The following is a 144179-nucleotide window of genomic DNA, read 5'->3' on the forward strand; positions in this document are numbered from 1 at the left end:
TGCCTCCATCCCATAGACCAAGGAGAAAGGAGTCACACCAGTTGAAGTGCGGATAGACGTTCAATACCCCCAAAGGGCGAGAGGCAGCTGCTCATGCCAATCCCTTGCAGACTCGGCAGTTTTCTTGATAATCATCTCGACATTCTTGTTCGCAACCTCAACCGCTCCATTTGTTTGTGGGCGATAGGTCGTTGAATGATGGATCTCGATGCCGAATTCCTCAAAGAGCTCAAGAACTCTTCCTTTGAAATGACTTCCGTTATCCGATACAAATGCCTGAGGGACTCCGTACCGATAGATGATGTTCTTTCGAATGAATTGAGCAACCTGAACCGTTGTCAGTGTCTTATAGGATTTGGCCTCGACCCATTTGGTGAAGTAGTCTATTGCCACCAGTATGAACTTGTGGCCGTTTAAAGCAGACGGCCTGATCATCCCAATAACATCGATGCCCCAAACAGAGAAAGGCCATGGTGAGGTCATGTCGTACAATTTAGACGAAGGGACATGTTGCAGGTTCGCGTAGATTTGACATTTGTAACAGCGCCGTACGTAGTCGATGCATTGCGATTCCATCGTAGACCAGTAATAACCCTGCCTGAGGATCTTCCTAGCGAGCATGACGCCGCTCATATGAGGCCCGCAGACTCCCTCGTGAACCTCTTCCATTATCCTTGTTGCTTCGACACCATTGACACAGAGCTTGTGCATCCCACAGTGAGACCTTCGATACAACTTCCCTCCACAGATGATGTACTGAGAAGCTAACCTCTGTAAAGCAATCCGATCCTTCTTCGTGGCCTCGGCAGGAAATTCCCCGTGTTCCACAAAGTTCCAAATGTCATGGTACCAGGGTAGGCCATCATCGACATCATCAATGGCGTTGATATACTCATAAGCAGGCAAATCCCTCTGCTCAATCACAATCGGCCGCAACTTAATGCCTATTGGAAGTTCGATCATTGAAGCCAAAGTCGCCAAAGCATCGGCGAACTGATTCTTCAAGCGTGGGACATGGGTGAAAGTCGCCTTGTTGAAGCGAGGAATCAGTTCTTCCAAATCTTGTTTATAAGGCTTCAGCTTTTCCTCACGAACTTTCCAATGTCCATTGGCTTGGGAGACCACCAAGTTTGAATCTCCAATTATTTCGAGCTACTCGACCCCGAAAGCCATAGCAGCTTCCATTCCGACAATGCAGGCCTTGTACTCAGCTTGATTATTGGTAACATCGAAATTCAGCTTGAAAGCGAGTGGAATGTGAGCGCCGGTGGGCGTGATCAACAACACTCCAATCCCGAACCCCTTTTGGTTAGCAGCTCCATCAAAATAGAGCGTCCATACTTCCTCGACCACCGTCAGCACCTCTTCATCAGGGAAAGTGAAATCCGCGTCTTCTGGGCCATCGATTGAGTGATCGGCCAAAAATTCGGCCATGGCACGCCCCTTTATAGACTTTCTCGTGACGTGTTGGAGTTCAAACTCAGCTAGCAGAAGCAACCAACGTGCTAACTTATGGGTGAGCGCGGGCTTCTCGAACAAATACTAGATAGGATCCATCCGAGAAATCAGCCTCACCGAATAGGCTAACATGTAGTGTCTAAGCTTTTTGGTAGCCCAAACCAGCGCCCAACGTGTCTTCTCCAGAAGGGTATAGCGCTCCTCGGACCCCACCATTTTCTTGCTCAGATAGTAAACAGCTTTCTCGACCCCATTGCTCCCTTCCTGCGCTAGTAGACATCCCATGGCTGTTGGAGAGACGGACAGATAAAGAATCAATGGTCAGCCTGGCGCAGGCGGCATTAGTACAGGCGGGCTCTGCAAATACCTCTGAATAGACTCGAAGGCGACCTGGCATTTCTCTGTCCATTCGAACGGGACCCCTTTTTTGAGCAAATGGAACAATGGCTCGCAGGTTAGGGTTAGCTTGGAGATGAACCTACTGATAAACTGGACCTTCCCTAGAAAGCTTCGTACGCCTTTCTCAGACTTTGGCGGCTTCATTTCAAGAATCGCCTTGATTTTGGAAGGATCCACTTCGATTCCCCTTGCGGTGATCAGAAATCCTAACATCTTGCCTGCCGTGATTCCAAATGTGCACTTTTGTGGATTCAATCATACGTTGTACCTGCGAAGCCTTTCAAGAAACTGCTTGAGTGAAGGAAGATAGTCCTGTTCCTCCTTTGCCTTCACAATCATGTCGTCGACGTAGATCTCAACGGTCTTATGGATAAAATCATGAAACAAGGTCGTCTGGGCCTTTTGGAAAGTACATCCGGCGTTCTTCAGCCCAAATGGCATCTTCACATAGCAATAAGTGCCCCACTCCGTGACAAACGTCGTTTTCTCTTGGTCTTCGGGCACCACAGAGATCTGGTTGTATCCGGAGAATCCGTCACTAAAAGAGAGCAAGGCATGCCCCGCCGTGTTGTCCACAAGCACGTCAATGTGTGGCAAGGGAAAACTGTCTTTGGGGCTTGCTTTGTTTAAGTCCCTGAAGTCGACGCAGACTCGGATTCTCCCATCCTTCTTGGGGACAGGCACGATGTTGGCAACCCATTTGGGGTACTCTGCGACCCTTATGAATCCTGCGTCAATCTGCTTAGTAACCTCATCCTTGATTTTCTGAACCCAATCCTACCTCATCATGCAGAGCTTCTGTTTGACAGGGACAACCCCAGGCTCTAACGGGATTCGATGTTGTACTATTTCAGGATTAATGCCGGGCATATCCTTGTGGGACCATGCGAAAACCTCAGAGAATTCTTTGAGAAGCTCGATCGTTCCAGCGTGATTTTCCGGGGACAAATTTGCACCAATTTTCATCATGCGGGGGCCATCCTCGTCTTTCAAATTTATAAAAATTACTTCTTCTTTTAGAGGCTGAGCACGCCTTTCGTCTTCCTTTTCGATGAGGGAACGCAACTCAACCGGGATGCTCCTGTCGAAGTTTGTTCCTTCATCGTCAGGGTCGACACAGTTTATATAGAAGCTAGCAAAGTAGTCAGAAGCAGGATCATGCATTTCATAAAGCCCAACAGGGTTGCCAAGTACAAATGACTCGAACTCAAAGCAAAAGCTACGACGTGGAGGGCCGAGAGGCACAAACTCCGACTCTGAGCTAGACTTAAACTCAACAGACTCTGTGTCAGATTCAGATACATCGTCAATGCATGTCAGGCGTGGAGTGAAAATGCAGTTATTAATACTTCCCATCGCCTTCACGATGAGAGAGGTAGGATCCTCAAGAATGTCTGATGAGTCGGGCCCAAGCATCAGCACCTCAGCTTCTTCGCCTTTGCCCACTAAACCTACTTGAGAGAACAGCATCTCCAGGCCCCCTTGATTGAAAGCCCTCAGCCAGTCAAACTTTTCTTTGGTCCGACCCAGCTGTTTCTTGAATTCCCCCTTAGCGAGCTCCTCTTCGGCTATCTCCTCTTCACCGTCGGACCAGGTGTCTGCAGCAAAGATTTCGAAGCCTGGCAGCCAAGTGCAAGTCTCTGGATCCCAAAATGGCTCTATCTGTCCCGAGTAAGCAGAGCCTCCTCCTTCTCGAACAAAATAGCTATCAGGGTTACCAAAAGGGTTCGAGGTTTTCCCATGTCTTTCCTCTTTTTGGCGTATTTGGCCGGCGGAGTGTAACCCAAATCAAAGCGGCCCTCGGTGAAAGGAAAGACAGGGAACTCAGCGATCCCTTGTTGGTTGAGCCCGAGTCCTAGGCCAGGCATGAATGACATTTTCCTCATCATCTCGAGGATAGTTGAACTTATGGTAAAATCATCATCCATGGCGATGGCGAGGGCTAAGCGCGACGTGTCAAAAGAGAATCCTCCAAAGTCTGAGTCTTCCTCCCCATGCATAATTCCCAAAACAGGCGTTCCATCATCCGAGAGCGAGCGGATCCCAGAATCTCCACAGATTGTCAAAGTCCCGGTAGGGAGCCCCAGCATGACCTTCTGATGCAGAGTTGAAGGCACCGCCATGATGACGGCCCTATGAAGCCATGGCCTACCCGGCAGCAGGTTAAAGGTAGCAGGGACATCGACGACATGGAATTCTACATCCATTTCAAAGCCCTCAGCATCGAGTTTCAGAGTCAAGGTCCCTTCCACCACACGGCGAGTGCTGTCATATGCTTTGACAGCCAGATTGGAGGGTGTTAAGTCACTCTTTGTGAGCCCCAAGTGGTAGGCAACCCTCATTGGGCAAACATTGATGGCAGAACCATTGTCGATTAGCACAGTTGGCACCCAATGTCCCCGGCACTTGACAGTGATGTGCAGCGGGCGGTTATGAGCGGTTCTTTCGATGGGCAGATCCCTTTCGGTGAACGTGACGGAGTGCTTAAAGAGGAGTGGCAGTACAAGAGCAATCATGGCCTCGGGGGTAATGTCAATTGGTACCGTGAGCTGGGCCAACGCGGAGGACAGCTTTTCACGATGCTCCTTTGACGATGATATCAAACCCCAGATAGACACGGCGGACGAAATTCGTTCGAGCTGTTTCAGAATAGCATCTTCTTCGGGAACCCCACTTGGAAAGACCGGATCATTCCTCTGAGCGGCGGGAGCGGTGGTCTTCTGAGCAAGCGGATTGGACGAGCTTCCAGCCTGGAGATTAGATGGCTGGAATACTCGGTCGCTCCTTGTGACGTTGGCAACATCCCACCAGGAAGACGAGTCAACAAAGTCCTTCAGATCGGCTGGCACCTCTTCCAACTTGCGCTTTCCTTTGTCTGTTGACGCAACTATTGCGGTCGAGTCTGGCCCCAGAGCTGAGTCCCATTCCAAATCTTCCATCACTAATCCTTCCCAAAAAGTAGGATCCTGCGCAGCGTCTTCCTCAAAGGGTGCCCCCGGGTTGGTGACAAATGGAACGTCCCAGAATCCCCCGTCGATAATGGCAGTGTTGACAGTCCCCACTTCATTTCTCATGTTTAGATCGACAATATTGTCCACATCCCAAATATCGGCAGGCGGCAGAGTTTTGATGGTTCCCTCTGCATCCCAAAGGTCGGCGGGAGGTGCGTCCAGGACCATGATCGAGCAGTCATCTCCGGGAGTAGAAACAATAGGGCGAGGCTGTTCCACAGAGACAATGTCGAGGGTAGGGTCAAACTCATGGATGCGGCGGTCGACCATGCTGGCAATCGAATTCACCAAAGGTAACATGGCGCCGAGTGGGCGATGGACATCATACACAATATCCCCTTCTTGATAGTAACCCCAGTATTCCTCACTAATATCATTTTGGTCCAAATCAGCCTTGAGACCCTGAACTATTTGCCATTCATCGGGTTGTGGATCCCATACGTATTCTTTAGCTTCTACCTCGACTTGGTTTAGCTCAAGCTGGTAAAAGAGTGCGAACAAATAGAGACCGTCCAGAGGGTCAGCCTGTGCCGTATTCCATTCTCCTTCCCATTGGTCTAGCCATAACTGATTGACTTGAGGGTGTGCGGGAAACCCCATGTTGTACTGTTCGATCCAATCGGTACAAAGCTCCTCCCATTCCTTAGCTTTGTCTTCCATGACCCAACCGACTGCCATCATGTTAACGCTTCACTCAAAAGGAAAGGGTATGATTGGTCTAGGGTTGCTGGCTGAGGTAATATGGTCGGTGGGGTTGGATATGGTGGAGCTGAGAGTTATCTGGTTTACTTGAGGGTTGGGGTCGTGTTTAGGCAAGGAATTGGTAATGACATTGGGTTTAGTAGGTGGAGTTGGGAGAGTACCATTGTCCACCAAATCTTGTATCGCATGACGAAGGCGATAGCAAGAGTCAGTGTAATGGCCGGGCATCTAGTGGTATGCACAGAAAGCATTGGGGTTATGACTGGGGGGTGGATTTTGAGGAAGTGGAGTTGGGGCTAGAGGCCTAAGGTGTCCGATTTTGACTAATTTCTCCAATACCGAGGAAAGTGGTGCCTCGAAATTGGCGAAGTTACGGGGTTGGTTGCGGTTTTGGGGTCTCTGAGGGGTTTGAACTTGGTTGACATCGGCGATGTGATTGGAGCTTTGGGCAGAGGCATTGTTAGCAGAAGTAGTGTTGGCATAGCTGTTGCCACCAAACAGAGCAGTGTTGTTTTCAGTGTACGCACGGGGCTTTGACTTTGATGCTGAGGTAGAAGAGGAAACGTCACTTCTGGGTAGAACACCAGTTTGGAGAGCTTCTTCGATGGCCAGCCCGGAGTCATAGAAAGTCTCGAAGTTCGCTCCTTGAACCAACACGAGGTTTTTAGCAAAGTCCGGCTGCAGATTGCGGGAAATGATGCGGATTTGGTCCTTCTCGCTTGGGCGATCGGACATGAGAGCTGCCTTGGCCCTCCACCTTTGGATAAAGTCTGCGAAAGACTCCTTTGCATTCATCTTAGTTGATTCCAACTCCCGGGTGGTCATCTTGAGCTGGGCATTGTAGCTGTACTGAGCATTGAAGACAGTACCGATGTCTTCCCATGTCCGTCTCTTGGAAATGTCGAGTGATAAGAACCACTGAAAGGCGGGGCCGGCAAGGGTTTGCGGAAACAGCTAAGCCATCGCATCTTCCCCGACACCATGTAGCTTCATTGCACCATGATAAGCCAATAGGTGAGTTTTCGGATCTCCCGTCCCGTCGAACTTCACGAAGTTGGGCATCTTGAACCGATCGGGCAGCCTGGAGTTCGGGAATGGGCAAAGGCGATCCATGTCTAGCACTCCTGCCCCTTTCCTTTAGAACTTAGTGACTGCTTCTTCCAATTTCACCATTTTGGCGATCAAATCTGCCATTTCCGAGCTTGGAGCAGGATTTTTGATCAGTGGGTCCTTTTCGGCAGCAACTTCCCGCTCTCGCCTTTCACCGCCTTCCCCTCCTGCTGCAAGAGGAAGTCATTCTTCGATTAGGGTGCGGAGATTGGCCATAGAGGCGTCGGCCTAGTCGGCCCTTTGCTGCATGATGGCTAGGTTGTGCTGGAGATCCGCCAATACAGTAGCGAGATTCGGGGGTGGGACGTCTGCCATGGCTAGAACCTCTATTTTAACAAGTTTTGGCGATGTAGGCGGAGACAGAGTAGACGGAGGGGACTCGTGCGGAGTAGTCGGTGGCGAATCCTCCCGCGACAAAGTACAGGCCTAAGCTTCCGTTGTGATCGACTGAGAGACAAACCCCGAATCAAATCTTCAGACGGACCCGACGGATGACCCCAAGTAGGTTTGGCTCTTGATTTCGGACCCCTGCTTTGACATCGGCATGACTAGATAGCAAAGTACAAGAACTCAGTGATAGCCTGCAACCATTTTATTTTGGAAGAATCGAAAGGAATGGAAAATGAGTATGCCAATGTCGTCGGTGTCCTCCTAGACTCTAGAGCTAGAGAGAGCCTGCCTTACGACACTCGGACAGTTGCCATAGAATCCTCGGATTTTCTTTTCGACGGTGTGTCCTTGATTGAATCGACTGTCACTAAGAGATGCCAAAGCACCCTAAGCCTTTGACTTTTTCACTCTCGAAGTTTCAAAGTTTGAGCTCGGAACAACTCGGTGTAGATGGCGTGATACCGTCACCGAAGTGGCATAAGCAGCACGGTGCCGGAGCCTGAGCGGTGTAAGTGATTAGCACTTTTAACCTGAGTGGTGTAAGCATCACGACATTCTCTCCGTTGTTCCTAGCTTCTCAGCTTTGAAAACTCGATCGGGCGTTAGATAAAGACTTAGAAAGCATTAATTTCCCGAAGTCTCATTGATTAAGGACTTGAAAATTTTTGGTAAGGTGCAACATCGAGATGCACGACTTGTCATCGGTCCAAGGCAACGTCGAACGAGCGCAAGGCAGACTCGACAAAAGACAATCCTAAAAGCCGCCCTAGCATGCTCCTACGCAAAACGGTCATGGGTGTATGTACAGGCATGCGATAAGGAAAGCAGTAACACGTAGACAGAATACAGGAGTTAGATGCAAATAATCCTACCCTGCGGGTTCCTGTCCTAGTGTTGAAAGGTTCTAGTGCTTTGTAAGCGCGTAGAGGCCGGTATTGGCTAAAGGGGTTCCTCTGACTAGAGCCGCGATATACCTCCCATTGCAACGCGTAGAGCAAATTAATGGTCGAACGGTAGTATGACTCATCATCGTCCAAGGTTGTTGGGCATTCAAGGACCCCGGGCTCCAATAAATTGTGCCGGTTACCTAAAACACCTCAACGGGGCTGACCAACCATCGATGCGAACGGAGAATGCCGAAGAATGATTCGACGAGAGAGAAATGCAACGCTTTTGGAATAAATGCCCTTCAAAGCTTGGCTCACTTTTATCAATCAATACTTGGAGAAAATTACACAAGTGAACAATAGTAAAAGCCCCAGTCCAGATTGGTCGGATGCTGAGATCCTGTTATGTTACCATTCCATTCTTCAGCAGCGCGAAGCATACTGTTTTGACAGACTTTTTGAAAATTGTTCAATTATGTATTAACCACCAAATATCAATCAACGCAATGAGTCCCCAGCAGAGTCGCCACTGTGGGCACGCGCCCCGAAAATCCTCAGTTTCCGTTTTAAAATCGGGTGCGGCCCTCTTTGAAAAGCGCGGCGAAACGCCTCGATTCAGAGTCGCCACTCGGGTTTTAGCGGTATGCACCCAAGGAACCGAACTCAAAAACGTTTGCCACGTTTGTTTGATTTTGAAAAGGCGTAGACCGGTCCGTCATCACCTTCGATATCTGAGGTTCGGGAGCCAGGTTACGAGAGGGGAAGGGTTTTATAGCACCCCTCTCGCCCAATCCGGAGATCGGTCTCTACTCGGGCATTTCATAAAACCTTTGCATTTTTCTCTCCTTTAATCATTTTTAGCCAGTTAGGGAGGGGGAACAGTTAATGGGGGTTAAAACTGTAACAAGTTGCAATTTATGTGACAAAATGCTTATGCATGATTTGCTTGCAATAATAAACATAGATTGAGAACAAGCACTGAGAGCAGCCTGAATAAGTTGGAGTACGCTGCTCTGGAGGGGTGTGAGCAGGCCCCGCACCAGCATGCACTGGCCAAACCACTGCATGTTGATGAGACCTACGCACGCCACAACTAAACAGGCGTACTCCACTTATCTAGTCTCACACTCTTTGTTTGCAATCCTCTGGGCTCTGGAAAGGGACCAGCGCACACCCAAGACAAACCACGCAATTAATGGAGCAGAATATATACAGTTATAGACAGATAAGATGGCTTCAAGCCACGAAGGACAACAGAATACCCCAAAAACAGTGTGGGGACATAAAAGAGGCCAAGACTAAGCTAAGATGCAAGGGCCAGCCACTAGATCTTGGGAAACAACTGCCGTACGCCAGTCAAAGGAGACCGTACTCCAGTTATTTTCCTTATCCAGTGCTTGGCTTTGCATCATCTGGGCTCTGGAACATGACATCCAAGAGGCCTTCTAAACAGATAAAGAGTAAGCATTAAACTATTACAGCTAAACAGCTCTAAATACAAGAAGCAGTAAACTAGTTATTAACATGCTAAGGTGATTGACAGAAACGTAAATAAGCAAGAACGATGATCAATGATCCCCACGCCAGTAGTACACATACTGCCATGACTGGCGTACGGCATGATGTTACTAGCGTGCGCCATTGTTCATCTCACACGATTGTTATATTTTACCAGTTTAAGGCCAGGACTAGTATTGACTACTAGCCTGGACCTTACTGGTTCCCCTCAGGGGTCGAAAACAGAAAGAACCAGAAAGGTGGTATACCTTTGGTTGGGATGAATGGATGGCTTGAGCTTTGACTTGGGGAGATGAAGATTGGATGGTGACAATGTGGGGAGTATATCAGTGGAGTGTGTGGTTGAAAGACTCATTTCCTTCCTCTTTCAATGGAGGAGAAGAGAGAGAGAGGGAGGAAGAAAAGGCTTTGGACTCTTTATGTGGTTAACCCCTTGCAAATGAATGCAAGGGGGTAGAGGAGAGAGAGACTGAGATCAGTTGGGTTAAGGGCTGGTTTGTCTGGTTGGGTTAAGAGAGGGAGCCTCCCATGCATTAAATGCATGGGACTTGGCTTGATGGAGGGTGTAGGAGAGAGGGGGAACGTCCCTGCCAAGTGTAATCATTAGGGGGACTGTAGCCCACGTCAGGGTGGCACAAAAGTCTCGTCCATGTGGCTGAATAAAGTTGATTTGACTGGGCTTAACTGGCGTGCGCCATGTTCTGACCTGCGTGCGCCAGTAATAACTGAGCCAACGGTCGATGACCGACACGTGGCAGTTAACTGGCGTACGTTAGCACAATACTAGCGTAAGCCAGTTTGGGTTTTGCTAGGGCCATTTGGTTCTGGTTTGAAATGGGTTTGAATGAGGTTCAGAATGCTCAAAGCTCAAACACACCATCGTCCTCAGACTGCTCTTGATCACGATCATCATTGGGGCAATAAAAGACCGTAAAATAGCGTTATCTGGATGGTCCAGAATGGGGTGTCTACAAAGGGGCGAGGCGGTCTTTTTACGGACTACCTAGGCCATGGATTCTTTTGGCGGATGCGTACGTTGTTGAGCAATGGACGGTCCTAGCCCCCACTGGAGCAAGAGTTGGAGGACAGGTGGAAGAGCCGCTTGATCTTCACCAATTTCTCTCACCGCTCTTTGGTTCTCGGATCTCGACATTTCCGTCGTGAAGAACGCCCATAAGCGAGGTGAGAGTTGTTGAAGGGGAGGAGTGAACATCAGAGAGAATGACTAATCCCCAGCAGAGTCGCCAATTGTCGGGGTTCAATTTTGGATCAATCGGTTCGGGTTCTGCTCCTGGCTCCTTCCTTATAGCTCCGTGTGCCCTCTGACGATCAAGTTAGATCTAAGGAGAAGAAGATAGGCCTCGGGTTAGGGAGAAAGAGCGTCCTCCCTAACGATTGTTTGGCCATGACAGGAAGAGCGTCGATGGCCTCGGGAAGGAGATAGGCCTCAGGAATGATATAGACCTCGGGAAGAACATGAACAGTGCAATGAACAATGTTATTTCATGCTTCAAACGACAAAACCGGCATTTTCCACCAATTGTCGGGATCCTGATCGCGAAAGGATTCCGGTTCCTTCCTCCGTTTGCTCCGCGCCTCCGCCGTTGGACCTGCAACAAGTCACTAGGGCTGTGGAAGCCCAGTGACCCTCCGACGATCAAGTTAGATGTAAGGAGAGAGGTTTAGGTCTAGGGTTAGGGTTAGGGAAGAATGGCATACCTCTCAAAGATGAGTATCCTTTTGTATTTATAGACCTAGATTTACTTGGCCTCCAAGCTAGCGCGTGGAGGTCACGCTCAGGTAACCGCCTCGGGTGACATCATAGATGACGCACCGGATAAGGCGGTTACGGAGCACATGGCTAGGTCAGCCCTTCGCGAGGATTCTTCTTGATGATGTGTCTCATTAGGCGTAGGAGGCTTGCTCGGGAGCCCTCGGTGCTGTGTCTCCGGGGTCGGTACGGAGCCTTAGGTGGTATGTCTCCGGGGTCGGTACGGAGCCCTCGGTAATATGCTTTCGGAGTCGGTACGGAGCTCGATGGTATGTCTTCGGAGTCAGTACGGAGCCCCATTTATTCGGGCCACTACACGAACCAACACATCAATTTGGAAAATCATGGCTTCCATCTAATTTTTGAAGGGACATATAGATCACTAGACCACAAACTCTTGCTGGTAGATTCATGGATGCGCTGATATAACGCATGTATTCATCACTGATTCGTGATCAAGATCATGAATTGTGTGAAGAGGTACTATGTGTTTTGATAGCTTATGATCGTACATGGTTCGCTTCTGGAAAAATGGAGTCGCATATTTTTGCCATGATCAGAAAAGGTAACGGTGGTTGTGACTATTCAATGGGTTTCTTTCATCAAATTTGAAAGGGGTGTCACTCTCTAATATGTCACATTGCTCTATATGTGAAAGTGTGTGAGGTTTGACTTCTTGTAGTTACACCAAAACGTTTGACCTTCGGGTTTACGTCCAGAGACATGATTGTGAGATTTAAACCCAGAGATGTGACCATTGCGTTTACACCAAGAGACGTGACCCTTGGTGAATAAGTTGCGCGACTATTGGTGAATAAGTCACTTATTTTTTTGACTTTCTGAGTAGTCACTTGGGCCAAATCTATTGGAGAAGATATAGTCAAAATACTGAAGGATGTGCAGTTTACGCGGGAATGTATCAAATCCAATTTTTCTTGCTTAAGTACAGTTGGATTTTGGTTTCCTTGATTGATTTAAAGTATCTAAGCCTTCCACACAAGTATGGCTGAAGAATTTCAAGTTATGGAAGATTTCTTTATTGGTTAAGAACTTCAAGTTATGAAAAGATTCCTTATCATTTAAGGATTTCAAGTTATGGAAGGATTTCTTATCGTTCAAGGATTGCATCTTTGACTATAATTGATGGATTCTTTTATCTTGTGTTTCCTTATTACTTGTATTTCCATATTGTTTGCATATGTGATAGTTTACCATATTGGGACAATATGGTAATATTTGGCCTTTGACCTAGATCACAATTTATTTGCAAATTTAAAAATTTGATAACCTCACAATTATTTTTAAATAACTAAGTGGAAGGAGGAATTTATTTTGGATAAATCTCTTGGTCTCCATTGCTAGTCTGTAGATGATCTAATTAATTTTGTGTGCTGGTTTCTGAACCTTCCTCCCTATCGGACAAAATTATGGCATCATTGGTGCAAACGTTTTGAAGGGATAGCTAGAAAATAATTATTGTATGGTCACTTCTCCGTTTGAAGTGGTACATAACGGAACAATGAGTCTAAAACCTAGGTAATGGTATATACTTAGCTATAAATAATAATATCCTCTCTATCTGAGTCACTGTTATTATTTATAGAACCGAAGCAATATTAGCTATTTAATTTTACTTGGCATAGTCTAGTGTCTAGATAGTAAAATTAAAAGGTTGTGTCTATTTACACGAATGATGAAGAGTAAACGACCTTCCCATCGAGGCATGCTATTCATAGTGTGTAGGGTTGCCAATATTTTTCTTTTAATATGTGGTTGAGGGAACCAATACTAAAATAAAATTCAAAGTTTTTATTACCCTTCATAGTTGTTGTTATGTGATTCTCAGATTCAAAAATGAGTTTTTTCAATCCACTTGCAATTATTCTCAAAGAAAATAAACTTACTGGACCGAACTATAATGATTGGAAAATGAACTTGGATATTGTTTTAATTGCTGAGGGGCACAATTTTGTGATGTCTGAGATGTGCCCTTCCAAAACCAAATGAGAATGTCACATAACAAGAAGCAAAGCCTTACAAGGATTGGATTAAGACTAATGAGATGGTGCGGTGTTATATTTTAGTTTCTATGTCAAATATATTGCAAAATCAGCGTCGGTCTATGGAAACTGCTTACAATATGATGCTAAATCTCAGAAAATATTTGAGGATTAGAATCGTGCAGGAAGGCTAGTTGCGATGAAAGAATTGGTGAGTTTGACCCATGTTGTAGAGAACCCGATTAGAGATCATGTTCTGAAGATGATAGCTCTTTTGAATGAATTAGAGATCATGTTCTGAAGATGATAGCTCTTCTGAATGAATTAGAGATCCTTGGAGCTAAAATCGATGGGGAAACTCAAATCGATTTCGTTCTTAACTCACTGCAGTCTGAGAGTTTTAAGAAGTTTCGCCTAAACTATTCTATAAACAAAATGCATTTAACTTTGGCAAAACTTCTTAAGAAACTCCAAGCAGTTGAGGGTCTTGTGGGTGTGAAGAAACCATCTGTATTAGTGGTGAAAAAAGATTCTACTTCTAAGTTGAAAGGCAAGAAAAAGCAGAACAAGTCTCAGAAGAAGGTTATGGAGTCAGTTAGAACGCCTCAAGGTGGAGTGAAAAGGCCTAAGGGCAAGTGTTTTCACTACAAGTAGCAAGAACACTGGAAAAAGGAATGTCTATTCTATCTCAATAAAGTGAACAATCAAGATAAATCTTTTCGCTAGTTGTTGAATCATGTTTAGCGGTGTTATCTACCAGTACCTGGTGTGTAGATACAGGAGCCACTAATCATGTTTGCAATTTGTTGCATGGGTTTCAGGAAACCAGAAGACTCAGTGATGGAGAGATTTATTTGCACATGAGTAATGTTACGAGAGTGACAACAGTTGCAGTAGGAAATTTTATTTTAAATTTGAGTAACAATAGGAGTTTGATTTTGAGAGATTGTCTTTATGTCAAACTTGGTTTCCGTTTCTAAGTTAATTAAAGATGGATATTTGGTTTATTTTAGTAACTTTGTGGTTATTAAGTTAAATAAACGTTTTTCTCTTCTGGTTCATTGGTTGATGATCTATACATTATTAATCATTTATTTCCTTTAGTGCAACTACATGAATTGAATAACACTAATAATTTATCATGTAAGAGAAATGAGCCTTCTAAATTGAACCAAACGTATCTTTGGCACTTATGCCTTGGTCATATTAATCAGAATAGGATTTCTAGACTTGTCAGGGATGGACCTTGAGGAACTTCCAGTTTGTAAATGATGTTTAGAAGGTAAGATGACTAAGAGGCCTTTTTATCACTAAAGAATATAACGCTCAATTTGGTTTGGTTTATTCGGACTTACGGCGCATCAAATAAATGTATACATACAGTGAGTAATCATCAATAAAAATGATGAAATACTCAAAATTACATCTAGCTTGGATATTCTTAAGTCCACACAAATCAGAGCTAACCAATTCCAACGGCCCTTTGGCCGTAAGTCCGAATACTTTGAGAAATTCCGGGAGTATAAGGCGGAAACGGAGAAGCATCTGGGTAAATGTCTCAAGACACTGCGATCTCATCGTGGTGGCGAATTCCTCTTGGGAGAGCTTAGGGAGTACTTGTTAGCTGAAGGGATTACATCCCAGTTGTCAGCACCAGGTATGCCATAACAAAATGGTGTAGCAGAGAAAAGGAATAAGACTCTTATGGATATGGTAAGATCAATGATGAGTTATTTAGATTTACCTATTTTTTATGGGGTACCCTAGAGGAACGAAATGTGGATTATTTTATAGTCCTAAGAATCAAAAGGTCATTGTTAGCACCAATGCCTGATAATTAGTGAAGGACTATGTAATAGACCACAAGCTCAGAAGTAAGATTGTTCTAGAGAAATTTAGAGGAGAGGGACCGACAAAGACTTCTTCAACACCAATAGAACAAGAGGTTACACTATAAAAAAGAGTTGTTGACACACCAGTACCTCGTCGTAGTGGGAGGGTTGTTGTCCCACCCAATCAGTATACATTCTTGGGAGAATCTTTTGATATGATCCCTGAAGAACAACATGCGGAACCCTACAACTACAATGAGACACTAAAAGATAAAGATGCAGAAATTTCGCAAAAGACTGTGAAATCTGCATTCTTTAATGGAAATATGGATGAACACATCACATAATGGAACTGGATGGATTCATATCAAAGGGCCAAGAACACATGTTGTGCAAACTTAAGAAGTCTATTATTTATGGACTCAAGCAAGTATCTAGATCTTGAAACATCCGTTTTGATCAAGCAATCAAGTCTTTTGGTTTTGATCAATGTTCGGATGAGTCATGTGTGTACAAGAAGCGCAACGAAAAAGTGGTGGTGTTCCTGGTACTGTATGTAGATGATATTATGCTAATTGGAAATGATGTGGGAATGTTCTCTTCGGTAAAGGTGTGGCTATCTAGCCAGTTCGATATGTAGGACTTAGGAGAAGCCGGTCACATCCTTGGGATTAAGCTTATGTGAGATCGTAAGTATAGGATGTGGGGCTTATCATAAGCTACTTATATCGATAAGATCCTTGCTCATTTTAGCATAGAGAATTCCAAGAAATAGTTTCTCCCTTTCAGACATGAAATCAATCTACCTAAGGATTAGTGTCCTAAGATACCTAAGGAGATGGAGAAAATGAAGGCAGTTCCTTATGCCTCAGTAGTAGGAAGCCTCATGCATGCTATGCTGCTTTGTCGTCGGCATGGTCAGCAAATTTCAGTCTAATTAGTGCAGGAGCGTTGTGTGGGCAGCATGCCCTTGGGAAGGATTCCGTTCCCTTCCAAAGCATGGTCCATAAGTGCGAATGGTAAGCGCTCAGAATACAGAGTCGCCACTCGGGTTTGAAGGTCCGACACCCAAGGAACAATATTTCGAAGCACTTGCCACGCTGTTTGATTTGAAAAAGTGAAGGAACCAATCCGTTATAACCATATCTGGGTTCGGGAGCCAAGTTACGAGAGGGGAAGGGTTTTAAGACACCACTCTCGCCCAATCCAGAGATCGGTCTCTACTTAGGCATTTGCGAAAGATGTTTGCGATTCTGTTTGATTAATCAATTCTTTAGCCATTTAGGGGCAGGAAACAATTTAATGGGGATTAAAGCTGTAACATGTTTGCAGGATGTGTTAGATAGCATGGATGCGAAAGCGGTTAGTATAGGATGAAAATAGACTGCTGTGGGAGTTTAAACGGACTGGAACACCCCTATTTTGGAGTGTCATGCGCAGGGAGAAACCAGCATGTGCTGATCAAGTCACTGCATGCTGACCACACCTGCGCGCGACAATACAAGACAGGCGCGCGACAGTGAGCTCAAACCCACAACCTTTATTTTTAAACCCTCTGGGCTCTGAAAGGACTAGTGCACACCCAAGACAAACCAAACAGTTGATAAGCAGTTATAATATACAGTTTAAAGGCTGAAAAGCCCTACAATTTAACAAAACACCCCATAAACAGTATGGGGACAAAATAACGGCCTAAGGCCAAGTTACCCATACAAGGCCACTCACTGGTTAGAGACTGACTGGCGCGCGCGTGTCATACCTTTTAACCAGTGTTTGGTTTATATGTTTCTGGGTTCTGGAACATATCCAGAATGATCCTAGAGGTACTCCATAGCAGCAGGAATGAATAATGAACTAAAGCTAACAATTCTAACGGAGGAAAGCAGTAAACTGGTTATTTACATGCTCGCAGTGATCTATATACAAAGAAATGCATAAAACAGCAAGACACCAATCCTCACGCGAACCTGCGCACGCAGCCACGGATTGGCACGCACGGGAATGGGACCGACGCGTGCTGGTTCTTGCCTCTACGGTTTTTGAAACCCTGCTACCCTTAGGGTCAGGACTGGTATTGATTACCAGCATTGGCCCTGCAAGCCCCGCTCATGGATCAGAACAAAAAAATAGTAGGTATGCTATACCTAGATTGAGTTTGAAAGAGTGCTTGAACTTTGAGGTTGAATGAGGTGTTTGGAGGAGGAAGAACAAGCTATGTTCTTGGGCGCCCTTGTATCTCTTTGGTTTGCAAAGAAGAAGAAAAGGTTATGGCCAAAATGTGTGAATTTTGTAACCTAAAACCTTGTAACTTGGTACCCTTTCAATGGATGAACAAAGGGGGTATTTATAGGAGGAGGAGATGGTGGTAAATGGAGATATAACCAGCCAACAAGGGCTGGTTTGAGTTGCTTTGGTGGCCAAGTTTCCTACTTTGGAAAAGGTTGGTAGGAGATATGGAGGATGTGGACACCTCTTGTCTGGATACCGCTTTTCTGGCAAAATCGAAGCTTCCAATGCACTGTATTGCACTTATCATGACTTCTGCATGCTAAATAAAGCAAGTTTGACCAGATGCTGACCAGTACGCGCGAGATTGGGACAAGCACGCACGAGTCAACGCCATGGGTTGACCATCGCACACCAATTTTGGACTAGCGTGGCAAGTCCAAGCCACCCAAAACTAGTCCATGGTCAACCTAACCACTTGACCAATACTTGGCACTCTCACCCATGTGCACTGGGTCTCAACCAATGCATGCTAGTAGGGTTTTGGGAGGTTTAAGGGTTAGGTTAGGTTCAAAAGGGGTGTTAAACACTCAAAGCTCAAACATGCTATCATTCTCGGGGTGTTCTTGATCCGTTTCATCATCGAGGAATCAAATACCATAAGTAAACTAATCTAGAAGTCCAGATTAGGGTGTCTACACGTTGGATTGCAGTGAAATATATTTTCAAGTCTTTGAAAAGAACTAGAGATTATATGTTGGTTTACCAGTCAGATATTCTAGTACCGTAAGGGTACACAAACTTAGACTTTATGTTAGATAAGGATTCCAAAAGTCTACCTCGAGATTTGTGTTTACCTTAGGAGGTGGAGCCATAAGTTGGAGGACTACCAAACAATCATACATTGTTGATTCCATCACGATGGCTGAGCTTGTGGCAGCTTTTGAAGCAGCCAAGGAGGCTGTTTGACTTAGAAACTTCTTGATGGATCTTGAAGTGGTTCCTTCAGTGCAATCAACTATTACACTCTATTGTGACAATAGTGGTGCAGTTGCTAACTCTAAGGAGCCAATGACTCATAAGAAGGGAAAACACATCGATTGTAAGTATAACCTAATTCAAGAGATCGTACAAGGAGGTGTTGTAGCTGTGACCAAGATTGCAGTAAATAACCTAAAAGATCCTTTTACAAACAACTTACAGACTAAGACTTTTGATAGTCACGAAGAGGGAATGTGAGTGAGATGCATGGCAGCATGGCTTTGAGTCTAAGAGGGAGGTTGTTAGAAATTATACTAAAGGTCATGGTTTAATGTGATGGATTAATATTTAATTACTAATAAGATTTATTCCATTTTGATGAGAATCTTTTATGGGTAATATTTGCATGATATTATTATATGTTGTGCATCTGTTTCTTTTATTCTACATAATAGATGATTCAGTGTGTAGACTACAGCTTAAACACAGAAAATTGGATCATCGGTTCTTGTGGAAGATAAGTTATGGTTCACAGTCTTAGATGGAATTTGACACACCATCGGTATGACTGTATGTGAGCTTCCCGACTGGCGTGCGCCCAAAGAATCGCCACTCGGATTTTTGAGATGGATGATCCGAGTAACCAATGACTCGTTTGAAAAAGGCTTTTGGTCTAGCGAAAATAACGTCGAGACTTTGGGTCCGGGAGCCACGTTACGAATGGTGAAGGTTTTGTTAAAAAACACCCCACTTGCCCGGTGAAACCGGTCTCTACTAAACATTTTCAAAGGGAAAACTTTCATAAATCTTTTGGAAAATAGAACTCTTTAATAAACAAGCAAGAGGGAAAGGGACATGAAAAAATATATCACGTTGACGTGCACGTGGTGTTGCCTATACGGAAATGATGAGCAAATGGTATGACATAAAATGGAATGGATGACCAGTAGGCTGTCCGGATCAGAACCATGGGGGGCACGACATAATGTAAGACCGCGCACGGCCTTATGATATGCCGTGCGGTCTACTTGTGCTGTTGTCAAACCTTCATCAGTGCTTATAACAACGTTCGGTACTATTGATATCCTGTACGTGGCTTCTTGTTTAAAAGCTATCAGAAAGTACTTAACCTCTGCTTTGTTTCAGAACAGTACCTCTGTCTCTTCAAGCCATGAACAGGAAACAAGTTTTGATGTATTTGGATCATTTGAGAAAGCAAATAGACCTTTTTCAAGAAATAAAACATGGCTTGTAGATATGGTCTTATTCTGAAGCTATTGATGACAACGTCTCAGCAATACAAGTAAGCTTGATGAAAAACAGTCGTGATCCGGATAGTCAAACAAAGATTAATGGAAGACCGTGCATTTTGACATACTACGCCGTGCGACATAACAGAATGCTGCACGGTGTGGTATATTCTGCACAGTGCCTGTCTTTCATTTTCGAAAATAGATTTTAAATCAGTATTTAACCAAAAGGGGTGAGCCTGAATGCAGAAAAAGTTCCCCCAGTGAAAGGACCGAGCCTAACCTAAGGAAACTTGGTTTTTACCTTCGATCTTAAGCTTGGATGAGGACGGATGATGGTGGATGGGCGTTGGTACGATCAGTTGAGAAAAGAGAGGTGTGGATGTACATGGTAGATGGGTATATTGGGTAGTCGGGATCTTAAAGTGAGTAAAAGGACTCACTCTAATGGTGAGGAGAAAAATAGAGGACTTTTGGAAAGAAGAAGCCTAGAGAATGTTTTTAGAGCAAACTTTCTCAAGACTTGGAAATGAGGAGTGGGTGTGAAAGGATGATGAGAGAGAAAGAGGGTTGAAGACCCCTTTCCCTTGAGTGGAGGGGTGTATTTATAGGCAAGAGCCAAGGATTTTGAATTCAAATGGTAGAGGTATTTTTTGGGCGGGTCAGAAGTGCTTTTCCAGCTAAGCCAGCTTGTAGCTGTGGCTCAAGTGGGCGTGGCCGACAACTAGTTGAGCTAGTCAGAACTTTATCCAAAATGCCTTGCGGTTTACCTCATAACCTAGTATGGCGTAATGAAATTCGTTACACCGCGCGGTGTAGAGATGTGCCGTGCGGTACTAAGAATCCAGTCCAGGGCTTTTGGGCTTATTTTAGGCTTCTGGGCTCTTGGGTTGAGGGAGTCTTTGGGTTGTTGGATTGTTTGGGTTGAGGGAGTCCTTTATTCAAGCTCGCAAAGGTATCGTTTCCTTTATTTCATCATCGGGACATTCAAAGATCCTCCGAGGTCCGAATTGGGGTGTCTACAGTAGTCCCTCTTTAACGTAACTCGGACACCATTGATTGGTGCGAGTGACGCTTAAAGAATAGGCATCCCAATCCGTTGCTCCAAGGTCTTTAAACGGAGAAAAGAACGCATGAAAACCGAAATGCAAGCAAATGACGAAGGTGGTCGCGCTCATGGAGCTACCTACATACCCCATTGTAGGGATCAGACCAATGTAGTTCAAGCGGGACAATGCAAGCGAAAATGAGTCCGGGAGGACAACTAACAAAATCATAAACTTCCTATAGTAATGAGTGTTTGTGAATTAAATGTAAATAACTGTGTGTGAGACTAGCCTTGAAAAGGCGTAAATTCGAGATGAGCCATCGGGAGGCGAAAATTCGAGACGAGCCTTCAAGAGTCGAAAATTCGAGACGAGCCCTCGGGGGGGCTAAATTCAAAAAGAGCATTCAGGAGGCAAAATTAGAGAAGAGCCCTCAGGTGGTAAAAATTTGAGACGAGCCTTTGGGGGGCTAAATTCGAGACGAGCCCTTCGGGGGGTGAAATTTGAGACGAGAATTCGAGACGAGCCCTCGAGGGGGCTAAATTTGAGACGAGCCCTTTGGGGGACAAAATTTTAGACAAAAATTCGAGACGAGCCCTTAGGGGGCTAAATTCGAGACGAGCCCTTCGGGGGGGCAAAATTTTGGAAGAGCCTTCGGAAGGCAAAATTCGAGAAAAGCCCTCAGGAGGCGAAAATTCGAGACGAGCCTTCGGGAGGCAAAATTTGAGACGAGAATTCGAGACAAGATTATAGTAAAATCCAGGGGTTACCATAACGAGCCCTGGCGGACGAACAAAGTGAAAAACACGAATATGGCGAGTCCCCGGCGGATGAAAGATTCTACAAGTCCTGGAGGACAAAAATTAAAGAACCCTTTAATCAAAGCACGACATTCTAATAGATTTTTTTGCAAAACAACTGGAATATTTGATTTCCAAGGGGATTTTGGTGGCTGGGTTGAACAATTTCAAAGAAAAATGATTTAATGCTGCGAAGACAAAATGTCGTGCGGCCCAGCACTGCGATGCACGGCGTTTCAACTTCCTATGCAACTCTTCGATTTCCAAGAACCAGTCGGCTGGTTTTAGGGTGCCCATTAATACAGGCGTGCCCTTTCGATGATCTCAACGTCTTTATAAGGGTGGTGATGCCTCATTCCATGCACCACTACCAAAATCTCTCAAGTCTCTCCGTCTCTTTCTTTCTTTTGAAGAACACTTCGTATTCAACTTCCGACTCCAAACAAATGGCAGATTTCAGCCTCGCGGCTCTTGTTATTGCTTTGGAGGCCGAAGTGGCCTTGTACCGCGAAGAGATTGAACAACTCACCACGCAAATCGCGAGGCTCATTTCCACAATCCGTACCCTCCGTCGTGCGGTGTCGAATTTGTAGGACTTTGCTTTCGACCAACTTGATGACAAGAATGATCCTGAGTTCGCATCGGGGCACGAGTCGAAGGAGTCCCGGAGGATTCGAAAGGGAATCCAAACGGTTCGGATGGAGCGAATGACGCGTCCGGTGGGGAGAGCGACTGAAGATGATGAAGAAGAAGAAGAAGAAGAAGAGAAAAGGGGCAGTAGGAAATTTTTTTTTTGTTTTTGCTTTTCTTTCTTTTTTTTTTTTTTTTAATGTAATGAAAATTACGGGGGTTACTCCGGTTTTTGAATGAAAGTCCCTTTTCTTTTCCTTACTTCTATCTGTTTTCTGTTTTTGAACAAACTCCAGCAAATCCAAACAATCATATCCCCAAATGCCAGGAACCCGTCCAGAATTCGAACTATCAAAATAGACTGTAACGCCGTGTTTAACTTACGGAGGTACGCACGGCACATTGAAATAAAGCATTATGCCGTGTGTTTTAGTCGAAATGCCGTGCGGCGCTACAGGTTGTGAGCCCGGTCCAGATTTAATTTCAGACGAACCAGTTCGGGGGATATACGAGTGAGGCATATACGATACGCCTCATTTCACTCTCTCGCTCTTTTTGTCAGCTCACTCTCTCTCTCGGTCATCTCTCTCTCTTTCTCTCCTCACTCTCTCTCAACTCTCTCTGCTCCTGTCTCTCTCTCTCTTTCCTATAACGATCATGGATCGCGGTGTCGATATACCCGGTGGTGATCAACCACTAAGGGTTTAGGTTACATCTCCTCTGGTCCCTCCGGAGAGTGATATAATGATTGGGAATATTCTAGAGACCCCAAGGGAATCGGTTTCGGCAACCATGGCCGAGTAGGCCACGGCCTCGGCTGCCACGGTGGCCGACAGTAGCGATGGCATGGTGTTGGCCGGTTATGGCCAACGTACGGAGAGCTCGGGTGCATTGGAGCCAAGGGATGAGAGCGCGGCCACGGGCCAATCGGGGGCTATTGGTGTTTCTGAGGAGAGGGCTACGGAAGCCGAAGGTGGTTTGGACGGAACGGAAGAGGAGATGGAGGCCTCTTCCGGGAGGGAGCCTCGAGCCGACTTGGGGAAGGCCCCCATTGTCGAGGATGAGCCGGCCAGGGAACAGGAGACACCGGCTATGTTGTAGGTAGTGAAGCGGGCGCGGGGTCGTCCCAGCCCATAGGTGTAGGGGACTTTTTGGAGACACCGTCCCTCGCAGACTTGGTGGAGACATTGCGAGGAGTTCCTGGGTTGGTTGAGGCTTTGCTCGAGTCCCACGAGACGGAGTTGCGGGCCAAGCTCAAGATTGGAGCGGCCGAGGGGTCACGGGTTGAAGATGAGGAGGTTATGGTTCCACGGAGGACCGTGGTGGATGAGGCGACTTCAGTTCTTGGGCGAGACCGGCCTTTTACTGGGGAGTCTTACGTGCCACTTTGGCACGCAGTAGTGCCTTCCTTGCTGAACGCCTACAGGCCAGAGAGGACTACTTACGACGAGACTTTAGTCCTGAGGGACCCGCAGCAACACTTGTCCTTGCATCGAGACGAGGTACGCTTTGACATTCATATCTCAATACAATGTACTATGCTTTTCAATTTCATGCTTTCGAATATCACACCCGTTTACTAAATCATTCCTCTTGTTGTAACAGGAGATAAGGATCTTGTGCCATGGCTATGTCGGCGATGTGCCCCAGTTTTGAGAGAGACTCTCGGAGGCCTCGAGGGAGATGGTAAGGGAGGCAGGTTTCGAGGAGTTTATCAGTGTGCTGACGAGGGCGAGTAATGATCGCCAGGTAGTGAAGGCGCTTGTCGAAAGGTGGTGGGACACGACAATCTCGTTCCACTTCTCTTTCGGTGAGATGACGGTGACGCCATTGGACTTTGCGGCAATCACTGGTCTGAGGGTCGGAGGTGACCCTAACCCTTACGACGCTGCGGTGGGGAAAGACCCCGAGCTTCAGAGGCATCTCCTGGGGTACAGGCTGACGGCAAAGAAGGGGGATGTGCCATACGCCCAGCTTTTAGACTTTTGGACGGAGCCTCTGGTGGGTAGGGTCTAGGAGGAGCAGATGGAGAGGTGCTTCCTATTGTATGTGCTTGGTGCATCCCTGTTTCCCAATAGGCGCAACCGAGTACATCTTTCTTTCCTACCCGTGCTGAGAAACATTGGGGAGATTGCCCATTTTGACTCGGGCGGCGCGACTTTGGGGGTGTGCTACGCCTTTATGGGGTCTCTTTCTCGAGGAGCAGGGAAGAGCCTCAGCGACTATTGGCGGGTCTGGGAGGTATGCTTCGAAATTCCGCCTTTAATATTTAGTTAGCTTTCCATTCATGCATTTTTATCGTCTTGTGCTGACTCTTGTTGCTTTGAACTTTGTGGCTTTGGACGTACGAGGTACTGGATATGTACCCTCCCATGACGTTGTGTTCTGACGACATGATACTTCCTCGGGCTCTTCTTTGGTCAAAGGAGTATCGAGGAATAAAGAAAGGAAAAGGCGATCTAAACACCTATCGGCTGTACTTGGATGAGCTGCGTCCTGATCAGGTATCCATACGTCTTTGATTCCTCGATTCACATTCTCAATGCATTTCAATCGGATCAATTTCCTGATGCATGCTTCTAATTGCAGATATACTAGCGCATCTGGGATCGCTTTGAGGTTCCATATGTGGCCCGCATCCGGGAGGTGAAAAGAGGGAGGGTGCTTTTGGAGTCCCCTTACGGCTAGCAGTGGTACCTGGGCGATCGGGTATCACGTCAGTCGCTAAGGCTGGACGCTTTCTTAGTCCCTGGGTCGTTCCCTCCTCTTGTGCTGACGACGAGTGAGTATACGCTGGAGGAGGTTGAGCGGTTCACGCAACCGGACCTTCAACTAGAGTCGTTGTTTCAGGCCGGTGTTGACTATGCGGAGTACCAGGCTCAGTACCTGATGCAGAGCTTTAGGATTCGTGCTGCCTGGGAGATGCAATAACAGGCGCGAGATGGTAGAGGTGGTAGGAGAGGTAGGAGATGAGGAAGGGGAGATAGAGACAGAGGAGGTGAGGGTTCTCGTGACGGCGGTGTAGGTCCAAGTGGAGCCAGACTGCCTGCGCTCTCTTGGATAGTAGATGTGGTGACTACTCAGGGAGTTCCTGGCCTAGTGGAGATCCCACATTCCACAGCCGAGCCTCCAGAGTTCCTTGCTCAGGTATGACATGTTTTCATTTGTGAATGTACTATTGTTGCTGCTCATTCTAATCATGCCTTTTATTGCTCAGGTGACTCCGGAGTATGTTGGGGAGATGGCAACGGCCATGATGGGCCTGGAGCAACTTGTGCAGCAATATGCCATGGGCCACTCCCCACCGGTACTGACGCGTGCTGGAGGGACGATGGTAAACCTTTAAATCTTAGTCGTTCTCCATTACCTTTACTCATGATTATGATGCGAATGCTATATGAATGTTATGCTATTGCAGGCTAAAGGGGGAGCTGCTCGGGGGCTACGCAGGAAGTCTATTCGTATGCCTATGCAACAGGCTTCTTTTGCTGGCTCTCGGGAGGAGCGTCCGTCAAAGAGACAACGACACTCTGGCGGCACCAAAGAGGAGCCTATTGCCATCTTAGACGAGACCAAGGAGCCTACAGACATTGATCTGGAGGATACCTCTGGTAGCACTGTGCCCAGGGTGACTTGTACTCAGGAGGTCGTTAGCTCCGAGGCAGAGGAGGAAGTTTCTGAGGAGGATGAAGAGGAGGGTGAGGACAGAGATGAAGATGAGGACTGAGTTTCCTGTTTTGCTTTTTGTCTTTTGGTGGGGCCTGCGTGCTTCTTTTTTGTTAGGTACCTGTTTACCCTTGGTAGATAGGATTTTGGGCATCAGCCTTGCAAGCCTTGTTTAGTTATGTACTTCGACTCACGGACGTCTATATGCATAGAGGATGCTTCTTTCATTGTTGTCTTTGTCATTCAATCTTTTTCATTAATGCTATTCATCGAAAATGGAATAACTAAGACGCTTACCAAAATGTACAACTAGCCATAGATCATAAAACTGAGCCCAATTCATAGTGTATAATAAGAAATATATTGACAAAGGAATGAAAATCAAAGAGACAACCGAATGAATTGAAAATTGACGCCACATATGAGAATTTACATAAACGCCCTTATTGCGGGTTCAAGCAAGGTGATCCTCAGGGCTCGATATGCGAACTGGAAGTTGGACCCTATACTTAAGACACATTCGAAAACTGAGAAAATGTTAACTTTGAAAGGTGACAACTTCGAATTTTTGACCTGGGACTCGAACTGAAAGTTAGGCTGAGTCATTTTCGACCATTATGACCTGTGTGACTCGAGAAAGCGACTTGAAACAACTTGGAACGCGATTTGATACCTCGACGCAACTCAAGAATGAGATTATATCGACCTTTTATACCACGACCTTGAATCTCAGGAGTTGACTTGAAACGAAACATCCTTGAAGTCTTAAATACTTGTTGGATTCTGGTGGTTGATAGTGCCCCGAGGTGCCTCAAATTTGTTCCATTCCTTTGCTGTCAAAAGCTGCAGAAATGCAGACATAATACGCCGTGCGTCATGTCGTCAGGTCTGGCAGGGTATTGATGTTATACCGTGCAGATTCCCCCGATTTGATATGCCTTGCATTTCTTCATTGTGCCGCGCGTGATTGTTTTCCTGACAGTTCTGCATTTTGCTATTTCCCAAGATGAATTGCACAAAAGTTGAAGTTTGACCTGTGCTAAGGCATTTCCATTTCAGAGCTAATGCATGTCTGTATTGTACTTCCATGCCATGACCAAGCTTTTCCCTATGCAAGACTCATGGAAAATTTGCACTTTTTGAAACCCAAGGCTCCTTGGAAGTTAAAGTTGTTCCCTCCACCCTTCCTATAAATTCAGGCCCTTCACCTCCAAGTCCTCTTCATCCCACTCAATTCTCCTAAAGCTTTGTCTTTCTCCCAATGGCTCTTTCACTTACCGGTTCGCTCCGTCCATGGCTAGCTTCAATGGGAGGCATCAATTGGCTCAACTTTCGAGCTCATGGTCTCTACTCCATGAGGTACCTTCGCAACATCCGTCTTCGCCCCGAGCTCTTAAGGGCAGCCGCGAATCTTTGGGATCCCGAGGTTCATGTGTTCCGTTTCGGCGAGCAAGAACTTTGTCCCACTGTGGAAGAGTTCCGTGCGTACCACGGTGGTTTCGGGTCAGGAGGAGTCATTATCCCTCCCGTTTGTGAGAGCATCCATAAGGTTTTATCCGCTGCCCTTGGATTGAGTAGCGGCGCTACCCGCTACTTAGTTAACGATAGTTGCCTTAACGTGATGCGACTTATTGAGATGTTTTCTCCCCCCGGGTGATCTTGCGGACATAACTTATCAAACTCGGTGCATGACTGCCCTCTGCATTTTCCTACTTGCAGCCTACCATTTGGTACCCTCCACTAGTCATGCTAGCTCAGCTCTAGTCAGCATTGCCATTCAAATCGAGGCTCGAAAGGACGTGATTCCGATGGTTTTGGCTGAGGCATTGATAGGTTTGGATAAAGTTCATTCCGGAGAGACTAAGACTTTCGGGGGTAGTCCTCTCCTTCTACAGGTTGGCGCTTCTCACTCAACTCTCCTTTTTCGAGTTTTTCTCACGTTCTCATTTTACCTCAACACTCAGTTCAGATTTCTATGGTTGCTTACTTGTTTTTTTCCTCTCTTGCAGATTTGGCTTTGTGATAAGGTGAACGTGTTGACCATTCCTCCTAGCAATTGGGCGTATGAGGCCAGGTTGCTATCCTTGCGATGCTTTGAGTTTGCGGACAGACGAGTTTCTGAGTGGGTTAACTTCTTTAGGCGTTTGCGAGCTGAGACCGTTTCGTGGAGGTGCCGTTCTGCCCCTCTTTCGTCACTCCATTCTTTGTAACTATCAGTGATTCTGGAGAACACGTGAGGTGACTGATGCACATCCTTACCCATCTGTGATGGCTCGCGGGAGCTACCAGAAATGGCTTAGGAGGGACATCGCTGTAAGGTCGGGGGCCCAAGGAAATTGAGTCAATCCTACTACCCTAACCATGGAATAAATTGTGGACCCTGTTTTCATCATGTTGCATTTTTTGCTTTCGAAAGTCATGTTCAGCTTTATGTATTAGAAGCTGTTATTATAATAAAATGAGTCGTGGAGGGTTTCCCTCTTTTTGATTCAGTGGTTTGAATTCTCGCAACTTGGGTTTTTATTTTGATTGATCGTGATCGAGCCTCAGAGTAAGGCTGCCTACATATCCTTGTGGCGAACAAATCAGGTCATAACGTAGTTCAGGTTAAGGTTCGCTCTGGTTTTGACACTCTCATTTTGCGCTCTAAATTTTGCCTAGTACCGCCCTTTCGGGTTTTCGGTCTAGCGAGCGCATTCATTGCATGCCTTAATTTTTGCCTATGATGCCCTTGCGGGTTTTCATCCTAGCAGGCTTTTGCTCTAACTTTTGCTTGGGTCTGCCCGCCCTTACGGTTTTCAGGCCAACGAGCTTCTCTCAGGGATAATAGCGCTTGAGTTGATCCAGGTTGACCAAAGTTGAAAACTCATTTCTGTCTAAGTCAATAAGCTGTGTAGCTCCTCCGGATAAGATGGTCTTGATGATGTATGACCCAAACCACTTTGGTCGGAATTTTCCACGTGGATCATAGACTGGTGCCCAAATTTCCTTTAAGACCATATCACCTTCTGACAAGTCCCTAGGCTTTACTTTCTTGTTGAACAAACTAGCGATCCTTCTCTGATACCCTTGAATATGATAGAGAGCCCTCAACCGACATTCGTCAAACAACATGAGCTCCTCGAATCGATTGCTTAACCATTCTGCCTCTTGGACCTCACATTCGACCATAGTTCGAAGAGACGGGACTTCCAACTCGATTGGGAGCACAGCTTCCATACCATAGACCAAAGAGTAAGGGGTTGCCCCTGTTGGTGTACGTACAGATGTGCGATACCCCCACAAAGCCAGCGGCAATTGCTCATGCCAATTTCTCGCGGACTATATGGTCTTTTCCAAAATGGCTTTGATCATTTTGTTAACTGTTTCCACGGCTCCGTTAGTTTGTGGCCGGTAGGTTGTTGACTTGTGTACTTGGATCTGGAACTCATCCAAAACTTCCTTGGCCTTTTCCTTGAAATGAACCCCATTGTCAGACGCCTGAGGAACTCCATATCGGTAAATGACGTCTTGCTTGATAAAGTGAGCAACTTGTACCGCAGTTAAAGTGGCATAAGAAGTAGCTTCTACCCATTTCGTGAAGTAATCAACGGCTACCAGCATGAATTTGTGGCCATTAGACGCTGCTGGCACAATTCTCCTGATGACATCGATTCCCCATACTAAAAAAGGCCATGGCAAGGTCATTTGATGTAGTTCAGATGGCGGGACATGCGTGAGGTTGGCATGGATCTGACATTTGTGACATCGCCGCACATATTCCACACATTCTATCTCCATGGTGGACCAGAAATACCCCTGCCTGAGGATCTTCTTGGCAAGCATCATGTTGTTCATGTGAGGGCCACACACACCTTCATGAATCTCTTGCATTACCCTTCTTGCTTCTGCACCATGGATGCATAACTTGTGCATGCCGCAATGCAACCTCCGATATAGAGTTCCACCACAAATGATGTATTGAGCCGCCATCCTCTGGAAGGCAATTTTGTCTTTCTTGCTTGCTTCAATGGGGTATTCTCCTCTTTCCACGAACTTCCAAATGTCGTAATACCAAGGGTAACCATCATCGGGCTCGTCAACGGCCATGACATGCTGATATACCGGTGTATCCCTTTGTTCGATTACAATCGGTCTTAGTTTCATACCAATGGCAATTTCAACCATGGATGCCAATGTGGCCAAGGCATCTGCAAACTGATTCTTGAGTCTTGGCACATGAGTAAAAGTTACCTTGTTGAAATGAGGGATGGCATCTTCAAAGTCCTGATGGTATGGCTTTTGCTTTTCTTCTTTGACTTTCCAATCTCCGTTGGCCTGTGACACTACCAAGTTGGAATCTCCCACCACTTCTAATTTTTCTATACCGATCTCAATTGCCGCTTCCATACCCACAATGCAAGCCTCATATTCTGCTTAATTGTTGGTGACTTCAAAATTTAGCTTGAAGGCGAGCGGGATGTGAGACCCGTCGGGTGCTATTAACAACACACCAATTCCAAACCCTTTCTGATTGGCAGCCCCGTCAAAATACAACCTCCAAACATCTTTAGCTAGAGTCATTACATCTTCGTTAGGAAACTTAAACTCAGCATCTTCACCTCCTTCAACTGGGCAGTAGGCTAAGAAGTCAGCAACAGCTCTTCCCTTTATGGATTTTCTGGTGACATACTTTAATTCAAATTCTGACAACATTAGTAGCCATCGTGCCATCCTTCCTGTAAGGGCCGGTTTCTCAAACAGGTACTTAAGGGGATCCATTCGAGAAATTAGCCTTACTGGATAGGTTAGCATGTAATGTCTCAATTTCTTGGAAGCCCAGGCAAGCACCCAACACGTCTTCTCTAATGGAGTATAATGCTCTTCACACCCGATCATCTTTTTGCTTAAGTAGTAAACAGCCCTTTCAACCCCATCGTCTCCTTCCTGTGCCAACATATATCCCATGGAGGACGGAGTGACTGACAGGTATAGGATCAAAGGTTTTCCCGACATGTGGGGCGTTAACACTGATGGATTTTGTAGATAAGTTCGGATTCCTTCGAAGGCCTTCTGGCACTTATCGTCCCATTTGAACAGCACACCTTTCTTGAGCAGGCGATAGATTGGTTCACAGGTTGAAGTTAGTTTGGCAATGAACCGACTGATAAACAGCACCTTGCCAAGAAAACTTCCCACATCCTTTTCAGACCGTGGCGGCTCCATTTTCAGAATAGCCTTGATTTTTTAGGGGTCAACTTCAATACAACGGGTGGTAATCATGAAGCCGAGTATTTTTCCAGCCATGACCCCGAACGTGCATTTGGCCTGATTAAGGCGCATCCTATACTTTTTGATCCTTTCAAAGAACTTCCTCAGTGCAGGCAAGTGCCCTTCCCGCTCCTTGGCCTTAACTATCATGTCATTAACATAGACCTCCACTTCCTTGTGGATCATGTCGTGCAACAAAGTTGTGGCGGCTCGCTGATAAGTGGATCCTGCGTTCTTTAGTCCAAAGGGCATTACCCCGATAGCAGAAAGTTCCTCATTTAGTGACAAACGTGGTCTTCTCCCGATCCTTTGGGGCCATAAGGATTTGGTTGTACCCTGAAAAACCATCCATGAAGGAAAGTAAAGCATGCCCAGCAGTATTGTCGACCAGCACATCAATGTGCGGCAACGGAAAGTCATCTTTTGGGCTTGCTTTGCTGAGGTCCCTGAAATCAACACAGACCCCAATCCTACCATCCTTTTTAAGAACGGGTACAATGTTTGCGACCCACTGAGGGTATTTTGTTACTATTAGAAATCCTGCATTGACCTGTTTAGTGACTTCTTCTTTTATCTTAAGCACCCAATCAGGTCTCATACACCTTAGTTTCTATTTTACAGGTTTTGCGTCAGGATAAAGGGAAATCCGATGCTCCACAATTTCAGGATTGATTCCGGGCATGTCCGCATGTGACCACGCGAAAACATCTTCGAATTCTTTTAGCAAACTTATGAGAGCTTGATGCACTTCCGCAGACAGCACGAAACCGATCTGAATCGTTCGGGGATTCCCTTCATCTCTCAAGTTTATTATAACAACTTCTTCTTTTACAGGATGAACATGCCTCTCTCCTCCCTTTTGACTAGGGATCGGATTTCTTTAGGAATATCCCTATCGAAATCAATCTCTTTATCATCAGGGTTGTAGACACCCCAATCTGACTTCTCGATCGTTTTACTTCATTTTTCGGTTTCTTGTTTCCCCGATGATGAATCAGGTCGAAAACAGTCTTGAGAAAATGAAATGGTTTGAGCTTGGTGTGTGTGGAACCCATCCTTAGCCCTGAAACCCTTGAATCCAAACCTAGACCTCTGGTTGGACCATCGCGCGACCCACTGAGTCTCTCGCGCAATGATTTACTTGCCAGGTGGTGGTCAAAGTCAAAGTTTTGACTGTTGACCTTCGCGGGGCTAGTTGAACACTCGTGCGATGAAGCCACTCCCTCGCGCGATGGTCAACGCCTGTCATTTTCACCTATTTCCAGCTAGATTGTGTGATGATCAGGGGGCTATAGGCCTATGTAACCCCGTTGCGTCGACTGGACAGCGTTCTGCAGGGCTGCCCTTGCACCACCTCTACCCCACTATCCCATCACCTTTGACACCCCACTTCTCCACCAAGTAACTGCAACCAGCCTTGTTGGCTGGTTGTATTGCCTTGTTTAGTCACCAACCAACACCTTTCTTCTTCCTATAAGTACCCCCCATGGTCCATCTTCCAAAGGGTTACCAAAAATTGTCAAAGGAAGAGAAAGAGACACAAGCCTAAGCACTTCTTCCATTTCCAATCACTCCTACATACTCACTTTCCGATCTACACCACCTTATTCAAGTCACTTTCAAGACACTCAAGCAAAGGTATAATCCTTACTGTTTACTGTTTTGATCCCTGAGGGGGGCTGGCAGGGCCGAGGCTGGTAATCAATACTAGTCCTGGTCCTAAAGCCAACAAAGTTACAAGTTGCCTCGGATCAGCTCTCCCGCGCGCGAGTGACCCACTTCGTCACGCGACTGTTCTAGTCAGCACGACATGGTCCTCGTGGGATGGGATCCTGGTCCTTCTCATTTATAGGATTTTCTTCCCTTTTGTGAAATATATTTAAAGTTGACTCACTGTTTGGCATGGTAAAACTAATCAGCTTAGCTTACTTCATTTCTTTACTTGCTTTGGAATGCCCCTGGGTTGTTTCTGAATATGTCTTAGAGCCCAGGCATGCAAAGCAGCTCCTGGAAGTCCAATCAGGACACGCGCACGATGATCTGACTCCATCGCGCGATGATCCCTCTATTTCCAGTTGTTGCCCTTGCATGGGCAGTTAGGCTCTTGGCCCTGGTTTTAATGTCCCCCACTGTTTAGGGGTCACATCTATTCCTGTTAATCCTGTTTGTAATAATTATTTGCTTTCAGGACATATAAAACTGATTGGTTTGGCCTGGGTGTGCACAGGTCCATTCCAAAGCCTAGAAGGGGGTGAAATTCAACTTGTTGGTGGGATTCCAACACTTGCGCGATGGAGTGGGTTCGACGCGCGATGGTCGTTTGCATGCTGGCAAACCCATGCATGCAAGTTGGCCATTGTTCGTATCAAACCCATACACATACGCTGTTTTGGTATCTAATCTCAGTGTTAGGCTTCATCTCATCTGTTTCTCATCATTTCATCCATCCATGCTATTATCTATCACACCCTGTAAAATGTTACAGTTTTAAATCCCAATTAACTGTTCCCCCGCCCAAATTGGCTAAAAATTGATTAATAAAACAGAATCGCAAACAAACATCTTTTGCAAATGCCTTAGTAGAGACCGATCTCCGAATTGGGCGAGAGGGGTGCCATAAAACCATTCCCCTCTCGTAACCTAGCTCCCGAACCCAGATATGGTTATGACGGACTGGTTCCTTAACTTTTTCAAATCAAACAGCGCGACAAGTGCTTCGAAATACGGTTCCTTAGGTGTCGGACCTTCAAACCCGAGTGGCGACTCTGTATTTTGCGAGCGCTTGACGTCCAGCTTAAAAGCGCTTTCGCGAACCGGCAATCCCTCTTCAGGAAGGGAACGGAATCTTTTCCCGGAGAAGGAAAAGGGCACACATGCCCATAAGGGTCGACATAATTTATTTCAAGATCAGGGAAGTAAGTGGAATCAGGTTCATTCATTTCATTATTAGCAAAGGCTTCGGGGGCACCATACACACGGGTAGACTCAAATTCGAAGTACAGACCATGAGGAGCAAGGCCAAGAGGCACCAATTCTGACTCAATAGACTCGGAAGACTCGGACTCAGAATTGGACTTAGGACCTTTGGCATGTTACACTTGGTATGAAAAGTCCAATTCTTGTAATCTCCTGCGGCATCCATGATGAGCGAAGTCGGATCTTCGGGGATCTTTTGCCCCAGCATCAATACTTCAGCTTCCACAACTGTACCCATTGGTTCGTCCTCCTTGAACAGGATCGCCAGACTTCCCATGTTAAAGACCTCAATCCAATCAGCTAGTTTTTCCCGTTCCTCAGCAACCTCGAATTCTTCTTCATTTTCACTACAACAAATTACACAATTGCCGACTAAAATTGCCGACTAAAAAAACGTTGGTCGCCAAATATTGACCAATTACCGACTAAATATAAATTAGTCGGTAGAAGTGTTAATTATTACCGACTAACAATATTTTAGTCGCTAATAGTACCTTTTTGCCGACTAAACGTAAGTGCCGACTAAACTTACGTTTAGTCGGCGATAATTAATTTTTTTAAGCAATTTAAAAAATCAATAAATAAAATACATTTTACCGACTAAATAGTTTAGTCGGTATTTATTAATATTGGCCGACTAATAATGACTTTAGTCGGTAAAAATCATTTTTTACTAATTTAAAAAATCAATAAATATAATACATTTTACCGACTAATTAATTTAGTCGGCATTTATTTAGTTTTACCGACTAATAAGAGTTTTAGTCGGAAAAATAAGCATTTTTCACCAATTTAAAAAATCAATAAATGAAACAAATTTCCCGACTAATTAATTTTGTCGGGATTTATTTATGTTTGCCGACTAATAATAGGATTAGTCGGGAGAAAATAAACTTTGTACGAATTTTAAAAATCAATAAACGAAATACATTTACCGACTAATTAGTTTAGTCGGCATTTATTTAGTTTTACCGACTAATAATAGGTTTAGTCGGAAAAATAATCATTTTTCACCAATTTAAAAATCAAAAAATGAAATAAATTTCCCGACTAACTATTTCGTCGGGATTTATATATTTTTGCCGACTAAAAACAATTTTAGTCATGAAATATCAATTTTTTCCCCCTTTTAAAAACTTTCTATAATGGAAATATTTGTTCCGACTACATTGATCACGACGCAACTTTTTCGATCAAAACCATTCATTTTTTTGTCGTTCTTAATCATAGGTTTTTCATAAAATTTTGGCTTGATCAGGTTAAAGTAGCCCCTTTATCGGCACACAAATTCTTAAATTAAAAAAAATTATTGTTTGATCAAGTGTCTACCTATATGGGATTAACTTCATTTTTGGTACAAATGATCTTATTCGTATTGCGTCAAAGATGGATGATTTCGATTGCCAAGAAAGATCTCCGACGGGATTCATTTAGTGCATTATAACACTTAAACGTCTCCGAACACATTAAATAGCTTTCGATCATGTGGTCGCAGATATTGGATGATATCCGAATTTGGTGACAATGCTATAATCGGTAAGACGTAAAATCCTAACGGTTCAGATCGAGGATTATAAAAAGTGACTCGGTAGTTGCCTTTATAATTTATACTTTTGATCTACTTGGTAATCAACTAGGTCTTATGTTGCACTCGTTGTTGTAGTAGCCACACGATTGCGAGACAATCATGACGATCGAGACCGTTGATATTGTTGCACTTGTTGAATTATTCATTCTTGTAAATCTGTGATTCGATCAGGTTTAGAAAACCCCTTTATCGACACATGAACTCATTATAAAAAAGGTATTTTTTGTTTGATCAATTGTCTAATGAAAATCGATCAACTATAATCTCGGTAAGAATGATCTAACCCATAATAAATTAAAGATAGATGGTTCTGATCGTGGAAAAAGACTTCAAGAAGGGAAATAATTGATCTGATACATTGATCACAATGCAACCTTCCCGATCGAAACCATTCATTTTTTTTGTCTTTTAATCATACAATTCTTGTAAAATTTAGCTCGATCGGGTTAAGAAAGCCCCTTTATCGGCACACAAATTCTTAAATTAAAAGAATTTTGATGTCCGATCAAGTGTCTATCCATATGCAGTTAACTTCATTTTTGGTAATGATTGATCTAATTCGTATTACCTCAAAGATAGATAATTTCGATTGCCAAAAAAGACATTAGACGGGGCTCGGTTAATACACTATAACACTTAAACATCTTCAAACGTATTAAATGTCTTTTTGATCATGTGATCGCCAATATCTAATTATCTCCGATTTTTTGTGACAATGCTATAATCGGTAAGATGTAAAATCCTAAAAGTTTAGATCAAAGCATTAGGAAAAATGAGCCGACAACTACCTTTAAAATCTATACATTGATTTTACTTGTTTATGAATCAATGTCTTGTGCTATAATCTAATATATAGTAGCCAGACGATCGCAATACAATCACAACGATCAATACAGTTCATTTTTTTGTACTTCATGTTTTAATCATTCTCGTAAAATTTTGGATTTATCGAGTTTTGAAAGCCCCTTGATCGGGACGCAAATTCATTGTTAGAATGATATTTTACGTCCGATCAAAGTATGTAAAGATAAGGGATTTACTTCTTTTTTTTGCAGGAATGATGGAATTCCTCTTAACGTAAAAAGATAGACGGTTCCGATTTTTAAAAAAAAATAGCTTAGGCCGCCATCGAGCTGTGCACTATAGGGACTTTAACCAATTTTTTTTATCGACAGAACTTTAAACCGTATTGGAGCACTTATTAGACTGTTTATAAATTAAAAAATATGGTTAAAAAATTAAGTGCTCTCATTTTTAATTTGTTTGAACCGGTGAAAAAATTTTATTTTTTTGATCATTTTATTCTAAAGAGTCCAAAATTAATTTTTGACTATAGTGCCAAGAGGGCCGTTGAACCAAATGAAAGAGCACATACTTTAAGAGCTTGGAGATAAAAAAAATTAATTATAACATTTTAGAATATATTAATCAGAAAAATAAAATTTTTGAGTTAGCTCAAAAGATTAAAAAATGAAGCACTTAATTTTTTTTGCAAAGCGAAATCAGCGATCGTGCTGATGCATTCACTTAAGGAGTATAGAATATATAAATTAAATCCTCATGCTTTAAACAACAGAGTGGCTAGCCGGATTGGTATAGTTACTGCGCATGGGACTGGAGGTCGGGGTTTCGAATCCTGGGAATAGCGCTTTGTCAATTAAAAGTACACAAATCAAAATTCTAAGTGGTGGTTCAAGGGGCCAGAAAGTGCCAGCGTGGACCATCCATTTTTGGTAATGACGTGGACATGGAAATAGTAATTGGCGACTAAATTATTTAGTCGCTAATAAGGTATATTCACAGAGCAAATCACATTAAGTCGGAAAAAATTACATATATTTGCCGACTAAAACCATAATTAGTCGGTAATTTATTAAATATTTCAGTAATTTATCAAATATTTCCCGACTAAATAATTAGTCGGTAATTTATAAAATATTTTCCAACTAAATTATTAGTCGGTAATTTGTTAAATATTTCCCGACTAATTAATTTTGCCGACTAAATAATTAGTCGGGGAAAACCAACATATGCCGACTAAACTTCTTTTAGTCGGCGATTACCTTTGCCAACCGCAATTCCCCAACTAAATTGCCGACCAAATTTTTTAGTCGGGAAATCCTATTGCCGACTAAAATCCTACCTTTTGCCAACTAAACTGTTAGTCGGGAATGGTGTAATTTCTTGTAGTGTTTATGGCCAAACATCATTGGCGAATATCTCAAACCCTGGCAGTAGAGTATTAGTTTTCCTATCCCAAAATGGTTCTGGTTAGCCTTGGTAGACCTGTTTTGCTTTCTCTTCAACGAAATAGTCTTCCAATCTGTCTCCCTTGTTTGTCTTACTGCTGTTTGAGGGTGAATAACCAAGGCCGATAGTGCGCATGAGGATTCCGCGGGCCTCAAACTTTGCAGGCCCTTGCAGGTTCTTTTCCAATCCTAGACTTGGCATGTAGGACATCTTTTTCATTATCTTTATGGCAACGTTGCTAATGACGAAATCGTCATCAATCTTGACCGAAAAGACAGTATTGCAAGTGTCCAACGAAAAGCCTCCCAGAGTAATGTCTTCTTCCCCATGCTGGATTTCCAAAAGTGGGGCATTGTCTTCAGTGGGTGCGCGGATTTCGGAGTCTTCGTGAATAGTGAGCATTCCTTCCTCAAGTCCCAGGCGGATTTTCTGATGAAGGGTGAAAGGTACAACCATGATGTCTGGTCGATGCAGCCAGGGCCTCCCCAGCAGCAAGTTGAAAGAAGCAGGGATGCTTACTACATGAAACTCCACCTCAATTTGATAAGATCCAAAGGTCATAGGAAGCATGTGGGTTACAACCATATCATGGTGAGTGTTGTCATATGCTCTAACTTTGACTTTCGAGGAAGAGAAATCCTTATTTTTATACCCCAAGCAGTAAGCAACACGGAGCGGGCAAATGTTGATGGCTGACCCATTGTCAATTAAAATCACTGGGACCCATTTACCATGGCATTTCAGTGTGACATGGAGTGGCTTATTGTGATCTGTCTCTTCGGCAGGTAGATCTCGGTCGGTAAAGGTTATGGCATGCTTGATGGGTTTGGTTTTAATGAGTGCCACAAGCTCATCTGGGGTTATACCGGAGGGAACTTTCAGGTGGGAGAGGACTTGGATGAGTCCTTCTGGATGTCGAGTGGAATGAACAAGCACATCCCAAACCGATATTTTAGCTTAAGTCTGTTCGAGCTGTTGCTTCACCATCCCTTCAGGGTTTTTCTCAAGACGGGAAGGTTCTTTGGCTTGTGGAGCGAAAGGTTGGAAAGTGTTTTTGGTCGGGGTAGTGAAAGGGTTTGAGGACTCTTTGGCTGGTGGAGCTGCGGAGTTAAGGATTCCTCAATTTGGAGGTTGGGAGGTTGATAGACACAGCCACTCCTAGTCAAGTGATCGATCTGGCGGTATTTTGATTCTTCACTCCATAAGTCGATCGGGGCCTTGCGCTTGGTTCCAATGGAGGTATCCTGAAGGTTGGATGCTAAATCGGCGATAACCAAATCTTTCTAAAGATCTTCTGGTTTCCATTATTCAGCTTCCATTATTGCCCTGTTCACAGTCCACTCCTCATTTCCTACTTTTATGTTGATGACTTCGGAGTTGGCCCATGGGTTTGGCTCTTGGTTCGTCTTCCCATAAGTTCATCATGGCGACATCGACGTCTTTCGGGAAGGTGACCGAGGGTTCTGATTCTGTTTCTTCCACAATGTAATCCATGAGGTTAAACTCACTACTAGCCACCTCTTCCTCAGGTTCTGGAGGTTCATTGTAAAAATTTGGGTAAAAGGGGGCAGGCTCCAGCCAACCATAGACTGGCATCTTGGGTTGGTATTCCTCAGCGAACATTGCAGGTAGAGAAAACATGTCCAGCGGGTCATCCTTGGCTAAAAGTTTATACTCACTTGGGGTTGGATCCCATTCTCACTCTGAAACTTCTTGAGGGATCTGGTAGTCGTTGTTTTGCCCTTCGAACATCATGTATAGAGAAAACCCATCAAGGGGGTCAGCATAAACATTCTGCCAATCAACTTCCCATGCAGGCCCGAATGGTGGTTTAGCATCCCTCTGGAAGCTAGCTGCTTCGAATTCCTCCCAATCAGAAATGAGGTCTCCCCATGTGTTTTCCTATTCTCCCAGGAAGCAAAGAGCAATTTTTTTGGGAATTTGCACAGCCGGCTTAGGTTCGGTATCGGGGGTAATGAAAAGGGTCGGGTCAAAATCTTGGGTGGTTTTATCTGGCGTTAAGGTGATTTGGTTAATACAAAAAGGGGTATTATGTTGTGATAAGGGGTTTGAGATGGTATTTGGTTTATCAGGAGGAGGGGTTTCAATCACCTTATTGTTAATGAGGTTTTGGATCTCATGACAAAGACGAATGCAGTTGTTGGTGGTATGGCCAGGCATTTGATGAAATTCACAATAAACACTTTGGTTTAGGTTTGGTGGAATAGTTTGTGGTGACTGGAGAGGTTTCAATACCCCGGCTTTTGCAAGTTTCTTGAGCAAAGTAGATTTGGGGGTGCTGAATTGGGTAAAGGCTCAATTATGGGATTTTGATTTTTCGGAGATCTAGTTTACTTCTACGGGCTTGGCTGAAGAAGTTCCGGCCTGATTGGTATTCCCGAAGAGGACATTGCTGTTACCAGAGTACGCTCTTTTAGGCTTCGATCCCGTTTCCTTCTTTTCCAAAGTACCATCCCGTAAGGCTTCTTCCACAGCCAATCCAGAGTCATAGAAAGTCTTGAAATTTGGCGCGGCCTGAGAAAGAACCATGTATGGAGCAAAGGAGCTTGGTAGATTCTTTATTATAATTCATATCTATTCCTTAAGATCCGGTTTGTTTTGCATTTGGGCGGCCTTAGCTCTCCAGCGTTTCACAAAATCGGCAAAGCTTTCTTTCTCACCCATCTTAGTACTCTCCATCTCTCTTGTGGTCATTTTTAGATCAACATTGAAATCATATTGAGCTACGAAGGCTGTCCCAATATCTTCCCAAGTCCTTTTCTTAGATGGCTCGAGAGTGATGAACCATTGCAAGGCTAGACCGGATAGAGACTCATGGAATAGCTGTGTCATGGCCTCCTTATGAATCCCTCGCATGGTAAGGGATCCAACATACCCCTAAAGGTGCGCCTTTGGATTACCGGTGTCGTCGAACTTCGCAAAGTCCACACCTTTGAACTTTTCTGGCAATTTGGTGTTCGGGAATAAGCATAACTTGTTCATGTCGACCTCTCCTTTCCCAAGTCATCTGGTTTCTTGAACGGACTCCTTTAGCTTGCTAATCTTTGCAACAAGAGCAGCCAGCCTAGGATCTGTAACTGGCGTTTCTTCTTTGGGCTGCTCGGGTTGTGGAGGAGGTTTGGTCTGAAACTTATCACTAACTTCTTTCATGGCCTCCATCACCATGATTATGTCATTCTTCATGGACACAACGGAAGCCTTGAGCTATGCATCGACATTGGCAATGGACCGTTTAAACTGAGCATCCAAGGCGGCCATGTTTCGTCTAAGCTCTTCTACCCCATTTCCTTGGTCAGCCATTGGTAAGGGGTTTTCAAATGGTATCTCTGCTAACGGTTCTTATGGTGTTTCTGTTGATGGTTGCTCTTTTTGTACTATCCGAACCTCAAACAATTGAGTGCCTTCCAGGGTGTCTTTACGAACCAGTCTTTGGAGGGGGCAAAACCAATTGGGTACAGTTTCTTCTCGTAGGCGACCAATGTTTCAGAACTGGTAACAAAGCAAGAGGGAAAACTCATGACTCATCACGGATACTTACCCTACCTTTCCTCGTGCCTCCTAAAAGCTAGGCCTAAGACCTACCGTGATCCGGATCTCATTTAAGGTGTTCGCACAGAAGATTTCTGACAATCCGGGTAGGTGTTGTCAGGCAGATTAAATTTTGAATGTTTCGGAACTAGAGCCAATCTCATTATCTTGACCATCCGAGGCAGAGCAATGTGATTGTTAGAATCCAAATACGTATACACTTAAGGTTAGTCCTGGACCAGGGGAGCCGTTCGAGCACGGCAAACACCAGAGGTATCTCAAACTCCATGGATTTAAATTCTCCTAGACTAACCGAATCCTAAGGGAGCCTTACCCTCTAGCCTGCAGAATGCAATGATGTATGAATGATATGTATGTACAAAAATGAAAAGCACATAAACACGATATATCACGTAGGTCCTAACCACGGGTTCCTGTCTTAGTTGGGATGGTTCTATGGTTATGTACAAGTGCAAATGCCGGTTTGGTTCTCAACAGGGTTTCCCGGACTAGAGCCAAGATATACTCCCCATATCAAGTGTATTGCAAGGCAGTGGTCGAACAACACGATGGCTCATCATCGTCGAGGGTTGCAAGGCATTCCGGGAGAGCTTGTCACCGGCGAACCGAGCAAGATTGTCGAAACACACTAGCGAGGCTTGTGCGGTGCAGAGTGTACAGGATAAAAGAGCTTTATTTTCCAAAAGACATTAAAAATTCCCCTTCGAAAATATTTTTCGAGCTTGGCTCACTTTATTAATCAATACTTTGGAGAAAACTACACAAGCGAACAGTAGTAAAAGTCCCAGTTCGAATTGGTCGGATGTAAAATTCTGTTACGTCACTATTCCATTCTTCAGTAGCATGGAGCGTACTATTTTGATAGACTTTTGAAAGATTGTTCATTTATGTATTAATTTCCGAAGTTTTGATTCATGCAAAGTCCCCAGCAGAGTCGCCACTGTGGGCTCCTCGACCGGCGCGCACCCGAAGAGTCGCCACCTAGATTTTTAAGATGGATGATCCGAGAAATCGATGACTCATTTGAAAAGGCTTTTGGTCTAGCGAAAAAACGTTGAGACTTTGGGTCCAGGAGCCACGTTATGAATGGGGAATATTTTGTTAAAAAGTACCCCACTCGCTCGATGAAACCGGTATCTATTAAACATTTTCAAAGGGGAAACTTCATAAATCTTTTGAAAAATAGAACTCTTTAATAAACAAGCAAGAGGGAAAGGGACATGGAAAAACATATCACATTGACGTGCACGTGGTACTGCATGTACAGAAATGATGAGCAAATGGTATGATATAGAATGGAATGGATGACCAGTAGGCTGTCCGGATCAGAACCACGGGGGGCACGGCATAATGTAAGATCGCGCACGGCCTTATGATATGCCGTGTGGTCTACTTGTGCTACTGTCAGACCTTCATCAGTGCTTATAACAATGCTCGGTACTATCGATATCCCGTACGTGACTTCTTGTTTAAAAGATATCAGAAAGTACTTAACCACTGCTTTGTTTTAGAACAGTACCTCTCTCTCTTCAAGCCATGAACAAGAAACAAGTTTTGATGTGTTTAGATCATTTGAGAAAGCAAATAGACCTTTTTCAAGAAATAAAACATGTGTAGCGGCCCGGATAATTATTTCATGGAAAATACATCAATATTATGTGTGGCATTGGGGGTAATGTGTAATTAGTTTGGGATTGGGGCCAATGTGTAAGAGAGGAAAAATATGTATATATGTATAAGGGTGGGGTGGAAATCAAAACATCTCCTCTCCCCCTCTCTCTCACGTCTCCCTTTCTCTCTTTGTACCCCTCTTCTCCAAACTTCATCTCCCACAATTCCTCCACAAAACCCACATCAAAAACCTTCAATCCTTGCTCTTCCAAGCTGTAATTTCGTGGGTCTAGCTCGGTGGGAGTTGGTTCGGCTCGGTTTCGGAGTATTTCAAGATCTAGGGCTCGATTGGCTCGGGGGAAGTTCATACGACCTTGAGGTAGGGATTTCTTACGCTTGTTATGTGTTTATATGTTGATTATGTTGATAGATCGTGCTTAAAATCGTTGTTTGAAGCTATCCCTTTCATTTCCGAAAACCTGAAGAACAGGGTCTTTGTTTTTGGGGTTTTACGCCTTCTTAAGCTCAGAATTGAATTTTTCTTCCTTCGTATGAAATAGAGTAGACTTAAAGCCCATTCTAATGCCGCTAGAATCACTCAAAACCGTTGAGAATGGAATTAATGGTGGATTTTAGAAATCAGGTCACAAATCTGTCACGTTTTTGTTCGACAGATTCATGTTGCTTCAGTAAATACTTGTTTAGCCAGATTTTGAGTGCGAATCTGACTAGGGTTCCTTCATATCTTTTGTACTTCGTTCAATTGCGCAACTATCGGGACTGGAATCACTCAAAAGTATTAAGAATTCGATTTATAGTAATTTTTAGAATGTTGTCCTGCAAATTTGAAAATCTGGGCAGCTTACAGAGCTGCGTTTTTTTCATCGCTTATCATGGTTAAACGACGCTATTGGTTATGATCCTTATGGGTTTTAAAGATTGGTAAGTTGGTGATATTTTGGCGTTGGAATCATTGAAAAATATTGAGTACGCAATTTTTAATGATGTTGTATAATCGTTTAACTCGATAATGGGTGTGAGATTGATTATGGATGGATTGAATGAAGGATTTTTATGGACCTATGATTCGAGTGTTATGGCTACGTGTGATATCAAGCTTTGTATGCATCGTGGTGTGGCATGTCATAGCATATGGACAATGGATGGAGTCGTATCCAACTTCGGATGTCGACGAAGGCTACGGGGCCTAATACTGTCCGGAATGTGGAGTCGCAGGCACTTCGTGGGATGTCGATGAGGGTTACGGGACCCAACACTGCTTGGAATTCATGTCAATATGGACGGAGCCCGGTTCACCTTCTTGGTGGGACCTTGGTAGGGTTGCGGGCCCAACATTGCCCGGTGCATTGCTTTGCATCACATATCACGCATTGTTGATTGGTTGGGCTAGACGTATGACCTGTGTTGCTTGAGAAATGAAAAGAGAGATAAAGTTGTTAATCTAATGTTTGGCTTGTCATTAGACTTTGAACTGTATCTTGGATTAATATCCTTCCTCATTGAGCCTCTTGTTCGGTAATTGAATATAACATGTTTTCATGTATTTCATTTCAAGATTTCTCTACGAGCTAGCTAGTGAGCTCACCCTTCCTTAACATTTTCAGGTACAAATCAAGGAAACTAGTTCTTGTTGCATGGAGTGTATGCCTGCAAAGAAAATGCATCTTTTGTGAGCTTATTGGACGGTTATTTATACAGTTACACTGATAGTCTTTTGGGAATTGGGTAGATGGCTCTGTAACCGTATTTTGACGTTTATTTTTGACATTGGAAGAATGTAACTAACTTTGTTATTTCAGCCCGTTAACCTTGATACTTGAACTTTCTCCGATTTATGCTAAACTCAAAGGACCTTTTTGGTAATATTGTTATTTTTATTTTATTTTGTTAGTATCTTTTTTAAAAATATGTTTAAAAAGCAGGGCGTGACAACATGGCTTGTAGATATGGTCTTATTCTGAAGCTATTGATGACAACGTCTCATTAATACAAGTAAGCCTGATGAAGAACAGCCGTGATCCAGATAGTCTAACAGAGATTAATGGAAGACCGTGCGTTTTGACATACTACGCTGTGCGACATAACAGAATGCCGCATGGCATGGTATATTTTGCACAGTGCCTGTCTTTCGTTTTCGAAAATAGATTTTAAATCAATATTTGACCAAAAGGGGTGAGCCTAAATGCAGAAAAAGTTCCCTCAGGGTCAGGACCGAGCCTAACCCAAGGAAACTTGGTTTTTACCTTCGATCTTGAGCTTGGATGAGGACAAATGATGGTGGATGGGCGTTGGTACGGTCGGTTGAGAAAAGAGATGTGTGGATGTACGTGGTAGATGGGTATATTGGGTAGTTGGGATCTTGAAGTGAGTAAAAGGACTCACTTTAATGGTGAGGAGAAAAATAGAGTACTTTTGGAAAGAAGAAGCCTAGAGAATGTTTTTAGAGCAAACTTTCTCAAGACTTGGAAGTGAGGAGTGGGTGTGAAAGCATGATGAGAGAGAAAAAGGGTTCAAGGCCCCTTTCCCTTGAGTGGAGGGGTGTATTTATAGGCAGGAGCCAAGGATTTTGAATTCAAATGGTGGAGGTATTTTCTGGGCGAGCCAGAAGTGCTTTTTCAGCTAAGCCAGTTTGTAGCTGTGGCTCAAGTGGTCGTGGCCGACAGCTAGCTAATCCAGTCAGAACTTTATCCAAAATGCTGTGCGGTTTACCTCATAACCTCGTACGGCGTAATGAAATATGTTTCACCGCACGGTGTAGAGATGTGTCGTACGGTACTAAGAATCCAGTCCAGGGCTTTTGGGGTTATTTTAGGCTTTTGGGCTCTTGGGTTGAGGGAGTCTTTGGGTTGTTGGATTGTTTGGTTTGAGGGAGTCCTTTATTCAAGCTCGCAAAGGTATCGTTTCCTTTATTTCATCATCGGGACATTCAAAGATCCTCCGAGGTCCGGATTGGGGTGTCTACACTGTAACACAATATTTTAGTAGATCTGTCTTGATTACAGGAATGGTACTTGTTCCAACTCATTGTGCTAGTACATTTTGTGTGTATTGAATGAGACTATTTTGATCATTGTCTTTGTATTGACTTCATAAGACAATTAGGACCTCATGGTTATTATGAATACTTATGACCTGTTGGGAAACGATTTCCAGAACCCAGTAATAACGCCTACAAATTAGACAAAATAAAAAAATAAAAACCCTACAAGGCGGAACTAGGGTTTTCCCTCAACTCCCGCGACACGATCGCTAATTGAACTTGTTACAGCTCACCTTGCTGTATGTCACGAATTCTGCTCGATCGTACCTTAAGATCTTCTAGCGTATTCCCCTACGCAGCCTCTGTGTTCTCTTTCTTACAACCTAATTTCGTATGTATTGAAATTCTATCAAAAACTAGATAACATAATGACATATATATAGCCTATAGGGATACGCTAGGGACCTAAGAAATAATAAGTTTGGGCTCCCAGTGCAAATAAGAAACTTTAATCCCACCAGAATTTCTTTTTTTATTTCACTAATTATAATTCACCCCACGACAGAATTATAATTGCACTTTCATCTTTATCTCAATTATATTTTGAGCTCCATGTTATTAAATACTTATTAATCTCCCCATGTTAATATTACATATACCTGTTGATTAAAATAAATTATTGACAGATATTCCCTTGCCCCATGTTGTTTTGGTTTGTTTTTACTTGGACATATACTTGCCAAAAAAAAACATCATCCTTGTTTTTTTATTTTTTGCCAAGTGGTAGTAATACTATATATCAGCGGAGGTTAGGAGGTAGTTAGTAAATTAGTTCACTGGGGGTTCAAAAACTGTCCATAACCCTTAACCACAAACGCCTCTGACGGGGCTCGAACCAGTGGTGGCTCCACAGCCATGCCACAATGGTCACATGACCACCCCAAATTTTTTTTTTCCATTATAATACACATAGAAATTTTAGGGTAGTCCATGCTTTGAACACCCAACTCAAATGCCAATGAACACCTAATTTTAAATTCTAATAGTCTTGAACATCGATCCAACCTAAAAAGAATTGAACACTCAACTCAAAATCAATTGAACACTCAATCACAATTCAATTACAGTCCATCCAATAGCGGCTCCACAGCCATGCCACCATGGTCACATGACCACCTCATTTTTTTTTTTTCCCATTATAATACATATAAAAATTTTAGGGTAGGCCATGCTTTGAACACCCAACTCAAATGTCAATGAACACCTAATTCTAATAGTCTTGAACACCCAACCCAAAAAGAATTGAACACCCAACTCAAAATCAATTGAACACTCAATCAAAATTCAATTACAGTCCATCAATCCAGATAATTCATATTTGAACACCTAACACATTAATTACCTAAAATAAAGCTTACAAGAATATTAGTGTTTTGGTTGGCTCCTTGCTTTCCTTTGAGTTTGGTTCTCGGGTGGCATTCGCTGGTGTGCCCGTGATACATTAAATCTTTGTACTCTTTTCAAAGATTTATGATTTTTTTTGTTGCTAAAAATAATATACCAATGTAAGTATTATGCTCAGCGATCTCTCTCCTTCTTTATTGTCGATGGTTTAAATGTGTTAATTTTGCATTCATAACAATAACTACTTTATTTATTTTTGTCTAATTAGCTTGTAGAATTATGGACAAATTTTAAAAAAAATTCAACTACATTGCAAAGTTCCGTTAACTTGAATAATATTCCTTGAATTTAAGACTATGATAGAAAATTTTTATCATGTCATCCTAAAGAACAACATATTTATGAGAAGGTCAGCCCCAACATACTCACTACTGTTTCTTTCAAAATGATTTTAGCAGATTACGCCGGTTAAACGTTGGCACAAAATATAAGAACTCATCTAAGACAACTATAAAATTTACCCCCTCCATTCTTGAAATAAAAAGAAAAAAGCTTCGGTTAAAAAATGTAGTATATATTTTCAACTTTTTATTTCGCCTTATAGTTAGTCTTTTTAGAATGAAGGTTATGTTTTTTGACCGCACTATTTATATTAATATAAGATATTTTGTAGATAAATTATTGGTTAATAAATTAACTAGTACAGCTAAGGCAATTTTTGAACACCCTACTACAAATTTCTGGAGCCACCACTGGCTCAAACCCTAACTTCCCACAAGGAAATGACCAAGAAATACCATTGGGCTACAAGCCCTTTGGCAAACATCATCTTGGTTGACAAACTTAATTATCATCTAATTCAGCAATGTTAAAGCATCTCTAGTCCTTACGATCAATGCAAGGGACATATCAAAGTTTATGTATTTTTTTAAATCCTCTTACAGGTGATGGCAGGACCCACAATATTGAATAGTGTTATTTGGCCGAGAAAAAAAATGACAATGATAGGACCAATGGTGTATTACCATTTGTAGGGTCATTTTTCAATAATTTCTCTTGTATCATTTTCCTAACTAACTTTCACCAACTACTTCCATCTATCATTCTCGGGTCATTTTTCAATAATTTCTCTTTTTTTTTCCTTACAAACTTTCACCTACTACTTCCATCTATCATTCTCTCTCCATCTTGGCTAAGCAAACGCAAATGCAGGTATAGCAAATCGCTTTATCTACAGTTGGAGTAAATCCTTTTTCCCTTTGCATGTGATTCTGCCATAATTTTTTGAGAGTGTGAAAAGATTTTGATATCAGATATTTAACAATGTTCCCTCAAACCCATTTCGATTCCAATGTTTTTTCAAGAATATATCTCTCTCTCTCACACACACACACCCTAAAACAAAGATAACACACTCATAGATTTTCCAAATCTCCTTCGGCTCCGACAACTGGTATGGCTTGAGAAAAAATGGAAGGGAAGGACTGTTTGGTTTTGGATGATGTGGCAAAAATTGGAGGAAAGGACTATTTGGTTTTTGGGTGAAAATTATGGCTGCACAAATGGCCGTATAGTTTTTTGCCAATTTTTGGAATGACTTGAGCCATTTGTGTAAATTGTGTGCCATTGACTTGCTCCTAGTAGGGCATGTGATGATCACTCCAGATGGCGAGGGTTCAAACTCCACTCCTCACTCTTTTTTTTCCCATAAAATAGATTATAAATATAAATTATAAATTTCTCAGAAAAACAGAGACCACGAACATTAATTTCATAAATGTCATTTTAGTGTATTTGTGGATTTATTATTTCTTCCGATCCACAAAAGATGTCCAAAATCACTATTCAAACCTCTAAAAAAATTATCTACATGTTTTAGTGTATAATTTTTTTTTTGTATGCAATATAGATCTCGTTTAATAGATCTAAAACAAGTTTGTCAAACAAAATTTTTAAGATTTCAGAAAAGTATTATAAATAATTGCTTTAGATGTGTGAGTTATAATTTTGAATATTCTTTTTGAGACGAAGGGGTATGTCCTAGCAGGGCCGGTCCCCCGGTAAGCCCAACAAGCCTCCGGGCTTGGGCAACCCCCACCATGGGGCAATCAAAAAAAAAAAAGAATTTAACCATGAAGTTTGTAATTTATATAATATCACAGGAAAGTGTTTGAATCTAAAAGACAACTAACGCTTAAGATTTATCCCCTCCTTCTGCATAAATCTCCGCCCTCCATTCTACAAAATGGCATGCCCGTAATACCTAATTCATCCAAGGATTATCCTAAATGTAATTTTAATGGCTTTATTTGGTTTCCATCTTTGGGTAATTTTAGTTTTGGTAGTTGATGGAGAGAGAAATAGGGTAATGATTGAAGAAATAGGTAATGAGTAGAGAGAGATAGAGAGATAAATGAAAGTAATAATTGAAGAATTAGGATAATGATTGAAGACAAAGATAGGATAATAATTAGAAAAAAAACAAAACAAAGTTAAAATGGAAAACGAAAAAAGCCAAAATTTTGATTAGATTTCCAAAATTTGAAACATACTTTGTGGAAACCCTAGCTGTACCATTATTCCCATATACCTTACGGCTCACACTCCCCGTCTCCCTCAGACCCCCTCTCCCTCTCTCTCTCCCCGATCGCTCTCCTAGCAGGCTAGCACCACCAACCGGCACAATCTCAGGGCTCTCTCTCTCTCTCTCTCTCTCTCTCTCTCTCTCTCTCTGCACCTTTCATCTCACGCTCCCCCTGCCTCATCTACCAACATGTATTCATGTAAGCCAAAATCTCCCCAAACCGGAAAGAGCAAATCCACCGACGCATTATTGTCGAGTTCAATTGATCGATCAAAGGTAAATTACTAAACCACTATATTTTTATCTTGGATTTGGATTTTTGGTGGGTTCCAGCTTCAGAAATCCCTATGAAACACATACTTTTGGTGTAATTCTCGCTGAGCCTGTTGATGGCTGAGATGAACTTGCTCCCTTAGAGACTGTGTATGAGAAAAAACAATAGTAAATCCAATGCGTTTTGTTAGGGAAAACCAATTAGCATTACTTCCCGCCTTGAAATCAATTTCTCCATAATCGTAATTTTAGGCTGTTTGTGTAAGATTTTTTTTTTTCCGAACACCCCTATTAGTTGTAGCAATTAGAAGTTAAAATCTGATCAAAATTGACCCTCAGAAGAACAGTGGCTACAGAGTAATGGATTTTCAAAGGGTTGACAAAAGTGTCGGCGGTCAACATCAGAACTTCAGGTTGGTATTCCGCTGGCAAAAGGGGTATATTTGTCTATAGATATGTACTTATAGTTATTTGTCTTTAGAGTGTCAAGGCCATAATTGAGCCATTTGACTCGAGCAGCTTATTTTTAAAAACTTAGAGCTTCAAAAGCTTGGATTTGACATTGGGCAAATCATAGTGAGCTTAGGTGTGATGAGGGATTTGTAAGATAAATAATACCAATACCATACCGGTATACTCAGCGGAAATTAGATCAAACTAACCTCTAGCCATTGTTGTTCAAGTTGAACACCGAATACACACGTATTAGATTTAGGTGTCTTCTAACCTATGCATGACTTGAGTGCCTTGAGTGATGGATGTCAAAGGCTTAAATAGATGCTAGGTTAGGGACCCTTTATCTTCTTTAGAAAACCTTATAGTTTCCTTCCATCATGGAACACACTTATGGAGATAGTGGAAAGCCAAAAGCTTTTGAAACCACCACTACATATAATGTAAGTGGACAACAAACTATAATCACACATGTGACTAGGTGGGCCCTAAAATATTTCTTACATTCTCCCACTGGCCCACGAGACACATGTATATTACGTTAGTGATAAATACTTTAATGTGGCCATGTAACTGAAATTGCCCATATCCTTGGATTTAGAAAACCTCATACTCCATTGAAAAATATCAAACATGAATCATAGCGGTGTTGCTGTAACTAATAGGCCATTCCCTTCCATGTATTACAATGCGTGACACTTTCCAACAAGTATCGGACAATACCGAATAAGATAAACTTGATAAATAACTAACTAGTAGTCATTTAGGGTCCTCTTTATTTATCCCAACGGATAAACTTTATACGTACTTCTTACCTTATATGCACATGTACATCTCCGTTCTCTAAGAACACTCATAGTGTGACAAATCCCAATTGAGCAACAAATGAGAGAAAACATTATAAAATGAGCTAACATGTCATATATCCACTACATGACATACACTATTTTGCCGGCAAGAATTAGCTCAATACTTTATGCTCAATGATCACGAAAAGCGTTTTTTGAATAGTCTCTCTCCTTACGAGTTACTTTGCATCGATATTCTTTGTTCGGCCTTTATCTTTATCTTAGAGAAGAAACTATAGCCGAAAAAACTTAGTAATGGTCTCAATATAATATCGACAACTTGAGACCCTTTATTACATGCTATCTAGTTTCATGCAAAGCTCCCACTAATTTCTACATTCATAGAAAATAGCAACTCAAGACATGATTGTGATGCATGTAAATCAACTTAAAAATTCTCGGTTCTTTATAAGTACCTTATAACCTTTATTTGTAGCCTTCTAGTACTTCATATCATGCTCACTTGGAAATTGATCTAGTAAACCCTTGACCAATATCCATATAGCCTAGAAAAATGTATATACTCCCACTAACCTTACGGAGTATTCTTTTTTTTTCTAATATAAGAGAGAGACCTTTTTTTTTTCTCGGGCAAAACTCTTTTCCCGATGCTATCCAAGCCAAAACTATATTGGATCTTCAAATAGTCCTTAAATCACTAGTATAGAGAAAGAACTCCAAATGGATATATTACTTTGAACATTAATCCTAAGGGGTTAAATCTCTCCCACTATTAATGTTCAACTTTTATTTTGCGCACTTGATCATGTGATTATAGACGCTTCATTCACATAACGCAAAATCATGACCCATGCATCAGAGAAAAGTGAATTTCTAGATAGTCAATATAATTTCCGCAACTTTATAGCGGAATACAAGAAGCAACTTTATAAGCAATACAAATGGCTACAACAATCAAAAAATAATGATTTTCAATTTATATGTAAATTCTAACCTTTCTGTGGGTAGAGGTGCATCACGCATGAATTTACATCACTTTATGAAGAAGATAAATGATCAAAATAATGAGAACGAATTCTCCATACCTGTGGGCATAGGAAAAGTTTATTCTCGACTTTCAAATGATTATCTTACTCAACATAAATCACAAAAATAACAACCTCCTCGCATGGGTTTTTATTTTCATGAATTAACTTCAACTTTTATGCTAATCTTTAACTCAAACAAAGTAAATTCAAACCTCCCTGTGGGCAAAGGCTGCAACACGCACTAAATCTACTTCACTGCAACAAGAAGACTAGCGAATTTCAAACATCAACATGAAACGCACAATAATGGGAGAATTTTCTATTTTCACGTGGAATTTTTCACTTTGTCCCAAACAAACTACTAATAAAATTAATTATTCTCCTGTGGGTAAAAATAATTAATCTTATTAATTCAAACTTAATGGTAGATGCCATATAACACAAACACATATAGCCCAATGGCTATCCACGTGACAATTCTTAATATGAACACCATAATATTTCAAGATGCTGTGGCTAATCTCGAAATGTTACGACGTCCAAGTCATCCTAAAAGGCATGAACTGAACTTTAATGGGACAAACCCCAATAACATCCACTCCTGAGTCCCGATACCATGAGTTGATCTCATGATCAAAGTTCGAACACAGATCGCAATCATGCATAGTAAGCAAGATGGGCTTAAATGAAATCAAACTTTAGTGTACATAATCTGAATATGCAGAAAACATCAAGGCATATTGGTAGAACAAGTGCCCAAATAATTCTTACCATAAGCAGAATCAACCAATACGTCCACGTAGAACCAAATAGGTTTGCACATGCTAAACTTGAATTTATCTTGATGCCTAGATCCCATAGTTGCGGTGTCTCGAAATATCACGCAATAGAAAATTGCTCTTTCTTGTTGTTAATTGTCGAGCAAAACTAGGCTCTTAATATTCCAAGACCAGTAAAGGAATACCAGTGATTTCAATCCAAACTATCCTTCACAATCAACAAATAGCAGCAAATTCATGAAATACATGTCGTGTGAGACCAAATTCTTCTATCACCAAGTAATTGTGAAAGATCTTGGAATGAAGTACTATATAAAAGTCAGAGAATTTGATCCACTGGATACATGAAATATAAAAAGCTTTATGACCACATTACTGCAAACTAGCATGTGAAGGAACAGGAACGATCATAACCACAAACCACCGACCGTATGCGATCATATTTTGTTTCACCATATCTGACCAAAGAGTGTAGAGCAAAACAGAAATCACTTTTCAAGTATTTAATTATGACTGCAGTCTGATCATGTCCTACCGCAAACGGGATAAATAAAACATGTGTGCATATGCAGGAACTTTAAGATCCGTATACTAAACAACATGGATTAGAGGTTGCTCTGATACCACATATAAGATAAATAATACCAATACCATACCGGTATACTCAGCGGAAATTAGATCAAACTAACCTCTAGCCATTGTTGTTCAAGTTGAACACCAAATACACACGTATTAGATTTAGGTGTCTTCTAACCTATGCATGACTTGAGTGCCTTGAGTGATGGATGTCAAAGGCTTAAATAGATGCTAGGTTAAGGACCCTTTATCTTCTTTAGAAAACCTTATAATTTCCTTCCATCATGGAACACACTTATGGAGATAGTGGAAAGCCAAAAGCTTTTGAAACCACCACTACATATAATGTAAGTGGACAACAAACTATAATCACACATGTGACTAGGTGGGCCCTAAAATATTTCTTACAGGATTAGATTAAAAGTTCCACATGTGGTTGATGCTTGATTTTTTTTTTCTTTCACGAATAGTGCTATGAATTTTGTGCTATTAGAGTGGTAGTGAAGGATTATATTAAAAGTCCAATATCGGTGATTTTTCTCTTATTTATATTTTGTTATGTCAATTATTTTTATCAAAAATCTCATGTGGTGTCGTGGCCCTAATTTGAAATTTTCTTTTGTTATTATTCTCTTTTCAGACACTATTTGTTTACAATGTGGCGATCTGTCAGAACGTCCTATGTGCTCATTGGGTAAATTGGATCCTATACTCATTTAGTTTTGATGATGTTATGGTTTTTGTGGATTGTCATGGAGAACAAAAGCATTAATACATTCTATACTGTATTTTTGGTGGTGAATATAGTGAGACAAAAAATTTATTCTATATTGTACTTAATCAGAAGGTCTTTGCTCAATTGTTAAAGTTGAGACATATCCTCTTTCATGCTCCCTTCCCCCGTGTTGTTCAATTGTTAGTATTGCGAGTTGGGATTTTGGGTGTTAGGGAAACCATAATTGGTACGGTTTAGGACCAAAACTGGGAACGAGTGGTATGGCAGTGGGTGTAGCTCTATCGAAGCCCATTATCTCTATTAGATCAAGCAATGGAATTGTATTTAGTTTGGTTTTAGTTGGTTTTAGGTCGGTGGCAGCCAGTGTATGTAACTTTTGTTGATGTCTATTTTGAGTCATGGTTCTCATTCGTGGGCTTCATGGGGTTGAATCACTAATGAGAAAACTAACGTGATTGGGTTCCTTTTCAACCTAACATCGAGTGTGTTTAATGTGACTGCACTCTTTGGTTTTTTTAAATCCTGTCGGCTTTGTTTTTTCATACCAAAGTACTGGATATTATGATGCAAGTCCAATCATCCAAAAAATGGTCAATTTTCTATGAGTTTGTGTTATGAAGAAGACATAATTTTTCTGTTATTCTTCAAAACCCATTGAAAAGTACTGGTCATGAGGGGCTATTTATTAATTATTGCTCTGTTGTTGGATATTGAATTAGGAGCAAATCACATACTGCAAATATTCATTAGCCACATTGTAACTTTTGTTTTTTGGTAAAGGGTACTGTTCTTATAAGTGTTGCAAATATTCGCTCGACCCTATTCCTAGCTCGCTCATGCATTGAGTCAACATTGCCGTTAAGGACTCCAAATGGCGATATGCGGCACCACCACGGACTACGTCAATTTGCAACTTTCAATTCCTTGAAGCATCTGTTTCTTTTTCATAAGGTAAAAGCCCAACCTACCCATATAGACAGAGAAGTTCCCTTTATTTAGCCAAATGGTTGGTTCATTTGGCTTGCTTAGTAGTTAGTATCATGATTGGAAAAAAGCTATGGGTACATACGAGCATGTACATATTGTGCACATATGGGTTTTGTGGGGCCCACCTCAGGTCCCACAAAGATGTTTCGAACCACCCATTATTTTTAAAACATTTTTTTATGGAGCCCTATAAAAATCAGCTCAACTCAATATCAGTAAGGATTTTTTCAAAATTTGTAGGATCGAAACTACTTAACTGCTTAGTTTCGCTCATACAAATTCAAGAAAAATCCTTACCGATATCGGGAATGGCTGATTTTTTACAAGGCTGTATAAAAAAATATTTTAAAAATAATGAACGGTTCGAATCATCTCTGTGGGACCCGAGTTGGGCCCCACAAATTTCATATGTGCATGATATGTACATACGATATGTACCCATAGCAGTACTCATTGGAATTTGGAGCTAAGATGGTGGTCGATGGCATTATTATTTTATTTTTATTTTTTTAGTAATTTTACCAATAAAAAAGGAGTTAATTTTGTGATATATCTCTTTCATGGACTCGTCTAAATTTGTTATGGATATTATCTTTCGTTCTTGCTTTCCTGTTTTTTCTTTTGGCTTATGACTGTTAATTTCTTTTACAGAATTTACCTTTTCTGAGTTTATGGCGACATCTGGTAGGGTTTGGCCCCGACCACAGATTAAGGTTGACCATTGAAATTCCGGCAAAATTCGATTAAGTTTCCATCCTTCTTTTGTCGTGCGATGTCTCATCCCTCACACGAAAGGTATGGATCTTGAAACCCGAACTCCTCTTTTACACAACATGGTTGTAGTTGATCACAATATTGGTTTATAATTTTGCTCGGTGAGTGGTTAATATCTAGCTGGAATGGAAATAACAACATGAGATTCACCTTTTTTTTTGGTGCTAATGATGTTTTATAGCTTGAAACTCATATGAGTCATCATCTTCAGGTGGGTTCCGTCAGTTTTCTTAAGGTGCACTTTCTAACCAATGGTCCATGTTGGCGCCAATCGTAGAGTTAATCTAGATCTCTTTGCGGAATCCTTTGGTGCTAAGCAATTTCTGCTCCAATACGCATGATTTTTTTCCCATGTGCGTAATGGTTAGGTTTTGATGTTTGTTTGATTGGTATATATGCTTGCTTGCTGAAATTACAAGGAAATTGAAGGAATTTATCAATGTCGCGCTTTCTGTTCTCGAGGGTTATTGGTGGCTATTTGTCTGATTACTATGATTTTCTTGTTGAGATCATAATGAAAATTAGAATGAATTAACTTTTCAATATCGCGTTTTCTTTTGGCGTATTTTCTTTTATGTAGTTAAGATAAGATATTTGAAGGGAGAGGTGTGTGCAAAATTGAACGGGGATTTTCATACCACATATATATAAAAGGTCAATGAGAAGTTATAGGGCCAAGATTGATACCGGGATGGAGACTAATACCGGGACGGGGTAGTAAGAGAAAGAAGGTGTTATAGGGCCAAGATTGATGTGGTGAGACTAATACCAGGGCGGGTTAATAACAAAGACATTTGATCATTTTGTATGATAGCTTTAAAGTGTTGTTAATATCACAACCTTATGATTTGTACGTCATGCAATCCCATTACATTTGATTGGGAAGACCATAGGTCCATAGGAGACTTAATGGAAATATTTTAAAGCTACGGTGTTGTCCGTCACTCCATCTCAACATCTCCAACTCGACTTTCTTTGTTAGTCTAGAATGGTTAGATGATCGTTACGTATTTGGTTTTTGTTTAGATAGGGGAATTATGTTGTAGTTGTTGAAGTGTGAATAGTAGTATTCAAGCTGTAGGTTAAATTTAACAAACATTTCCATTTAGATTTGATGTTGGTGTTAAGAGTTGATTTGCTGATTGCAATGTTGAATGTATCCGTCTAAATGCCAAGTACCTGTGTCCGACGCTCCGTTCAGGGGTATGAGATCAGTGTTCAACATATATCATTGGACATTCACATAGCACACATACTTGGTAATGCAAATTTATCAAGAAATATGCATTTCCAAGTTTAGGTTTAATTTTTGGGGTTTGATCTAAATTCATTACCACGAAGTTTCAATTGTGTTTAATCTTTTTGTATAGATTTCTCTATGGTCATTTGGCTGATATACTATACCTAATGTATTTTATATCTTCTCTGCGTAATGTTATATGGACATACTTGGGAAGAAAATTTTGTTTATTTTCTATATGCAAGTTACTGGAATGATAGGTCTGATTCTTTTCTTCTTCTTTTTTTGGATGCTATCTTTACTTTTCATGAGGGATTACCATATTGGTTTTCAATTTCATTCCTACGTAGCTGGATTTTTTAGTTGGGTTATAAACTAAATGGATCATCTTTTATCATTTTTAGGAACTGTATTTTATTTAGGGATACGAATGAGATTGAGGACAACTAGCATCTATGGAAGCAAGACGGGGTGTTTTTCCACGCTCGAGGATATGGATTTTACCGTTTTATTGCCATGCTCAATGGTAATGTTTAGAATTGGCTTTAGCATGTTCCATGACCGTCTTTATTTGCTGATTCAAATTGAACAAGTCAATGAATATGCTTGAGTTATTCTTTTCTGCATAGTTAGTTTCATTGGGCAGGGGTTCATACATTGCACGCGAGTCCTTTATTTAATTGTTTGAATCAGAGCTGCTTTTGAATCCAATAGATAACCAACGGTTCAGATTTATCCCTCTTTGTGCATAAATCTGGACCCTTCATTCTACATTTCTTTTAGGTTTTATAAGTTTTACATGTTTCCGATAGGGGAGAAGACTAAACATATCCCCCTTCCTTTTTCAATTGATTATTTTGAATCTTTGGATTTATATACATAAATCCTACGGCTGAGAAACCTTTCCTATTCCATGAATTTTTTTTTTACTTTTAAGAATTAAATAATATATATCATGGATGTAAGAAGAAAACAATATCTGCCATAATCGTTGCCATTAGGAAACCATTCAAGCATATTTTTCTTTCCTTATTTTCAGAATCCTAAATTTCTAGGATTTGTATTACCAGAGAACAAGAAGGTTGGCTGAATTGACATTAGTATGGTAAAATCATTAAGGAGATAGGTAAATAGAAAGGAAACATCTCCTAATATGGTAGAATCATAAATCAAGACGGCTGGCTGAATTGAAAAAAAAATTACGAAAAAATTACGATGCATTCCTTACATTCTAATGGTGGAGTCAACGATATTATATAGTAAATAAAATTCATGAATTTTCACGTTTTTTGCTTAAAAGGACTTTATATCCAAATTGGCCATTGCAAATGTAGGAAATAGATTATAGATAAAAAAAAATTTACGCATTGATCTTAAATTATACTCCTAATTAGGAATTGTTTTAAATAGAGCAATAAGGTAATGGAGACAAATGTTCAATAATTGATCCCAAAATTTAGCCTACAATTTGAATTTCCTCCTTCAATTCTCCTAAAAAATGATAACTTTTGAAAGCTCATAAAGAGTTATTGCCCTATAGCATAGCCATATTATCGATTATTCATGTTGTTATTTTGGTAATCAACGCAATTTTCTTATCGTTTTCGTGTTTGTTTTTCCAGTGTTTAGGTGTTTTGAGATCTCCCAGCAGCTGAAAGTTTTATTGTGGTTGCAGGTTTGAGTTTATTTTACTCTTTCTTTAGAAGTTTTTCCCTTTCAATAGATAGCTCCCTTTTTTTGTATTGGTGTAACTTTGTTGCTTTAATTTGTTTCCCCTTAGGTAGTCTGTTTTTAAGTTCTTACTGGAATCATAAAAGCCAATTGAGTCACTTCTACAAGCTTCCAGATCTAGGTATTTTAAATCAATTCACTCCCTTCATGATTCAATCTTCAAGTTCGGAGTTCGGGTGTAACGCCCCGAATTTTGGGTACGTTAAAAAGACAATTTCATTAAAAACCTCAAAATAGAGTCTGACTCTTATTACAACAAAACTCCCACAAGAGTTTAATATTTACACAAATGGAGGGGGTTCTAGGGTTCCTAACTACAGCTCCTCCTGCTCCTCCATTCTTGCCAGCTCCTCAGCTTCAAAAGCCTCCACGGTGATCTGCTTACCCTGATTATCTACAAAATCTGACACATTATACCAGCGTCACCACCGATATAATATGTCAGGGTCACCAAAAAGGCAACACCGTGAGCTACAAAGCTCAGCAGAGTAATCCCATACCCGCTAACCCATAACTTACAAACAACAGGTTAAACAAACATCGATTTCCACATGATACATGTATACACAGCTAACAATGACACATCCACATTCGTTAATCAACTATCGTTGGTGTCCAAGATTTTCTTTGTTTCTCCTACGCGACTCATCGTAGACTGTGTCAACATTTTCATTTACAAATCAACCTTTCAAAAACCACTTTGTTTAAACACACCCAACCTTTCAAAAATCATTTGCATTGGCTCCGTACCGCGGATAACCAAGCTACACACCCAACCTCGGTTCCGCCGCGCCGGTCTCCCGAGTATCCTCACAATGGTTCCGCCGCGCCGGGTTCCCATTGGCACACAAAAACATTTGCATTGGCTCCGTACCGCGGATAACCAAGCTATACCTCACCATGGTTCCGCCGCTCCGGGTTCCCATGGGAACGCACACATTTCAAAACCCTCGGTTCCGCCGCTCCGGGTTCCCGAGTATCCCACAATGGTTCCGCCGCTCCGGGTTCCCATTGGGGTTTTCGAAATCTAAAAACCTCGGTTCCGCCGCTCCGGGTTCCCGAGTATCCCCACAATGATTCCGCCGCTCCGGGTTCTCATTGGGTTTTCAACACACATCACACAATGGGCTACCACGTCCGGCCACATTGCGGTTTTCGAAAATTCAAAACCTTTTCAAAACACGTCTTTTACACACGCACACACACAACTCACATAATGCCACCCGAAATCGGTCATTATGTTGTTTTAAAATATTTCCTTCCTCGAAAAACATTTCCTTTCATTACTCACACCCTAGGTGTCATATTTCTACTTTCTCGATTCTCGTGTCTCGTTACATGCAAAGACTCCGCGGTAGGACAAAAGTAAGCATGAAACATTCTAACCAGATCATCCAATTCTATATTACTTATCACGCTCAATCACTACTTATAGCATAACGCCACATGTATGGACGCCTTTGGAGTGTATCACTTATGCTTTATTCAAAGCACAACGCCACATGTACGGACGTCTTTGGAGTGAAATCACTTATGCTTTATCACACCATAATTAATACAAGCAACTCATATATGCATTAATCATCTTAAAGATCAAAATACAAATACTTATAAACAAACGATAAGTTCTATCTTTCGAATCCGTTAAGGATAATCTACTTTCTATCATACGGTTCTATACGTAGAGTTAGGGGCAAGGGGTTCTACCTTACTTCTTGGCGGTAGGGCGGCTACGAAAGGTACGTCGGTGGTCGGACGGAGTAACTTCCTACGATATGCCTTTGGGAGCTTCGAAAGAATGGTTTCTCTCGAAACTTCTTCTTGACTAACACTACTCTACTTTATGGATCGAAGGGTGGTCGGGTGGCGGTTTAGTGGCGGCTTAGGTTGAGTTTCTTGAAGAACTCAAGAACAAAGAAGAACTAAGCAGGAACAAAGAAAGAACAAGATTTTTCTAGAGAGAGAAGTTGCTAGGTGAAGGTGTGAGTTGAATGAGAAGCATGGGGTGCTATTTATAGGCAAAATCTTGGCTCCCTCTCCCTCTCTAATGGCCGGCCCTCTCTCTCTCTAAATCCTCCATGGATTTGCTTCATTAAGTCGTCAAATCAACCTTTCAACCAAGTCATAGCCCTTTCTCCAATCTTAGGCCAAATCTTAGGTGTAAGGCTATGAAACCAACTAAGATCTTTAGCCTTTCTAGGTAATTATAACCTAGGTCTAGCTTGTAGTCAAAATCTTAGGCTAATAAAGGCTAGGATTATGTCATAAAGGTCCATCATAGGTTGTCATTAGGCAAAATAGACTTAGGCATAATTAAGGTAGCTTGCAAGGCTAGGTTAGTCCTTGGATTGGACTATGGGAGATTTGTTGGAAGGATAGGAGACAAGGGGTACAAGATTTTGGGTACTAAACAAATCATAAGTACAATGGGAAGTTAAGTTTGGTTAGGAGAATATTTCCCAAGGATTTGAAGTACAAAGAAGATCAAGGATAAATGTACACATCAAATCTCCTCTCTCTCTCTCCCTCTCTCTCCTCTCTCGGCTCTCTCTCCCCTCTCCCTCTCTCTTTCCTCTCTCTCTCTCTCGGCCTCTCTCTCCTCTCTCTCTCTCTCTCCTAGTACACTACATATATATATATATATATATATATGACAAGAAGAATAAGAAAGTACAAAGGTACAAGATTTACAAAATCAAATACCCAAATAAAGAATTACAATTAGGCACATATCCCATTTAAATAAATAAACTAGTGTACTAATGTACTCTAGGAAGATCAACTCCCCAATAAATTAATCCAATTGGGTACAAAATCCCAATATAAAATAATATAGGAGTACTTAGGAAAATCTTAGGTTTTTAAAGACTACCAAGTACTAGCATAATAAAATATTTGTACCTCATCCCATGGGGTTTTTGAAAAAGACTAGTTTATTAAACCCTTGTACTTAGTTGAAAGAATAAGGCTATTACCCAATGGATAATAAATATCCTAACTTTTATTATCCAATGGACAATAGTAACTAGGCAACTTTTTATAATAAAATAATCAAAATTGTCCTTTTAGGAAATTATAAAATTCCATTTATGAGTACTTGATATTCTAGCAAAGAATATAAAATTTAGGGTTTCTATTATCCAATGGATAATAGTTCTCCTAACATTTATTGTCCAAAGGATAAAGAATAAAACCAAAATAATAATAAAAAAATAAATAAGTAATTTCTAGGGTTGAAAAGGTTGACTAGTCAAATCAACTTTATTGGAAGGTTCCCTAGTCACATCGGTACTTTATTTGGTCAAAGACTCTATTACCCAATGGTCACTAATTTCCCTAACGGTTATTACCCAATGGATAATAGTTCTCCTTGCAGTTAATAACCAATGGTCAAAAGAGTGAAAGTACTTTTTATTTTAAAATAATATTTTGAAAGACTACATGTACTTTTAAAAAGTTTATTGTCCAATGGGCAAAAATTACCCTAACCATTATGGACCAATGGGTAAAGTCAAAAGGTTCAAAAGGTCCAAAAGGTTCATCTAGTAACTAGGTGAGTTGGTTGCTTGGTTCCTCCAACTAGTTGGTTAGAAACTAACTAAATGGTCAAGTAAGGTTTCTAGTCGAGACCGAAATCTAACTACGACAAAAATTAATAAGAAATCATATAGCCACTCAAGAGAAAATAAGTAATTCAAATAAAATTCAAATATTTAACGAAATTTTTTATTGACCAAAATTCATGGGCGTTACATCGGGTCTTTTGAGTTTTCTAGAAATTATGAACTCAAATTGGGAATGAGAATCTAGAGTTATTTTTTTGTGAATTGTCATTATTATTGGTTAATGGTCATGGTCAGGTTTTACTATCATGTTCTGCAGATATGTAAGGTTATCTAGCAAATGTGATTCGTCTATGCTACTATGAAAATGGATTCCTTTGGTGTTTCAAATTAGTAGTGTAAATGCGAAATCACAATCAAGTTTATCTTTAGCTTTCTTTAGCTCAATTTATAATTTTTTTTTATATCTTTTACTGTAATATCCTACTTTTAAGTTATGTTGGTTTTAAGTTCTGATTTTATGGGTTTTCTATTTTATTTTTTGCAGCTATTGTGATGCTAAAATCTAAACCATTAAGGTCGTTCCCGTGAGTACCGTGCATTAGAAGGTAGTTTCACTCAGTTCATTCTCTTTATAGTACTCCCTCCGTCCCTTTTTTAGAGTCCAGTATTCCATTTTGGGCTGTCCCTTAATAAGTGTCCATTTTATAAAATTAGTGGGTAAAAGTTGGTGTATTTTCCATTTTGCCCCCAAAAGTAGATTCCATTTTGAAAAGTTAGTGAGTAAAATTGTAATGATGATGTCTCCATAGGGGGTAAGTAGAGAAAGTAGATATTAAAGTTAATGTGAAATGTGTAATGATGATGTCTTTTTAATAAGTTGGAGTTACGAAGTAGGACACTTAAAAAAGGACGGAGGGAGTATAAGCTACAAGTTGGGGTACCGTGTTTGGATTTTTGAGTTCTAAATTGGCCTAACACAATTCTAAATTAATGGGGCTGATTTTCGAAATTGATTTCAACGCTTATTGTGGTTGCAGATGGCTACTCTCATGTTTTTTCGCTTTGAAATTAAAGGATAACAATGGTTGGAGTGGGTGCAAGTCCATCTTAGTAAAACTGGCCATGGCTCAAGGAAAGAGGGGTTTGCAAAAATGCATTATCTTATTGTGGTGGTGTTGCAAATTGTTTTGTGAATGTGCTTCAGTAGTTAGGGTACTCACTGCTATATTAATGATTGAATCATCTTCAAAGATTATGAGGCTATGGGGCAAAACACAGGGTATTAATTTTCATATTAGGATCAATGCTTTTACGATTCATTCAAGAGTTATGGTTTTAGTATCTGATGTACATAAGTGCAATCTTTTCTTTTACTTGGTTTGAAAATTTTATTTTGATCCGAAACGAAGAAGAATAAATTAAGAAAAATGGGAGAACTCACTAATTCGAAATCGGTTGAAAAGAAACTTTGATGTACATAAGTGCAATCTTTTCTTTTACTTGGTTTGAAAATTTTATTTTGATCCGAAACGAAGAAGAATAAATTAAGAAAAATGGGAGAACTCACTAATTCGAAACCGGTTGAAAAGAAACTTTGATGTCCGATTTTGCAGATGGGATATCATATCGGGTACTAATGCTATCCCTATTTTTTTTTAAATCTACTTTTCTTACGATTACAAAACGGGTATTAATACTATCCCTATTTTTCACTTGAAGGGTGTGTACATTTTTTATCCCTTATGAAAAGTTGATCACATCTGAGCGATTCCACTAGCCTCTTAGTCATGCGGGGTATGTTATTATAATAAAATTGGTACGGTCCGCTTGAATCTGAGCATGATCCAATATGTGCATGTATTTCGATTTTCAATGTACTTAGAAAGTGACTTATCAAAATTTCATTTAATATATTTATATCATCTTACATGGGATATACACGTGCATGGAACTTACCCCATGTGAGTGGAGTTAAAAACAACACTTTTTCAAAAAAAAACATCAGAAAAGTAGAGTTTGATACTTCATTTAGACTGTATTTAGAATGCATTGCGCTGTGCCTTCAGGCAGGTACGAACATGCAGTAGTAAATATATAAGTTAGCGCATAAAAGTAACTGATGAGGAGTTTGGCCCAGTGGTATGTCCATATGTTTTCATTGAATATGGGCAGGTTTGTGTCTTACTGTTGTAGTCTCCTTTTCTAGTTTTTTGATCCGCCCAAGGGCTGCCCCCTTTATCTTTGTTATTATAAACATTTTCTTTTTGTTTATTTGCTTAATCCCCTTACTATTACTTCTTTTTGTTTAATTTTTTCATATGATTTCTATTATTAAAAGTTAAAGGGTTTATTTGGTAAATTAAACTTTATTGTAATATATCTTTTTATGTTTTGGTCAAATTATTTTACTTTCATATTCCTTTCGACAATACCTGATACATAAAGATGTTAAAATGTCTATAGTTATAAATCTTACTCACTATTTTTAACCTTAGTAGGCTATTTTGCTATAAATGATTTTTCCTTGTTCAATTTTTTGAGAGTTAGTTTAATCAAGTTCAAACTTTTTCAGATGTATTTCTCAATTGTGTGATTATAAGGTTTTATTGAAAAGATGGTAGTTTTCAAATGATATGTGGTTGTTTATCGATATAGTTGAATATTCCTGTTACATTTGCTTTGGTGGAGATGAGTTTTTCTTAGTTGAAGTCAGTAAAAACTTACCTTCGGACAATCATGTCACACAAGAGATTAAGTGAATTGGCTATGATCTCAATTGAAAATGAGTACATGAAGTTAAAGTACGATGACTTAATCAAAGAATTAATTTGGTTCAAGAAATGCAAGGAGAAGTTGTTTACTTTGAATTGGATCGTGGTAATCATAAAATAATATAACCGAGGTTATATTTTGATTTGAATTTTTTGATGTAATTCAAGCTAGCTAAAAGCAAAATGTAACGTTGATTTTTTTTTTGACTTGTATGTCTTTCTATTTTTTTAACTTAATAATATGTGGATAACCAAGCTTGGAATCGGACTTGAGCAACCTAAACATTGGAGGCCGGCACCGTGTCCTAGAATACTGAGACATCTCCGTTGAGATTTTGTTGCTGGGTCGCATTATCGCATTGGGTTGTTTGGTACTTTGGTGGCTGACAAGTTTGACCTCTTGCGGCTTCAACCTTGGTTTAGGTCTCACCAGCCCAATAAATTTGAAGATTTCTGAATTATAAGAGCGAAAAAGGGAAAAATAAATAAATAAAATGCAGGGAGATTTGGATCAGCTCCCACGGATAGGGGTACAATATTTTCTCCATTCCAAAAAAATTGTCCCACCCGCAAGATGATACGTTAAAAGTAATGCATGTTGAATTTTTTTAAAACTTTTTGCCGTTAGTTATTAGATGTCAATGAGTTATCCTTATTTATCAAAAAACATGTGAACTTTTATTTAAGAAAATGTATTTTTTTTAAGTTTTCATTTTGTGGACAAGATAATTGTCACGCCCCAAATCCGGGAGCATGACCAGCTGTGCACTATGAAGCAATCATGGGAACCGAAGCCTAATTAAAAATATTTTTACCAACTCGAAACAAATAAACAAAAACAGGATATTTTATTACAATAAAATGCGCAACTCCAAACTAATGTTTTTCTTAAGCAAATGACACAATATCTCATATTTTTCAATCTCCAAACTCGACAATGAACTGCCAATTAATAAAAGTGCGGAAGCTAATAAATAAAAGTGCGGAAGCTTTTTGACAATAGAAAAGTAATAAAAATGAAGACGCCCTAGAGGTCCAAACAAAAGGTCCCGACAAAGCCACAGAGTCCACTATAACGCTTCATGAACTAATCTGAAAAAAATGTGGAATAAATCCGTCAGTTGACAAGCTCAGTGAGTAGTTAAGCATGCTAAGGGTGATAATACAAAGTGGCATACATATAAATCAATGATAACAAGGGCTCCAAAGAAATGGTGTCAAATTAAGGAAGGTCGAAGGTTCAACGAATAATACCAACAAACTAACGAAGTAAATGGCTCAGCAAATAGTATCGAAAGATGGATGACTGAATCCCGAATTATCACAACAACAATCCAACAATGATAACAACCATTTTATACCAATAGTCTGCTCAACAATATCAGAACAAGGAACAACAATAATGAGGTAGTCCAAACCAAAGTAGGAACCATATCTTCCAACTACCAAGTACCAAATGCCAAATATTTTCTCAGGGCTTTGCCCGTTGGATCCAACACCGTACTTAGAGTCACCACAGGATGGCGCCTGAGGCCTTTTCCCTAAGCCGATTCAGAGTAGGGTCACAGGGTATTTCACAAGTCTTTTCCCTATCCGTTGAGCACTAGAGTCACATGGTATTTCACAAGTTTTTTCCCTAGTGGCCAAAGGCACCACGATATTTCACGGGTCTTCTCCTTGGATTTTCACAAATATAAACATAATCTATGGTCCCAAACACAAAAGAACAATAGCGAGCCGGAGTCACCTGCACCAGGAATATTCTCCGTGTCGTTGCATAGTCACAATAATATTATGGAGTCAACGAATCGACGACAATAAAAGTAAGGGTTTCGATCAATCACAAATATTCTCAAATAACCTTGTATGCCAAAGACTACGTTAATATTGTCAACAATTATGTGAACAACGAATAAGAATAATTATCATCGCATCACAACAAATAACGAATTGTCAATGGTAGATAGGCTCAAAAGAATTCCAAAGAAGGGATCACATGCTTAACCACTCACCTCATTGGTTCGATAAATCGCAAAATGTAATATCTGAGTACTCGGCTAGTCTCTGGATAAAAAGAATGAAAGTACTAAAATCAGTTTAATGAAAAATTACTAATATGAATATGAACTCTCCTAATCTAAACTCTACGCTTTCACAGCCACGAACTTAATTTCCCAATTACAATACCACCATCTCTTCTCATAATCACACATGGCACATACACAGCCACCACACATTAAGGGTCATCATTTAGCCCGAAGGCCCGGCCCATGACCCGTCCAAAGCCCGCCCAGGCCCGAGCTCATAAAACGGGCGGGCTAGCCCAGCCCGTAGTTTGTAATGGGCGGGCTTGGGCCTTTGAATTTTTACTCGGCCCACCCGTAGGCCCGGCTCGTGAGCCCGCCCGTGGTACCAGCCCAAAAGCCCGCCAACTGGCCCGCCTATTAGCCCAAAATCCCACAAAACCCTTTCTTTTTTCTCTTGGTTTAGTTTTGCCCAAGGAAATTTAAGCCCGCCCGGCTTTTGGCTCACCAATTGGGCTAGCCCGTGGGCCGGGCTTGGGCTTCAATTTATGGTAAGTAGCCCAGCCCGCCAAAAAGAAAAAGCCCGGTCGGCCCGGCCCGTGGGCGGGCTTGGGCAGCGACTTGGCGGGCTGGACTGGCCCGGCCCGGCCTGATGATGACCCTTACCACACATGCACGCACTTCTCTTTGATTTCTACCAACAAAACCCCAATTCTAATGAATGATGAGGAAAGCCATAAGGGTCATAGAATAAAATATTACTCCCTTCGTCCCTTATTTAGGGTCCAGTATTCCATTTCGGGCTGTCCCATAAAAAGTGTTCATTTTGAAAAGTTAGGGGTGTAAAAGTTGGTGCATTGTCTATTTTGTCCCTAAAGTATATTCTATTTTGAAGTTAATGAGTAAAAGTGTAATGGTGATGGGTAAGTAGGGAAAGTGGAGGAAAAAATTGATGTGAAAGGTGTAATGAAGATGTCTTTTTAATAAGTTGGAGTTACGAAATAGGACACTTAAAAAAAGACGGAAGGAGTATATAAGAGGAGTGATCAAAGTCTTACCCAAGGACGAAACTTCTTGATGGAATTTCCTAAAGCCGCCGACAACTCGACACTACGATCTCTCCCGAACCCGCAGCCTAACTCTCTCTCTCTCTCTCTCTCTCTCTCTCTCTCTCTCTCTCTCTCTCTCTGTCTCTCTCTCTCTCTCTCTCTCTCTCTCTCTCTCTCTCTCTCTCTCTCTCTCTGCCGCTGGAAGTATTAACGCTAGGTCTCTCTTAACGTTGTAATAATATACCCTAGTTCTCAATATTTATGAAAGAATAATGGGCCCTCTCTTCATTAATTAAATACACTCTCACAAACTAGCCGGGCCGTTTAAAAGTTAAATCCAACCCAAGTAAAACTAACCGGCCCAAAAATATAATATGCACACATACACACACACACACACAAACAAACAAAAAAAGTTATTCGAGATTAGAAGAATTTTCGAAATAAATGCAGTTTATAATAATCAATATCTTTTTTTATTAGAAAGAAGTTTGAAAAAAGAAAAATGAAAGAATTAAATATGGGAAAATGACGGCTCAGGACGTGTTTTGATAATTAATACCCGCCAACGACAAGCTAAGAACATTTGTTAATGCTGAAAATATCATTGGCAGGTATTAATTATCAAAACACGTCATTGGCCGTCATTTCCCATTAAATATCAGTGTCAAAAATATTACTTTTTTTTTTCTTTAGAAAAAGCGGGATGTCACAATAATATCTTTAGGACGAAGGGAGACCTGCCAATAAGACTGACCCATTCCCATGTATGTATAGCTGGACTAATTAACCAAGTGGCTAAATGGAGGACTGCGGGATCGAGTTTCTATCAATTTTTCTTGTCACAAGTATTTACAAGTTCTCTCCGTTAAGGTGCGAGGATCTTCAATTAGGGACGAAATCAGAATTCAGTAAACGTGGGGACTGAACTATGAACAACAAGATTATGAAATTTCAAGGTTCGGAAATTGAGTAGTTTGTTTGGTTTGGGTTTTGAGGGAGATTTTCTGGGTAATGAATGGAGAGACCAAGAAAGAAAAATGAGGGTAATAATTAAAGGAAAAACTGATTGGAGACTATGCACAAAGAAAGAGGTTGGGTTTTGGAACTCAAAACGAATTTGTGATCAATATGCTGTGAAAAATAAAAATTGCAAAATAGTTATGTAGACACCCTAATTTGGCTTGGCAAGTATTTAAGTCCCGCCTTGGGTATTTTTTCGATGAACAGGTTCTGGCAAGTTTCTGGCTTAGAGTATGAAGGCCCGCATGAAAGATGTAGGCCTAGGTTGTTGGAACATCCTTCAAAACACCTTTCCTAGCATATCCACACCCTAATATTCACTTTCTGAACCAATCATCACTTCCATCGCCAGTCTTAGTGACGATCGCTAGATATATAGCTAATTGCCAGTTTCCTTGTCATCCAATTGTTTCGATGGCTAGAAAAACAGTCGACCGCCAGTTCTTGCACACATCGCCACATTTCCTTTGGTCCAGAGCCACAAACTGCCCCTATTTTTGGCGATTGCCACTTGTTTTTCGCAATCGCTGATCTTGGTTTTCTGCAGAACATTCCAGAACTCGGTTCTTCCTCCCGACATGCATGCAACTTCAAATCGTTCATAACTCATTTTAATAGAGTTTCAACTCGAATTTACTCCTCTACTAACACGAATTACTAAATTTGTTTTGATAATCATTTGGGTCTTCCCTGAAACTCTATAAATAGGAGGTTTAAACCTCCAAATTTGGGATATCCAATCACTCCCAAAACACCTCGAATCTATGCAAAAATCACCACACAATACCACATTCCAACAAGCAAACCCTAGCTCTCAATCCCTTGATCCCGAAGGCGAACACTCCGCATGGTCATCCATCCTTCTGTCAATCGAAGTTCTCAACCTTTCAAGACATTCCTCATGATTGTAGCCTATATAAGCCACAAAACCATGCTCCGACATCCTATCGAGCATTGAAAGAACAAAGTGGGAGAAAACCATAAACCCTAATGGGTTAATTATCTCCCGTTTGGTTTGATTTCATACTCTGTCTTTTGTTAAGCTAACACTCTTTTTCTGTTTTGGTGTAACAAGAAGTGGCATAGCCAGAAACTTGTGGCGGAAATTGTCAATTGTATATTTAGCATGAGACGATGTTCGACCTTTAAAGGCAACCCGCAAGGGATTCATAAACTTGTGGGTGTCTATCACAAAAAGAAGTTTCGCCTATACGCCGTCCTGTGTAGAGAGACCAAAAAAGCAAGAAAGCACCTCACGAAAAGCTGAAACTAAAGAAAACAGTGCAGGAACTGAGCAATGGGAAACGTGGCTGGATTTTGCTGGGGATCTCTGAGACTCATATAAATAATGAAAATTCTAACTCCGCAACCATTTACACACCCACATTCCTTATAAGAATGGATTTCATACACTAGATGTGTAGTGTGTACGGACTCGTCCCCTATTATGAGTGTAGATGTGTAATTGAATATTTGTTTGGATGTAGAGGTAGAATAATTGTATAAAGGTCAAAAGTACGGGTCTTTTTAACAATTAAAAAAAGAATAAACTTGGTACACACCACATAGTGCGGCCCATGGATGGAGCCACATTTATATGAGGGGCGAGGTCGGATCCGTGCAACAATGTTTTGCATGTAGCATTACTATTGAAAAAAGGGAAATACTTCGGTGTCTCCCCTCCTTTTGGAGACACCTTAACTCTTATCATAACAAAACTATTATGAGTATAATCAAAACTTATTACAAGCATAATCAAAACCAACCAAGTTATATCTTGTTATAGTTCTGGTTATGCCTTGTTATGGTTCTGTTATGCTTGTAATGAGTTTTGATTATATTGCATAATAATTTAGTTATGCCAAAAATTATAGTGTCTCCTTTTTGAAGGCAGAAACCAAAGCACTTTCCAAAAAAAAATGTTGGCAAGAGCCACTTACCCTAGATATATATACCTCTACATATGCTATTATTCAAAGCCCATTGAAACTATCATTAGGGCTTAGGGCTGTTCGCGATTCGATTTTAGGCGAATCGGTTTGGTCGGTTTGTGCAGATTTAAAACAGCCTAAGTACTTCGAAAAAATCTAAAAAGCTTCCAAAACTTTTCATCTGTAAAAAGGTTACATTACTCGAGTAACATTTTTTAAAATAAAGCACGCTCATATCTTCTCTAAAAAGCTTTTGAAATCCAAAAATGAGAGCAAAACACATTCATACTTACCTCATCCACCACCCGCCCATGAGCATTTCGGTCGAATCGATTTGGATGTGATTTGGGCAGATTTAAGCCCGTAATTTATTTTTTATAAATACTAAAAATTTAAAAAGTATAGTAGCAATATCATACCCACTCTATATTGCCCCAAGACTAACCAATAATTTTTCGTATTAACATACCTTTGAAATTTTTATACCAATAATTTTTTATATCAATAACAAGTAGTATGGTATATAGAATACTGTCGAATTTACTAGTACTATTTTGGCAAGGCTAATAGTTTATTGTGAATGGCTACTGTTTCTCACATTTTTTTAACTTTGGGCAGATTGGACGGTTTAAGCGAATCTAATTCACATTCATCCGCTCGCGGCGGATTGTTCTTTTTTCCATTTACATCCATCAGTCACATACCTCAGTTTGATTCACGGACAGATTGGTCGATTTCGGCGGTTAGATTGATCCACTGAGCAGCCCTAACTACCATAATCTTATGGCAAATGCTATGGTGTCTACCCTTACGGTATCTCCGATATGCATCTTGTGATTTTCAGTTATGCCTCTTAAGTTTTCGGTTATATCATGTGTGGTTCCATGTTATGCCATGTGTGGTTCCATGTGTTGTATAACATGGAACCACAAATGGCATAGTTGAAAATCACAAGAGGTATAACCGAAAACCATAAGAAACATAATCGAAACCACAAAAAGCATAACCGAAAATCACTATAGGCATAACGGAGACACCACATGGGTAGACACCATAGCATTATCCTAATGTTATATATTATCAATCCCATAAATCATTAAAGATGATGCTATGGTGTCCCCAGTCATTTTGGTGACACCGTAATTTTTGGCATAACTTTACAATTAGGAGCATGACTAAAATCAATTACAAGCATAACAGAACCCAAACAAAGCATAACCAAGGAATATTGTAAAAACCAACCAAGGCGTAACTACCCAACCAAGGCATAACAAATAAGTTATGCCTTGCTATGGTTTTGGTTATGCCAAAAGTTACGGTATCTCCAAAATGACTGGGGACACCGAAGTCATTCCTAATCATTAAACAAACAAACGAGTACTGCATAATATATAATATAAAAAATTGGCCTAGGGTCCACTATAGCCTACTTCTAACCCATTAGGTCCACTGATCAAGTTTCTAACCCACTAAGTCCACTAATATGTATTTGATAAGGCATGAAATCCACTACATTTTAAAAGGAAAATAGTGCCTTACAGATTTACCCTCCCATTCAAATCTCTTCCGTTTACCCCATTATCCTACGTTTGAAATCACTCACGCAAAGATCTCGGGAAATAATAGTTACGCTGAATAGAGCGACAGAGAGAAAGAGCAGTCTCGCAAAAATCGATTGATCTCCCATAAATTTCCTCCGGTGATCGTCTGTCGTCTCCCTATATTGATCCAAGCAGTCTCGCCTCCCTCCCTCTCGGGTATCTCTCTCACTCTCTCACTCTCTCTCTCTATCATCTCTCTCTGTTGATGTTGTAGGCACACTCTCTCTCTTGGGTATCTCTCTCATTCTCTCTATCGTCTCTGTCTCTCTCTATCTCTCTCGTCTCTCTCTATCGTCTCTCTCTCACTCTCTCTCTCTATCTCCAACGTTATATAAGTATAACGTTGTTATATTTATATAACGTTATATGACATTCTATATTATCCTTTTCAAATACTATGCATATAACGTTAGTGTTCTTATATAACGTTTTTGAAACTGATATAACGTTATTGCTATTATATAACGTTATATGATATTGTATATAGAGTTACGAGTTACATATGATATACGCAAATATATGACCATATATGTTTGAAACTTTGTCCTCTTTTTGTTATATAACCTTATTTATTGGTTATTTGATTTTTTTTTTTGTTGTGTATTGTTATGTGTGCAGTTGTTATGGATTCAACAGTCATGTTTATTTGTAAGTATGGGTTGCAGATTTTTCTGATGAGGTTATCGGGTGGTGGTAAGTTGAAGGATGTCTTAAGCAGCATTTGTAGTAGGTGGAAGAATCTGTCGATTGGGAGGTTTTCTGTTTCATATGCTTATGAGGATGGTTTTTGTGCTCTTTAGAATGAATCTGATTTTGAGAACATGCTTTTCTTGCTCAGTAATTGTGATCGCATAAATACAAAAGTTGATGAGAATGAACATAGTAGCCGGTTAATTGTTGGTAGTACTATTGATGAAGTGGATGATGTTGATGAAGTTGTTGATGATGAGGTAGAATATGTGGATGGAATGGACCCCGCGGAAAAGTACTGTAAACATACGGAGACTAGGTATTTGACTGAAGCTTGGGCTAATTTGATAAAGGGTGTTGGACAAGAGTTTCCTAAAGGTGTGAAGTAGTTCAGGGCTGTGCTGGCTAAATATGCGATTGAGAATGACTTCATGTACCGTTTTGTGAAAAATGATTTACTTAGGGTTACGGCTGTGTGTGTTATTACAGGGTGTGAATGGAAGGTGCATGCTATTTTAAATAGAACCAATGGAGTATTTCATATTAAAAAGTGTCATAATGAGCATAATTGTGGGTCAACATACCGAACCAATAAGCATAAGCGCGTGTTATCCCGTCTGGTTGCAAATGAGATAGCTGGGATTGTTGAGAAAAAATCCAAGACTTCTCCAATCGACATGCAGGATTGGTTTACGGACAAGTATGGTCTTGATTTGTGCTATCATAATGCTTGGTTAGGTGTGGAGAAGGCAAGGGGGGAATTGTATGGAGATTATGAAGGTTCATTCGATAGGCTTCGGTGGTACGTTGAAGCTGCAAGGGCTACAAATCCGAGGAGCGTATTGAGGCTAGAATCTGATCCTGTAACCAAAGAGTTTTCACGGCTATTTGTGTCGTTTGATGCTTGTATCAAGGGGTTCAATTACTGTCGGCCTTTTCTGTGTCTTGATGCCACCCATTTGAAAGGTAGATTCAAAGGAACACTCCTTGCCGCAACAGAAAAAGATGCAAATCAATGTATGTTTGTGTTCGTTGTTTATGTTATAACCTTATATATTAAATTTCATTTGTACAGTTTTGAATATATAACATTGTACGTTCTATTATGTGAAGCTACACATGATAGAAGTTCGCATATAACGTTATACGTTTATCATTCATGTGTAGGTTTATTCCCTATAGCTTATGCAATTTGTGACGCTGAAAATGATGCTAATTGGACTTGGTTTATTGGCCTTTTGAGGAGTACATTGTCCACTTGTCCTATTACCTTTATTACTGATCGTAACGCAGGTCTTGTCAACAACATTCCTATTATGTTCCCCGGTTGTCATCATGCATACTGTCTTTATCACCTACAGTTTAACTTGAAGGATCACTTTCCTGGTCGGTTTAGGAAAGGTTTTCGGAACAAGCTCGTAGAATTGTTCAACAAATGTGCATATGCTTCATCGGTGTCGGTTTACAAAGCTGCGGAGGAAGATTTTTACCAATTTGGTGGGGATAAAGCTAGGACCTTTATTGCAAGTGTCCCTAAAGAGCATTGGAGCAACGCGTATTTTAAAGGTCAACGGTACGACGAGATGAGCTCTAGTGCTGTGGAGTCGTTTAACAATTGGATTCTTAAAGCTCGAGAAATGGCTGTTTTTTATTTAGTTGATGAACTTCGTCGCAAAATTATGAAGCAAATGGCAGCTAGGAGAGTAAAGTCGATGAAATGGAATTCAGTTATTTGTCCGAATATGGATAAGAAGTTAGCTCGCTTTATCAAGAAATGAAGGTCGTGGAGGATCATTATGTTGAAGGGTGGTTTGTACGAGGTGCGCTGTCTTCCCCCGAAGGTAGTATCTGTTGAGGAAAGGACGTACTCTTGTGGTCAATGGTAGTCTACCGGTTTCAAGTGTAGGCATACTGCAACGGTTATTATAAAAGCTTGCGGAGGGGAAGGAACTTTGGTGGACCACATGGATCCGTTATACCTTGTCGATGCGTATCGGCGTGCATATGAAGAACCCATATATCCAGTTGTAGAGAGTGACATTCCTGATTTTACAAAGGAAGGTGACCAAGTTATAAACCCTCCACGGAACAGGCAGCCAGCAGGTAGACCCAAAGTTAAACGCGTTCGTTCAAAGGGTGAAGAGTCATATACTAGGCCAAATAAATGTGGGAGGTGCCACAAGACTTCAAAGCACAACCGAAGAACATGCAAAGAGCCAAGCAATATATGAGGCAATGAGTCAAATATGAGAATAAATGAGAGATTATGATGAAGAATAGAATAAAGTTGGGGGGATTTTTTTTTTTCCTTATTCATGCTTAAACATTGAAGTTGTTTCGTTTAGATTATGGATAAATAAAGAGTTTAATATTTTGTATACATGAGTTTTGCACAGTTTGTTCTCCTGTTCAGGTACACTATATATAACGTAATTATAGTTATATAACGCTATATAACATTACGTATAGCTGCTTTTTAGAGTTACGTATGTCATACTCAATTATATGACCATATATGTTCATAATGTTGTCCAATTTTTTGATAACTAATTCATAACCAAAGTTTAAAGAGATGTTTCGTACATGAAAAGTTACGTTACTGACAATTCATTGCAAAACTTATACTTGATCTTTATCAGTTGTATGGATATATATCTTTTTTTTGGATAAACCAGCTTGCAATAGAAAAAAAGATAGGTGAATATACAGCCTACAAGGGGCATACCCCAAGAGGAAAACAAAATAAAACAATTTACAATGCAAAACGAATATTTCAATCCCCTCTAGAAACAGGAAAAAGAAACACATGACACAACCTAATATACATCGTAGCTAATACGCCACATGCCTTTACAAAATCCAATAACACATGAATAGGCCTTTACAAAAACCAATTACACATTCGATTAATAGCATAACAGCATGACTTGGATAGCAGAACAGCAGACCTTTACACATTCCGCTTTACACATTCTGTTACAAAAGCCTTTAGAACGTCAGATGTGGTTAAATTGGACAGCATAACAGCATCAAAACAGCTTCATAACAAGCAGCAAAATAGCAGCAACCTAGCTTCAGAATACAGAGAAACTGCAGCAGATGAGATTGCAGCCATATAAGACACCATCTTTATTTTAAAAAAGTAGCCAAGACATAAGACTAGTAATAAACAGAAGCAATAGCAGCTGCAACCCTTCTCAATTAAATTTTCAGTACCAAAACATCAGCAACAGCTGGACAAACATAACTAGACTAACAAAACTACAGTAGCAGCATTATTACAGTCCAATAAAGTTTGTTTGGAATGAACCATATAAGATAGGATTTTATTTACAAGTCAGTGGCCAAGTCAAACTTTGTTTGGAATGAACCATCCAAGAGTTTAGTGCCATGTAAATTCAAGAAAAATCTTTCTGCTATCTTTACACAAAAATTAAAACCACATTTGTCCCGAGGACACCATCTCACTCCCCATATCACAAACAATCTCATCATCATCTCACTATCCATCTCTTGAATGGTCATTGCGACCCCTTCCCCATCCGTCAGGCTTCCCATTTCTTTATTATCCAGCTTCTACCTTCATCGTTCAAAAATCGAGAGACTAAACTAGCTCTAAACTGATCAATTTCAGTCTTCGACAATGTTTTTGGGATTGGCTCAAGATGCGCCACTAGTTCCATAAGCATGCATACGATAACCCCACAATCAACCCTGCATAGTTTCGAGGCAAATAAATATGATAAGTTTATTTGGAGTTCTTGACAAACTGCTGTATATAGGAGTTTTGTGGTGGTTTGAAGCTTACGATGTATTTTGTTGTTGTGGAGCATTTTTAGGTGAGCAGATTGGAGCATCGAAATTTTGGTCTTCAAATAGAACTTCTGTATCGGTACTTTGGTTATTCAGCTCAGCATGCCTGTCATTCATGTAATTCTCCACGTATTTTTTCTATATTTAGAAAGTACAACATTAGTGGTGTTGATATTGTTCGTGAATGAGATTATGAGTATTTGTGTATATGGTATTAGTAAGTGTACCACAACAGTAGCGTCTTTCAGAATTGGATCACTACCGTTTCTCTTTTTCAACGAATTGTAGTGCATCCAGTTCTTTTTCCTAACATCAAATAACATAATGGTCCAATGGTACGGTGTAAATCTTAGCGGTTTGTCCCCTCTGCCATGCATAGAGAATACCAAGTACCGATAGTATTTAGACCCATGCTGCCGGACGTTTTCAAACACACGATGAAGCTTTACGTCGAGCAGAACTGTTCTCATGTCGCTTTTCTCGTTGTGCAGTATAGTCTGATGCATTGAAAAATCTTATAAAGACAGTAGATAGATAATCATATATGTAATTCAAAAAAAAAATATAGCAATAACTTACTTGAGTTAATATGAGTGTAATGCAAATATCATGTAATACAATCTTTCCATATGAGGTTATATTAGTATATGATGTTATAGATTTTAACATTTTATAGCATTCTATAACCTCCTGTCATAACTTTAATTTAATTATATAACGTTATATAACTATAATTGTAGGTACACTGTATACAACGTTATTGAAGTTATATAACGTTATACAACATTACATTCATAACCCAAGTTTAAAGGGATGCTTCGTACATGAAAAGTTATGTTACTGACACGTCATTGCAAAACTTGTGCTTGGTCTTTATCAGTTGTATGGAGGTGATATATAACGTTAATGTACTTTATGATTAAGTACGATTATGAAATTCAACTGAGTTAAGATGTAGAAAACAACAGAACAGCTGTGTGCAAAGGAAAACAGAACATTACATCTAATGCACACAACAGAACAGCAGCAGCATCTTAATTCCAGCAACATTTATATAACCATATATACGAAGAGAAACAGGTGACATTCTGATACAGAGCTGTACGAAATATCAGATTCCAGCGGTATAAGACACCATTTTTACTTAAAAACAATAGCCAAGACAGAAAACTAGTAATAACCCTTCTCAATTAGATTTTTAAGTACCAAAACATCAGCAACAACTGGAATAACAGAATTGGACTAACAGAACTACAACAGCAGCAGAATTACAGCCCAATATATTAGACAGATGATCATATATAACCTTAAATAAGCAGGCATTTACGAAATAAAGTAGATGTTGCTTACCCAGATTGTACATGGAAAATATGCAACGTTACCATGGTTAAGGTTATCTTTATCCAGTTGGATTGTTAACATACGTGCGAGACCGTCAATCATTTGTATTAGTTTCCATATTTAAGTAAGAACAGAATCGACCAATACCCAGTTTGATATGTATTTGCAGTATGATATAAGATAGGATTTTCATACCCAGTTTGAGACGTCCCCTCCTTGCAAGAGTTTCATTATGTCTTCCAGAAATACAACTTCTCTTGTCACATCATTGGTACAGATAGTACAATTGTTATTACACGTGTACCAAAAAAAATCAGCAAAAACGTAATTGAGATCATGTGATGCGCCAAAAAATGTGTACTAAAAAAATTTCGTCTCATAGATTATGTTGAAAACAGCAGCAAAGATCATGTAATGCAATCTTTCCATATGATGTTATATTAGTTTAGTATTTTTACTTACGTGATATCTGCGTCAGAACAATCAACAATTTGTTGCAATAGGTTCGCATCGGTATTCGGGAGCAAGTGTATCAACGGTGCTTCACTTGGATTCCACTTTTGTTTCGATATATTCTTTGCCCCCTTTTTCAAATCAACGTAGACATAATCGTCTAACCGCTTCTCCGTTCTGGTGAAAGTTTTGTTGACTCTTCTGGTCAGAGACGATTATTTCACTTTTATTTTGGTTTTTCCCCTCTTTCTTTTAGGTGTGTTGCATCCTAGTATACTCGTGTATGCCTCTATAGTCGTACTGTTCACTTTTGCATCTGGCACCATTATTTTCTCTGGCCCACCCTCATCCTGGACAATTTTAAACCCCCTCTCCTTCTTCTTCTTCTTCTTCTTCGTCTTCTTCTTCTTCTTCCAAATTTTCTATTTCATGTTTATCTCTCCCGTCATCCACTTTTTTAGCATTGGACTCTTTCTAACCCACATTTTCAACTGTCTGTTTTCAAAAAACAATCATCACTTATAATTGTTAACTTATTGCCTACATATATAACCATACATATATAACCTAATATACAGGATTATAAAAAACCATACATATATAACCTAATATATATGAGGTACCTGGTACATTTGTGTAACAATGTGTGTCACAAAATCATCAATGATATCTCCGGCAACTTTCAATTTTTCTTCAACAATGTCTTTATCTATGATCATGCCACCAATCTCTGTTTGTAAAGTAATGTTTACGTGTTCCAGGTGGTCTTTGTCAAACTGTGCGGAAATGCCTTCGAATCCTAAACCAACTGTTGTGTTTTGTGGATGATTCGTAATTCTTCTCCTGAGTTCAGAAATTGTAAAATTTTTCTCCTTATTTTCCTTCTGAAGATCAGAAATTATCCGATTCTTTTCCACATTTTCTTCGGTCAACTTTCTGATTATACCTCGGAGGGTTACCACTGCATCCTGCTCATTATCCGTATCCTCATCACTTCTATCCTCCACGACCTCGTCGCCAACTTGTCAACTGCTGTCTTCAACTTACTGGCCTTGACATCAGCATCGTGTTCGGGTACTTGGGAAAACCGATACAACTCTTCCTCCTTGTCATATGGCTGCAACTCTGAGGAGAATACCTTCAAAAAAATACTCCCTCTGTCCCATTTTTATTGTCTATTTTTGCTTTTCGTGTCGTTCTTTCTACGCTTATATCTTCCAATCTACAATGTTTTTCATAATTTTAAAAATTTCGTATTATAGATCTAGTCGAGAACTATCAAATAAGATCCATATTGCATATTTTTGGAGATTTATATTTGAAGATATAAACGTTAAAAGAACGGCACGAAAAATGAAAATGGACTATAAAAATGGGACGAAGGGAGTACAATAAACAATGACGTTTATAAATCACATGCAGCACCAAAACTGTTTTATAATTGATCATCTGTGTTCCTTAAAAAAACACATGACTCTATCTAATATTTACTGATTGCGGATCAAGTGAGTCCAAGTTGTTTGTACGTAATGCCTTGATTAGGTCACCAAGCCTCCACTTGATGAACCTTGATATGATTTGTGAATTTCCTTGTTTAATTATAGACACATGCTCACAGAACCAATACTGTTTTCAAAAGAAGGCACAAATTAATTTAGAACATAACAAAAAATTGGAAAAACTATAAAAGTTAAAAAGTGAAAAGTTATTGTTACCATAATCCCCATTACGCATCCTCCTACTTTTGTTGGTTTTGAAGAAGCCCTTTTGTTTAGTTCTTGGATGACATCTTCGGTGATAAATGTTGTCCAATCGTATGAGGTGCTATTATCCAAATATTCCACAAACTCCAAGTAACCCCAACTCACTCTCGCTTGTGTTTTTGCAAAAAATAATGTCCCTATTAACAAAAGGCATAGGACACGTGCCAAGTCCTTCGCATCCTGCAAAGTGTTGCCTTTAACAACCTTGGTAAAGAATTTTCTTAGTACCAGAATTGTTAATATTCTTTGGCCTTAGGGACCTGGGCAAAATCGATCAGCGAAGTCTGATTTCGGTACCCTTGGAGTTGGATTTAGTACAATCCTTGTAGGACCGGATTGTATTTCAAATATGAGTGTTACCTCTTTCGCCGTTTTTCTCACAGACTTGCCACCCAATTTAAACCTCCCACTCGTCCCCTCATATTGCTTTACCAACTATAAACGTCGGTATCACTCTTCCGTACGTAGGCCTCATCCAGATTTGCTTCGACAATACCCAACAAGTTCCGCAAATGGTGTCTTCTTAATCTCCTGAACTTGAAGTGGTGTAAATTGCCCAGTAGAAATACTCCTTATCATTTGTACCACAGTATTTAAAGTTGACTTGCATAAAATACAAAAATTGTTACAGAAGATCACATGCAACAATATATAATTCAAATTATAACATCATATATTTCAAGTTAGATTAAATATAACATTATATCAAAGTTAATATGCAACATATAACATTTGTATGCTGTTGCAAATACAATGAAATTGATACAGATTAACATATATAACCATATATATGACAGGTTATAACAATACATATAACCTTTCACTATTATGTACATCATATATAACATTATATCAATGTTAATATGGAACATCTAACAATTATATGATGGTGCAATATGATTAAAATGAAACAGAAAATCATATATAACCATATATATTACAGGTTATAAACATATATATTCTTACACATGTCGGTATAAAATGACATTATATCATTACGTTCATATACATATTATCATGTGTCTTTACCTGTACTGAATGGCCTTCTTGTGTTCAACTTTTTCCTGCTTTAGATGGCCTTACGTGCCCTTCATTCCTTTTCTCTTCTGCCCTTTTTTTTCCTTTTCAATTTCTTCTTCATCTCCCTTGTCTTCATCCCATTCCTCTTCTTCTTGACCCTCCTTTACCTTTTGGTTAACATTTGATTTTCTATTTAAACTTCCACTCTCAGAGATTTGATACTTTGATTTTCGTCTAAACCCTTTGTCCTCCCTTTCTTCTTTGTACTTACTCCTTTGCATTTTCTTCAATGCCTCAGCAGACCGTGTGACTCTCTTTGTTGGGGTGTTCAAATCTATAACTTCTACATCTCCACTATTTGGCCTTTTCCTCTTTCTCTCATAAACCATTGCAGTGTCTGGCTTCTTTCCATGGTGTTTTCTATTGATTTGAATTGGGGTTGGGGAGGAACTTTAGACAGTTGCTTCTACAGCAGCTTCTTGTGATCCTTTCCGTTTCCTTGCGGACACATTCTTCCGGGAGGAGGGGGAGAAAGACTTGACTACCTCAGACTTATGTGCACTGTCTTCAATACTTATGACAGCAGGGTCTGCTGTCCGTTTCTTTGCGGACACCTTTTCCAGGGGGAGAGGGAGGGGGAGGAAGACTTGACTATCTCAGACTTATGTTTACTGTTTTCTATACTTATGACAGCAGGGTCTGCTGTCCGTTTCCTTGGTGTTTTCTTCTGCCTCATCTCTTTTGGAGGGTCAATCATTGCTAACGGACAGGCTTCTTTAGCGTACACCGCAAGTACCAACTCTTTCCCTGTTCTTTTAGGTTTCGTCATTGCTGCACATACAATGAATAAATTAAACCCATGGAAACATACAGCTTTGTATCTTAGCAAAAGGGATTCAAGATACTGATATTACAAATTATGTTCTAACATGGACCGGTCAAAATCACATGTAAATTATAGACGTAAAAAACAAAAACTGATACCTTAATTTAGTCAGTCAAGTTCAAATCTATATATCCGTCAGTCAAGGAAAAAAACTGATAACTTAACCAGATATAACCATAAGCATTAGCATATCACTATATAACCATATTTAAAAATCAGGCCACACAGAACATCTATTCACACACAGTTTACATTAACCATCGTTTATATAACCATATATTCCATCAATGAAATCCCTAACTTAATTCAACAACACCCTTACTGATCAAATATTCATATAACCACATTTACTTTCAATCAAAACCCTAATTTAACTTAACTAACACTTTACCGATCAGAACCCTAACTGAGCCAAATGATTCATATAACCATATATACAGGAAGAAACATACCTGTAAACCAACGTTCAAACAACCAACATTTATATAACCATATATACCATCGATGAAATCCCTAACTTAATTCAACCATACCCTAACGGATCAAATATTGATATAACCACATATACTTGCAATCAAAACCCTATCTTAACTTAACCAATACTTAACCGATCAGAACCTTAACTTAAAAGATTAAACCTAACTTAGCCAACCCATTCATATAACCATATATACGAAGACAAACATACCTGGTAATCGATTCCAATGTAGGATTTGACGGCGTTTGATAAACGAAGGCGAACAACTGCGAAGAGCAGGACGGCGTCCGACTGGAACGAAGGAGAACGGCGAAGAACAGCTACTACCACCCGACTACAATGGGCGAAGAACGGCGACTAGCACCCGACCAGAATGGGCGACTGAAATTGATCGTAGGACGGCGACGAACAGAGAAGAACGTCCGTCTGAAACTATGGAGAAGAACGACGACTATCAACAGGCGAGACCGTTGGTGAACAAAGAAGGCCGACGACAAAATGGCAGGCGACCTAGTGCTTCTCACGAACTGTCTAGGGCTTTTCACGCTTTTCACGAACAGGGGTTCGTTCTGAAAAATGGGGGGGGGGGGGAATTCTATTTGTACTGAATTGTGAGAGATTTTCGAAGTTCGAAAATTTCAAATCAATGTTTTCGAAATTGATGGAAAAACGGGGCAAAAACTTTTTAAAAAACAGGAGTATTTTAGACTAGACAGCGTTATTATATCATTAATAATATGTTAGTGGACTTAGTGGGTTTTGAAATTTAAAAGTGGATTTAGTGGGTTTGGAAAGTGCTATAGTGGACTTATGAAAAATCATCCCTATATAATATCCATAATATCCTTAATTGACAGACTAGATTGAAAGCACCAACAACAAACTTAATAGTATCTGCGTTTTGGATTTGAAATTTGAGAGACATAGCCACACTCTTCACCAACACACCCATCAACATGAACATCAAAATTCCACAAGCTTACTCCCACTGCTGTGATGTCTCCCCACAACCTGCAAATTACAGAAAAAAGTGATGAATTAACAACATTACCAACAAAAGGATATGATGCTATGGTGTCCCCGGTCATTTTGGGAACACCGTAATTTTTGAAATAACTTCACCATTATGAACATAACTAAAACTCATTACAAGCATAGCAAAACCCAACCAAGGCATAACCAAAAAATATCCAAAAAATCAACCAAAGCATAACCAAACTCAACCAAGACATAACAAACAAGTTATGTCTTGCTATGATTCTGTTATGCTTGTAATGGATTTGGTTATGATTATAATAGTTTTGTTATGCCAAAAATTACGGTGTCCCCAAAATGACCAGAAACGTCGAAGTCATTCCCCCAACAAAATAGTACAAACATAAAATAATAACACCACCATTCCAACCCTGTTATGCACGGGTTATGCTCCAAGAGAAGTCACTTTCTTGGCTGAATCTACAATTCTACTTGCAAGTTAGGAAAATAGAAAGAAAAAACTTAATTTCTAAAGTATATTACATGGACTACAAAAAAATTCAGAAAACTAGAAAACAATCAAAAGTCTTTGTATCTTGCTACTCCTTTCCATTTCTAAAAGCTCCATAGTCTGAAAAGTTTCCACCATTTCAAGAAATTAACTACGGATTTTAAAGGATCATTTAAAGAGATTCTATCTTGCCAATGTCCATGATTAATTACCTTCATGAAATTTCAAAATTACCAGTTATTACATGGGCTCTTTCAAGCTTCAACGCGCAATTTCCAATCTTCTATAATAACTTCTAAGATTCTAAGGCTCATTATCTGCTACAAATATGTATGTTGGGGTTTGAGATACTTTTTAGTTTTTATCAAGTTCTTACTGTTCAATATGTAAATATTGTCAATGTCTTTCTGTCCCTGAGTGTAAATGTGTTTTGTGACATCAATAAGTGAAAGGTACATGATCATGTATTTCATTTACACCCATTCTAGTTTTTATCAAGTTCTTACTGTTCAATATGTAAATATTGTCAATGTCTTTCTGTCCCTGAGTGTAAATGTGTTTTGTGACATCAATAAGTGAAAGGTACATGATCATGTATTTCATTTACACCCATTCTATTGCATCTGTTCTTTTATGATCTTTTTCATTCATTATTCAAACTAAAACGTTAGATATGCATAAAATCACCACACAAAACAGTTTTGCCCAACCATGTAATCAGTCTTGAGAAGACTTACAAAATGCATAAGCCCTATACGAATTGTGTTTGGGGGATATGCAAGGGACTAAATCTCCGAGATAGTAACATGGTGTATTTCCATGGCATTTTTAGAATGGGTCATTTTGTGTCCTTAGTGCTAGTGGGTATATAAGTAGGTGTCTAGGGTCCTCATTAGGTAGTTTTTGATATTGATATAAGAATAGTTGAGAGCTAAAGCTCATTGTATCCCATTTTGGGATGATCTCTCTCCTGAAATCTATCCTTCCATTTTGGTTTGCATATGTGGTATCATAACATACGGGCTTAGATCCTACCTTTGCTATCTCACCTAACCCTAACCTTGCCGGAACACTAGAGTCACCGAGGGAGCCACCATTCCCATTGTCTTGCCCATATCTACATTTAGGGCTCGATTGGATACGGTATGAGTTTTTGATGTATTATTTATGAAGGGGGGATAAGATAGTAAGGGGTATTAATTAAGAAGAGAGGACCCACATTGATGTGACATTTATAGAGGGTGTATTAAAAAATAAATAGTTTGGATGATGTATTAGAAAAGGGAGATAAAATAATACTTGGTTTGGATGGAGGATAAATTGGATGTATAAAGAAGGGTGTATGATGTAAAAAGCTATCAAATGACATATTTGCCCTTATGCAGTATGAAATTAGATTATTCATTACATAATAACAAAATTCAATAAAATTAATTACTTTTTCACAATTTAATAATTTAGTTCAAAAATAAAATAATTAACTTAATACTTATAAAAAATAAAAAATAAAAAATCATTTTTAATTATTTTTAACTCATTTTGTGTTTTGTTTAATTATATAATTGCAAAACCTAATGTATTTAAATAATTTTTGACAATTTTAAGCTATAATAATTTATTTCACTCGTAGATTAAACAATTTAAACATTTTTAAAATATAAATATCATTTTTTTAAAATTAATGACTTGTTATCTATTTTGTATTTGGGCTAAATAATGTGTTGTTAATTGGGCTTGTTTTTTTCATATGTTGGGCCTTTTACAAGAGAGCATGTATACCTATATATTGGACTACCCACCGACCTTCTCTCTACAACAGAGAGTCTCTCTCTCTCGTCAAGCAGGACGATCGTATCTCCCATGGGCGTCAAGCTAGCTATCCGATCGTCTCTCCCATGGGTTTGGTTCGTTCCCTCCCTCTCTCCGATCATCTCTCTCTGTCCAACTCTCTCTCTCTCTCTCTCTCTCTCTCTCTCTGAATTTGGGGTTTCGAATTCGGAATTGGGGGTTACGATTTGCAATGGTGGTGGCGGTTTGTGGTGGATTTGGTGGTTGTGGGGTGATTGCAGTGATGGCAGTTTGTGGTCTGTGATTAGCATCTTCGGTTGGGGGCAGGGGAGGGGATGAGGAAGGGTGTTTTGGTCAAAAAACTACCCAGATTAGCCCGGATAAATTATGGCTAGGTCGAGACCCATCCATATTTAATCCACCCGCGGCCGGATAAACTCATCCCAACAGTGACTTGGCTATAACTCATCCGGGTGTTAATTTGGATGCCAAACCATGCCAAACCTGTCACATCAGTGCCTTATCCGGGCAGTTGTCTTCATCCCCCTTCCATATCCTGCATCCAATCGAGGCCTTAATCCAACAACCTAAAACTCGATTTCGACCCTTAGAACTCACAAATCGTCCATTTTCGAAGCTGATTTTCCCATTTTGGACGACAAAAACCCACTTTTGGAGCTCGATCTAAAATTTTTTAAGCTTTTATGTGCTCGATCAAAACAGCAACCAAACCTGCGAATTACATCTTCCGATCTTCGCTACTTTGCGATGCTTGGAGCAGCAACCCAAGTACATCTATGCTACTTGAATCACTCGAATAAAGCTAGAACAGCCTTCAATTCAAGTCGAAAATCGATCCTGTTCGAACGAGATTTAGCATATTTTGGTAGGGATGGCAAGTTGAACCAAACAGATGGGTACCCGAACCGTAACCAAAATTTTTCTTTGAACTGTAACCGAACCGAAATTTTCCGCACGGGTAAGGGTATGGTTGAGGCATTGGATAACCGATCGGGTATTGATTTGGTTATGGTTTAATTGTTACCCGAACCGAATTGAAATTACGAAATATATATTGTGTGTACGCGCGTGCACGCGCGTTCTGTGCCTAGGGTTCAGACTTCAGTCTCCTCTCCTAAGGGAGCGCCTCCTCCACTGTGACGCGATTCTCCCTCCCCCTCTCTCTCTCTCAGAACGCAGAATTCTACAATCGCCTCTCCTCAAAGAGCACACACATCTTAGTCTCCTTTCCTAAGAAAGGAGGAAAGGAGACACATCTTCTCCAATTAATTGCCTCCTTCCGTTGGATTCTCGTCGAACCCTGCAATCAATTCGAAGAATAAACCCCAAAACCCAATCCCTAAAAGTCTGGTTTTGTGGGTACAAAGAAGCGAGTCACGTTTGATGACCTCACCAACTCAGCCGATGCCGAGTCGACTCAGAAGTCTGGTCTTGTGGGTACCCAGAAGCAGAAACCTAATTCTAAGGCGGAGATGGAGAAATGGATGATGTTTAGATGATAGATCTTCAGCCTTTGGATGTATATCAGTTTCTTTTACATGTATGGTTTTGTGTTTTTTTTTTTTTATCAGCAAGATTTTGTGTGTTGATTTGCTTTGTGCTTCTGTTTCTATTGATTTTTTCTATAGCCCGAATTTGATCGATCCCTAGATCTGTATTCTCTTGACTACAATTACTAGAGAAAAGTTGTGCTCTGCCTGACTCTCTCTCTAATTCGGTTACCCAACCGGTTCGGGAATTATCCGAACCCCGTTTGGTTCAGGTATGGTTCGCCACTCCACCCGTTCGGGTTTCGAAGCGGATTTGGGCAACCATCCGATTTTGGGAATCGGATACGAATTTGCCAATATTCACCCTGAATCCCATCCCTATATTTTGGGCCTATTCAACTACAAATCAGTTGATTAAGGACATTTTCGAACCTATTTCCTACCATAAATGCCTCGCGAAGATGATACGTGTGATTTCAGCCCATTGTTCAGAGCCAGATCTGGTACTTCTCATAAACATGAATCATCCTGGATGAGTAGGCTTACTGATTTAAGCTCGAATTGGGTGTATCTTTCTGTGATTTCATTACTGGTTGTTGATTTACTGAGTTGGGTTGGGTTGACTGCGTGTAGGAGTTGTGTGACTGGGTATTTAACTACTGAGTTGTCTGGGTGCTAAGTTATGGGGCTGATTTTCTTGACTAATTGGTTGTGTTTGACCCTTGTTTGGAATGGTTTATAGAGCTGGGGAAAGGAGTGAATGTAGAAGTAGTTGTTGATTTACTGAGTTGGGTTGGGTTCAGTAGGTTGATTGTGTAGTAGTCGTGTGACCGGGTATTGAACTACTGAGTTGACTGGGTGCCGAGTTGACTGAGTTATGGGGCTGATTTTCTTGACTGATTGACTGTATGTGGCCATTGTTTGGAATAGTTTATAAAAATGGGGAAAGGAGTGAATGTAAAGGTAGTAGAGTAGGCATCGATGGGGATTAATGGCAAACTTTGGTGATTGAATTGATAATTGTGGCAACCCAAATCACAAGAATAGATGAGTGAAGTAGCTACTTTGGTTGAAAGGGTGCGGTGTTTGCAACATCCAACCAATGGAAAATCATAATGGTGCTCCGTATTGGCATAGAGAAAATTTTGCTAGATTTAAATACATTGGTGAAGATGTGGATAATGAACTTCCCAAGTTTTGTGGAAGCCCGCCAAAGTTCATTGGTTGGCTGTTTACTTGCCTTACCGAAAGAGCTATGGATTGGTGGACACAATCACACAACTCATAGTTAGTCACAAAAGGATAGTAAAAGAAATGATTAGAGAATGCCAATTCCTTGCTAATTTTGGTGAGAGTAAGTCCTTAGAGGCTAACCCAACTGAAAATCAACCTTTAATTGACACCATGGAGGCTAAAATCCATCACCTAGCGGAATATTTGAATGCTTCCAAGTTTGGAAAACCATTTCTCAAGTTGGAAGATGGTGAAAAGAAACATGTTCTTAATGCCCTCTTTGTCAAGTAGGTAAAAGAACCAAGTTGTGATGATAATTATGAGTACACTAATGTTCCAGTCTTTTTTCCTATTGTTCCAATCTTTGATGTCTTCATGAATATCCAAGTGAAGATATTAAAGGTGTTTTTCAAGATGATTGAGTTTTTGAGATTGAAGATGAGTTTGAAGATTTGCCCATCTTTGTTGAGTCTCCAAATGAAGAGTTTGGATGTGAATTTGAAGATGTGTCTGTCTTCCAAGAGTCTCTGAATGAGGGGTTTGGTGTTGATAATGAAGAGGGAATGCTTATTGATATGCTCAAGAAAAGTTTCCTTAGTCCTTAAGACAAGATAGTGAGGAACTTTTGGCACAAGGTTATGGAGAAAAGGGAAGTCGTGACCTTGAGGTTGAAGATTGCTCTCAAGTCTTGACTTTCAAGTTGCCTTTGGTACAAGACACTTAACTTGAAGAGTATGAGAGTGATTTGGAAGCTCCATTACTTCATGAACAGTTGGTTGAACCAAAGGTCGAGGATTGCTTTCAAGTGTTGCCTACCGGATTGCCCCAATTCCAAGATGTTCAAGTTTATGAGGCATCGGTGTCCGACACAAGTATTCCTCCTAAAAGTTTGTTATTCGAAGGCACCAAAAGAGGGCAAAAACTATTCCGGACAGCTTGAAGATCCTTTCGTAATGGTGTTCACTTGAGAAAGTCTTTGAGCATGATGTCAAGTTGAAATTTCTCTATGCTATGGTTGATGATTCTTGTGATGTTTTGGAACCATGTGTAGTCACCTATGTTCAGGAAGTGTTGATCCGTAAGAGGTATGTGGCAAATGGGTGATTTTATGGCACATAAGCATGGGTGCGGTGAATGTACACAAACAGAAGCTGCAGCCGCATGCCGAATTCGAAACTGCATAACAAAGACCCCTTTTTTTTCTTATTTAGTTTTATTCAGTCCTGTTGTCCAGCTTGAAGACAAATTTTTTTAAGAGGGCGAATGATGAGGCAGTAGAATTTAGGGAATTTAGGGTATGTAGGTCATTTTGTGTCCTTAGTGCTAGTGGGTATATAAAGACTAAAGAGGTGTCTAGAGTCCTCATTAGGTAGTTTTTATAATGATATAAGAAAAGTTGAGAGCTAGAGCTCTTTGTATCCCAAGTTTGGGGATCCTCTCTTATGAAATAGACCCTTTGATTTTGGTTTGCATCAGCAATCCACAGTACCCGGAAACAAAGCCCTGAAATGTCCAAGAATGTTGAAGTGGCAAAGTAGGCGGTACCCGCACCATTTACTGCCGACAAACCAAAACCCTTTCCGCCACAGCTTTCTACCGTTCCAAACAGAGCATCCTCAACTCCATGGCTCCATTATTTTCTGAAATTTGTTGGGATATGAGAAATAGGGTCTTTTCCCACTACCAAAATCAGAAAAAGCACCAAGAGATTAGCGGTGTTCAAATCTCATGGATATTCTGAGCTTTCTCTACTCACAAAATCATTTATAATTTCTTTTGGCTGCCTTCTAATGGACTTTATCGTCAAATAACTAACTAATGAAATCTTGATAGTCATTTACATGTTCGAAAGTTTTGGCTCCAAAATTGCAGAATGAGGTAGTTGAATGCCCACACTTTCTCTACTCAATACACGAAGGTTAACAATTTAGGTACCAATTGTAGTACGATTATGACAATTCCATTTGAGAAGAAATTCACAAAAAAAGTTAGAGCCAAAAACTTCATGGCCTTGATTCTGAGGCTGAGAACTATCTCATTTCAACCCAACCTTTGACATATAGGGACTTTGCTGCTAATATCTAGCACTATTTTACTGGATTCAGACCTACAATCAGCAACAGTCAGTTAAATGCCCATAGATATTGTGGTTTTCAACAAACAACAATGACTGATTAAAATCCAATAGGAAGGTTTCAAGAATGGCTGCACTCTGTTTCTTTAGTAGAGAACCAGAGCAATAGATTCCTCTGGTTCTTTAGCTTGATTAGAGAACGGGCCTTTTGTCCTGCTGTTTTGAACTAGACTGAGGAATATTAAAGGGACCAACAAAAGATGAAAATAAGAATTTTACCAGTCCCTTGGAAGTGCTGCTGCTGAGCTCTACTCACCTCTGTTTCTTGGCTTAAGAACAAAGATGAGGGAATCTGAATTTGGTAGTGTTAAGGCATCCAACTCAAGACCAATTGGCAATGAGTAAAGAGGCCACCAAGGCCCATATACTAGTTTTGGAGGAGATGATTAAAAGATGGGGGACAAAACTCCAACACTCCACCGCACATGCGACCTCGCATGTGGAGAGGTATAAGTAAACGATCCTTAACACATGGATCACAACAAACAATTGTGCACTCATGGACCAAACAAGGGGGAACAAATCTTCCGAACCCTATGTGAGTCCCGTCTCTTCTTAAAAAAGGAAAGAAAACAAGTAATCATATTAAAAGTTAGATTTATTTTTATTTTCAAAAGAATAAAGATGAGTTTTGATGGATAAAACCCATACAAAATTTGAATCCACCCATTAAGATGACAAGGTGCAATTTGTCCCTTAAGATGCGTGGCGGTAAGGAGTGAAGATGGTCAGTATGCAGAGGCTGAGGAGGTGAGGGCGGAGAGAGAGACGCTTTGGGGAAGAGGGGCAGTCGGTGGAGGCATGAAAGCAGTGGGAATGGAGGTAGAGAGTAGAGGATTTTAGCCTGTTTGGGGTTAGTGATGGGGGACCCACCAGAGTGAGTCTGATAGCCAAGTCCCAATCTGGGGCGATGCTGGGGAAAATTTTATGGGACCGTAGAGTTTCTCTAAAGTGAAGGAAAATAAGCCAACTCTGATAATACTCAACAATTCAACAGTTATGCGTGATATCATTTCGAAAATAATAGAACATGATAAAAGCATAATTCCCATGCATAGCAGGATTTCACTACATTATTCACATTCATACCCCGGTAGCATACCATGAAGCTGGGTCTACAAAAACCACGTCGTACGCATACCGGGTTTTGTTTTACCTAATGTTTTGCTTTACTTAACATACCCCAGGTGTGAAAGGAAAAAAGAATATAACCCCACTAGCAATCCAATGTTAACAACACAAATGAATAACAGAAAACAGAATACCTTCACGCAGTTCGGATTTCTGTTCAACCCTGCAAAACTTGATAGTTTTCTCACCCTCAGAAGACATACGCACGTACGCTTGGAAGTTCTGGGGAGGAGAACTAGTCATGTCATCCTTGGCCTCAAAGGTTATATAATAGAATGACCAAATAGACATCCTCCAATTTACTCTGATGACCTTGACAAACTGATACTTTGTGTCCTACAAGTTAAACCCAATACAAAGAAACATGACTTGATAGAAAGGCAAGGCAGGAAGAACTTAATGAGCCACAAGTGCGAGCACATACATGTTCTTCGTTGTAAACTCTAATAGCTGTCTTTGCCATATCCTGAAACTTGAGCATCGATTTACGAGAACGAGTTTCATCAATCGTAAGAGGCTTTATACAATAGTCTAGAACACCACTGGGAAGGTCCCCAACATCAAATCCCTGTACATAGGTAGTAATGGTACACTATATCAGGGTAAATGTTCAAAAAAGCCATAGATTAGCAGATTCACGTACGGAAACACACGAGCAATATATTAAAGAGGCAAGGGAGGGAAACAATATACTGGGAGAACAAAAAAATAAACTAAATAGACACACATACGCATACCCCGGACTCCTTGACCTTCCTGTTGTATTCCACTGTCTCCTCTCTAGTTAAGTAACAGCGCGGCAACCTTAGGTCCACCTCCTTCTTGTTCTTGTTCTTCTTCTTCTTCTTCTTCTTCTTCTGTACTTTTCCTTCTTCTCCATGCCGCTTCTGCAGTTTCTGTTTTGTTCCATCTAAATGCTCCTGCTTTTGTTTGAGTGCAGAACGGGCTTTCAAATCTTCCTTCCAGACTTCCCAACCGTTAAATGCCGGCGGTTTATCAAAATAACCTTCCGATCTCAACTTTTCTTTGGTGGCCTGAATCGACTCGTGGATTTTCAAATGTTCTGCCTTCGTCTTTTGGTCGATACCATCACCGTCCATCTCCAGCAAACTCTAGATAAAAGAAAAATTAACGAATCAGTTTTTTCGAATCAAAGGTAGACACAGACATAATCTTTTATTTTTAAAAAAGAAAAAAGAAACACAAAAAAGCCGAGGATCCCCTTTTGAATTGCATGTGATTGGAAACCCTACGATCGAGCAAGTAGAGGATATGAAATAACATCAAACCCGCCAAATGATTTTACAAGCCGAAACTAACAAACGGATTTGAAATAAACGACCCAGGATCCCCGTCCCACAAAATCTTTTAACCTAGGGCAAATAACTCTCGGAGAGAGAGAGAGAGAGAGCGATCGATCAGAAACAGAAAGAGATCGATACCTTGGGCATTCGTGGTCTTAGGGTGGCTCTCCACGGCGGAACGGTGGGCTTGCCGTTTGTCGAGGGGGTCGGCGTCCTCATAGAGGCTGACCTTGAGCGGAGAAGGAAAGTGTGGAATGCGTACAGGGAAGAGATTCGGGATTTTATAGGAGAGACACCGCTCAAAAAAAAAAGGGTGCCGCTATTCGCAGCCCTTTATTTTCTCCCGTAGCCCACTACATTTCGGTAAATGGTTGTTGAAAATCATAAATAACATTTCGGTAAATTGCTGTTGAAAACAAGATTGTATTTCGGTAACTACATGTCGAAAATATGTTCAACTTTCGGTAAACAACTGCCGAACATGCATTTTCGGTAAACATCTGTTGAAAAAAATATTATATTTCGGTAATTGGATGCTGAAAATATATCTCAATTTCGGTAACTAACTGTCGAGTATAATTGAAAATTTTTAACGAGCTATGGGAGTAAATAGAGGGCTGCGAATAGCAGCGCCCAAAAAAAAAAATGATTGACCCTTAGACTATAATCATTTTTCACTTTACCCCCTTAATAAGTAAAACTTGAAAATACTCCCAAACCTTGTGAGTGTTTGGGAGCCAACTTTTTGACTTTTTATTTTTTACTTTTTGGCTTTTTGGATTATGATCAAAATATATTTTGGATTTGGTGGAGAGTTTTGATGATATGTGCAAAATGCATTTTGCAATAGGAGTAGAGTTTGGAAGATACGGAATGAAAATGAATTATGGATTGATTTTTTACTATATTACCCCCGCCAACTATTTCTACTGGTACGTGGCCCTCCCTTCTACCAATGCCCCCACCTACCAGTACTCTTCTTCTCCTTTACTCCTTTTCTTTTCTTCTTTTGGTCAACACAACACACACACAGGGCTGAGAGAGAGAGAGCAGCGTGTGAGAGAGGGAGAGAGAGAGGGGAGTCCGGCCACCACTACCTCCTCATCACCACCTTCAACCGGCCACCATCACTTCCTCCATAACCACCGCCACCAAGCTCACCCCACCACCGGTTCCCACCACCAACCGAGATCCCCACACGTGCACCACCACCACCCGTATGTGAGAACTGGTGTGAGGTGAAAATTCTTAGTTGACAGATAACGTTCAAAACGATGGCAAAGTGGGAATTATCCGAAAAGAGAGAAGGTAGCCTTGTCTTTTTGGCATGGCTGGATTCAAAAATGGGAAAATGGGAATTGAAAAAGCTCCTTTTACCAGATTTTCCGTTTGTTTTAGAAACAAGAAATTGAAAAATCCATTTTACCCAAAATCCATTTTCCCTCTTCCTACCAAACACCCAAAATCCAAAAATGGGAATTGAAAAATGTAAAACCAGGCCTTCCAAACACCCCCCTTATGCAATGGGAGATGTAAAATTTTGGAAAGAATGAGCGGAATATAATAGTGTTTTTTATGTTTTCATCCCTCAAACTATCACTTTTTTTTTATTTCGTCCTTAAATTATCAAAATCATTCATTTTGTCTTTACACTATCCAAACTTCACCCATTTAGTTCAATTAGTCATTTAATAAGTCAAATTAGTCCTTAATGAGTCCAAATTTTATCCATTGGACTCAATAAGTGGGATTTGAGTGGTTTACGGTTGAAATATGTGATTTTGGTAGTTTAGGAATAAAGTACAAAAAAAAAAGAGGGATACTTTGATGGATAAAAACATAAAAACACTCTTCAATTTATCAAAATTGCTATTAGCAACGACACTCAACCCGACCCTTACAAGGATCCCACGTGGAAAGTTGTAAGGGTCCCACCCCTTCTACTCCCAACAGCTGTCTTCCCAAATAAAATTCAGAAAACCCCCAAATTTCAAAAAATTTGAATCTGTCATTCTCTCGCTCTCAAATCACGATATTCTTAACCTGCAGGAGGTGTGTCGTAAAATCCTTCTTCTCTTCTCTCGAACCAATGTAATCTTTGGTTATGACGAATCGATAAAAAATACGACTGACAAATTCTCGCTTTTGCAGATGCGCACAGTGGACTTGAGCGCTCAAGTTTAGAGCACTCCTAAGCGCTTAGGTCCAACTTGGATTAGGGTTCTGAGCGTCTGGCTCTGATTTTTTAAAAAGGTTTTATTTGGGTTTTTAAACTCAAAAGAAGCATTGTTCTTGGTTGTCCAAAGACTGTTTTATTCTTTCATCATCAATGAAGAGGCTTACAGGTATTTTAGAGAGTTCAAATTGTGGTGTCTACAACATTGTCATATTTAGGCTTGGGGTGGGTTTGCTTATCGTTGATATGTGGTCTGTAGATAAACTCTATAGTATATCATCTTTGTTAGTTTATGAAAATGAAAAACAAAAAAGAGAGTAAAAGTTCAAAACAAATTTAAAAAAATTTGGATTCTTGATTTTGACTTCCAACGTGGTTCTTGATTTTTGATCAGTGCTAGTTTGATTGTTGCTTAAGTTGGAGTCTTAATATTATTTCATTGATAGGGTTAAACTTGTGAACATAAACATTCATGAGAGGCACTTAGTTGGTTCGTATCACTTATGCTTGGATAGCATCTAATCACTTATATGCATGCCTTTACACGAGCACCGTCATACTTAGAGTATGTTGGATTTGACCTCGAGTACCATACATATATTTTTAGTGCCTTAGTATGAATCAGATGTCTTATTAGAATGCTTAATGTAATACCCCAATATGTATTTTTCCAGTATATTTAGATATATAGTATTTGATATGTTAATTTATATGGACAAAGCACTTCTTCCTAGATGTAGTACACGTGCATGTGTGCATGTGAGGAATGAGTATATATATTGAATTCTTAAGGTAAATAGACTTTAATAATGAAACAAAATGATAGGGGTGGACATGTGTATATGTGTGGATTAGTCATCTTTATAGTGCATATGTCAAGTCCTAGTAAGAGGAGTCATGTGCTTACCCATCTAGTCTTTAATTGTATAAAGACCAGCCAAGTTTAAACGAAAAACAAAAGAAATAAAAAGGGCTTTAGAGAGAGAACCATGAAGCAGTGAAGTTGGAACGGAAGGTTTTACGGTATTGCATGTGATAACGGTGCATGGTGGTCTACGGTAGATTAAGGTACCTAAGCCAAGAAGTGTATAATATGCTCTAAATCTCCGGAGTATTCCTTTGGCCTATCTTTGTATTTTGTTCGATCATTATGTTATTTTTTGAATCGTCTGAATTCATTGTTAGAGCTGAGTTATGTGTTATATATTGGGGCTGGTGCCGTGGAACTATTTAGTATGTGATCGAGTGAACTTGTCTACTGTGCTAACGGCCCAACAAGCCTCATTATAGGCTAGATGTGGTGAGGCTTGTCTCTGGTCATATACTGAGGAGGACCTGATATGAGGTCGTTTTATGTGGCTTGTTGTTGACTCTGTGTCGCTAATTGGTTGGTCTCGTTTATTGTGAGCATATCTATTCTCGTCGTGTTGTATACTTCATGGGGGTTTATGTTGCAGGTTGGCTGCTTGCACAAGGACGGCAATGCGAGATGAGTGTTTAGAGTTTGGACCCGTTAAACAGTTTTATTTATTTAAACACCATATTCTTTTTGGAATAAATGATTAGAGATCTGTTACTTTATGTTGTGGTGCTTGTGGATCCGGGCTGGTCACAAAGTAGAGGAGAATGTAACAGTCCCACATCGGCTGTGTATGGAAAGTAAATTCCATATATAAGAGATTTCAAGCAGCTACTATATAGCTTGAGGCTAACTTTTTGAGCCATGTGGTTAAGCGAATGGTTAGCAAGTCAGCTAGCACGGGTCGTCGCACTTATTGTCCTTTCCCCCACCAAAAACAAAAAAAACAAAATGAAAGAGGTAATGAATAAAAATGCATGCTTTCCAGACTTTTCACTTAGTAACCGGGCCTCTTGCCTCAATAAATAGTGAGTGTTCACGTCAACTGGAGGAAAGTTCCGAGATTGTCATGTGTGGTTAGCTTAGGTTTGTAGCCTTTTTAACTTGAGTAATTAAGTTTGTTGGGGTGTTCTCTACATCCAGAGTTCTAAGACCGTCTGGTTTGGGTGCCATTGGCTTAAAACTTGCTACAAAGGTCAATTAAAAAGCTTAAGAGATCAAGGCATTGCACAACCATAAGAAACAAATAGCAAAAAGAAAAAAAAAAACTGTGAATTGGAGTAAGGGGAGGGGCTATAATAATTTGATATGAGCATTTTGATGAGTATTGAGGCATTGAAGGTTAATGAACATCTTTATGTAGCTTTTCAGTTACACGCATGCCTTGTGATTTTTTTTCTATCTAGATATATGTGAGAGAAACCATTTTTGTGCTAATTCGAATTAAATGTTCACATGTTTAACTTTGGTAATGAATGAAGTATCTTGCCTCTAACTTGCACTATACTCACACTAGTTACTTTGAGAGGCCAATGAATACGTTGGAATTTTGATTGATTGTCTTTCTATTAGGAATTTTGTGGGTATATTCTCGGCAAACTCTTACGAGACTATAACTTGTCCACTAGGGAAACCTAAGGGTTTAAAGGCTTGTTGCATATGCTAAAATGCAATCAAACTCCTCCGAAAAAGGACTAGTTATGTTTTTAGTTTTTTTTGTTTTATTTTCTTTCGCTTGAGGACTAGCAAAACATAGGTTTGGATGTATTTGATAAGCACAAAAGATTGACACTTAGAGGCCCAAATATTATTTGTTGTTAGTTATTTATTGTGCTTAATTAGAGAGTATTATTATTATCTTTTCTTATCATTCACTTTAATTATTAAATTTGCAAGAAAATATGATAGAAGAAATAAATTCAAACGGTGGGCCCAAGCTGTTATTGGAAAGCAAGAGGATTTCGAATTTCAATCCTAAATTTTGCTTGGATATTTGGTCAAGGTATACAAGAACAACACCTAAACCTAGGGTTTCGGGCGGGGGGTGGGGGGGTTGCGTGTTTGCCCCATCTCCTGCTCTACCTGGTCTCTCTCTCCGGGTTGCGTGTTTGCCCCATCTCCTCCTCTACCTGGTCTCTCTCTCTCTCTCCCTCCTTCGTCTTCTCCTCCCCCACCCACCAGATCTGCCCTCGGCGTTACCTTCCGCGTTTCTCCCCCCCGGTCCATTTCTTGCTTCTGTTGTTTTGGATATGGTGGTCCGGTCTCTGTGACAGTTCCCCATCCTTGGTGCTCGACTTTCTGAGATTCATATTGCATATTTTTTGAGATCCATACTGCATATTTTTTGATATTCATATTGAAAGATATAATGAATTGAAATTGGCACGGATATCAAAAATTGATATCCAATTTGGGACGGAGGGAGTAGTAGGTTTGTTAGTTGTTTTTGGCGGCTACATGTTACTCAGTGGTTTGGTTCTTCTCGAACTGTTACCTAGCCCGCTGTAGCCGCGGGGATTTGATGGCGGGGCTATAGCTTGCTGGTGTTTTGCTTTTCGCAGCCAAAGCTTGCCATGTTAGCGAGGGCTTGCTTGGAGTAGCGTTCGGTGTTTGTGGTTGCGAGCTTGTGTATCAGGTCAACGGGTCTTGAACACGCAGGTGTGGCTCTTTGGGGTAGTAGATCCATGCTCCAAAGTTCATATGTGCTTTTTAGGGTTTGAGCTGGGCATCTTTGTAGGATTCTCTATTACCTTTTCTCCGACTAGTTCTTATGTACTGATGTTTCGCCGGGCATGCACTTGCAGTAGGTGCCTGTGTCTAGGTTTTAGTAGTTTTGGTTCATTCATTTATCTTGTGATGAATTCTATATTGCCTTATGGGCTTTGATATGGTATTGACCAGTTAAAAAAAAGATACGTAGTTGATTTTAATTGCTAAACCAAGGCTAAAGATCTACTTAGTTTAGGAAATCAAGGGGGATTCGTTGGCAGTTGGTCCAAGAATTAGGAGAAGTGTATAAAAGGAGGAAATCCCCTCCTCCTCTTAAAGAAGAAGCAGTTTGGCCGATTTCATCACTTGCGAAATTTGGGGCAATTTGGATAATTATACCCCTCAATTGCCGGGATGTTGTTCTTGGTCGGTTGGTTAGAAAGGGTAATTTTACTTCTTCCACTTTGTGAGTTATGTGGCATGAGAGGATGAAGGGAATATGAGACGCGTCCTTGATTTGGGTGGGACGGTCTGCATCAGAAAACGCCCTTACTTTCCTCTCCCTCTGAATTTGACAAACCACCATGCCATGTCTTATTCTTCTTCGATCGTAGAACTCTCTCTCAAGATCGATCAATTCCGACTTTGCACTATCTCAATCGCAAAGCAAATTTTTCCGTCTGAGTTTTGTTCGCTTCTGCTCGCCTAGGTTCGTAGCTCCGTCCAACGCTCAAATCGATAGCTTATGCTCCACCTGAGAAGGTTTGGCTCTATTCTCGGTGGCTTTTTTCGATGCATGTTCTTTACTGCGGTTTGCATGGTGTTTGGTTTGGCTAATGTGGCTTTAAATTTTTTTTTTTTAGGGTTTGTTGGTTGTCGATCAAAGGTTTTGTGAATGCATACTCTAAGAATTGGGTTTTGGTTGGGTTTGTTCATGGTTTTTCTCTTCTCCATTTGTGTTGCATGTGTGCTTTTGTGACGTTACTGTGGCTTCGGTAGCTTTGGGAGATGTAGCCTTTTCATTTTTCTTGCATATAGTGTAGAGACCTATAAATTATTATAATTTCGAAAATCGTTTAATGCCTGAAAGAATTGTATTATTAATAAAGTTGTACGTTTATTTGTGGGGGTGTATGGATATACGTCTATCGTTGTGTATTGGACATTCGAAGAATAGTTGAACTTTGAGTTTCGGTGTTGAAATGATGTGTGGAAGTGTTGGTAGCAATCGGGGTTTGATTCAGTGAACGTTGGCAAAAAATTTCAAATCTGTCCATGGTGTACATGTACAGATTTTCCCAATTCGGTACACCTCGACCAGAAAACTGTGCAATGTTGAATCTTTTGGGTACCTGTACCGGTACTGTCATTCCCCAGTACTGGTACACCCTGCAAAATTTTTGAATTTTCAGCACGAGATTTAGACCACTATAAATACTCGCCTTTACCATTTTTCACACCCAAACCCGCGAAATAACCCTAGAAACACCCCCTCTCACCCACCCCACTCCAATCTCACTCAAATTCTTTGATTTCTACTTCAAATCTTCAAGATCCAAGGGATTCCTACCTCAAATACACTTGAATCTCATATTTGGTGAACAAAGGGTAAGTTTTATGTTCTTACTCTCTCTCCTTGACCCTCTACCACATTTTTCCCTCTCTCCTCTTAATCACTTGTTGATCCATGCTTGTTTATCATATTTTTTGGTTATATCCTCTCTAGATCTTGTAGCAAAACTTGGGTAGAGCTTGTTTTTGGTGGATTCAAGCCTACAGCACTTGATAGACTTAGGGTTTTGCTCAAAACCCACTTAGGTAGGGATTTCTCTCTTCCCCTACATGTTTTGTAGTGATTATGTGTGATATGAATGTTTGTTTGCTATATATGGTCGAATGGAACACTTTATGGCTTGAGGATTGCATATTCTTTTGAAAGTTGTATAGTGGTCTTGATTGTTATGATCCATGAGCTATTTGTGGCATATTAGATAAAGTCGGTGTGTGTGTGGGACAAGTTTATGGCGTCGGTATTGATTGTGATGATTGTGTGGTTGTCATTGTGAAGTAAAGTGTGGAGTTTATTGTGACATAAGGGGTGGGAACACAAAATCGCAAGGGGTGGAGTCTATTGTGACATAAGGGGTGGAAACACAAAATCGCAAGGGTGGAAAGTCGTTGGAAGAAGTGTGTGTGCCTGTGTGTGTATGGGTGTATGTGTATGAGAATGCAATGATTCTAGCAAAAGGTGTTGGCATGCATTGTTTGGATTTGCCATTTAACTTGATTCACCGTAATCATGCTTATCAACTCATTACATATAGATTTTGTGGAGAATTTCCTACTGGGCTAGTGTAGCTCAACAAAATCCTTCTTTTCAGGTCTAAATGTCAAGCAATAGATTGCATGCTATGGTGTGCTTGGACATGAAGATTTTTGGAAGCTAACTTCATTTAGTTACTTACTCATCTTTGTAATAGTCTTACTTTTGGTTTAAAATGGCTTTGTAACTAATTTACTCTTAAATTATCTTTTGACTAGAGTTTGTAATAATCTAAACACTTGTATTTGTATCTAAGTTAATTTGGGTCGTGACGCCAAGGTTGTAATTATTTATATATGGGGACTTGTTTGTAAATTAAATAGGTGGGAAATCATTTTGGGTATTATTTATCTAGTGCGAGGATCTTTTATCGAAATGGTTTATTTATTTATGTTGAAAATTGAGGGCGTGACATTTAGGGTTTCGCGATTTTGACTTATTCAGGGTTAGTATTTTTAGTTTTTAGGGTTTTTCCCTTCTTCATTTGTGTTGCATGTTCACTTTTTGGGCATTTTCATGGCTTGGCTAGCTTCATCAGATCTAGATTAAGATATCGTGCTTCGCTGAGATTTGCAAGCAAAACAATTCTCGCTCTATTTTTGAAAGCAACTAAAAAAACAGAGATAAAGAGAAAGAGTGAGCGAGTGGGGTTCATGTTAGTCACCGGAGATTGAGGTAGAAAAAGAAACTTCTTTTCCCTATGTTTGCATGGGGTTTTGTTGATCTTTGCTGGGTTTGTGTCTTGATTTGTAATTTGTAGATCGGATGCTTTATTTTGTTTTTTGTCCATAGGTGATTTTTGCTAAGTAGATTTTGCTTTCCATATGTATAATCATCTTTTGATGGCCACATTAGCAATGGCTTGAAGCGACGACGTGGTTGCTTGTGATTCTTAGTTTTATTTCACTGATGCTTTATAGAGTCCAAAGTGGGTGAGCAACTCATATCTCTACAGCTTGTGGCCTTGAATCTTTAAATTGGTTTCCAAGTAAAACCCGGAATGCTTTGGAACTCCTCACCAAAAAAGGGGTGTTTTTCCTTTCATATGTAATGTCTTTTTGACTCTCATCTTTATGAGGAGCAATATAGAGTTATCTTTTATTGTCTTTTTTGTACCAACTACTGTATTATTCTTTCACTATATGACATGAATGAAATGCATTTTTGAAATAGCTGAGTGAAATGTCTATGGGGAGGTTGATGCGGTGGAAAAACATTGGAGAAATGATTAAAAAAGTCAGCATCTATAATCTATTAGTGTTTTACAATTATTGAAAGTGTATTTCATCATGTGGTTTGGAAGAAAATGACATAGCTCAATTTGGGACAAGTTATGGATAAGCTGCAAATGAAGCATGTGCCTGGAAAATACCAAGCATATGCTGAAAATGTTTTATTGCGGCCTCTGGCAATTTTTCATAATTTATGGTGTGGTGATTAACTCCTGAGTTCAGACTATCTGTATTTTCTCGTTCTAGAAGTTCCATTTAGAAGAATTGAGTCTCCATGTTCAATGGGTCTCCAAATTTGGAGACTTAAATTTAAGTATCTGTTTTGGTTAATCAAATGGAGTTCATTCATTCTCCATTTTGGAAGACTGGGAGTCATGGGGGACATGTCTAAATTACCTACAACTGTTATCATTTGAAACATAACTTAAAGAATAGGGCATTGAAACAAGATAAAGTATTTGCTTTGAGAACCATCCTGCTTTCTTTGTGCCTTCGATTATTAACGCCTTGCTTTTCTTTTCTCCACCCCCAAAGACTTCTTAAATGAAATTTTGTAGGAAATTGTTGGCCTTAAAGATCGTCTTCAAAATTGCCCCATTTAATCAAGCTAACTGCAGAATAGGGCATGGTGATATTGACTATGATCAAACGGAACAGTCTCTCTTCATGTAGAGACCTGTAAAATTTTTCCATTTTCTTTAATCGTTTAAATATGTGCAGGATCGTAATTTTGGTGTTGTAATGATGTTTGGAGGTGTTGGTATCAAGCAGGGTTCGATTTGGTGTTCGTTGGCGAGCTAACTTCTTATCCATATTCGGATAAATAACTGAATTCCATTTCATCGACTTTACTCTCTTAGCTGCCATTTGCTTCATAATTTTGCGACGAAGTTCATCAACTAAATAAAAAACAGGCATTTTCCGAGCTTTAAGAATCCAATTGTTAAACGACTCCACAGCACTAGAGCTCATCTCGCCGTACCGTTGACCTTTAAAATACGCGTTACTCCAATGCTTTTTAGGGACACTCGCAATAAAGGTCCTAGCTTTATCCCCACCAAATTGGTAAAAATCTTCCTCCGCAGCTTTGTAAACCAACACCGATGAAGCATATGCACATTTGTTGAACAATTCTACGAGCCTGTTCCGAAAACTTTTCCTAAACCGACCAGGAAAGTGATCCGTCAAGTTAAACTGTATGTGATAAAGACAGTATGCATGATGACAACCGGGGAACATAACAGGAATGTTGTTGACAAGACCTGCGTTACGATCAGTAATAAAGGTAATAGGACGAGTGGACAATGTACTCCTCAAAAGGCCAAGAAACCAAGTCCAATTAGCATCATTTTCAGCGTCACAAATTGCATAAGCTATAGGGAATAAACCTGCACATGAATGATAAACGTATAACGTTATATGCGAACTTCTATCATGTGTAGCTTCACATAATAGAACATACAATGTTATATATTCAAAACTGTACAAATGAAATTTAATATATAAGGTTATAACATAAACAACGAACACAAACATACATTGATTTGCATCTTTCCCTGTTGCAGCAAGGAGTGTTCCTTTGAATCTACCTTTCAAATGGGTGGCATCAAGACACAGAAAAGGCCGACAGTAATTGAACCCCTTGATACAAGCATCAAACAACACAAATAACCGTGAAAACTCTTTGGTTACAGGATCAGATTCTAGCCTCAATACGCTCCCCGGATTCGTAGCCCTTGCAGCTTCAACGTACCACCGAAACCTATCGAATGAACCTTCATAATCTCCATACAATTCCCCCCTTGCCTTCTCCACACCTAACCAAGCATTATGATAGCACAAATCAAGACCATACTTGTCCGTAAACCAATCCTGCATGTCGATTGGAGAAGTCTTGGGTTTTTTCTCAACAATCCCAGCTATCTCATTTGCAACCAGACGGGATGACACGCGCTTATGCTTATTGGTTCGGTATGTTGACCCACAATTATGCTCATTATGACACTTTTTAATATGAAATACTCCATTGGTTCTATTTAAAATAGCATGCACCTTCCATTCACACCCTGTAATAACACAAACAGCCGTAACCCTAAGTAAATCATTTTTCATGAAATGGTACATGAAGTCATTCTCAATCGCATATTTAGCCAGCACAGCCCTGAACTCCTTCACATCTTTGGGAAACTCTTGTCCAACACCCTCTATCAAATTAGCCCAAGCTTCAGTCAAAGACCTAGTCTCCGTATGTTTACAATACTTTTCCGTGGGGTCCATTCCATCCACATATTCTACCTCATCATCAACAACTTCATCAACATCATCCACTTCATCAATAGTACTACCAACAATTAACCGGCTACTATGTTCATTCTCATCAACCTTTGCATTTATGCGATCACAATTACTAAGCAAGAAAAGCATGTTCTCAAAATCAGATTCATTCTGAAGAGCACAAAAACCATTCTCATAAGCATATGAAACAGAAAACCTCCCTACCGATAGATTCTTCCACCTATTACAAATGTTGCTTAAGACATCCTTCAACCTACCACCACCCGATAACCTCACCGAAAAAATCTGCAACCCATACTTACAAATAAACATGACTGTTGAATCCATAACAATTGCACACATAACAATACACAACAACAACAAAAATCAAATAACCGATAAATAAGGTTATATATCAAAAAGAGGACAAAGTTTCAAACATATATGGTCATATATTTGCGTATGTCATATGTAACTCATAACTCTATATACAATGTCATATAACGTTATATAATAGCAATAACGTTATATCAGTTTCAAAAACATTATATAAGAACACTAACGTTATATGCATAGTATCTGAAAAGGATAATATAGAATGTCATACAACGTTATATAAGTATAACAACGTTATACTTATATATACTTATATAACATTGGAGATAGAGATAGAGTGAGAGAGAGACGATAGAGAGAGACGAGAGAGATAGACAGAGACAGAGACGATAGAGAGAATGAGAGAGATACCCAAGAGAGAGAGTGTGCCTACAACATCAACAGAGAGAGACGATAGAGAGAGAGAGAGAGAGAGAGAGAGAGAGAGAATGAGAGAGATACCCGAGAGGGAGGGAGGCGAGACTGCTTGGATCAATATAGGGAGACGACAGACGATCACCGAAGGAAATTTATGGGAGATCAATCGATTTTTGCGAGACTGCTCTTTCTCTCTGTCGCTCTATTCAGCGTAACTGTTATTTCCCGAGATCTTTGCGTGAGTGATTTCAAACGTAGGATAATGGGGTAAACGGAAGAGATTTGAATGGGAGGGTAAATCTGTAAGGCACTATTTCCCTTTTAAAATGTAGTGGACTTCATGCCTTATCAAATACATATTAGTGGACTTAGTGGGTTAGAAAATTGATCAGTGGACCTAATGGGTTAGAAGTAGGCTATAGTGGTCCCTAGGCCAATTTTTTATAAAAAGAACACTTATTTTCCATTCCATCTCAAGATTTATCTTGTTCTGATAGGCAATCTTGAAATTTTCCATCTGGGATTCTTATAGGGTCCGTTTGATTAGTGAGATAGTAGTAGAAAATGCAAGAAAGAGAAAAAAATATACTTTTTGTGTTTACTTAGCAAGAGTATCCTAGAAATTGGTAAAAAGTGAACTTTTCTATACAACCCTCTAAAGCATGAAAGCTTGCTCTACTTTTTCTTTCAAATTGTGTAGGGAGATTTTATTTTCTCGAGGAAATCAATACTCCTTCCGTCCTAAATTGGATGTCAATTTTTGATATCTGTGCCAATTTCAATTCTTTATATCTTTCAATATGGATCTCAACAAATATGCAATATAGATCTTATTTGATAGTTCTTGATTAGTTCTATTATACAAAGTTTTCAAATTCATGAAAAACATTATAAATTGAAAGATATAAGCGACAAAAAATGACATGAATTTCAAAAATTGTCATCCATTTTGGGACGGAGGGAGTAACAATTACTCTTACTTCCTTCTTTATCCTCTTCCCTCCACCTTTTGTCTTCTAATTTCGGAACATAATGTAACTTTCTTGCAAGTTTCCTCCTTTTCAGACAAGAATATCTTCTCTTTTCTTGTAAAACTTTCATTCTAATCAAACGGATGTGAGAAAAAAAATAATTGTTCTTTTTCTTTTCTTTCACTTTACTTTCTATCTTTTTCATTTTCCATTTTATTTTTCTCGCTAATCAAACGGACCCATAGTGATTCATATTGAAGTCCCCAACAAACCCCCCTTCTCGAATTTTCGCACCCTAATTTTCAGACATGGTATAATGGGGAAAGAGAGGGAGAGTCAGTAAGAGTGAGTAAAGTGTGTGTAGCATCCAAGTAGGCATTTAATGGGAAAAAATGACTAGTCAGCAATTTCTATTAGTAAATTGAGGGATTGAGATGGTAGGAGCCTAATTGAATAACAGCTATTTGTTTAGGTGTCTAATTGAAGTTTAACAAAGTTTGAATATATATTAGAGATTGATGTCAAAGTTGGGGGTATTCGATCGGATCAAAAAAAAAGTTAGGGGTATTTTGACATTTACCCTCTAGATTCATATAAAGTATATATGTTTGTCAACATTATATTTATCTCATAACAAGAAGAACTTCGATAAGGGTTTTGTTATTTGGATTTTCAATGGGTTTGAGATTTGTGTAGGTTTTCCAGTTTACTAGTTCGATGGGTTTTCTAATGGGAATAAAATTGGATGGCATGTTTTCAAAATATTTTTTAAACTTCTCTTCCACAACCATGCAAATATTTTAAAACATTTTGATTTTTTTATAGGTGAAAGTACATGGAGACTCCCCTCAACTATCACCTTTTCTTACAGATACCCCATAATGTTTAAAACTGTTCATACACACCCCCTTAACTATATGAAATAAAAAAATGTCTAACTCTATTAACGGAATGAAGAGAAACGATGATTCTACCCTTTAAAAATCGCCCACGTTGACCCCCTAGTCTATAAAAATTGTCCACGCTGACCTCTTCATCTTAACGGTCTTTTTGACAGAAGAGTTGTGCAATTTTAAATGTCAGGGGATCTCCGTGAAAAAAATGATAGTTGATGGGTTGTCCGTGTACTTTTACCTCTTCTATATGTGAAAAAATTGAGACTAATGTTATATAAATGAGCACAATACAAGAAGTACGATAACGAAATTAAAACCCGAACAAGCTAAAGTACACCATAAAAAAACTACAATCACAATATTTGAGATTAACATAAGTTGCAATTATGTCATTGTAACCCATCCAAGATTTTAGCATCAGAAAAGTGGAGTTCTTTTTCTGGCCATTCGTTAAACCTAATCTACTCTATCTTAGGAGATTTGGGAAGAAAGATGGGTGCTTACGAGAATCGAACCCTGCTCATGTGCGTATAAGGGAGACACCAACTACATTCCACTCCATTTGCAGAAACGTGGAGTTCCAACGAGTTTTAATATCAGTTTTAAATCTTCTAGGTTTTAGATTTTAATTTTTCACAGTTGTAATTCTTGTTGTCTAGCAAGAATACCAATAAAATTAAAGAATATAGCATTTTTGATATTTTCTATATGTGGTCCTATCAGTTTCAAGCTATCTTGCACATGCACGGCCTTGAGATTTTTGAGGCCCTAGGCATATAACGTGGTAACATTGGTACTTAGGGTCTCGAGTTCGACTCCCACTTCCAATATAAGAACACAGTTTTTGTGTATAACTTGGAAAATAGTTGGAAAATTTTTGTGCTTTAAAAATGAATTGGTCAAGACTCGAACACTAGTCTATTGTCCCCTCCAGAAACACTCTAAAAACTGCTTAGTATATGGTGTTACATATATAGAATTAGAGCTTTTTATACGTATAATTGCATAAATACATAACTATTATTTAAAACGTGTCCCCTAACCAATTGTGAATAATGGAGGTAGTGCTTTTCCCCCGAAGATATAACCACTCTCCTGTAATAGCTTGGTGAACTCACGAACCAATTGTAATTTTCCGACACTCAAAATAATCAATGGAAAACAATCTCAAGTATAGAGTAACATAAGCAACTGAAGCTTTTAATTTTTGAAATATGGCATTGGTTGGAAGATGAGGAGGTGATGGATTTTGTTATATCGCGTAACCAAATAATAATTTTCTTGTGTGTGTGTTTGTGGAAGAGCAAAAGTCTGCTGAATAGGTTAGAATAAATTTATACTAGCTAGTAGTTGATAATTGTAACATTAGTTTGTTATGAAGGTAGACAATGATCTGATTTTTAGGAGAATATGGAGACTCATGCTTTGTTTGTTTCAGGATCATTTTTATATAGAATGCGGATAGAATGTGATTATTCCTATGGTTTTAACAGGATGGGTAAGAGGGGAAAATCCTTTTCTTGGCACCTTAACGATAAATTGAAGATGAAATTGCCGCCAGTTGCTGACCAAGGGGAAAGCGGAGCATGTGGTATTATTGCAGTGGCAAGCTGTACGTCTGCCATCCATGCTATTACTGAGAACATTGATCATCCTCCGGAGCTATCTTATCAATATGCCCTTAATGGCCTCCTAGAATTGTACCCTGATGATCACTTTGTTATTGATAAGGACGGCCATTATGGCACACATCTAGAGGACACTCTGACCTTTATTAAGAAAGAAGGAATAGGCTTGGCAGAGCATTTGCCATACCAGGCAAAAATCACTAAAGACAGTCTCCCTGATATTGTAAGTAACATAGATCTATATATATATATATATATATATATATATATATATATATATATATATATATATATATATATATATATATATATATATATATATATCTACTTAATGTCATATTGTGATATTGATGGCCTATTTTAAACTCATGTACTGTTGGATTTGTCATATTCTTTTTTCAGAGTCCAAGACTTGTTATTAATGATTTCGTGGTCCTGGATGATATAGAGGATGAAGCCAACGAGTTTGACAACTTTGTCCTTCTTGATGACAATACAGGTGGCGAAACAATTGCAGATTTAATAATGAAACACCCTATTTGTGCAGAATTTCAGGTAGACGATGGATTGGACTCACATAAAAAAGTAAGAAACTATCAACTACTAAACTTTGGTTTATGGTCCACTAATGTTTGTGTATAGTCATTCTTAACATTGCTTTTACCTTATTGCTTTGGATATTGGAAAAATTGACTGCATGCTTGAAGTTAGCATCTTCTGAGAGAATAATCTTGCTAGCTAGAATACATTGATTTATTATTGGAGGGAAATCATGGTTTTTCCAGCTGTGTGTTCACGCTGTGCGTTTTAAAGTGTGCTTATCACCCCTTGAGAATTCTCATTTTTATCGTGCAGGGCGTCTACCAATTGAAAGAGAAAGAGAAAAAGAAAAAGAAAAAGGAAGAGGAAGAGGAAGAGGAAGAGGAAAAGCTTCATATTCACGTGATGATGGTTGTGGGATTCGGCACTTCAAGAAGGGGCGTGGATTACTTTTGGTGCCAAAATAGTTATGGCGCTAACAAGAATGAAGGCGGATATGTCAGAATTGATAAGAGGCTTGCGACGTACTTCGCATATCCAAGAGGTCCATTCTTCAAAAATCCAATTATATAAAATTTGGGGTTTTGAAGTGGAAGATATTGGAGTATTTGTCAGATTAAGTACTTTCTTAGTATTTGTTAGATTAAGTACTTTCCTTCGTTTTAGTTTCTTCTTAATTAGCATATCGTTTGGTCTTTTGGACCATTTTGTAAGGAAGTTTGAGCAAGATGAATACGAAGATTTCTAACTCTAAGCATTGGCAACAACATGATATGACTATGCAGTCCGAGACAAGGGTGTTCCAATCTTCCATATGCAATTTGGAAAGATGGAGAAATGAAGGAGAAGGATGGGGTTAGGGTGATGATGATAATTTTGCTTCACATGAATGTTGGAATTTATTTATGTGGCTCACATGCCACATCAATCCTAATTATATTTTATAGTATTTATTTTTGTAACTAAAATATGGGTATTAGATTTAATTAAAGTATTGCCTAAATAATTGGTGACCATTCACGAAAAGATTTGGTGGCTATTCATAAATAGACATGGTGACTATCCATGAATGGATTTAGTGATCATTCATGTGTAAGGTTGCAACTATTAATGAATAGGTGTTTTATTACTTCTTTGATGGAAGGAAGTATGAAAGGTTGTGTCCATTGGGAAAGGGTCCCGATCTATCTATATAAAGGCCTGTGATTACCATCAAGTTACATGTGTGTAGAACATTTATATAGATTAGATTGGAAATCCTACCCATTGCTCTCCAAAATCAATTAGTGGGAGTTTGTGTTGGTGGACCATATTGGTTCAAGATCGAAACAGTTTCCGGACTTCTCAAGACTTAAACACCATGGCAGGAGGTAAGTAATTTTCCGCTGCGTATTTATTTTGATTCTCCCACATAGGTTTTTTCATTTGGTATCAGAGCCAACCTTCTTGTCATTTTGTTTAGTATTCACTGGTCGATTGTTAAATCGTAAATATGCCGAATGATATTTTTGTGTGGAAGAAGAAATTGGAAATTACATGTCCGGATCAATATTCCACGCATATCTGAATTGTCGCATTAGTGTTACATTCTTGGTTACGACATTTAACTCTCTGCACATATTTCCCCGTGAAGTTTCCCTGATTCCCTCCCAAGTTTGCTTGTGTAAAGAGGCTTGGCATTTCTCACGCCTGTGACAAATGTATTTATAGAATTTATGGCATAATACTTTGGTTTGCTTTATTTAATGCTTGTTGCCGTCACCGACTGCCATGACTAGATTTTTCTTCCTAGGACCTGGGTATGGATAGTTTGAGTCTGTTGATGGATTTGGGATTTTCATATATGTTATTCTCGGTAATGGTTTCTTAATAGATGCAATGTTTCAGAACTTAGAAACGGTTACAACAAGCGGAAAAGACAATGGTGGTAAATTGTGACCATTCAATGGGTTTCTTTCATCAAGTTTGAAACAGTGTGACTCTCTAATATGTCACATTGCTCTATATGTGAAGATGTATGACCCTTGGGGTTAAATCAAATAGTTTGTCCAAATCACTAAGTTTTCATTAAGATCGCTGTGACCCTTAGGTTCAAGAGGCGTGACCATTGGTGAATAAGTCACATATTCTGACTTTTCTAAGAATTCCTTGGGTCAAATTGATTGGTCTTTGAACGTGTAAAATCATATTTTGGATTATTTGAAATCAATATCAATAGATTGATTTATTATGTTTGATCTGACATATGAAACCATCTCACTACCATGAGACTATAGGTTCATATGATTATTCCACATAAAGTGTACTTGATGTCTTTTGAGGTGACTTGAACGTCGTAATATTTTGAGATTAGCCACAGCTTCTTGAAATATTATGGTCTTCCATATCAAGTTTAGTCACACAGAATAGTCATTGGACTATGTGTTTGTGTTCCATGGCATTTAATACTGGAGTATTATATTGAGTTTGAATTAGTAAAATGAATTATTTTGCCCACAGGAGAATAATTAGTTCTATTAATTTGTTTGGGAAAATTTCTATGTTCTCATGTTATGGAATTTTCATTTTAAAGTTCGAATTCGCTAGTCTTGTTGCAGTGAAGTAGATTCGGTGTGTATTGCAGCCTTTGCCCACAGGGAGGTTTGAGTTTACTTTATTTCAGGTATAGATTAGCATAAAAGTTGAAAATTTAAGTTGAGTAAGATAATCATTTGAAAGTCAAGGATAAATTTTTCCTATGCCCATCAGTATGGAGAATTTGTTTTCATTATTTTAATCATTTAACTTATTCATAAAGTGCTACGTAAATTCATGCGTGATGCACCTCTACTCCCTAAAAGGTTAGAATTTACAAAATATTGAGAGTCTTGGTTATTGTAGCCATTCATGTTGTTTTTTAAAGTTGCTTCTTATATTTCACTACCAGTTGTGGAAATTTTATTGATTGCCTGAGAAGTACTCTGGTCTGGGATGCATGGATCATGATTTTGCGCTATGTGGATAAAGCATCATACCCACATGATTAAGTTCACGCGTTAGATAAAAGTTTGAACATTAATAGTGGGAGAATTAGTCTCTTATATTTAATGTTCAAAGTAAGAGTATTTGGAGTTCCATTTATGCCGTTAATGTGTTTATACGAAGATCCAATAAGGTTTTGGATAGCATCCAAAAGAAATTTGCAAAAAGACAGTCTTTTGTTTATAAGTAGAGACAAAGGTATGTTCCTTAAAGTTAGTGGGAGCAAGCACATTTTTCTGGACTATATGGATATTGGCTAAGGATTTACCGGATCAATATCCAAGTAAACATGGTATATAGAAAGCTACAAATAAAGATTGTGAGGTACGTATAAAGAGCCAAGAATTATATGTACATGCATGCTAATCACGAGTAATTGATTGAGGTTAAGCTATAAATCTCTTACCACGGTGTTAACATCCAATTTAAAGTGATGTTTTAATATGAATGGCAGAATTAGTGGGAGTTATGAAACTAGCCTAGCATGCAATATGGGTCTCAAGTTGTCGATGTTATGTTGAGACCATAATTAAGTTTACTTTGGCTACAATTTTATTCTCTAAGATAAAGATCAAAGCCGAATAAAGAATATCGACGTAATGTACCTCATTAGGGGAGAGAAAGAATTCATAAACACAATTCGTGACCATTAAGCATAAAGTATTGAGGTAGTTATTGCTAGCAAAAAGTTTATGTCATGCAGTGAATACATGATTTTTAGCTCATTTCATATTTGTTTTCTCTCATATTGATGCTCAATTAAAATTTTGCATGTCACACTATAAGTGTTCTTAGAGAATAAAAACATACATGTGCACATAAGGTATGAAGTACGTATACAGTTATCCGTTGGGATAAATATAGTGGACCCTAAGTGACTATTAGTTAGTCATGATTTACAGGGGATACCACATAAAGTTTTAAGAGATTTGTTCATTGTAATACATGGAAGGAAATGATTGCTTATATAGCACAACCGCCAAGATTCGTGTTCAATCTTTCTACTATTGACCGTTATTTGAGCAGTTGTTGTATAGCCATATACAATACTTAGTATCTTTTACCCATCAGTTTTTTGATTGATTTGTCATGTGAGCCAAGTGGGAGAATGTTGGAATTTATTTATGTGGCTCACATGCCACATCAATCCTAATTATATTTTATAGTATTTATGTTTGTAACTAAAATATGGGTATTAGATTTAATTAAAGTATTGCCTAAATAATTGGTGACTATTCACGAAAAGATTTGGTGGCTATTCATAAATAGACATGGTGACTATCCATGAATGGATTTAGTGATCATTCATGTGTAAGGTTGCAACTATTAATGAATAGGTGTCTTATTACTTCTTTGATGGAAGGAAGTATGAAATGTTGTGTCCATTGGGAAAGGGTCCCGATCTATCTATATAAAGGCCTGTGATTACCATCAAGTTACATGTGTGTAGAACATTTATATAGATTAGATTGGAAATCCTACCCATTGCTCTCCAAAATCAATTAGTGGGAGTTTGTGTTGGTGGACCATATTGGTTCAAGATCGAAATAGTTTCCGGACTTCTCAAGACTTAAACACCATGGCAGAAGGTAAGTAATTTTCCGCTGCGTATTTATTTTGATTCTCCCGCATATGTTTTTTCAATGAAGTCATTCCTTGTGAAGGAATAGGTTCTGGGTTTCTTCTCCTCTTGAATGGGTACTATGAATTGTGAAGCAATAAGAAGAACAATCTGTAAAGTTAAACGGTTGTAAGGAGGCGGCTTGACTTCAAGACATAGTTTTAGAAAATAATTGATTTGATACAAAGGCTAGTTGAGTGTACGAGGCTCCAGTGTCCAAATCTTTTGTTGATCTTGAAGCAATACTCCACACTAATCACCAATGGTTTTTTTTTTTTGCCAACAAGATAATCGATTCATTTATAAATAGTACGAATGATAAAAAGAAATACATCAAAGTGCATATTCATCCTTAGACGAAGGCGTAGATAGCCAAACCGGTGGATAGGGCTCCCAAGTGGAGACACCTACACAATCATACCCCATACTCGCTAGAAAGTGAGTGCACGTCATTTCGTGTCAAAAATTTGCAAATAATATTTTTATTTCTCTCTCTAAAAGTTCTGTCGCCTCTCTCTAGCCTACTCTTGCCCCTTTTCAGATCTGCCACCGGGGGGGAGGCACCTCCCTCCTCCCCCCAGGCTTCTCCCCTCGACTCCCATTCTCCCGTTTCTTTCTCTCCTTTTCTTCCTCTTTTTTATTTTGCAGGTGAGCGTGGTGTAGTGGATCTCTGGGGCTGAGCTCGTTTGCCGGCAACTCTCTGATCGTTTTTGGAACCGGCGACATACGGCGGGTTCACGGTGGTCTTGGTGCTTCGCGGCGGCATCAGCTCCAGCTGCTTCTCCAGATCGTCGCCTCTGTCCCTATCTGTTCCGCCTCAACTACTTCCCTCCTTTCTGCTCTCGTCGCTACTGGTTTTTCTTTTCGTCTCGGTGGGATGGCTGCCGACATTTCTGTTGGGTTTTGCCAGTTCTGCTTAACGGGCAGGTTTCGTCTCTTCGGGGCTCGACAAGGTTGTTCTCCTCCACCGATCTCTCCTGTTGAGGTTGGTTTGGTCTTCTTGCCTAACGGCAAAGCGAGGAGGTGACGACGGGTCGCTTTGGCCGGCTGCTCAAGTGGTGGTGCATAGCAGGGAGGAGTCGTGGGTTGGGTGTTGGTTTGGATTAGGTTAGGGTTTGTTTTAATGAGCTTAATCTATTAGGCTTTGTCCCTTTATTTGGGCTTCTAGGCCGCTTTATTTGGGTTGTGACCCATTTGTGCTCATTGTTTGATCTAGGCTTTTGGCCTCTAAGGTGTTGGGCTTTGTCCCTTGGGGTTTCTCCTTGGTTGGTTTCTTGCCAATCAAAGGATTGGGTCGCGAATGCGTTTTTCTTGCTCCGTTTAGTCTTTGTATTTCTCTCAAAGATTAATAAAAAATTTGGCTGTTCAAAAAAAAAGACCAAGTGTCGAATCCGCAGTGACAGTATGGCTAAGGTACTATAATTTCAATTAACTTTTAGATTAATTCAAAAAGAAAAGATTGAATTGTTTGATTTGAGAAAACTGATTAGAGTAAGAGAACAACTAATTAATTGATTGAAAACTGGTGGAGGAAGGATCTAGGGTTTCAAATCCACCCCAACCGCATAACAACAATATGCATAGATTAGGTTTAACATTCGAATCATTAAAGACTATCGTTTGAGTTTGCAATCCCTTTCGATAATCGTCAAGAAAATAATCGGGTTGTTAAAAGGCATAGACTATCCCATAGCACGGACCGTCTCTCAGTAGCACAGTCTGACCACCTAACGGCACGATCTGTCTTATGAGTATAATCTATCTTAGAACTCCAACCACAATCAGTGAAACAGATTGAAAGAATTAAAATCATTCCATAAAATTGAAACGAATTCTAGTTAAACAATCGATCAGAATATTAAAACCTAAAATTAAACATATACAAAATTACTAGGACCGGTGATTCATCTTCCCCAGGGAATGGAGTTAGCCACTCATGATAACCGGGTGTTCCTTGCGAAGTCAATGATTTCCACGACCGAGAGCTCCTTTGAGCATGGTATCCAAAAAGTGCCGAGCAAAACCCTCATTCTCCCGTTTACAAGTCACAGGTGGGCCATGCCACCCAATTCTCCCGAAATTTAACTTGGGAATCTAATTAATGTATCTAGCTAGACCAATTCTTAGTCACATAGACAAAAGCCTTTGGGCCCACCAAGAAAACAATGAATTATATGCCCAAATAATTAAGCATTAAATCCAATTCTCATTGCCGCATAATGTGCCAAATAAATGTGTTAGTGAAATTTTAATATACTCGCAAGCACACGAATCGTATCGAAGTATAGTTATGCAAGTGCGAGGTCGAACCCATAGGGACTTGTAATTTTTTAATAGGAAAAACTAAATAAACTCAAATTGATTCAACCCTAACCTAGTTGACAAAAGTTGTGATTGATTTTTAAACTAAAAATTGAATAAAACAAAGCAAAAATTATAATGAAATTAACTAGCACGGAAAAGGATTGAGATTACCGGTTGAGAAAAGTAACTAGGGTAACAGAATCCACACCCACAAATATTTATCAACTAATCTTATGCAATGATTTTCCCTTTGATTTCTACACAATGATTTAGAAGCTAATCTTAACCACCGTGGATAATTTAACGTTAAGCCCTTTTTGTTTAGATCGAAAATATTTTCCTTCTCTGCTTCAAAAGTTTAAGCCAAAATCATCAATTGTATCCGTATGAACAAATCATAGATATCCCGAACTTAAATATAAACTCTTATAAACCAAGCAATCGATTAATAGGGTGATATCAAATCATGAAAAAACTCATTCCGATTGAATCCATATCTGAGGTTCAACCAAATTAATTTGTGAGATCAAAACAATAAACTATAAATGCACGTAGAAAAAATCATACGCATAACATTACTCAATAAACTTCAAACCTAGCTGAGAATTTTAGTCTCTCATAGGTAAAAACAAATGAATCATTCGAGTAGAATCCATAATAATAATCTTACAAATATTTTTCTTCTGCTCTCTATTCTTTTCTCTAGCCGTGGACTTGAATGCTTGAATGCCGAGATGGTCCTGCAGCGTGATGGCCGAACTCCCCCAAACCCTACCCTACTAAAAAGAACTTTCCTAAAGGGGTTGGATTCCTCTATTGACCGCAATTCTTCAAATTTTACTATTCAGGTCCCACTCAAGGCCCACTATGGCTATTTCCCTTGAATAGTTTACTGCCCTTTGAACTTCCAATCAGATCCAATTTTAATGCGTAATCCAATTAACCCATTAAACTTGGGTTAGGCTTGATTACGACTCCAATGGCTCGTTTGGATGCGGGATTAGGTTTGAAGGTGTTATGTAATAAGGGGGGATTGGATAATAGAGGATATTGGTTAATAAGGGATGACCCACATTGATATGATGTTTATTAAGGGGATATTAAATAGCAGGTTGTTTGGATGAGGTATTAGAGAATGGGGATTAAATAATACTTTGTTTGGATGAAGGACTAATAGGAAGTATAAGAAAGGGTGGATGATGTAAAAATGTGTCAAATGATTTATTTGCCCTTGTGCAGTGTTAGAATTAGATTATTCATTTGATTAAATATATAATTACGAAATCCAATACAATTAAATACTTTCACTATTAACCAATAATAAATTCCTTAACAAATATAATAATTAAATTATTTTTTTATCTGCAATATATTAATTAATTTGATAATTAAAAATAAAAAATCATTTTTTAGGTGCAAAGCACCGGATAATTTGCTCACAATCAACATTGGACCGTTGGATTGCCTTGATTTCCTAGGTGCAAAGCACTGGATAATTTTCTCATTGTTATTATCGACAACCATCTTGATCTCTCTTTTCTTCTTCAGATCTGTAAGTCCCTCGCAATCTTGGAGTTCCTCGTCGGTGTCCGAAAAAGAGGGAGATTTGGGGGGATTACGCAGCGACTGGTCGAAGGGTGCCCATCGCCAACACCCCTCAGGCGGTATTAGGTGGTGTAGTGGAACACCGGGTGAAGGGAATACCTCCTCCCCTTTTGACAGTCAAACGGGGTATAACGGTGGGTCCCAGATGTTAAAAGGGGTATAACACAACACCTCTTTACAATATCCCATCCAAACAGGCCCCAAGTCCTAACCACGTACACCGACTTTCTTAGGTTAGGCCGCATGCAACAGTCACTTGAATTGGACCGCTACTAGAGTTTGCTTCGACACCGAGTACAATTCGATCTGCTTTTGAATTCGACGGCCAATATTTAAGTTGTTATCATATTTTTCTTGCAAATTAATAATTTAAGGTGAAATATCAAAAAGATAATAATAACAACCAATTTAACGCAATTAATAACTAGCAACTTATGATATTGAAGCTTCTATATGTCAATATTTTGGGTTCATCAAAATGCTCGCCAATCTTTACAGCAACCCTCCGTAACACCTTCCAACTTGCACGTTTTTTCACCTATCGGTCACACAGCCTGCAAATACCATAAAACACTAAATCGTCAAGTAACAATTTAAACGGACCAACAAGACATAAATTAGAGAGATTAAATGGGTGCTTTTCAGCACCTATCAGTGAGTCACACCATTTCAACTACATTTAACAAAACTAAACTCACACACCCGAAAATCACAAGCCAATCTCATAATATCCTCCACAATAACTTTGATATCTGTTGGATAATATGGAATTTTAATTTCTAAATTAAAATCATTTAAGAGTGAATTAAAATTGACTCCATAACAATCACATGATGTTTGGTTGAAGTTGGAAAAATCTCACATTGTTGATTAATGTGGGAAACAAAGAATATATATTCCAAGGTGTGACTAAGGAAATTGGGCTTGTCCAATGAGATTTATATTCTTTTTATGAGAAATAATTTTGTATCAAAATTATTAGTTCCCGACGGTAAAGAGGTGTGTCTTCTCAAAGGGGTATAGAACTTCCAAGGGAAAAAACCATGTCTAATTCACAGCCGGTTTTTCCGAAAGGATTTGTTTATTCAAGGCGCAATGTGTTGGAAAATATTATAGGGTATAATATTTTATTTTATGTGTGAATGGAAATTGATTTGTTTTGGAGTTGCAGCTTTTCATTGGCACTTGTTCGCCGTGGACGGACGCGTCCTTTACGAACAGATGTGTCTCTTTCTTTGGTGACTTTTCGTAAAATTACCTGTTGCCGGTTGGCCTATAAATATCACAGAAAAGCTATGAGTACCGACCATGGGGGAGGGAAATCGTACCAACGGCCGCCGGCGGGCCGTCTCCGGCCGCCGGCGGGCCGTCTCCGGCCGCCGGACGGCCGATCCCAGCCGTTCAAAAATTTTATAAAAAAAAAACCGATGGGGCCTACGCGGGAATCAACGGCATCCGAGGTGTGTAGGGTGCTTGATCCAAGCACCCTTTTTCGTGTATATATGTATATACGTGTATGTACACGAAAAAGGGGTGCTCGGATCAAGCACCCTACACACCTCGGATGCCGTTGATTCCCGCGTAGGCCCCATCGGTTTTTTTTAGAATTTTTGGACGGCTCGGATCGGCCGTACGGTGGCCGGAGACGGCCGGCCGGCGGCCGTCGGTACGATTTCCCTCCCCCATGGTCGGTACATATAGCAACTCTCATAAATATCATTTCCCTCTTTCATTTTTAAAAGGTTGATTTTTCCTTCATTCAAGTCCATTCATATGAAAGAGTTACAAACACAAGATGGTTCAGGCCCTCCAATTGAAGTGCTGCTTGGGGGGGATTCCGATCAAGTAGTGCTGGGAAACAGACGTCCAATGCAAACCGTGAGCACTGAAGTGGGGACGAAATCTGCCTTAAATACAGAATATTACACACAAACACTCGCCTTGATCACCAATTTGTTTCCATCAATTTTCAGGTTTTGAATTCCGGTTTTACTGCACTCATTTTATTGGTTTTAATCACAAAAAGTAAACATATTTTTCCAACAATCTTAAGACAGATTTAAGTTTACATTTTGTGATTGTGAGATTTTGATTTCTTTTTGCAAAGATCAAACTTGAAAGAATAGGGTCGGTCGGCATTTTGTTTGGATTTTGTGCGACTATGTTCGGTGTGTGCCTCTTTCTTATTGGTGCTCTTGATCAAAGTTTAGCAATAGTAATGAGTATTGCATCTGTATGAAGCGTAATGACTAAGTAGGATCTCCGGACGTTTGAGTTTTGGCCATTAAATTACATATATATGTACATGTAATGGATACTGGATTGATGCTTTTGTCATTTGCATTATAATAATTGCCATTCAATTCATGATGTATTGTTGACGTGAGTACATTTATACTTGATGACTAGTGGCTAAGAGCATCCGCAATGGGAATAATCAAAATCGATAATCAAAATGTGCCACGTCAGCATTTGATTATCCATTTAATTCATAATCAAACCTAACAAACTTGATCTCCACATTGGTTATTTTTGTATCCCTATAAACCCCCCCCCCCCCCCCCCACCAATACGCAATGCATCTATGTCCAATTGCAAACGAGTTCCAATCACGCACCCGACCACACCAAATTATTCGTCTCGATGAGACGATTCTAATGTGAGGTGTTTTTTAATTTTTTAGTTTTGAATTTGGTTATTGGGTTTGGTTATTGAGTTTTGGTTTTTGGTAAAAGTTGTTAAGTTTGGTTATTCAAAGGTCAAAATTTGATGAGTTGCTAAGAGGTTGCTAAGTTTAGTTATTATAATGTGAGCACTTTTTTGAGCAAACATTGCTAACTTTAGCAAACTTTTAGTTTTGATTATTACATTGTGGATGCTCTAAGGCTTCCGATGATTTGCGTATGGGCAAGAAGCTGTTCGGAATTCTTGTTTAGAATTGATGATGATGGATTTTGAACTAAACAGTCTAAACATGTTTGTGTGTGGGATACAGACGTGCTTGTCTTTGTGCTTGGCGTCCATTGCGAACCAACACATCAATTGAGGAAACTCATGGCTTCCATCTAATTTTTGAAGGGACATATAGATCACTAGACCACAAACTCTTGCTGGTAGATTCATGAATGCGCTGATATCGCGATCGCATGTATTCATCACCGATTCGTGATCAAGATCATGAATTGTGTAGAGAGGTACTATGTGTTTTGATAGCTTATGATCGTACGTGGTTCGCTTCTGGAAAAAATAGAGTCGCATATTTTTGCCATGATCAGAAAAGGCAACGGCGGTTGTGACTATTCAATAGGTTTCATTTCGAATAATCATTCCATTATTTAATTGTGAACCAAACATAGGAATATGTCATTGGAACAACCATTCTATTCCAACTTTGATTCTATCGAACCAAACATATCCTGAGTTGAAACTAAATTGGCACCCCTCGTGATAAAATTCTGGCTCTGTCCTTAGGTTACATGAAAGAGCAACATAAAATCAAGAACAAAATACCATGGATTCATAACCAAGGGAAAATCGACAAATCTATACTGGACCAGGTGATATTAGCCGATTCTACATTTTCATATTGGTATAGATGATTCATAGGTAGAATAGTATTTTCAATCTGCACATGTTTTGAATAAAACGTCTCTTTCAAAACATTCTCATTTATGGAAGTTTCGATTCGAAGGTGCTGAAATATCTAGTGGTACACCAGGAGTTGGCTCTAGTACCTCTGCCTCCGGAAGCTCCCTAGACAAAAGCTCCTGCATATCGAACAACAGAGTTCTCAGTTAATTTCTGTTTGTACACAAGGAATAATGAAACCCAAAATACAGGTAGTTAAATTTTGATTCAGATCCTCTCCCTGGTATGAGCCTTTGTGGGTCCTTCTCGTCTCGACTATGAAGATCGGAGGACAGCGATGTTCATTTAGTAGAGCTGAGCTTATCAAGGATATTAACAATGCCAAAAACCATGTTGATTAGATGTCGATCTACATGATTTTGAAACACATTTAGCTTGACAAAAAAAACATATTAGCTCATCTCAAGATAAATGTGTTGCAGTCACGTTTTCATTGAGATCAAATCAACATAATTTTTTGCATTCCTTGACATCACTGCAATCATCAAATAGGCCCAAAAGGCTCATACCACGACTGTCCAGTCCCAAAGTTAATCCAGGACACGGAAGACAATAAATTGTCCCAATAATTGTTGGATAAATTCCAGATTGAAAGGGGATTTGTTGAGGAGAAAAACTTCTTTATGGAGCAACCCGTAAATAAAGTTTACGACGCTCAATCGCGCGTGGCCAAAAGTGTTTTGGACGGTCCGGATTTTAAAAAACCTATTCGCTAGAATAGTTAAACTCTTCTAGTGTATAGTTTTTTAAAAATCCGGACCATTAATTGCCGAAATGGACGGCTGAGATTGCGCCGAGCCGTGAATAACTTTGTTGAGAGGATTGAGGAAGAGGAAAACTTATCCTGCTTTGGCGAAAAGCTCCTGTTACTAGAGATTTTTAAACGAAAAACCGTCTCAACAAATAACCAAAATCTAACTTATATTTACATTGTAAAGGAAGAAGATGTTTTCTGATAAAATGATAATTATGCTAGTCCTATTCATCATAATAAATCAATAAAAATGCAAGGGCATGTCGTTACCACGCTTGTTTCATTTTAATGGGTTGAAATTCACAATCATTTCTCCAATTATCAATAAAAACAGAAATCGAACCTTGAATGATTCCATCGTTCCTTGGGACTGAATCAAGTTTGCAAGAAGCCCCTTGGCATCAAGGTCTCCATTTCTCATGGGCACAACAAACCTGTAACACAGAAAAAACAAGCAAATTATGTAACAACATTCTTCGGGGAAAGAAACAGACTTAGATGCCAAAATCAACGTAAAGTATACTTGGCACCAAGCATCTTTGCAAGTTGAACTGCATCTTCTTGTCCAGAGACCAACGTAAAACTCGGAAGAAGCTGCTTTATAACAGGTGAAATGACTATGTCAGCCCGTTCCTTCTCCAGAAAATTCTTGTTGTAGACACAGTGAGGTTCATAGTAGAGAGTCAACTGGTCTTGCGGAGAAATGACAAGATACCTGAGAATGTATAACTTTATATTAAAAATAAAATGGTTGCACTACAAATGTATTAGGGTTAATAAAACTAAGGGTAATGGTAAGTGTTAATAGGCCAATAGAAGCACAGAAAAGAAAATTACCCATTTTCAGGGCGCTGCCAAGGAGGGCCAAGAACTGGCCCTGCAGTAGCTCGAACTTTAACTTGAGAACCATTGATAGCTTCAATTTCAGAGGTTTCACCGGGTTCTAAGTATGTGACCTGTGTATTGATGAAACAAGGTTTTGGCCATTCAGCTTGCATAAGTATGGTATCCACATCATAGCAAAAGCTAAACTAACATTTTTGAATCGAACGGTAGCATTACAGATGCCCCAGTTGGGGCTTCCATATAGAAAGCTGTAAGGTAACAGGTAATTTTGATCTAGCAATAATTAACTATCAAACTGAACATTTAAGCAGCACTTGGGACCCGAGAAACCGGAAGAAATTTCAATATTTTGTGAGAGAGGAGAAGGAATGCAGATAAGAAAATAATGGTTGAATTCCCATTTTCTTGACTGAATATTTTGAGTGCAAATACATTTGCGGGAGAATGTCGCTTGAAACCAAATATCCCAAGGTACGCTCACCATATTCATTACCAAAAGTAGACATGTGGACATAACGGATGCAAGATGAATAATGGTCCGTTTAAAAAAAAAAAAGATGAATAATGGGCACTCCACAGTAAGCGAATATCATCATATATTAACAAGCTGTTAGAGAGCAACATTAATATCTCAGCTTCAGTCAGCTGACCCATAAGTGAGTTCTCTCTATCTTCTGCTGCAGTCATATTTTATGCAACTTTGATGAATTGGTTCGAGATGTTTCTTCAGTCGTGCTAGTGCTGATAGGTCCTAAGCTAAAGAGCCACAATTCTTTAGGTAGGGGTGATGGAATTTAACTACAAAGCGTTTTAGAATATAAGAATAAAAATGCATGAAAATAGTCTGAACATCTAACCTGATAGCAAATGGTGCAACGAAAATATGACAACAAATAATTTGGGGATGGTGAAAGAGGATGGGAAACAGATATAAGAGACCTTAGTTGCACAAAGTGGGTGCGGGTGCCGGAGCGGGGGCGGGAGCGAGGGAATACATAAGCTCCCAAGGTTGGAAGCATGTACATGTATTATGAAAATAATGGAGCATAGAGGATTCACTTTAAAAGTAAAATCATTTTATGAAGTAAACATATGGGCCAAGTCCTCCATAAGTGTAAGAAATGGGCTAGTGTTACAATATAGTATGATTTTTTTTTTCAAGATATCATGACTTGGGCTAGATAAATGAGTTCATCAAAGACCAATTAATAAAGCCAAGTGATAAATTCCTGTTTTTCTATACAAAGATCATACAATAGCTCTCATCTTTGTAAGGAGCGAGCTCCCATCTCAACGGGAGTGGGCTCCCGTCAAGCTCCTTAGTTGGGAGCGCAAAAGCGGGACTCCCAAGGTGGGAGCGACACCACTTTAGGAGCTCCCTACAACTAAGCAAGAGACGATTGTTTTTGTACTTTACAAGATTTTGATGTTCAACATCTATTGACTCTAGAAAACAAATCACAATTTTGTTTTTGGGTCGAAAAAACAACTTGCACAATTCATGCAGGGCCTATGAATGTCGAAGCAGGAACAAACCAGTATGATGCAATACTTACCTCTTTGTGAGATAAAATGGTCCGAAACATTTTTAACAAAAAGAGTAGCTCATCACTAAGATCCTATAAAACATCCCCATAAATCATAATGCAACCTTTTTTTTTTTGATAACTCAGGTGTCCGGGCCAACATACGCGCACCTCGACTAATCCTAGGGGCTCAATCCCACCGCCCACTTGCAAGAGCCCAATAAAAGCCAGAGCAATTGCTCCATATGGATTGGCCTCAGAGGAGTTGGTAGAACCTAAGAAGTTTCGAACCTGAGACCTTAAGAGGGAGCAAACCTCTAAGTGCTAGGCCTTAACCACCAAGCCAACCCCTTAGAGTTTCCCTATAATGCAACTTAGGGCACCAACTTGGCATGTTTCACAAGACCAGTAGACTGTGCCACTCGGCCCACTCCAATTCATCATGACTCCTCAGTCCTCATTCCGATCATGTACTTTACCCACGGCATACCAAGTACCTCTGTATCTAGATCAGTTGCCGTTAAAGAAAAAACTGATTTTATAGGATAGCTGAATTAATATAAGATAGAACCTCAAATCACTTACATTGCTAAAAAGGGGATCCAACAAACTCTTAGCATTAGGAGTTGCTATAACTCTAAGATTTGGCAACTTCTGGGAGAGTGGCTTTAAGGTCTTCAAGTGGCAGTGGTCATCTAGGCTTTGTGTAATCAACAAGCAATCCACCTCAGGAAGATCAGTAAGCTGCACTAGAATCACATGTCATGGAGAGAAGTCAACAATCACCATTAACAAATAAAAGTAACCTACAACTCAGAATAACCAGTTACCATATGAAAAGAAGTAGTTTATATAGAACAAGGTTAGTTGGCCACTATTTTATAATTCCAATTTCAATCATGGTCAATCATCGCCTATGTTCGTAGAGCACAGGTGTGAGACGCTCGACACTAGGGTAAGGGTGAAGGATATGTTTCTGTATGTAGTGGAACATTTAACTCGGAAGCATATTTAGCAATTCAAGTTCACCGGAAATTAGCAATATTCTCACATTAAGAATTGAGTGCTATATGAAACTTTGTAAACATGATTTTATCTAGAAAGTAAAAGACAGATGTTAAGCAACGTGAGTATTTTGTTGTGCTCCAGTATCCTTGATATGCAGGGTAAATGGCTCCCACACTTGGACATGTGCTCGCACCCAATACCATACCCGAAGTCCATGTAACATTGAATTCATAGCAAAACCTAACTACGTAAGGCTTGATTATTTTTTTCCGTCATGCGGTTTATCTCTAAGTAGTTACTTATCCCAATTGCTTGACAACCCTTTCGGACAATGAGAAAAGAGAAATCCAGAAAGCAAAATTGACCAATAAACCCCCATTTCTCATCTCTTTTATTCATCAAAACAAGATATAGGATTCTCATTTCTTTTCTCACCATTCAAAGGGCCGCAAGGGTTTGTGTTGTCGGACTTTCGTAATTTTAATTCATGAAACTTGTAAATATTCTCCTACTGATTGGCAAGGTAATAAAAACACAAAATCAGCTCATAGAGAAAATGGTACCTGGAAATTTTTCAAGAACTTCTTGGCAGCGTCATAAAGCCAGGGAATTCCGAAATCCAAGTTACCCTCCAAGATTGGATCAACCAGAATTTTCAACCCACAAACATCCCACAGCCAACTATTGCCCTAAACCATAACTCATTTTTGTATCAACCCATTCCCCCAAATTAACCCCCCCACACACACACACAAAAACCAATAACTGAAAACGAAAACCCACCTCCAAATAAGTAAGTTTGAACGCATCAGCCCCAGAAATAGTCGAGCTCACTGGGTTTTCCTCGGAAATTACAGCAGAAACAACCCTACCCGACCTGTAATTGTAAGTCACGCTACATAATTTAGAGAATAAAATAGATTAACTAATACCCAACTACGTTCTACAAATACACATGAGAGAGAGAGAGAGAGAGAGAGAGAGAGAGAGAGAGAGAGAGAGAGAGAGAGAGAGAGAGACCTGTGTGTTGAGAGCTTCGTAGAGTTAGAATTGAGGAAAAGTGGAGTATGGTGGGTTGGGGTGAAATGGGTAACTGCGAATGGAAAGATGGGTTTGGATTTGGAGGGTTTGGAGATGTGGCAGGGGGGAAGAGAATTGCATTGAACGGCCATTCGTGAAGGAGGAGGATTCATGAGGACTGGGAAGCACTAGCGCCTGGCTCCGCTGAGCTAGTAATAGAACAAAGAAAATACTAAATACTGCAAATCCAATAATATTTGTCTCATCCACAAAATGAGAATTTAAAAATAAAATTTAAATTTTTTTTATAATTTAATAGATATCGATGAGTTCTTTTAATTTATGAAAAAAAATTTGAATTTTTTCTTAAAAGAAATGTATTATTTTTAAAACATCGTTTTACGAACCGGACAAATATTATTAATAAATGGAATGGAAACACAATTTGTGAGGTTCACTGATTTTTCCCGCGACTTCCTATCACTAATATTTGGGCTACTTTGACTTAAGCGGTTTCCATAAAATGGCCATGAATAGTGTTATTTGGCCAAAAAATGGCAATGGTTGTACCAGATGGTGCATTGCCATTTGCTAGGCCATTTTTCAATAATTTCCTTTGCATCTAATACCGTTACCCATTCTTTCAGTAATCAACGGTCATCTGTCACTTTGGCTCTCTCTTGACCGTAACTGTCACAATAGTGACTATCACCATTTCACTTTCCTTAGGTTTTAATGTCTAATTATTTATTTCAAGTCTTGAGTACCACCCAGTGTACCTATTGTCTAAATTCTACATTCACGTGGTATCAACAAGGGAGAATAACAAATCAACAAACTTCCAAACTCCAGAAGTTCATTCACAGATTTTTACATTGTAAAAAGTAACTATTGTCTCCTCATTGTTAATAATTTTATTCTTAAGTAGTTAGATGTCCAATTTATTACTATGGTGATAATATAGTAATTTGTCATTTTCCATCAATTAATAATTGTTAATAAAATAAATCTTCTTTTAAGATTGATAAACAACAATTTTATTAACTATGGTGATAAATTAGTATTTGTACAATTTGTCGAATAATCTAAATATTTCTAAATAGTGTACTTTACTAAAATTTACTTAATCTTTATGAGAAGTGAGAACCTTAATTTTTAAGTCTAAACTTTTATAATTTTTTTCTCAAAACTTTAGGTGTTAAATTCCTAATTTCATAATTTACCTAAATAGCATATTAATTATTGTGACTTTGTATATATTGTACTAACATTTTATTTATTTATTTATTTCTCAATCACAAGATGCTAGATGTAATTAGCCTATAGTGGGAGTAAATTGAGCACATCTATAATCCAATATTTTACAAATTTTCATCAATTCTCTACTTAATTTACCAGACAAATTAAACTGATATAACTGTTGCGTTTTATACTGATATTACACAGTCAAAAAATAATACCATGCTAGTTGTTTAACATAATAATAATATCATAAAGGTTGTAAACACAATAACAGAGGGTCATCTTCTACCATAATAATATCAAATAAAGTGTCCGACCCAAAAATAATATCAAAATGGACAATCTGACAGAAACGCACAGTGAATTATGTTTTCTGTTCGGGCTCATTTCAAGCCCTAATAACTAGTCAAAATTACTCTATTATACTTAGGGAGTATGGGAGAAGGGTTATCTACCTTCGGTTTTCGGGTTTAGAGTGATTTTTCGGAAGATTTCGATAATGGCCGAGGTTGAGGATGATGATAGTGGGGGACCTCCGGTATGGCTTTGAACTGTTGTGAGGGTGGATTAGAAACTCACTTTCACACTCTCTAAAACTCCATTGAAATGGAACACACTCTCTCTCTACTGGAATGCAGGACGGAGTGTGTGAGTGTGTGCTGTGATTTTCGTACGAGGGAGGTGGTATGTGTGCATGTATGTTTATAGGAGAGGGAGAGAATTTGGTGGAAATAATGGGTGTGGGGTGGTATGGGAGCTACTGAAATTTGCAGAGGAGTGGTAATTTCTCTGTGAGAAATCAGAGGAGAAGGTGAGAGAGGTGGCATTGAAATGAGTGAGGGGATAAGGTGTGTGGGGTGAGAATTGGCTGGAAATGATATGGGGGGCGGCTGCTGAAGAGAAAGGGGAGGGAGAATTATTCTCGCAGGCGCGAAAATATGTCATGCAGTGTACGGTGGTCCGGTTTTCGGTTTCGGTAAAATATACAAATATTACTGTAGCGTAACAAAAACATTTCAGACTTAACCGCAGTCTCAGTTTACGGAGGAAAATTCTCGTTGGTTGTAGAAATATTTACTTGAAAAAAAAACATGCATGGAATTAATCATTTGCACAATAATTAATTATCTAAATTAAAACTGATTATTAAAGAAAATGAAATTGAAATAATCTTATGGAATTTTTATTTATAGAAATTTCGGAATATTACTGCACATGCATAAGGAAACTGACTCGACTTGACTCCCCTGACCATGGAATAAATTGTGGACCAGCTTTATTTTCTGTCGTACTTTTTATTTTCGAAAGTCATGCTCAGCCTTGTATTTGAAGCAGTTATTTAAATAAAAATTGAGTTATGAAGAGTTTCCCCCCTTTTGATTCTGTGCTTGAATTCTCTTTATGAATGATTGACAACTTGGAACTTTTGACTATGGATTATTGTAAACTCTTAACTCTCTTCTTATCAAATACTTATGCTTTTGGGGCCGTTGTGCCAAAGTTGTAATATTGGAAGTGTAATATGATGATATGGAATTGACAAACTCTTTTGAGGTGTTGTATGGATTATTGTGAGGGTTTGGTTGATTTGATAGATCGTGATTGGGTCTTATAGTAAGACTGCCTACGTATCATTTTTGTTGCAAAGGAATCAAGTCATGACGTAGTTAAAGCTATTTTTTAGGCAATATCTAAAGGAATATAATGTGGCTAATGGATATGACATTGAATGCATGAGAAATGAATCAAGTAGGATCACTGCTAAATGTAGAATGTGATCATAGATATTTTCAAGTCCCAAGATTTTTTTTTCTTAGCTCTATTTTCAGGATCATTCATGTTGTTTGTGTATAGAATCTGATTATAGAAAGTTATAATCGATGCGGATGAAGTGCTATTAATTGTCGGGTACTCGTGATTTGTTTCTAAAAGGGTTTGTGTGAGTAATTGATGCCAATGGAGTTATATTAATTGTCGGGTACTCGTGATTATTTTTCAAAAGGGTTTGTGTGAATGTGTTCTTTTTTCTGATTATTCCTATGTTTTGATACATAATGGGTATGAGAGGAACACAATTTTCTTGGCACCTTGACGTCAAACTGCGGAAGAAATTACCGCTAATTGTTGACCAAGGGGATTGCGGAACGTGTGATATTATTTCGGTGACAAACTGTACTTTTGCCGTGCATGCTATTGGTCAGAACATTGATCCTCCGGATCTAACTTTTCAACATGTCCTTAACGACCTCCCAAAAGTGCACCCTGAAGATTACTTTGTGATTGATGACGATGGGTGTTATGGCACTCATCTAGAGGATAGCCTGGACTTTATTAAGGCAAAAAATTACATGTACCCTCTATCCTTCGTTACAACATGAAAGAGCTATAGTGAGGAAATAAGGCGAGGAAAATGAATTTTCTCGCTAAAAGTATATTATTTGCAAGGAAATTCAATTTCATCACATTTTCTAGCGGAGAAACATATTTCCTCGCCCAAAGGCCTTTTCTAACGAGGAAAAATAGATATCCTCGCCAAAAGTTAAATTTGGCAAGGAAAACAGAATTCCTCACTAAAAATGTTTCATTTGGAGAGAAAATTATAATTTCCTCGCTGAATGTAAACTGTTAGTGAGGAATTTTGTTTTCCTCGCAAAATATAACCTTTTAGCTAGGAAATATTTTGTCACCTTTTTTAGGACTCATTAATTTTGTATACATAAGTCTTTATTAATTATGTTCATATGTATTTTTAATATCACGATGGTAAGACAAACAACTATATAGTTCAATACCATTATCCAATTTAGTAAAATAAAAAAGTGATAAACGAGAAAAAATAGTTTCCTCACCAATCGTATTGAATTAGTGAAAAAACCTCATATTTGTCACTTTTCTTATTCTAATTAGCTATGAAAGGTATGTTTCTCACTAATTCTACGCATTCACTTTTTTTCAATATAAATTAATTTTTAACAATGTCACAGTTTATTAAAATTGTCATAAAGTTTATTGTTTGAATAAATTTTTTTTAAAGACATGCATGCTGCAAAAAATTTATCCCATAATAGTTGATTAGCTTGAAGTGTAGGCATTGATGATTTTTATTTAAACCGACTTAAGTAATTCTAATGGCATGCATTCTTTTATAACCAAATAAATATGTTAATAAGCATTAATTTCAAATGCAAATGTGTAAGTACGTATCATTCATATTTTTATAAATACATATACATATTGTGTGTGTATGTGTGTGTGATATAGGGTAATTTAAAATTTCAAAAAAAAATTGTTAAAGATGGAAAATTTTAAAAAGTATTGCCTTTAATGCTAGCTTTTAGGATGATCTTAACTGAATATTTACAAATTTTGTTCTTATTCTTATAGCGATGATGAAAAAAGCTTTAAAAAATAACTATGAATCTATAATACTCTTTGTATTTGGCAAAAAAAAAAAAAAGACAAGTCAAACTCACTCTAGAATTTAAAAAAATGACAACAATGCCTTTTGTCATTCATAATCTGATATTAAAATATATCTCGAGCTTATGGTGACAAAAAATCTCATTCCATAAAAGCTAGGATAATTCCATCAAAAAATTAGGATATTACCACATATTATTAGTCCTTCAAAAGTTGTTGCCAAATACCAATTTAACATGTTTCAATCCAAAAAAATTATTATGCTATTAAAAAAGTAAAGGAATATTTAAATATTCATCTTCTTTATCCATGTCATGTAAGAATTCATCTCGCCCTTTTTTCATGCTTATGTTTTCATCCTCTTAGTGTGTGAATTACATTTCTTACCCTTTTTATTAGTATGATATACATATATTATGTTATATTGCTTTCCTAATTTAATGAGATTGGATTGGATTGCTTTTCCAATTTAATGGGATTGAATTGAATTATTTTTCTAATTCAGTGGGATTTGGTAAATTTAAATATGATTGATTACTTTTATTTATTTTATCATGGAGTGTATTTGTGGAATTGAATTTTTTTAGGAATATAACATGATAAGTTGACCACATCTTTGCATGTTTTCTTCAATCTTCGAGTTGGCCAACCAGACAACAAAAAGTTATATTTTCCATTGATCTTATTACACGGAACATGGCTAAATTACCATAAAAAAAGAAATAACATATAATATACTTAAACCGTTACATAGTTAAATTACCATGACATTACATGATTAAATTACCAGGACGATTACAATGTGGACACAATAAATATCCCATGACAATTACAACGTGGTCCCATGATGATTGCAATGTGAACACGATAAATATCCTATGATTCGAACAAATATTTCAATACTATTACGAAAGGAAATCTCTGAACAGATGAAGAACAACGAGATCCAACACTAACCAAAAAAACTGTAAGACCGAAACTCAACAGTCTATGTCCTCGATCTCATCCAAATCCTTGATTTGATGAAGGGTTTGACGGCGTCGCTCCGCCACAATGGGGTTGACAGCGATGGTGGTGTTAACAGTGGCAGTGAGGTTGATCAGCGGCGGTGGGGCGGATACATCGAGCGGCGGCGGCAAACAAGGATGATGATCGATGTAATCAAATAGTGATTTAATCACGTCATCGTAAGTGCTAGGTGCAGGCTTGCCTTCGGGATGTAAACAGGGATGGGTAATCAACTAATCATGTTTATGTTGAGGTACAAGTTGTTGAACTCCAAGCCGTTAGTGTTTGGTTTGGAGACGTCAATGGGTACGAGGACGCCGTAGGGGCCTTGTCTGGGCTCCTCCTCGACCACGTTGGCGATGGACTTCGGGTTTCAGATTAGGAATGGAGGGATTTCAGAATCAGAATAGGAATTGAGGGATTGGCATCAATTTTTTGGGGTGCATTTCTTGTGGCTATAATTATGGGGATCTGTTTTGTGATAATTATGGATAATTATGAATACCGTGAGAAGGGGGAATAAATGCATAGGAATGTCTTTTCCGTTTGGGACCTCATAAGTTATTTTTCCATCTTGAATTTATTTGCTATATAGTCTAGATTTTGGTAAGGACAAAATTGGGTTTATTTAAATTTTGGGATAAAAACATAACTGTTCAAAATGATAGGGATGGAAACATAAGTTGTTTAGGGTCTGAAGATGAATATTTAAATCTCTCAAAAGTAAACTTGTTCAAATAAAGTTCAGACACTATAAGAGTACAAAAAATCGAAAAACCATAATTAATGTTGAAGAAACTAATTTGGAAAGGTGAAAGACATGCAAAAACGATGTTATATAGCAAAAAGTTCACCATCTTGCACAGAAGTGCAATGTGGTGCACTTGATAGTTGTCCTGTGTATTATAGTCGAGGTCTAAGGTTTGAATTCTGGGAGCAACGAAATACGAGTAGAGATTCCTTTTTTTTTTACTTTTCAAATTGTTTAGCGCGGAAAAAATTTCCTTGCCTATTACTGTTGGTAATAAATTCGTTAGCCTTTTGTGAGGAAAAAATTCCTCGCCAATTGTATCAGAATAGGCAACGAAATATGAATTTCCTCGCAAATAATTTTTGCGACAATATTTAGGCGAGGAAAACTGGCGAGAAAATATCTCCTCGCTAATGCATTTTGCGAGGAAATCGGATGCTTTGGCGAGTAAACTAAATCCTCGCTATAACCCTTTCATGTTGTAGTGCTTGGAGATGCTTTTTTTCTAAAACAGCTCCCAACCCTCATTTTCTGTTAAACGTATCAACTCATGATAAAAGCATTTTTTTTATGAATGTAGAAAGCGACTTCCATTATCGCGTATTTAGTACTATTTTGCTACCCACCGCTCCCAACTCAAATAATAATTTCTGAATCTCTGATGATGCAATTGTGCACAATCTTGTCCCTTTCTTCTCGTCATCCATTTGGAGCTTTCAAAAAACATTGTGTATGGCTAAGTTCCCATTGTATTTGCTCGATTTTTTGCAATCATCCCATGCAAGAAGCTACTTTCTTGGATGAGCAAGTGACAACCGTTGCACCACAAACAATATGAAAGGGTTACATGTTCAACCATAATAACCAAGCATTCTTCTTTCACCAAGACCAAATGGGTATCAAAACTTGGTTTTATGATTCATTCAGTAGACTATCCTAAAATTTGATTTTATGACACCTACAATTTGTCTTCTCATTCACCAACCAATCAACCACTTCTTTGACATCTTCATCTAAGATGACAATATCGTCTTCAACGGCATGATGATAAAACTAATTTCTTAATTGTAGCAACCTCTCATAAAATGCAGAAGTTGAGCTTTCTCCCTGTTGGGGGTACTATAACGAGAGAGTTTTAAACTAATTGGAGTAAGTGGCATGAAGAGAGATGATTAAATAAAAAGATGGAAGATGTGCATTATGAAAGGCTAGACTCATCCTCTGTTTATATCACTCCATGGTTTGTTTTAGTTCATCAATATATCCTACAATATGTTAACTCGGGTACATTCTAGATTCTAAGATATTTTTTACATGAGATAAGTATCTAGAAGTTAATATGATAATACCTAGACATTGTAAGTAGGCTTTTTCTAGAAGCTATATAAATGTAAGTCTCTAGAAAGTTTCAATGTAAGTCTCTAGAAAGTTTCATATTGGGCTTTATTTATTTGGGCTTCTTTGTATTTGGGCTCTATAACCGTGAACTTTACTTTGAGCTTAACTTATGGTTTGTAAATTGGTAAAATGTTGGGTCTATCCCAACTTTCAATTTCATAGCCCTTGGGATCCTTTTCCAAATAAGTCAAAAGCCCACTAGGTCCCTCACAAAAATAATCCCGCAGCGCGCGCATTTAATACCCCAACCTTCCTCTTTCTATCGCTTTCTGGCTCTCTCTCACGTCACTTTTCTCTCTCTCACGCACTCTCTCTCTTCCACTACCTACCATCATCAACGGCCCACTTTTATCTCAACTGAATTTGACTAAATCACAGCCGTTGGTACGCTCCAAAGTAAGAGTCATGATCTAGTCTAGCCTATCTAACTAGTAAAGCTGAGACAATTGACAGTGTGGTGGCCCACTTACATTAATTGCTACCGACGGTCTAGAATAGCATGCCAATTTTATTGTTGGGAGTGTAATTTTATTTTAAATCTTATAATGTTTGAGTATGATTTTTATTGTACATATCTAATTTTAAATATATATATATATATACACACACACAGTCATTTTCAAATAAGAAAATTCTTATTTTAAATAAAATAAGGACCTCTCCATTCCTTCCATTTTCCGTTTGAATTTCGATGATCCGAGCCGCTCAATGTGTTCAGAACGTGATTTTAAGAGTACTCGCGAGGAATCAGCAAAAAAAATGACCAAGAAGGGCTTCATCCGAGTAGTTTTTATTTGAACCGGTCGATAAAAAAATAAACAAAAACTGCTCGGATGAAGCCTTTCCGATCATTTTATTTGCTGATTTCTAGCGGGTACCCTTAAAATCACGTTTTGAACACATTGAGCGGCTTGGATCATTGAAATTCTATCGAGAAATGGAAGTCCTTATTTTATTAAGTTAAGGTGGTTCTTAGGAGAAGTGGACTATATATATATATATATATATATTTGAAACCTACCCGACAAGATCTATTAAACGAGACCTATATTGAGTGTGAAATTATGTGTAGAATTTTTTTGTATGAGTGTAGGCTCCTCTTTTTTATTTTTTTTAAATTTTCTGTAAAATATATAATCAATGTACATGCAACTTGTGAATTTAAATTGTTAATTCAAAATTGTTAATTAAATATTTAGATTGAAATTTACACTATCAATTTATTATTTAAATTGAAATTAACATTGTTAATTAACTATTTAGATTGAAATTAACACTCGTCATATTGAATGTTGAAAATTTTAATTTTACATAATTTTATGTTCAATATTAATCTCATTTAGTAAATCCTTACAAGTATTAAAATTCAAAAATATATTTTTTGTAAGAAAAAAAAGGATGTGTTCAACAAGAGTTATAAACATTTTACTAATACTTCAAAAATGAAAGGGAAAACGAGGGAGGAGAGAGAAGTGAGTGATGGAAGAGATAGGAGAGAAGATCAAACGGATGGATGGATGGATGGAAAGAGAAAGGGCAGGAGTAATCATTTGCAGAAGTCTAAAAACTTGTGAATTCGCCCGTTTCCGAAATAGAAATAAGTACTTATTTTTTAAGAAGGCAATTTCAAACTCAAAAATCATATGCTTACGCAAATAATTTTTCTATCAATATGGATCTTGTTTGATAGATCTCATTGAGATCTTTTATACGGCGCAAAAAAAATTGAAAAATTAATTTTCATTTACATTATTTTTTAGTTTAAAAATGTGAAATAAATACTTATTTTTTAAGAAGGTGTTCTGAAACGTAGCCGAAGTGTCACGCGTGGAAAGATGACTTGGTGGGAAAGTGATTGTGTGTATAATTGCGCTAGGAGACTGGACGGAGAAAATTTGAAATCAGATAGGAACGGCCTGAAAATTCTCCTTACAAATTAACTTCTTAACACGCCTTGGATGCCATATGTTTGTAAACTTCTTTCTATTAAGGGCAAATTTCACTCAGACCCCCTGAGGTATTTGACAATGACAGAAAGTACCCCTCAGTTTTCAAAAATGACAGAAACCTCCCCTATTTCACAGTTTGGATTTCATTCCGTTAGTTCTGTTAGTAAAGTGGACGGAAAATGTACGAAAATGTACAGAAAATGAAATCTTCAATTTTATTTAGTTCTACAGCTATCTTAGGGCTCTCATTGAAAGTCCTAGAGCCAAAAATTAATTATGACCATTTAGGATAAAATAATTAAAAAAATAAAATCTTTGTACCGATTCAAACGAATTAAAATTTGGAGCATTTAAAATTTTGCTCTTTATTTGATTTTAGGGTTTTCAATGAAGAGCAAATACTTAAAGTGCTCCAATTTTCAATCCATTTGAATCGGTGCGAAAATCTTATTTTTCTGATTATTTTATCCTAAAGTGCAATAATTAATTTTTAGTTCTAAGATTTTCAATGAGAGCCTTAAGATAGCCGTAGAACTAAACGAAGAGGAGATACTTAAGTGCTCCAATTTTTAATTCGTTTGAATCGGTGCAAAGATTTTTATTTTTTTTATCATTTTATCCTAAATGGTTATAGTTAATTTTTGGCCCCAAGGCTTTCAATGAGAGCCCTGAGAGAGCCATAGAACCAAATGAAGAGAAGATACTTAAGTGCTCCAATTTTTAATCCGTTTGAATGGGTGCGAATATCTTATTTTTCTGATCATTTTATCCAAAAGAGTCATAATTAATTTTTTGCTCTAGGACGTTCAATAAGAGCCCTAAGATAGCTGTAGAACTAAATAAAATTGAAAATTTCATTTTTTGTATGTTTTCCGTCCATTTCACTAACGGAACTAACGGAATGAAACCCAAACTGTGAAATAGGGGAGGTTTCTGTTATTTTTGAAAATTGAGGGGTACTTTCTGTCATTGTCAGATACCTCAGGGGGTCTGAGTGAAATTTGCCCTTCTATTAATATTCTCGACCTCAAATCCAACTTTATAACAGATTCTAAATTCATTGAAAATACAAAAATACCTCTAGACCCATCTTTCTTCTTGAGTGCAACTTTGACAACAAAAGTTGCGATAACATCTTCAGCAACAAACGAGAATTAATTTCCGAAATAATCTCGGTGATGCAATTAAGCACAATCTCAGCCACTTCTTCTCGTCTTGCATGTCCAGTTTCAAAAAGCATTGCATACGGCTCAATTCCCATTGCATTTGGTCGATTTTGGTACTCATCCCGTGCAAAAAGCTACTTTCTTGATGAGCATGTTACCCAACCATTGGAACCACAAACAATATGAATGGCTTGACCCATCTTCAGCCATAAAAACCAAGTGTTTATCTTTCACTAAGACCTACAAAATCGAACCGTTGCTTTCTTTGCAGCTAGCTGCCATGACATAGTCAAGATTTTGGTTAAGGTATCCTCTCTTTGGAAAAAAATACGCGTATTCATGTCTGAATGCATGCACTTACACATCATAGGATATGTCTTGTGAAACAAATGTTGTGGCCCAAAAATAGAACCATCAAAAAAAGGTTTGTCTTTCATTACAAAGATTCAAAAGCACCACTTAATCTAAAGACAAAGAATAATCTAAACGGATTATTAAGCCAAACCATCTCTTAGTACACATGAAGCCTAATTTAAAGATATTTTTAAGTGGTTCATAAGAGTTGCATGGATTTAACATAACGTGAGCTCAAGTGGTAAGGGAAACGGAAATTCGTCAGCTAGCGGACCACCCTAGCTCCCTTGAAGGGAAACCACGTGCGAAATAATTGTGGACGGGGCCTGTCATTTATGATGCAACTATGCAACCTAAGATTGTTTGTTGGTGGAATCAGTCAAGAATTATCAGAAACAAAAATTACATGGGTTGAAATTATGACATCAATAAAAGTTGATCCTATATTACACAGACTAGTAAATACTGCCTAAATGCACTTCATAACATGAATAACTCTTACTCCATTTGTCCCTTTTTTTTTTAAATGTCCAGTTTCGTAAGTCCAACTTATTAAGGAAATATCATCATTACACCTGTTACAATAATTTTACTTCCACGTACTTTCTCTACATACCCTCTATAGAGACATTATCATTATATTTTTACTCACTAATTAATTTTTCAAAATAGAATCTACTTTTATGGGCAAAATAGAAAATTTACCAACATTTACCCACTAACTTTACAAAATGGACACTTATTAAGGGACAACCCAAAATAGAATACTGGGCTCTAAAAAAAAGATGGAGAGAGTATTAATTAAGTAATAATGATGTCTGATCATTGACAACCCTTATCAGGGAGGTTTGGTAGCCATTATTTTTTTTTAGTTTTTTTTTTGAGGTTCTGAGTTTCAGATTGTGAATTATAGATTTTGGACAATGTTAGGGTACACAACCTAAAATGAGATCTACAGTAATCACAAAAGTTCTTATGAATTTGAACATAAGGTCTCGTATCACGAACCACAACAATTCATATAATTAAGGAGTCACAAAGTTCGTAAATAAACTATCACAAATTTCATATCTTGGGCCACAAATTTGTTTACGGCGTACAGTACATCCCGGCCAAATAAGGGATGTGTACCAAAGACTTTCCCATAGATTTTGGATTATGATCAGATATTGTAATTAATATATAAGCTTTTAAATTATATGTGCAAAATAAATTTCACAACAGATTTACAGCAAACATTTTCCCTTGCCCTTTCGCTTTTGCCTAGAGATAACCATCTTAGCCGATCCGACCCAACACGCTTCAATCCCCTACCCGTGCGGATTAGGATTTGAGGATATTTTAAGGAATCGGAGATGACTTTTAAAAAAATTTAGGGATCAGGTAGGGGGTCATTATGCTTCTGCCACTAGCCATACCGTTTCCCACCCCGATCCCTATCCCACACCAAATTCCCAATATACTATATATACTTGCATTTTGTTCTTTGTTCTCCTAAGGGCTTTTGGCGTTTTGTCCTTATTCAAATTATTTTCGCATTTTGTATCAAAATTTTGTAGATTATTGATTCATTTCAACGTGAGAAATCAGAAAAGTATAAATTTTTTATTTGTACCCAAATATTTTTGAAAATATCCAAGATAAACCCTAAAAAGCTGGCTTTTGGGACTTGATCTTGAATATTTTCAAATTATTTGGATAAAAGTCAAAAATTTTGATTTCTCAAGTCAAGACGAATTAGTAATTCATAAAAATTTGGGGCAAAATTAACAAACGTGAAAAAAATTTGAATAAGTACAAAACATCAAAAAGCCCCTAAAACCCTCAGGAGGACAAGGCCAGTGTAGTTTTTTTTTTTTAGATCTGTTATTATTCTTTTAGCTACTCAGGGTTTCCCATTTTCAACTCACTCACCCCCCCACTTGGTAAATTGTTTTGAAGTCTGGGCAGAGAGAGAATTATGGGTTGGACGTAGTGATCAATGTTTTTTTTCTCTCTTTGAAAATTTGTCTTCTTACTGATCTGAAGGGTTTTTTATAATGACAGTATCTTCTTGTTGTCATTTAGGCCCCGTTCCAGAACACCTTATTAAAAAATAAGTACTTATTTCATATTTTCAAACTCAAAAATAATGTAAATGAAAAATAATTTTTTAATTTTTTTTGCATTGTATTAAAGATCTCAATGAGATCTATCAAACAAGATCCATATTGCATATTTTTAGATTTCAATAAGCTTATAATTTTTGAGTTTGAAATTGCCTTCTTAAAAAATAAGAACTTAAAACCCGTTCTGGAACGAGGCCTTAGTCTGGCGTTGCAATGGGTGATAACTAGTGTGATGATTTTTTGTTTTGAAAGTAGTGTCTTCGATCTCTGTGATTCGGATAGTAGTGTGGCAGGTGGTTTTAACTTTTAATGGTGATATGACGGTTATTGCAAAAACTGGGTGTGAGGAAAAGAGATTGGGATGACAGAGAGAAAGAGTTGCAATTTTTTTTTTTTTATGGTTTAGACCCCCGAACTCCCGCGGGATTCGCCATTTCTCATTTGCGGTGGGGATGAAGGTCAAATATTAATCCCCGGTGGGGATTAGATAGGGGTGGGTAGATCGGAGACGAGGATAGTAACATCCATCCGCTCCTGCCCCGGTCCATCCCTACTTGTGCCCTCTACCCCTTGTGTTGGCCCCCTCTCTTTCTCTCCTCATCTAATTTTATTGTTGAGATTGGTTGAGACTCTGTCCTTTGGGAGAAAATATCCCCTACTCTATTCTCACTTTTGGGTCGTCCACTGTTTCGACCACTGTTTCTTGCAATCTGAAGATGAAGACACGGCAACCGTGGTAGTGACAACAACGAATAAAGATGGTGGTGTGAAATATTAACTACATTGCATCTTTTGTAGATTAATACGTTCTAGGTTTTCTTTCCTTTTGTGTCGGGCCTTTGGCTTTGCATCTTTTTTTTTCCTGTGATGGAGACTTTTATCGTGTTTAGTTCTATGGACCGTGCAAATTGTATCAAATTTTTACCGATATAATATGCTCGTGAACGTACCCATTTTTAGAAAATTACGTAAAAAACATGTATTTGTGCGTGCGTTTTGGTGTGTTTTTTATTTTGATCCTTAGGGCACAACATAAAAAGTGGACTAGGTAGGATCTCATGGTGGGTCAACTTTTTGGGATTGACAGTAGATGAAATCAAACAAACAAAGCCGAAGAAGGTAGGAGATGGAAGTGGGTTTGCCCAGTTTAATATGATAGCTGTTACAGAATTAAGAGAGATCGAAGGAGCTGAAGGGAGAGAGGTAAAATGGTAAGTTACGTAATTTTTTCGTTTTTATTCAAAAAAATTAGATTTTGATCATAATTTTTTACTTTTTAAATTCATTTCGTTATGACGAATCAATAATCCTCAAAAAAATTGATGAAAAATTAACAAATACGATTTTTTTTTTGAATAAAGACAAAAAATAATCCATGGTAGATTAATATTTATGGTAGATTATTTAGCCAAACACACCCTAAATTTGTCAATGCATTAAAATAAGGGTTCGTGGCATTAGTGACACACTTTAAACGAGTTCAAATTTGAAAATTTCAAAGTACAAGGATTGATCACTTCAACATGAGGAAAAACAACTAATAAGTTGAACAAGTCAGGAGACAACAAAATAATACTCCATCCAGTTTCTTTGTCCTCAAGGCTTCTTTCTTCTCTTTAATCCTGCAGCTTCGTCCCTAAGTTTTGTTGACTATATAATGGAGTATGCACGAAGAGTTGAAGTTCATACCATATAAAATATTTTGGGAGCAAGTCAGCTGATTCATGATATATATATTGGATCACCACCTAATTTATTTCTTATATGTTTTGCAAATTGACTTCGTCATTTTTGTGCAAAAACGTTTATGACATTTTTTAATAGCCAATAGAATTCGATCTCTTGGTGTGATCTAAAAAAATTTCATTTTGTCACGGAGTTCGAAACGCCACTTTCATTTAAAAGTTTGCATGTTACACATTCGATCGGTTCAATCTACACGCTACTAATGATTTTCAATTGAGTCCATCCTCCATAACGGATGTCTCCTATCTCTACGGCACTACCCATTATGATTGATTTGGCCAAGAAAAGAGGATCGATTAACGATTCTCCTTATGATTATTTGGCCAAGGAAAGAGGTATCAATTAACGATTCTCCTCATACCGATAAAAAAGAGTCACGTTAGATTTGGTAGTTCTGTTTTGCATGGATGCAGACCGATTGAGATAGTAGGACCACTTTTCCACCATCTCTCTTAAAACCAATTGATGTTAGCGAAGGCTTCAATTAAGTCGATCTTTTATGGCATTCGACAACACACCCGCAAATCTATTTTTAGAGCGGTCGTCGGGAGTGGCATTGTGTAACCAAATCTATGAGGGCACTCCGGGCCCAACGGAGATCCCAACTATCAAACCAATGTGTTCTTCCTCATCTGGCATACTTGCAATCAAATCTGTTGCTTTAGTAGCCAACGCTGAAGCAAATACTCTGCGTTATGTAAGAAATAATACACCCAATACCCATTCGAGTAAACACATTAGCTGGTAGAGGTTCTGGAGGACTCCCTGATTCAATTAGGACCATGGTTTGAAAATTCTAAAAAATCAATCAAGATTAAGAAAATGTCTTTGTTGTTTGGTTTGTACGTGGAGATATGTTGGGGGTTGTTTTTGGAGATAATGGTGCTCAGTTATCTTTCAATGTTTTTTTTAATCAGTAAAGAAAGGTTTCATACCACTAAAAAATGATATAAAACATAAATTTGCTAGTGATACAACAGGGAACCTCATGCATAAAACGGTAAAAATCACTAAAAACAAACGTTTTAAC

The 144179-nt window shown here is 39.1% G+C and overlaps 4 protein-coding genes and 1 long non-coding RNA gene across 11 annotated transcripts; 2 read left to right on the forward strand and 3 right to left on the reverse strand.

Moving 5' to 3' along the window:
* Window positions 1-50027: 50027 nt before the first annotated feature.
* LOC131310919 (uncharacterized) lies at window positions 50028-58228 on the forward strand. Of its 2 annotated transcripts, none has more exons than XR_009195342.1 (4): window positions 50028-50597; window positions 55346-55516; window positions 56204-56537; window positions 57971-58228. It is a non-coding gene; the product is annotated as an uncharacterized LOC131310919 (long non-coding RNA). The 2 variants fall into 2 exon arrangements; XR_009195341.1 differs by lacking the exon at window positions 57971-58228 and adding an exon at window positions 56538-56660 and having other exon boundaries at window positions 56204-56347.
* Window positions 58229-69509: 11281 nt separating this feature from the next.
* LOC131309427 (uncharacterized) lies at window positions 69510-77071 on the forward strand. Its single transcript, XM_058336066.1, has 8 exons — window positions 69510-69618; window positions 73881-74016; window positions 74101-74330; window positions 74442-74969; window positions 75120-75705; window positions 75859-76125; window positions 76366-76381; window positions 76874-77071. Exons 1-8 carry the CDS (start codon window positions 69510-69512, stop codon window positions 77069-77071), a joined length of 2070 nt encoding a protein of 689 aa, XP_058192049.1.
* A 5151-nt stretch (window positions 77072-82222) lies between these two features.
* Window positions 82223-94591, reverse strand: LOC131310593 (uncharacterized). Of its 3 annotated transcripts, XM_058337701.1 has the most exons (6): window positions 94432-94591; window positions 93727-94101; window positions 93414-93557; window positions 93124-93325; window positions 83917-84717; window positions 82223-83173 (listed from the first exon to the last, which is right to left on the reverse strand). In XM_058337701.1, exons 1-5 carry the CDS (start codon window positions 94510-94512, stop codon window positions 84686-84688), a joined length of 834 nt encoding a protein of 277 aa, XP_058193684.1. In that variant the 5' UTR covers window positions 94513-94591; the 3' UTR covers window positions 82223-83173; window positions 83917-84685. The 3 variants fall into 3 exon arrangements, with proteins under 3 accessions (XP_058193684.1, XP_058193685.1, XP_058193683.1); XM_058337702.1 differs by lacking the exons at window positions 82223-83173; window positions 83917-84717 and adding an exon at window positions 85266-85312; XM_058337700.1 differs by lacking the exons at window positions 82223-83173; window positions 83917-84717 and having other exon boundaries at window positions 92890-93325.
* A 9571-nt stretch (window positions 94592-104162) lies between these two features.
* LOC131309428 (uncharacterized) lies at window positions 104163-106199 on the reverse strand. Its single transcript, XM_058336067.1, has 2 exons — window positions 105131-106199; window positions 104163-104980 (listed from the first exon to the last, which is right to left on the reverse strand). The coding sequence occupies exons 1-2, from the start codon at window positions 106197-106199 to the stop codon at window positions 104163-104165; spliced, it is 1887 nt and encodes a 628-aa protein (XP_058192050.1).
* A 16367-nt stretch (window positions 106200-122566) lies between these two features.
* On the reverse strand, window positions 122567-128232 carry LOC131310592 (uncharacterized). Of its 4 annotated transcripts, none has more exons than XM_058337697.1 (8): window positions 128008-128232; window positions 127771-127864; window positions 127551-127676; window positions 126565-126723; window positions 124445-124563; window positions 124131-124322; window positions 123951-124041; window positions 122567-122972 (listed from the first exon to the last, which is right to left on the reverse strand). In XM_058337697.1, the coding sequence occupies exons 1-8, from the start codon at window positions 128178-128180 to the stop codon at window positions 122871-122873; spliced, it is 1056 nt and encodes a 351-aa protein (XP_058193680.1). In that variant the 5' UTR covers window positions 128181-128232; the 3' UTR covers window positions 122567-122870. The 4 variants fall into 4 exon arrangements, with proteins under 4 accessions (XP_058193680.1, XP_058193679.1, XP_058193682.1 ...); XM_058337696.1 differs by having other exon boundaries at window positions 127771-127882; window positions 128008-128218; XM_058337699.1 differs by having other exon boundaries at window positions 127551-127668; window positions 127771-127882; window positions 128008-128217.
* Between the last annotated feature and the right edge of the window lie 15947 nt (window positions 128233-144179).

This window comes from Rhododendron vialii, chromosome 12a (genome assembly GCF_030253575.1).
Source record: "Rhododendron vialii isolate Sample 1 chromosome 12a, ASM3025357v1".
NCBI classification, from domain to species: domain Eukaryota; kingdom Viridiplantae; phylum Streptophyta; class Magnoliopsida; order Ericales; family Ericaceae; genus Rhododendron; species Rhododendron vialii.

Excerpts from the sequence above, each read along its gene's own strand:
- LOC131309428 (XM_058336067.1), bottom strand. The coding sequence starts at position 106,199 with ATGTTTATTTGTAAGTATGGGTTGCAGATTTTTTCGGTGAGGTTATCG. Across the intron at positions 104,981-105,130 it reads AGGGAAAGATGCAAATCAAT|GTTTATTCCCTATAGCTTAT; the intron begins GTATGTTTGTGT and ends ATTCATGTGCAG.
- LOC131310592 (XM_058337696.1), bottom strand. The coding sequence starts at position 128,180 with ATGAATCCTCCTCCTTCACGAATGGCCGTTCAATGCAATTCTCTTCCC. Across the intron at positions 124,323-124,444 it reads TGGCAGCGCCCTGAAAATGG|GTATCTTGTCATTTCTCCGC; the intron begins GTAATTTTCTTT and ends ATACATTCTCAG. Across the intron at positions 122,973-123,950 it reads GAACGATGGAATCATTCAAG|GAGCTTTTGTCTAGGGAGCT; the intron begins GTTCGATTTCTG and ends TTCGATATGCAG.
- LOC131309427 (XM_058336066.1), top strand. The coding sequence starts at position 69,510 with ATGGAGGACTGCGGGATCGAGTTTCTATCAATTTTTCTTGTCACAAGT. Across the intron at positions 69,619-73,880 it reads AGGGACGAAATCAGAATTCA|TTGTTATGGATTCAACAGTC; the intron begins GTAAACGTGGGG and ends TTATGTGTGCAG. Across the intron at positions 74,017-74,100 it reads AAGAATCTGTCGATTGGGAG|TAATTGTGATCGCATAAATA; the intron begins GTTTTCTGTTTC and ends TTTCTTGCTCAG.
- LOC131310593 (XM_058337700.1), bottom strand. The coding sequence starts at position 94,512 with ATGAGGACGCCGACCCCCTCGACAAACGGCAAGCCCACCGTTCCGCCG. Across the intron at positions 93,558-93,726 it reads GGAAGGTCAAGGAGTCCGGG|GGATTTGATGTTGGGGACCT; the intron begins GTATGCGTATGT and ends ACCTATGTACAG. Across the intron at positions 93,326-93,413 it reads GAGTTTACAACGAAGAACAT|GACACAAAGTATCAGTTTGT; the intron begins GTATGTGCTCGC and ends TTTAACTTGTAG.